Source organism: Dipodomys merriami, unplaced genomic scaffold (assembly GCF_024711535.1).
Source record: "Dipodomys merriami isolate MVZ:Mamm:240054 unplaced genomic scaffold, mDipMer1.0.p SCAF_92, whole genome shotgun sequence".
NCBI classification, from domain to species: domain Eukaryota; kingdom Metazoa; phylum Chordata; class Mammalia; order Rodentia; family Heteromyidae; genus Dipodomys; species Dipodomys merriami.
In genome coordinates, this window is record NW_027206535.1 from 2,078,155 (window position 1) to 2,222,333 (window position 144,179).

At 41.2% G+C, this 144,179-nt stretch overlaps 2 protein-coding genes across 2 annotated transcripts; both read right to left on the reverse strand.

Annotated features, from left to right (window-relative positions):
* Positions 1–31,293: 31,293 nt before the first annotated feature.
* Positions 31,294–42,113, reverse strand: Hrnr (hornerin). Its single transcript, XM_070013815.1, has 6 exons — positions 41,976–42,113; positions 40,040–40,387; positions 38,017–39,376; positions 36,156–37,977; positions 31,831–36,050; positions 31,294–31,637 (listed from the first exon to the last, which is right to left on the reverse strand). The coding sequence occupies exons 1-6, from the start codon at positions 42,111–42,113 to the stop codon at positions 31,294–31,296; spliced, it is 8,232 nt and encodes a 2,743-aa protein (XP_069869916.1).
* Positions 42,114–42,203: 90 nt separating this feature from the next.
* Flg (filaggrin) lies at positions 42,204–94,259 on the reverse strand. The gene is made up of 10 exons (XM_070013817.1): positions 94,184–94,259; positions 83,925–83,981; positions 80,330–80,449; positions 77,439–77,509; positions 72,031–72,189; positions 60,253–71,464; positions 54,805–54,912; positions 50,075–50,079; positions 49,000–49,140; positions 42,204–42,284 (listed from the first exon to the last, which is right to left on the reverse strand). The coding sequence occupies exons 1-10, from the start codon at positions 94,257–94,259 to the stop codon at positions 42,204–42,206; spliced, it is 12,030 nt and encodes a 4,009-aa protein (XP_069869918.1).
* Between the last annotated feature and the right edge of the window lie 49,920 nt (positions 94,260–144,179).

Here is a 144,179-nt window from a genome sequence, read left to right on the forward strand (position 1 = left end):
CACTCAATAGTTTTTCTTGGGCTTCCAAAGGACATACATATCCTTTTGTTCACCTGGGCCTGGTTAAAAAATTATTTTGGAATAATTTCAGGTAATCTTAGTGATCAGTCTTAGCGATTAGTCTAAACCTTATACCAGGGACAGGGCCCTCTTTGTCCCCTTCCCCCAGGATGACATACAGCTTCAGGGTCATTCCCTGGATAATTCTAACCTTAGAAAATATTCAACTAGCTTGGAGCTACAATCTTCCTCTGACCTCTGCTCCTTGGTATCCTCTTTGCCTTGTGAATAATCTAAATCAAGGGTCAGGAATCCTCTGTGGGACATAGGAAGCAATCGGTTAGCCTCTCTTTCATCTCCTCATCTCTGTCTTCTGGCTTTATTTCTTTCAGCTTTCTTTCACTCAGTGGGGTCTCCAGCATATACACAATCCTGGCTGCCATTTCTGAATGGGTTATAGTTTGTCAGCTTTTCTCATAGAACCTGGCATTCAGAACAGGTTGGTGTTTATTTATATGCTCATTTATTCAGCAAATGTTTATGTGAGCTTAGTCTATGCCACACCCTAGGCAATGTGTTGGGATCAGTTTCATTTCCTTATGATGAAGCTTGATTAATTTAATAATCAAATCACACAGAGAAATATTTTCAATTATAATAAGTGATATAAAAGGAAGTATAGCACATTACAGGGAAATTCTTAGCTGCTGAAGTCATCATTAAGGTAGACTGGTGGTTCCACTTGTGGACAAAGACCAAGAGTCTTTCAGGTCCTATAGGAGATTGGGGATGGCAAGTCTTGGGCTTCTCAGAGGGACCTACATACATGTTTTGGGCACTCACTTGCACAGAGTGAGGAGTTTCAGGTACTTTCAAGTGTAGTGGACTGTAGCCAGACTAGTTGTCCTAAGTCCCATCTCTGTCTTTCTCCCTTTTCATCTTTTAGGGAAGACATGCAGAGACAGGTCAAAGTTGTACAAAAAGAGCTTTAGGAAGAGCTTTGGAAGAATTTTGAGACACATTTTCCTAGGCTAAGCCAGTTTTGGGGAATGGTTTGGGCAGGCCTTTTTTTTTAAATTAACTTCAAGTGCTGCCCCTCATCATAGATTATATTCCTTGCTGTCTTTCCTGGCTCTGGAATGCCAGTATGAGCCAAGTCTGGTTCAGCGATACCAGGCTGACCTTCTAGCTGTGCCTTTCATGCTCTGGCTATGTGAATGGCAGAAATTAGTATGGCTCTTCCTGCTGCCCTTGATATAGCAAATTTTGTACATGCAGACCACATAGCCCTCATAGTGAAAGGAGACCCTGATCTATAGAAACCTCTATGGCAGGTCAGAGCAATAGAGCACCCCTTGAGGTTTAGTCCTGCTATAGGTTTTAAGAGCCCAGGGCTCAAAAAGATTGGGATCTAGGCCAGTTGAGGCAAACCATTTGGAATAGAACACAGACTCCTCACTTTTCAGTTCTCTGAGGCTGTTTCAAAGTCACATATCATGGACGAAGTGGGCTCCTTTCTCTCCCCCCCGCCCCAAAAAAGTGCTTTATCCAACAATGCTTTGAGGACAGTTGGTAAGTTTACAGCGCCCTTTAAGAAAGCTCTTTGGAATAACCACCCTAATCTGAAATCATGTAGATTACTAACCTGTATGCTTGTAAACTCTAGTGTAGGAACTTGCTACATTATATGGTGGTTGGAAAGACAAGGGCCAGAATCTTGAAGTTTTAGGAAAATGAGAATAGGACATTTGATTAAAAATTTCCATTAATAATACTGAGGAAAAGAACATTCTGATCTGTATTTTAAAATGTCTCTCAGGGTGAAAAAATATATCACGTCCCTACTTATTTTCCATGTAAACTTATATTATATGATATGGGCACCTTAGTGATCTTATGTTGTAACAAGATTGTTCTGGTGTCCTCCTTATGATGTCTGGCTTACCACTCAGGGGATACCGAGTATGGTTAATGTGAATCAGCACCGTGGAGCCTCAAGACCTCTGGGTGAACCCAAGAGCTGACTTCTTAGCAACTGGCCTGTCAGTGGGATAACATCACTGTCTCCAGAGACAGCTGCTTCTTTTCATAAAGGTCTGGAGCAGCCCCAGTTGAAAGCTGTCATAAGTTTCTTTGGCATTGTAACCTCTTATTAAGGAACTAGACACTACTGTGTATGTGTAACCAAGTTTTGTAATGAGAGTCAGAAATGCTGGGTTCCCATCTCAGTTCTTTCATTTATGAGCCATATGATGAAATCACATCATATGATGTGGGGTAGGTACTACCTCTGTGCTTTGAAGTTTTCTCCTGTACAAAATGGATGGAAGTAGGAAGGAGACAGAGAATATTTGTCCCTTTCAGTGCATTAGCTCTTGGCCTTCAGGTAGCCCAGGCATGGTCAAAGTGGTGAACCAAGAGCTAAGGGAGAATCCCACAACTCCACCAATCACTGGCACCAGTTCATGGAGTTGCTTTGGAATTTTGCATTTCTACTGTGCTTTGCTCTGGATTCCCTTTCCTGTGGTCTTTCTGTCAGCTTTTGTCTCCATTATGTCTGAAAGTATACATGAAAACTTATCGTTGCTTTCCAGGTCCTGAAGATACTCTTTTTTTCTGAAGCAGGCTCTTATTATATAGTTCAGGCTACCTTCAAGCTGATTCTTTAGCCCTGGCTGGCCCTTGAGCTTGGGATCCTCCTTTTTCTGCCTCTCAAATGCTGAGATAACAAACATGCCATGCCTGATTAAACATACTTCTTTGCAGGGGTGTGTGATATTTGTGTTCCTTAAATCAGGACCTGAGATATGAAAGAACTGAGTGGGAAAAGCCCCTAAGTTAGTGTTAAGGCAGCACACACAGCTATTGTCAGGATAAGTATTCTCCACACTGGACAGGATCTATGCTTTAGTGCTTTTCAATTAAGGTCACCATAGAATGAAGTTCAGCACCTTGCTTGGAGTAGATGTTCAGAGAAGATGTGACAGTGAATTGGGATGAGGGATATCAGGACTGGAAAGATAATATACTCTCTGAGCATAAGTCTACTTCAGAAGTTGATGTTCTCTCTGATGAGGAAGTTATGGGGCTGCTTCTGAGCCCTTTGTGTTTGAAGTAGGCACTTACTGACTCCTAATGTAGGATCTGATGGTATGCTATCTTTCATTGAAGCGGAGGCTTCAAGGTTTAGACTGAACTGGCCTGAAACTGGTGGAATGGGCTCCTATGGGAAAAGGTGGGTTCAGAGGACAATGGAAGCTAGGATGGAAAGGGCAAGTGACTGCTTGGACAACATATACAAACAAGATCAGATAGAAGCCTAGGAAGTCCTTCTACAAGAAGGGTCTTCTACAGGATTTCACACTGGCATAGATAGAGTCTTTTAGCATAAAAGACTCCAGATGCCATTGCCATTGAACTACCTTTGGAGCAGTTTTAGTCAGGGTCTTGAGTCTTGGGAATGGAGCCCTGCTTTTGTTCATTCAGTGTTGGAATATGAGAAAGAATAAGAGAAAAAATAGGAAAGGGAGATGAAGAAGTAAGGGATGAGAGCAAAAGATCAAACAAAGGACACAGAGATGAGGGAAAGAAAGAGAAGAGTTGGAAGGTCAGTAGTATGATATCATCGTACAGCTGTAGAGACCTAGGGGAATTATCATGGAGATTATGTACACATTTTCCTTTGTTTCCTCAGATTCTTTTTCAGACTGTATCTTGGTCTAATATCCAGGCTCCTGTGCCATATATTGAATCACACACATGTCTACAATCAGAGCTGGTGTTCCCAGTAATGTGCCATTTTCTAGAGCAGCAGTTCCTTAAATCCATAATTAAAACACAGGCTTCTCAAGTTTGTCACTACTAGGGTCTCTTCATTAAGCACTAGTTAGTGTAAGGTGTTGTGTGTGATGCTGGGAGAAATAGAAAGCCATATTCCCTGCTGTCAAGGAACTTAGAATCTAGTAGCAGTCAGTGGTGTGTACTTATCTAAGCAAGGCAAGCAAATAAACAGCTGTAGCCCAAACCATAACATTCTTGGGAGCAAGTGATAGACTGAGCTACAAGTGTAGAATGTTTATGGAGAAAAAAAAGGATGCATATATTTTTCTCTAGGTTTGCCAACAGTTAGAACTAAGAGAGAAAGAAGTGGATGTTTACATTTGGGAACTCTGCTGTACACTGAACAATGTTCAGGTGCTTCTGTGCTCACAAGGAGAGAGAAATTAAAGACATAAGGAAGAAATGTATCTCAGTCTGCTAAGCACTGTCCTGAGAATTTCAACACTGACATCTGAAGGCAGAGGCAAGAATAACTTCTCAGCCAGGTGCTGGTGGCTCATGCCTGTAATTCTAGCTACTCAGGAGGCTGAGATCTGAGGTTTGCAGTTCAAAGCCAGCCCAGGCAGGAACATGCGTGAGACTCCTATCTCCAGTTAACCACCAGAAAACTGAAGTGGCTCAAGTGGTAGAGCGCTTGCCTTGAGCTCAGGGACAACACCCAGGTCCAAAGTTCCAGACCCACGATCCTGAATAAAAAAGAAAAAGAGAAAAAAAGGAATAACTTCTCAGTGAAAAGTGTCAGGTCTTAATGGAGGCTGAAGTAGAGTGAGGGATTAAATCCCTCTGCTGGTACAGTAGAGGATTGGTTTTGGTTGGTATGGCCAATATGTTATCCCTTGAAAAGGTAGAAAGAGGTGATATAATGAGTTTTCAGGAGGTGTGATTCTTTTTGAAATCTGTTCCTTCTTCTGGCCTGGAAGCTGGGGCTGAGTATGGACCAGATACAAACCTGGGTATTAACATTAACAAACTGCCTTTGACTACTTGGTAATTCCAGTTCTCAATTGTGTGTGGCTCAGGACCCAGAGGTCAAAAGTGAATGTCTGGAGACACCTAGTGGTAGTTTGGAAGAATTATGATCAGTTTTTGTTTTGTTTTTAGTTTTAAGAGATTTTATTGCATATATTAGTTGTTCAAGAATATTTTTTAAAATTTACTTTTTAAATTTTATTTTATTGTAAAGATGCTATATAGGGGGTCACAGTTACATGAGTAAGGTAATGCTGGACAAGAAATGATCAGTTTTATTAAGGAATAAAGTCCTATCTGTACCTTGCTCTGTATATTTCATGTGTTCATGACAGCTTCCTGGGTTTGTTAGTCAACTTGATATCAGTTTAGAAGTTTACCCTGGGGGGATAATTTTGTTTTCTGTATCAGTTACTCTAGAAATTTCCTCTTATTATTTGTTCAAAATTTGTATTTGTTAACTTTATAATTCCCAGTTTCTGCAATCAGGCCTTCAACTGATTTGATGAGGCCTATCTAATCTAATCTAATTATTGGTTAGGAGAGCAGCAATTTAAAAAACACATTAAATGTTAACCTAAAAAACCCCTTCTAGTTCACACTTAAAATTATAGATCATACCCACTTACTCTTTATTCACTATATGAATCTGACAATTCTCTCTGAAGATAAGGTCATCTAAGGATTACCTTCATAATTTTGTTCTGTTTTGTGTATTTAAGATATTGTCTATATATCCCAGCTATCCTCAAACTTGCAATTCTCCTACCTCCACCTCCTGAGAATACTGTACTTACCGAACACTACTGTGCCTACTCTTCCCTTTGCGATTTTTGCAATACTCTGGGCATTATACATTTAAAATTTTCTTTAATCCAATGCTAACTAATTAAAAAGTTGGACTTGCACTGAAATCACACTAAAATTGCATGTTTATTGTGATGGTTGTAAAATTTTCAAACACACATGTGAACAGTAAAACATTTCCAAAACGTGTTTGTGGCACCTAAAACCATTTTAGTGCCTCATTTGATACAGTCTAGTCCAGGATGTGGAAGGATCAAGGTATCCATAGATCCGGCTAGCCACCAGGGGGCGCAGTTGTCCCAGGACCGGGAAGAGGTGATTTTCAGGGGTGGAAGTTGAGGGAAGTCGTTTTCCAGGCTCATCCTCAACCCAGGATGCTACGGGGGTTCCTCGGCATTACCCATCCAGGGCATCCATGGCATTGCAAGCCAAGGCTCCATTGTGGGTCATGGGTATGGAGGATCAGCGTGGGCATCCTCCCATAGCACCTAAGCTTCTTAGAGCAGAGGTGGGAGCCATGGACTGGCCTGGTGGAAGGACAGTCTTGCCTGTCTTTTTTTGTAGCCTCTAGGGCCAGGGGCCACGGCAGTACTTTAAGAAGCTCCAGCTGCCTTAGATCTGCCCCCTCTCTAAGGATGGAAAGCAAAGCTTCCTGTGGTGCAAGGGGAAGTAGAGGAGGGAGTTCCTGGAAGAAGGAATACACTTTTGTCCCCAGGTTTTCAGTGACCTTGAGCTTGACAGGCCAGGAAGCTGCTCTCCTAACCAACCAAACCCAAGCTCCCTAGTGGCTCTCTGGAAGAGCAGACTGCATCTTGCATCTTCCTTATTCTTTTTTTTCCCCTATTTTTATAAACAGCAGACATTAATTAAATCTAGTATTCTCTGCCAATATACAAAATCATAATCAGACAAATACAAATATCCTGTAACAGTATATTATTGTTGTGAGTATAAGAAGGTACTTTCTCATTTTGGGATCGCTGGTGGCTCAAGCCTATAATCCTAGCTACTCAGAAAGCTAACATATAGAGAATCAAGATTTTAAATCGGCCTAAGTAGAAAAGTCCATGAAACTCTGTATCTCTCAAATAACCATCCAGAAGCCAGCTGGAGGTATGGTTTATGTGGTAAAGTACCAGCCAAGCAAGCAAGTCAAGTGTGAGGCCCAGAATTAGAACAGAAAAAAATAAAACAACAAAAATAATAAAAACAAATCTTCCTTATTCTTTTTAAGTTTCTTTTCAAATTTTTAATTTTTTTATTGTCAAAGTGATGTACAGAGGGGTTACAGTTACATAAGTAAGGTAATTATATTTCTTGTCAAACTTGTTACCTCTTTTCTCATTTTTCTCCTACTTTCTTTCTCCGTACCCTCTCACTCCCAGGTTGTACAGATCATTTCCAACATATTGTCTTGTTATATCACTATTGCATTGGTTCCCCCCTTGTCCTTTGTCTCACCATTCTGTTGTTCCCCTTCCCTTCCCTAATTCAAATAAACATATACAATACCACGGTATTCTTAATTGATTCAGTGGAGTGGGCTTTGGAATCTAGAGCACAGGACCGAGGTTATACCTGGCTTGTGGGGAGGCATTGTAGGTCAGTAGTGTGATCTTCCTCAGTTGGGTCACAGTGGTCAGCATAAATACTTCATTACTTCCCCAGCATCGTGCATACCCCATGCCTTGATTTTTCATGTTAATATTTCAGCTTAAATTGTCTCACTGCCTTATTTAAATAATTATTCAAAAAGAAATGTCTATGAAATGTACTTCCATTAGCCAACTAAATATGAGGATTAAGTGAAATAATACCGAAAACCACTTAAAACATTATCTGACACATGATAAGCATGCATGTTACTATTGTAGATGGGAAGCTCTGGGTATAAGGGCCTTCCAACATGGATTTAACTCTATTCCAGCAGATTTTGGAAACATATGATTTCAACCTTAGCATCTTTCCTCCTGTTGTTGTTTTTAAATGTGTAGCCTTATTGCCCTTACTGTGTGAAAGTAGAAAGTCCCTGTAATTCTATTCAACACTGGACATTTCTGTGAGAATATACTAAGTATGGTTGGCAGCAGGCAGCCCCAGAATAATGTGAATGCATTTGTCCTTTTGGGTCTCCTAATTGAATTCATATCTTAATAAAGCACTAGCCCCACATTATAACACAGGGCACCAGGGGATACAGGGATGCTTGAGGGCATGGAGAGGAAACACTGGCCTCAAGGAGAATTTAATTGGTTTATTATCCTGGTCTTTTTTTTTTTTTTTTTTTTTGGTCGGTTGTGGGGCTTGAACTCTGGGCCTGGGCGCTGTCCTTCAGCTCTTCAGCTCAAGGCGAGTGCTCTACCGCTTGAGCCACAGCGCCACTTCCGGTTTTCTAGTGGTTTATTGGAGATAAGAGTCTCATGGACTTTCCTTGCCCGGGCTGGCTTTGAACCGTGATCCTCAGATCTCAGCCTCCTGAGTAGCTAGGATTACAGGTGTGAGCCACTGGCGCCTGGCTGTTGTTTTTTTTTTTTTTCATAAGACTTCCCCTCTTTTAGATTCATTCAGTAAGTATATCGGGTGTTTTCTCCTCCATAGACCATTCAGACACTTGAAGAATATCAGTAAATAGAACAGAAAAAGATCATTGCCTTCGTGGAGCGTACATTCTAGCAGGTAAGAATAAAGATAAATAAATTATATAATATGTTAGAAGTGTTATTAAAAATGCAGGGCACAGTGTATGGGGATAGGATGGGCAGGTTACAGTACTAGGGTAATTAGGATAGGCCTCATTAGGAAGGTAAGATTTAAGTAAAGATAAAAAAGAAATGAAGATATTAGCTAAGCAGAGATCGGGGGGTAGGGGGAAGGTAGAAGATGAGGATGTTTTGGAAACTAAATTAGAGCAGTTACATTTATTCTCTTATAGATGAACTAATTCAGGCTCAATGAACTGACTTTTCAGGGCTTACAAGAGGATTTTGACAAAGTTGGTACAATTTTACCTTATTTCTAGTCCTGTGTTTATCTACTAGAGCACACTAATTACTAGATTACTGCTCTGTTGGCCGAGGAGATGGAGTTTTCTTATAAAACTGCCCAATACATAGTTTCTAAGTATAAGACTCATGTTATCTTTGCATACTTCCCCCTGGGTAACAATGAAACTGTTCTTTCTTTTTTCTGTATTTATTTTGCTAAGTGCAGAGAGGATAGAAATGAGAAGCATTGTCACTTGTTCTTGGTTTCTAGGTTCTTAAATTCTTCCTCAGATCCCCTTTGCTGCCTATTGTTGTCTGATTCTCTCAGTTATTCCCAAGTCGTAAATCTCTGCTGCTTCTATCCTGCATTGGATTTCATCTTTACTCACTACTCTTTACCTACCATCTCACTTGGGTCATTAGTTTCTCTCTAAGTAGAAAAGTCATGGACTTAAAAGACAAGGTAGATGGTGTTAGCACTAACAGAATTCAAACTCTTGGAAGGTACAATAGAATGTTTAGAGAAATAAACTTACTATACTCTAAGTTATTGGGATTTTTTTTTACTTGATTAGACTTAGTCTCTCCCCATCCCCATTTAGGAATTGTGCCCTAGGGTACTGTGCTTAGTTTCCTTAAGCTGCTTCTCTGAGCCTGAATCATATTTCTCTGCCTCTGCCCTGAGAACTCTGGAGATGTACCAATTCCCTTTCTCTTCTTGCTCATACTTGCAGAGAAGGATCGTTGTGTTGCCTAGTATTAAAGTTAAAATCAAAGTCCTGAGTTAGAGCACATATAAAATATCCAGGAAGGATAGAAACTATTTTCATGTCATTAATTGTCTGGGTACTAGTAGGGTAAAGGAGGCATCCTCAGTCAGTAAGAATGAGGAAAATAGAACTGCCTGGTCTGGAAGGATAAGTAGAGTTAATAGGTATAAGAGAGAGAACAGGGTGGGGGTAAACTTGATGTTTTGTGAGCCAATGAGATTAGCCTAAATGCAATGGAGAAGTTGTGTTCAGCAGTGGGTTGGGAAGAAGAAAGATAGGAGGACTGGATTGGAGCAGGCCTGAAGCACCAGGTTGAGTAGTCTATATTGCAGAATCATGAAATATTTTTAAGTGTGGAAGTTCTTGGGAATCTGACATGAAGACATAGTTGACAGCATGTTATTAAGAACGGTATGTTCACCTGACTATCTTTGAGCATCTCAGGTTTACTATGTTCTCAAATGTCCCATATCAAAGGGACATTGGTTATTTTGTCATGGTATCTTGTTACTACTTACATAACATTTATTTGCCTATTTTCCAGTCCCTTTTAGCATATCCTAGAATGAATATTACCAGAATATAGGAATTAGATTTGCTTCTCTGTTGAATGTCCAGAACCTGGCATCATTTCAGATACTTAGTCAATCCTCTAAAAATACTTACTGAGTGAATGAATGCCCTAAGTAAGTTTATTTCTCTAAACTGTTCTATAGTACCTTCCAAGAGTTTGAATTCTGTTAGTGCTAATACCATCTACCTTGTCTTTTAAGTCAGAAACTTTGATGAAAATATGAGCATAGAGCCTGGTTGTTTCTGAACTTTACATGAAGCCGGTATACTGAAACTCTATCTCACTGTCCATTGTTGAGAGGACTCAGTATACCTTGTTACTTCTTAATTGTAAAGTCTAAAAGAATCTAACATGAATAGTGGGTGTAAGGGAATAGAAAGTCATTTGGGAGGCTGAGCTAATTGTAAATTATATATTTCTAAGTGAAATAATCATATTAACTGTCTCAGTTCTTTCCAAGGGGAGAATCCTATAATAGACAAGAGGTTGTGCCCTGGAGTTAGACTTCCATTTATTAGTTGTATGTGCATAGGAGGGCCACTTAGCTTCTCCGTTCCTCAGTTTTTTTTATCTATCATATGTGGGTAAGAATGATACCTCATAGAGTTTTTTCTCTTTTATTAATAGAATCTTTAGGGAAGGGTAGTAAAATGCTTAATAAGTATTATTTAACATCAATGCCTCAATATTAATGGCCTATTAAATTCAGTTGCCATTTTGGGCTGCTAATATGGAAGGCAGCCAAGTGTCATTGGGGAATGACCTATGTAAGGTGTGACTGAGGGTGTGGCTCTAAAAGGAGTTGGAATTTGTTGAGTGAAGATTGGTTCCTGACGGAGATGGTAGTTACTACAGAAGGGAGTACCAGGTCCAGATAGGATTAGTTAGGTGGAATGTACACAGAATTTCTCTGACTCAACTAAGTGTTACTCTACACAAGACTGTAAGAAAATGGAATGAGCTATGGTCATACCTTATTTTGTTTTGTAGGAGGATAAGACAACCCAAATTGAAGTCAGACAAAATTATGAATGTAGTTAGTGCCTTAACAAAATCTTTCTCTTCTACTTTTCCTATCGTTCTATGTATTTCTCTTCTCCCCTTTGTGAGCACAATGGGACATTTATTCTAAGAATGGTGTGTTTAGGGATTTTTAAAATCAAACTTGCTAATCTTAAAAAGTTACTTTTTGGACTAGGTGGTAGAGCACTAGCCTTGAGCAGCTCAGTGGTAGAATTTGACTAGCATGAGTGAGGCTTTGGGTTTGATCCCCAGTATCAGACATATAAAGTTACTTTTCACTCCTCTATCTCTGGTACCCCATTGGTTCAGTCAGTCACTGGGTGCCTTGTTACCTTACTCCTGACAACACAGCAGAGATGAATTTGACATCATGTATTTTATATTTGGAATGATTTAACTTTTAAGGAACTTTGAGATACTCAGAAGTAAAATATTTTACAGCTACAAAAACATATATGGGCATGATATGTGCACTATTATGATATCTTTCCTAACTCCATTTGCCTTCATATTGTTAGTCCAAAGCAGTGTCCTAAGAATAAAGATGTTAACATTTGCCTTTTATAAATTCAAAAGGCAAGGTACAGGTGTGAGACAGTAAAATTCTTTCCAGTACATGGTTTTGGACAGAATTTCTGTTTTTCTGACTTGACTGCTATCCAAAATAGGAAACTGACAAGTAAGAGTGGAGGGGAGCTTGAAGAAAAAGTAGATTAGCATGTAGTGTGTGACTTAAGCTCTTCCCTTGTCCCACACTAAGTTGAGGGGTAGTGAATTGGGTCCAAAACAAACCTCTTTTTTCAAAGGTGGGGAATCTCAGAGCAGAGATGACATGTACCTCTTTTTTTTGCTAGTGTCACCAGTATGATTCAAGCATTATAGAGAATGTGGTTTGGTATGTCTTGGAATTGGTGTTGGTGAAGCTCAGTCCCTTCAATTTTTATCAGCCCTGAGGTAGGATGGGAGGACATCTGAAAGTACTCTTATTATTCATGTCCCACCCCCAATGGTTTGAGTCCATTTAGGACTATAATCATCTTTTGTGGGTCCCTCTCTCCTTTTATATATTTTCTCACAGCTGTGTCCAGAAATGAAACCATTTTCTGGAGGGCCCAGAGTCTTCTCTTCCTTAAAAAATATCTTGATTTAAAAAAAATGTACTCCCTTTAGTAATTTTATTCTGTGCCAACTTGATTTCTCAAGATTGAATATTTTATTGATAGGCAACTGGCCATTAATTTGATAATTGCATTATCTCTTCTTTGTTGCAGTTGGCAGTTTTATTTCTAGTATAATAGGATCTCAGTTCTTCTTTGTATATTGGTCATAAATCCCTGTTCCTTTCTGATGGCACACATAGTTTTTGGGTCAGTGAAATACAAAGTTAAGAGTTTCCATAGGGGTTTTAAATGTAACTACCTCCTACCTTATTGGAAATCAGACTTCTGAATGATGTTGCTTTTCAGCAGTTTCAGTTCAGAGGGCAATCACTCTCTCCACTGTGTTATGCCATAAAAAGGCTGAGCATGTTTTTTTTTTTTTCTTACTACTGTGGCTTCTTTCCCCAACCACTCCTCCACTGATACATAAACATCCCACCCTCTTTTTACTCTCATTTCCCCCTCCCCCCCAATCTCCTGGCTCTATAACCATATTCAGTGAGGACTTTGGCCATTGTCTCTTGCTTTCCACCCTGGCTATTGTCATCATTTTGGAAAAAATCAGCAATATGTTTGTGATGCATCCTCATCCCTCATCACATCTATTTCCATCTGCCCTCCACACCAAGCACTCATTCAAGTGACTACACCCTGGACTTCATCATCACTTATTACTGCTCCACCTTGAAATTCCATTCACTGACTATACAACATAGCTTTCTAGGTCTCCTGCACTGGTTTTCCTACTAAATTGGTTCTTGAGAAATAATCTGTAGCCTGGCACTGGTTGCTCATGTCAGTATTATTAGCTACTCAGGAGGCTGAGATTTGAAAATCGAGATTGAAAGCTAGCCTGAACAGGAAAGTTCATGAGACTCTTTACAATGAATTTCCAAAAAGTTGGAAGTGGAACTGTGGCCGAAGTGGTAGAGCTCTAGACTTGAGCCTAAAAAGCTCAGGGACAGCGTCCAGTCCCTAAGTTATAGCCTCAGGACTGGCACCAAAAAGAAAAGAGAACATGAGCATGAGCAAGAGCGAGGGTGAGAGAGAGGGAGAGAGAAGGGAGGAAGGAAGGAAAGAAAGGCCAGGCACCGGTGGCTAATACCTGTAATCCTAGCTACTCAGGAGGCTGAGATCTGAGGATCACAGTTCAAAGCCAGCCTGGGCAGGAAAGTCTGTGAGACTCTTTGATAAACCACTAGAAAACCGGAAGTGGTGCTGTGGCTCAAGCTTGCCTTGAGCTGAAGAGCACAGGGACAGCGCCCAAGCCCAGAGTTCAAGCCCCATGACTGACAAGGAAAGAAAGAAAGAAAGAGAGAAAAAGAAAGAATCTGTACTTTTAAGTAACTATAAGTTTACCATCCAGAATTTTGTGACATTTTGTGATAGTTGCTTCAGGCCTTATTAAATGAATAAACATTTAAGTCTCCTGAATTCTCCCCTAAATTCAAATCTTCGTTGGTCCTTAGAAGCAACTGCTGTCATGAGTTGGTGAATATAGTTGGTTTGTATAGTTGTGTAATTTTTGCCAGTTTAAAAACTACATCACGCACTATACATAATTTGTTAATTGATTTTTACTTTTTATTTTGTCTCAAAAATCTACATATAAATAATAGTTAATTTCTTCCAAGTGCTCCATAGCATTCCAATGTAAGAATGTGGTGTATTCTATTTTTTGTATCATTACAAACAATTCTGTTTTAAATACCCTTGCAATTGTCTTCTCACACAAAATAGGTCAGTGTAGTTCCATGACTAAGGTAGCGCCATAGTAAACTATGTAGCACTCTCGTGTGAATAAGGAAGACTTGTTTACATGAGTCTAGTTCTCTTGGTACATAGCTTATGAAATGTACTTGGGACAGAGATAAAAGTACAGGTGGCTCTCTGTGGATTCCACATCCCTGGATGTGGAAGATTCACCCTGCCTCAGATAAAAAAAAATAGTTGTCTGTACTGAGCATGTACATATTTTCTTGTCAGAAATCCTAATTTTATGTAGCACTATTTACATAGCATTTATAGTATTTTACATGTGATAAGTAATCTAGAAAACATTATGATTAAGTATGCAGGAAGATATAAATAGATATATTCAAACAGTGCACCATTTTCTGTAAGGGACTTAAACATCAGTGGATATTGATACTTCTGTGTGTGTGTGTGTGTGTGTGTGTGTGTGTGTGTGTGTGTGTGTTGTGTGTGTGTGTGTGTTGTGTGTGTGTGTGTGTGTGTGTGTGTGTGTGTGTGTGTGTGTGTGTGTGTGTGTGTGTGTTTCCTAGAACCAGTCCTTTAAGGATATCGAGGGACAGCTATTCTCAGGTGGATATAGCTTTGAAATAAGAATGTATACATTATTAAGTGGACTGAATTTCTGTGCCAACTGGGTTCCTGAGTACTTCTGGATAATAGAAAAAAATTCATAGGTGTATGTGCTGCCCTAAATTAGGAGCAAAAATTTTGGAGTCACACTGGTTTTAAATGCTAGCCATGTAACTGCTTCAAATTACTTAGACTCATCAGTAAAGAAGGGATATAGAATGTACTAAGGTAATCAAAAGGGTTGTAAATGTGCAAATTCCTCTAAGGTAAAGGACTAGGAATAGAACTTCTGGTAGGTAGGGTATGCATATTTTTGAATTATTTTTGATTTTAATATTTTTTTCTCAAGAGGATGTATAGAGGGGTTACAGTTACATAAGTAAGGTAATAAGTACATTTCTTGTCAAACTTGTTACTCTTCCCTCATTTTTCTCCTACATTCCCTCTCCCCCATCCCCGCAAATTGTACAGATCATTTTTCAACATATTGTCTTGTGTATATTGCTGCTGCATTGATTCTCCTCTTGTCCTCTGTCTCACCATTTTGTTGTTCCCCTTCTCTTCCATAATTCAAATAGATGTATATACAATACCAGGGTACCAAAATCAAATACAGTGACAACAGGGGATTTACCATAGGAGAAGAACATACAAAAGAAACAAAAAAAATCACATAGTACATTAACAGCAATAATAACAACAACAACAAAGAAAAACCTTTTGTGTCCATGTCTTGGAGTTCATTTTGCTTAGCATCATCTTTTATGGTCATATGTTCATAGCTATTGAGCTATTCTGCTTATCTGATAAGATTATCCTAATTATTGCAAATATGGGAAACCATGGGACTTATGTTTCTTTGGGTCTGGCTTACTTCACTTAATATGATTTTTTCCAAGTTTTTTATTTCCTTACAAATGGAGAGGTGTCATTCTTTCTGATGGAGGCAAAGAATTTCATTATATATATGTATATATATATGTGTATATATACACATATGTATATATGCATATATGTATATATTCTTGATCCATTCATCTACTGAGGGGCATCTGGGTTGGTTTCATATCTTAGCAATGGTGAATGATTCTGTGATAAACATAGTTTTCCGAGTTTTTTCATTTCCTTACAAATGGAGCGGTGCCATTCTTTCTGATGGAGGCAAAGAATTTCATTATATATATATATATATATATATATATATACATATATATATGTATGTGTGTGTGTATATACACATATGTATATACACATATGTATATATATATATATATATATATATATATATATATATATTCTTGATCCATTTATCTACTGAGGGGCATCTGGGTTGGTTTCATATCTTAGCAATGGTGAATAATGCTGTGATAAACATAGTTGTGCTGGTAGCCTTGTTTGTAATCATTTGGGTAAATGCCCAGAAGTGGGATTGCTGGGTTATAGGGGAGCTCTATGTATAGTCTTTTGAGGAACCTCCATACTGCTTTCCAGAGTGGTTGAACAAGTTTACATTCCCACCAAACAGTGCAGTAGGTTTCCCTTTGGCCACATCCCCTCCAGCATCTATTGTTATTAGGTTTCTTGATTATAGCCATTTTAACTGGGGTGAGGTAGAATCTCAATGTTGTTTTGATTTGCTTTTCTTTTATGGCCAGAGAAGTTGAGCATTTCTTCATGTGTCTATTGGCCATTCTTATTTCCTCTTCAGAGAAGTCTCTCTTTAAGTCTTTAGCCTACTTATTAATCGGCAGTTGTTTCTTTGAGGATTTGTTTTTGGAGGATTTAATTTTTGAGTTCTAAGTATATTTTAGATATGAGTCCCTTGTCTGTTGTATGGCTAGTGAAGATCTTCTCCTAATCTGTGAGCTTTCTATTGATTTTGCCATGCAGAAGCTCTGCAGTTTAATGCAATCTCATTTATCCAACCTTTCCTTGATTTGTTGTGTTCTTGGGTATTTATTAAGAAAATTTTGTGCTGTGCCAAGGAGACCTAGAGTTTCTCCTATTCCTTCCTGTAATGTTTTCAGGGTATCTGCTTTTACTTTGAGGTCTTTTATCTATTTGGGTTGATTCTGGTACAGGGTGATATATAAGGATCTAACTTTAGTTTTCTATAGGTGTTTAACCAATTTTGTCAGCACCATTTACTGAAGAGGCTGTCTTTCTTCCATTCTATTTTTTTTTTGGCTCCCTTATGGAAGATTAGGCGGCTATAGGTCTGTGGGTTCATTTCTGGGTCTTCAGTTCTATTCCATTGGTCCTCATGACTGTTCTTGTGCCAGTACCAAACTGTTTTGATTACTATGGCTTTGTAGTAGAGTTTGAAGTTTGGTATTGACATTCCTCCAGCACTGTTCTTTCTGCTAAGGATTGTTTTTGCTATTCGGGGTCTTTCATTGTTCCATATGAATTTTTGGATTGCTTCTTCTATTTCCTTGAAGAATGAGGTTGGGATGTTGATGGGTATTGTATTGAATTTGTAGATAGCCTTTGGTAGTATTGCCATTTCATTATGTTAATCCTCCCAATCCAGGAGCATGGGAGGTTTTTCTACTTTCTTAGTTCTGCTTTAATTTCTTTTTTCAGGTTTTTAAAGTTTTCATCATAGAGGCCCTTCACTTGTTTGGTTAAGTTAATTCCTAGGTATTTTATTTTTAGGGGCTATTACAAAAGGAGTTGCTTTCCGATTTCAGCCACACTCTTCTCATTATTGGCATACAGAAAAGTCATTGATTTTTGAGAGTTAATTTTATACCATGCTACTTTGCCAAAGTTTAGGATCAGCTTGATTAACTTGGGAGTGGAGTCCATGGGGTTCTTTACATACAAGATCATGTCATCTGAAAAGAGGGAGAATTTTACTTCCTCTTTTCCAATTTGTCTTCCATTTGTGTTTGCATCTTGTCTTATTGCTGTAGCTAGGTATTCTAATACTAAATTGAAGAGGAATGGAGAGAGCAGACATCCTTGTCTCATTCCTGAATTTAGAGGAAATGGCTTTAGCTTTTCACCATTAAGTATAATGCTGTCTATAGGTTTGCCATACACAGCCTTTTTTTTTTTGTTTGTGGTGGTGGTAGTATTCGCTATTGAACTAAGGGCCTCATGTTTATCTTGTCTCCAGTATTTTCTGTATTTCACCTCCTGCCCCTCCCCAGCGTCTTCTTTTACATCTCCTAGATTCCATAATTACAATTTTGAAGCTATGAGCCTCAATCATATTGCATTGTGATTGCTGTTGACAATGTTTAACTATTTCAATGAAGAGCAAACCAAGTCTTCCAAATCATTCCCTGAAGTGTTCAGAGGAAAAGAATTGGATTACAGATGCCAAGAAAGTGATCTACTCTCTTTATTTATACAAGTCCTGCTTTAATTCTTTTTGTTTCCAACTGTACCTTTAAAAGAGGGGTCTCAGATAATCACAGTGAATGGCAAAGCTCATTTTCTTCCTCGCACTTCCTTCATGAAGCTTTCACTCTACCTCCACTTACCTCATGCTCGCACTTCTTCAACCAGCAATATGGACAAATATATTTATGGTTATTTTATTGCTTGGGATTTACAATCTCACTGTCACTTCTCTTATATTAAATTCACCCCATTCTCTTTACTTCTGTTGCCAAAAATATCCCTATATCATGAATTCTTCTTGTCACATGTTCCCTAAAACCCCTTACTCCACTAGAAATCCATTTTTCCCTTTTCTCTATGTATTTAAGTTATTCCTAGTGGGGCCTACTTGTTTCTAGCGACGGCAATGTGGGCTGGTGAATCTGAGAACACATTTTGTAGTTGATAACATTTGAGTTCAAAGCTGAAATATATCACAGATGAATTCTGCGCCCTTGGACTCTAAAAACTTCAATTGGCACACTGACAAGTTTAAGCATCTCAGCAGCAAAAAGTATAAGGTAAATAAGGAATACAAACCATCTATCATAGCTTCTAGTAGATTCCATATTGTTATTTTCTTTTACTTGAACAATTGTCTCTACTAGTTTGTCTTTTCTGTCACAGTATACTGTGGCAGGGAAAAAAAACCTCTTATACTCTGTGAAAGAGTGTAAGATCTGCACAATAGCAATTTGGCTTTAAATTTATCCTTCTCTTCACACATATACAGTTGGAGTTTAGGAGAGGGTTTTGGAAGGGTTTTCTTCCCCCATATCTGTAACCCTTGCTAGGAACTACTGAGTGACCTTGGACTCTTAACTTTTCCTTGCACCTTCCCTGCCATTCCCATGCTTGGGATTAATGAAATTCCATTTTTCTTTGCTGCTTTTGCCACACTGTTAAGATATTGGCAAATATTACCTACTACTTTAGCATTTTCCTAAAACTTAATGTCATTCAACTTTTCACTCAAACTCTGAATACTGCCTGCAAATCTCTTTCTTTATTCCTCTCTAAGAACCCTCCCCCATCCCAAAGCCACCTTTTTTCAAGTCTCTTACTACTCTCCCTTCCTATTTTCTTTTTAATAGATCATTTTACCTTCTACTTTATTAAGATAGGGTAATGACTTAAAAACCATTATAAATCCAGTCAGGCACTGGTGGCTCACACCTGTAATCCTAGCTACTGGGGAGGCTGAGATCTGAGGATTGCAGTTTGAAGTCATCCCAAGCAGGGAAGTCCATGAGATTCTTATCTTCAATTAATCACCAAAAAACAAACAACCATCCCCCTAAAAAAAACCCAAACCCCAACAGCCCTGAAAGTGGAGCTGTGGCTCAAAGGATAGACTTATGTTTTCTAGAATAAAAATGGTAGCTACATAAGGGAAACCTCCCTCAATAGTTTTCCAAGGTTACATTTAGTCTGTTTATATGGATAAGAATAACTTAAAAAGTCAGACAAAATTGTTTATGTTAGAATGTTAACAGTTAACCAAAAAGAGCTCAAGGCTTTGTTGATTTTGGACGACTAATGGTCCTTATAATCTTTTTTCCTTATTCAAGACATAAAGATGTTTTTCCTCTTAAGTGGTAGGATTTAATGTGCTTGATCATCATGGTGGTTGGGTAAGGGATCAGCTTTGCTTTCTTCATAGGGACCAACAAACCTGACTTCCTAACTTCTCCTTTTCAGCCATCGAGTCTACTGGGTCACAGACTACTAAAATTCAGGCTCCTGGATTCTATTACTAAGAAATTGTGATTTAATGGGTTTGGGAGGGAATCCAAGAATTTTCTTTTTATGTCATTACCATAGGTGATTTGATGTAGCTCATTATCCCAGGGATGAATTACTTTTAGAAACAATTATCAAACAAACACAAAATTATATCTTCATTCTCTTTGTTTGTTTTAGCTCACAATCCTCCTGCCTCTGCCACCTGATGCTGAGATTATAGGTCTGTTTACCACACTCAGAAATCTTCACTTGTCGTTATATTTTTGTCTCATTAGTATGGATCATCCCATTCTTTTAAAAGGATGACTTCAGCATGAATACAGTTGATTCATTTGTATCTTTGTTTTTCTAGGACTCTGAGGTAGCAACATATTGTTGGTTTTTTCTTTCCTTTGGCTTATAATATGATTTAGTCATTCAATAACGTTTTATTGAGTGCCTTCTGTGTTTCCAGCAATACTTTAAGTTCTTCTTTATAAAGCCCTTTTCTTTGTGTTTTGCCTACTCTTTTACTTCTTTTTGCTTTATTTCTTTTTTTGAAATTAGCATCAGTTAGTTGTGCATAGGAGTTTCATTTTGACATATCTACATATTCATATAACGGACCTTGATCAGACTCACTCTTGATTATTCTCTCATCCTTCTTCCCTTCCTAAACTGATCTCAGCAAGCTTCACTGGTCCATTTTCACACATATACAGAAAGTCTTTTGACTGTATTTACCCTCTTTCACACTCTCTGTTCTTCTCCTCCCTCCCACTAGTACCCATACACCCAGACAGAACATGTTTCACCTGTCACTCATTTTCTAAAAGTGTATGTTAATTGTTAAAAAGAATTTTAATGTGATACTGTGATGCTGTCAAACAGATGGAAAAGGTCTTCTGAAGTTTGTGCTTACTCTAACTTTCCTTAACACCCATTCCCTATCATTCAACGACTTTCAATGAGTTTTGTTATTCCATATCCATTCATTTATGCAATGTATTTTGGTATTGTTCACCCTCTGAAATTTTCTTTTCTCTATTCTTTTAGTCTCCACAAAAAATTCTCAACTACAAACCTTGTCTGTATATGTATATAGGGTCTTATGTGGGCATCCACATATGAAAGAAAAATGCTGTTTGGATATTGTGAATAGAGCTGCAGTAACTTAAGCATACAATTTTACTTCTCTTTATCACCAAGCTCCCTAAAGAATCTTTCCTTTCCATGTTTATTTGTAATAATAATTACAATAATGAGTAGTAACAAAATAGCCATTAACATTTACTGTACAATTACTGTGAACCAGACACTTTTATAAGTGTTTTTCAAGTTTAACTATATATCAGAAAATCCACAATTAAAATATGTATAAAGATTCATTTCTGGGCTGTTTATTCAGTTACATCATTCTATGTTATCTATTCTTTGCCAATACACTATGATTTATTGTAATTTTATAAAATAAATTCTTATTTTATTCATTTCTTTAGGATTTGAACTCAAGGCTTTGAGTTTGTTAAGCAAGCATTCTACTATTTGGGCCACACTTCCAGCCTTTTTTGCTTTTAGTTATTTTTAATTGTTTTTCAGATAGGGTTTTGCTTTTGGCCAAGATAATCCCAGACTGTGATTCTCCTACCTAAAGACTCTTACATAGCTAGGAAGACAAGACTGAATTACCATGCCTACTTGCTAGTTGAGGTGCAGTCTGACTAATCTTTCACTTGGGTTGGTCTTGAATGCTGATCCTCCTAATTTCTACCTCCTAGATAGTTGGGGCTACAAGCATAAGCTACCACCCTGGCTAAAATACATTTTATTATCTTCTTCATTATTTACCAGAATGTTTTCTCCGTTTCTCTCTCCTTTTCTCTGCCTCTTTCTCTGTTTTTCTCTTCAAAACCATTTATTTTTACTACTTGTCATACCTTGATTTATCTTCCTTTTAGTGCCCTCCATTGGTTTACTTTCTTTCTTTGCTACCTTACTTTTCTTAAAGCCTTTTTCAGTCTGTCTTCAACTTACTTTTTCAGCCATAATTTCTGAGATTCTTTTTCCTCACATGCTTCAGTTAAAGCCATCTATTGTTCAGTCTGTAAACACACTATTTCCTCAATGCCTTTGCTCATAAGGTTGCTAGTCTGCCTGTGAAGACTAAGAATGTGTGATAGCTCTATGTATCTCAGAGACCTGGTGATTTAAGGTAGTCAATGTTTTTGTTAGAGTTTGTAGGTAAGGACAAGCCAGAGTGAGTGTTGCTGTTTAAGGATCCTTCCTAGATGGAATTGAGAGTTGGAGTGTCTAATAGAACAGGAATAGGTAGAAGAGTAGGACTGAAAGAGGAAACTATGGCTATTAAGGGAATTAGATAGAGGATTTTTGTTTTGTTTTGTTTTGCTACTGAGGTTTGAACTCAGGGCCTTGTTGAGTTAAGCCTCCAGTTCCTTTTGCTTTTTTTTTAAATTTAATTTAATTTTATTTGTGAACATACTGTACAGAGGAGTTACAATTACATGGGCAGGATAATGCGTACATTTCTTACCAAGCATTGCAGCCTCCTCCTTTAAACACATCCCTTCCCTTCCCAGCCTCCCCCCTCCCCCCCCAATCCCAATCCTTCCCCTCCCCCCCCCCCGACGTTGTAAAGCTCGTTTTGGACATGACAACTTGTCCTTCTCATTGTTGCAACAGGTCCACCTGTATCCTTAAACAACTGGTTTTTCCCCATCTCCTCCACAAGTTAATACTGACATCAAATATAGTGAAAGCAGGGGTTATACTGTGGGGGAGGGACATACAAAGCAACAAAGAGATAATCTTATAAATGCGTTAGAAACACATGCATGAAAGAAAAAAACATTAAAATACATATCTAAGGGTTCATTTTCCTGACATCACATTATCTGACCTTTTCCGCTTGACTCAGACATATACTAGATATTGCAAATAAGGGAAACCATGGGACCTATGTTTCTTTGGGCCTGGCTTACTTCACTTAATAGAATTTTTTTCCAAGTTTTTCCATTTCCTAACAAATGGGGCAATGTCATTCTTTCTGATGGAGGCATAGAATTCCATTGTGTATATATACCACATTTTCTTGATCCATTCATCTACTGAGGGGCATCTGGGTTGGTTCCATATCTTAGCTATGGTAAATAATGCTGCAATAAACATAGTTGTGCTGGTAGCTTTAGTGTGGTCTTGTTTGTAAACATTTGGGTAAATGCCCAAAAGTGGGATTGCTGGGTCATAGGGGAGTTCTATGTGAAGTCTTTTGGCTTTTGTTTTTTGTTTTTTTGGTAGAGTTTCATGGTGTTTGTGTGTGTGTGTGTGTGTGTGTGTGTGTGTGCGTGTGTGTGTGTGTGTGTGTGTGCGTGTGTGTGTGTGTGTGTGTGTGTGTGTGTGTGTATTTTCTTGCTCAGGGTGAGCCTAGACTATGATCCTACTATCTATCCAGTAATTTATAGCTAGGATCACAGATGGGTAACATCGTACCTGTCTTACTGATTGAGGTGACAGTTTCACATTTTGCCATGGAGACCTTGAACTGTAATCCTCCTGATTTTTGCCTGGGATTCTACATTTATCCTGGATATAGGATTATTTTAAACAAAAAGAATACGGAACTATGTGGTTGTTAACGAGTAGTGTATGGTGAACATCAAATAAGGCATGCACTAAGGATTAGGTTAGAAAATGTAACCCTCTGGAATTGAAGCTAATGAGTGCCATTAAATATGATGAGATGAGTAAAATATAAGGAGAAGAGTTATCTGCAGTAAGGAACCACCCTTAAAAATTGGTCTTAAGTGTATTGCCAGTGAGAGAGAGGGTGTTTCTTAAGTCTTCTCCAAGGACATTAAGTGTTGTTGCAATGAGGGTAGGAGAAGGAGTCAGAAGATGAGTATTAGCTGGAGTGTCTCCAGTGTCCAGAAGGCATTACTGCTTTGGTCCTAGATCACTGGCTATAGTTGATTACTAAGATTTTTTACTGAAATGGAAGACAGTGTGATGGTAATTGACATGTATGTTTTGTGTTTATAAAATCTTTGTTAATATTAGCAAGTCACTCTTTCAGAGTCTATTTCCTCTTCAATAAAATGAATGTAACACCTCAAATCATGGGTTGCTATGAGAATGAGATTAAGCAATCGACAAAATATTAATTTATGTCAAGCACATAGTGCATAATGTTCCCAGCTCATATAGTATTCAGTCACACATCAGGTTACCATGGCATGATAGTAAACTATTGAGAAATAAAATTCCTATGCTGTAAAGCTCATGGAATGACCTCACATCTTTTAAATGAATTTATCCAATGGGAAAAAATACTCCTGGTGAATAAATGGCTCCTATTTTCAATCTACACATCTTGTAATTAACAAATTGGGTCCCTGAGACCTTGCTTAGTATGAAGCTGCCTTTCAGAGCTTGAGCATAGCTAAATGTACAGAAAAATATTTACTTTCTTGCTATTCAAAGGTGAGAGCCTGACTCTCTGGTGTATTGAGATCCTTTGAGATTCGAACTAAAATGTTTAGTTTAACAATTTCTCTTCTTTTAGTTGCAACATTTTGTTCTGTGATTCTGTAATCATAACAAGAACAGTGTTAGTATGAAAACTTAGCTACACAACTGGGCATTTATTTGAACCTTCTTTGCTCTTTATTACTAGGAACATTTTCTTGCTCCTTAACTTTTTGAAATTTGGAAGGCAAAGAATAAGGTGGGGGTGTTGCTCCAAAAGAAAGGGTTTGGACCTGCTGTTTATATAGACCTAGGAGTACACAATGTCACTGCCCTGGATTCCATCAGATTCAGGAAGTTGTTTCTTTGCAACAAAACTGACCAGGAATTAAAGCATGAAAAGCAGAACGCGACTTTATTAATTAATTTGTAGTCAGAAATGCACTGTTACAAACAGGAGGTGTATTTTTACTCTAGCTAATGAATGCTTACTTCTTTTGGGAAAATCATGAAAATAACTTTTCAGATGTTTCTGGTATGTTTCAAGACTGAGCTAGATTGTTTCTTCGGCAGTTCAGCTGATGTGTATCATCAGGCACCGATATGCTGATGCATTTATTTAACAGGGACATGCTTGATTAGATATGCCACTAGCCTGCCAGGGCACTTTCTCTCCTGAGCAGTCCCATGATGGTTATTTGACATTGACCTTTGAGTAATCCTTTTTCTTTTGAAATAATTTGAGACCTACAAATAATTATAGGGAATAATGTAACAAACTGTGTGTGTGTGTGAGCTACACACACATACATACATATCTATTGGTATATATATATATGTATATATATATATATTTTATACTAACAGTTCACTAATATAAACAGATAGCATATTAGTATATGGTTATATCACAACTTGTTTATCCTTTTGTTGAACTCTTAGGTTGTGTGAAGCATTTTGCTGTTTGTTTCCTGAGTGGTTCCTGGTGTACATTAAATGGAGTTTATTGGTGTGTGTGTTGAGCCATGCCTCCAGTCCAGATTTTTGCTGGTTAATTGAAGGTGGAATCTCTTGGACTTTTCCGCCTGGATTAGCTTTGAACCATGATCCTCCAAGTCTCAGCCTAATAAGTAGCTAGACATGAACCACAAACATTTGGTGATTAATGCTAGTTTATTTTATTATTATTCTTAAGATATAATTTTATTGTTATCGTAAAGAGGGGTTATAGTTATATAAGTCAGGTAATGAGTACATTTCTTTTTGAACAGTGTTACATCTTAATTGTATTTTAAATAGTAGTAGTTTCCTTGAGCATTGTTTTAAAACTGCCACTTGACCACTTAGATTTTTACTTTGATTATTTTTTATTTTTTAAATTAAATCAATTTTGAAAAATTAAATAAAGCTTTGGCGCTGACCCCGGCGCTTATACTTAGGGCCTGGATGCTGTCTCTGAGCTTTTTTGCTGGAGGCCAATGCTTTAGTTCCACTTCCATCTTTTTGGAAATTTATTGGAGGTAAGAGTCTCATGGACCCTTTCTGAAAAACAACTAAGCAAAAGGGGCTGGGACGTGGCTCACTAAGCAAAAAGGGACTGGGACGTGGCTCAAGTGATAAGACATTTATTTAGCAAGGGTGAAGCCCTGAGTTTAGACCCCAGCACTGCCAAAAAACATTGACTTTCTATCAGTCTTTAGTGTACTTGGAATTAATTTTTTTTGTATATGGTGATATATACATATATTCATGTGGAAAAGTCAGTATTTTGGTAACACTTTGTGAAATATTTATATTTTTCTGATGAATTGCAGAGTAATTTCTTTTCAAGTATTTATCAGTCTATTTCTGGAAGCTTTATTGCCCTATCTCTTCTTGCTATTTCACACTTTTTTTTTTGTCGGTCGTGGGGCTTGAACTCTGGGCCTGAGTGCTATCCCTCAGCTCTTAAGCTCAAGGCGAGCACTCTGCCACTTGAGCTACAGAGCCACTTTCTGTTTTCTGGTGGTTTATTGGAGATAGGAGTCTCACGGTCTTTCTTGCCCATGCTGGCTTTGAACCATGATCCTCAGATCTCAGCCTCCTGAGTAGCTAGGATTACAGGTGTGAGCCACCAGTGCCCAGCTTCACACTGTCTTAAATAGTATAATTTTTAGTATATTTGTTATCTGATGACATGACACCTTATCCTTTTATTTATCTGAGAAGTACAAGTTGTCATGTCGAAAACGAATTTTACAACTTTGGTGGCGGGGGGAGGATTGGGTGGGGAGGTGGGGGGAGGCTGGGAAGGGATGTGAAGGGTAAACAAAGGAGGAGGCTGCAATGCTTGATAAGAAATGTACTCATTATCTTGCCCATGTAATTGTAACCCCTCTGTACAGTATGTTCACAATAAAAAATAAAAAAAATCCTTGTCATTTTATATGCTTTGCTCATCTACATAATTGGTATAGCAAGTCTTACAGCTTTAAGCAATCAGCTTTATTGAGGAATAATTTGCATATGAAAAATGCAGTAATTTTTAATACTATTCTTTGAGTTTAACAGAAGCATATCAATGTAACCATTGTTATAATCTAGATACAGAATAATTCTGTTACCCTAGACTATTCTTTGTGAATTCTTCCTGTCAGTTTCTACGTTTTCTTAGTTCTGATCAACTACTGATCTACTTTCTATTTTTTATCGATTAGATTTATTGTTTCATATAAGCAATCATAATATTTATGTCTGTCTTCTTTTGGTTTCAGATACTATTTTTGAGATTGCTTCATATGTATCATACTTCGTTGCTAAATAACATCCCATTCTATAGCTATACACAATTTCTTTAGCCATCCATTAGTTGATGGACATTGGGTTGTTTCAAGATGAGACTACTATTATTAAAGCTGCTACGAATATATAAAAATCTTCATGAGATGTTTCCATTTCACTTAAGAGTAGAATTTCTAGGTCATGAATTGTCAATCTAAACAATAAGCTGAGGATCTCTAAATAATAATGGTATATATTTGAAGTATAGCAAATCATTGAAATAGAGATATGCATGCTATAGTAAGCTAAGGGTATATTCATCGGAGGATGATAGCAAGGGGAAAATTTTTAAAGCAAAAAATGAGGAGGATCTTAATTTTTTAATTTTATTGTAAAGGTGATGTATAGAGGGGTGACAGTTTTATAACTAAGGTAATGAGTACATTTCTTTTCTAACAGTATTATACCCTCCCTGGTTTTTTCCTGCTTTCCCTCCCCCTGCCTCCCTTCTCCACCAAATTGTAAAGTTCATTTCCAATATAGTGTGAGTGAGTATACCTGTTGCATTGGTTAACCCTTTGTCCCACTGTTTCTGTGATTCCCCTTTCCTTCCCTAAATCAGACAAACTGATATACAAGACAAAGAGTACCAAAATCAGAAACAGTGACTGTGGGGAATAAACCAGAGGAGAAAAAAAAAAGATAAACAAAAGAAATAACTACAAACAGTACACTTAAAAAAAAGAGAAACAAACAACCACAAAACACTCTTGTTTCCATATTGTGTAGATCATTTCAATTAGCATAATTTTATATAGTCATATGTACATAGCTATTGGGCTATTGTGAACCTCATCTAGGACTATCTTAGGTATATACTAATTATTACAAACGAGGGAAACTAGAGAGCTAATGTCTTTGGGTCTGGCTTATTTCACTTGATATGATTTTTTCCAAGTCCTTTCATTTCCTTATGAACTTGGCCATGCCACCATTCTTTCTGGTGGAAGCATAGAATTTCATTGTGTATATATATCATATTTTCCCGATCCTTTCATCTACTGAGGGGCATCTGGGTTGATCTTGTAAGTTTTTTTTTGGTCAATCGTGGGGCTTGAATTCTGAGCCTGGGCACTGTCCCTCTGTTCTTCAGCTCAAGGCTAGTGCTCTAGCACTTGAGTCACAGTACCACTTCCTGCCTTTTCTGCTTATGTGGTCTTAAGGAATAGAATCTAACACCTCATGCATGCAAGGCAAGCACTCTACTACTGAACCACCTTCCCAGCCTCTTATAAGGTATTTTGGGATAATAATCCTTGACCACATGTTTTAATAGTGAGTGATGCTAGTCTGAAACTGAATAATCAGATCCTGGACAGATGCTCTTGGGTACGGTTGTAGTGGCTGTTTTACATAGTTGTCTTTTGTGATAGTAACTATTAAGCAGTCATCTGTGAGATCTCTTCCTTTCCAACCTCCTAGCATTAAAATTTTATTTATTTTTGTTAGAGTTAACACAATGTGACTACTTGATTTTTATAACTTTCAGAGAAGTGTATTTAACTTTATAAGAAAATGCTACACTATTTCTGAAGTGTCTGTATCATTTTACTTTCCCCAGCAGTATCAGTACTTGGCATGTTTTGAATTTTAGCTGCTTTACTGGTTATGTTAAACTATCTCTCTAGAGTTTAATTTGCATATCACTAGTGACTAATGTTTTTCATGTACTTATTGGCTATTTGTACAATGACTTTGGTAACTATCCATTCACATTTCTTGCCAAGTTTAATTTTACTTTTTCCTGCCTTATTGAGATATAAGTGATAAATTATATATATATATAAGCTCTATATGTTAATATATTATTCACTGTAATTATGATACTGTACATTAAGTCTGTACAACTTACTTATAACTGGAAGTTTGTTTCCTTTAGCCAGAGTTTCTTTATTTCTCCCACCTGCTGGCTCCTGGTAATTATTCTCTTACTCCTTGTGTCTGTGAGTTTGACTTTTGAAGATTCTACTTTTGTCTGATCATTTAGCAATTATCCTTGTGTGTCTTACTTCTTTCACTAAGTTTAATGTTCATCTATGTTGTTGCAGAAGTCAGATTTTTCTTCTTTAAAGAGTGAATATTTCTGCTGGGCATTGAGGCTTAGATCTAAGGATCAGAGCCAGCCCAGGCAGGTAAGTCTATGTGACGCGTCTCTTAGTTAACCATCAAAAAGCCAGAAAGTGGAGCTGTAGCTCAAGTGGCAGAGTGAGCAAAAAGTTCAGGGACAGTACCATGCTTCTGAGTTCAAGCCCTAGGACTAGCATACACACAAAAAAAGAGTGAATATTTCATTGTGTCTGTATAGATGGTTTTTTTCACATTTTCTTCATCTATTTACCAGTAGATACTTAGGTTGTTTTCATATCTTGGCTATAATGCCACAATAAAAATGAGAGTATAAATATGTTTTTAAAATGGTGATTTTATTTTCTTTGGAAGTATAGTGGAATTGCTGGATCATATATGTAGCGGTTTTGTTTTTCATTTTTTGAGGAACTTCAATATCATTTTCCATAAAGCTAAAATTTACACTCCTACAAAGAGGGTATAAAGTCTTTCTTTTCTCTGTATTTTCAGAACACATTATTATTTCTTGATTTTTGATATTAGTCATCTTAACCACTGTGAGTAGGCATATTGTGGTTTTAATGTGCATTTCTTTGATAATTGGTTTCTATTGTTGACTATTTGTATTCCTTCTTTGGAAAAATACCTGTCATTTTCCATTTTATAATTGAATCACTTGCTTTTTCTCTTTTGATTGGATTGTTTGAGTTTCTTATATATTTTAGTTACTAATGTTTTGTGAGATAGATACATATTTTGCAAATATTTCTCCCATTTTATAGGTTGCATCTCTTTTACTGGTTGTTTGCTTTATTATACAAAAACTTTTCAGTTTGATGTGGCTTTACTTATTAGTTTCTTAAAAATCATTGCTAAGAATGATGTCATGATGACATAGTGGTACACACCTATAATTCCAACAATAATGAGGGTGAGGCAAGAGATTAGAGTTTGAGGCCATTGTTGGCTAGTAAGATTCTGCCTCAAGATCTCCACACACCAAAACAAAAACTAACCAACTAACCAACCAAGAACAAATAGAATAGCATTATGGAATTTCACCCCTTTTAAAAATTAAATTGTTTGTAAAATTGAGATTTTTAAAACTCTTCCCAAGTAAGAATAGTCTGTGAAGAATAGGATCTAGGAAAATGAGATGAAGTAGAGATGAAGCATAACTTAGTATCCAATCACCATTTCTTTATTGCCTGCATTAATGCAATCCAATCATTAGAATCCAAAGACATAAAACAAAGATATTACAATTAAACAAGGTAATAGTAGAGAGACAGTCTTCCATTCCATCAGATTATAGATAATATTTCCCTACATGGAAAACACAGTACACTACAAAGGAGAAATTATATTACTATAACCATAGCATCTCTTAAGTTTTCTAGTCTGAAGTAACTCCTTACAAGTAGGTGCCAAGATCCTTCTTGCTGAAACAAATAAAGCCTTTCTTTACTGGTTAAGAAGAACCACTGGAGGCAACTTTTCAATGTCACCAGTTATCTTGTTATCTTACTAATTAAAGATATAACAAACAATAGGGGCTTGGTGGTTTTGATAAGTGAAGTTACCAGAGTTACATCTTTGCTTTACGGACCTTTGCCTTTCTGCTGTGTCCAATATAAAGGGGACTAAAGATTGGAATAGTTGCTGCTGTAAGAGAAATATTTGGGTTCAGGACTGGAAAAGCATTTGTAATAAATTGTTTTAAAAACTGCAAGCTGAACCTTGGCATTATACCTAATTAATAAGCTTGAAAAAATACCTTAACTAAGCCCTAAGATCCTTATTCCCCAACAATCATTTTTATAATTATACATATCCTAACAAACCAGCCCAAATACCATACATTATTCAGAAGGAACTCAGTAATGAGAAATAGAATATAGTTAAAGGCTTACATGAAAAGGATAGAAGCACATACAATAAATTTGGGAAATAAATTTCATGAAAAATTGTTTATCTGCAACTGTTTCTCACTTCTTGATAATTGAGGTAATTTCTTTTCTATTTCTTATTCACTATGAATTAGAACCTCTGCTGTAGGACATATTCATAGAGGGGAGTACTTCTATTACAATTGTGGGAATTTAAGCCTATATTTTCGCCACCACAGTTATCTTTTCTTCCTCTCTCATAGCTATAGGGACTTTGTCTATTATTCTCATTGTAGAATGACAACTGATTGGTAGTATTGTACCTAGATTGTCCATATGAGGGTGTAAATTGTCCAAAGGCAGAAACTGAGGACCTTTTTACTTTTCGGTACTGGCTTCTTGATTGCCCTTCATTACAATTTGAATGGCCAGAGCTAGATCCCCAATGGCTTCCACATCTCTTATCTAATTCAGGTTGCTTATAACTAGCACACTGACCATGTCCAGAGCCACATGATCTAGAGCTAAATGAGTGAGAATCATATTGTTGAGAGTTTGACCCAGAACACTGTCCACCAGAAACTGAGGACGTACATGAACCAAAACCACATTGCTCAGAGCTAGAACACTGACCTGACCCAGAACCAAGTTGTCCATTGGAAGAGTAATAACCTGGGGAACATCCAGGTTGGTCATAGCTAGAGGATGGATTTGAACAAGACCCATATTGACAAGGTATAGAAGCTTCTTCTGAGCTGGATCCACATTGACCAAAGCATGATGACTGTCTTGAGGTGGAATCATGTTGTCTATAACCAGATGATGGACAAGAGCCATATCCTTGCTGAATAATTTCAGATGATCCTGTAGGACTGTACATGGGTTGACCAAAGCTAGATGGCTCATGTGAACAAGACCCATATTGATCATTTCCAGAAGAAACTCCTGACCAAGATCCTTGTTGTCTACAATTTGAAGACTGATTGTCACAGAAAGAATTACCTGATCCAGAACCATGGCAAGAAGACTGACCTGACCCAGACACCTGTTGACCACAGTAAGAAGACTGACAGGAGCTAGAACCATGTTGGCCAGAAACACATGACTGTCCTAATGATGAACGATGTTCTCCATATCTACATGATGGGCTCTGTCTGGACCCACACTGACTCAGGCCAGAAGATGCCTCTGATCCACACTCATGTTGGCCAAAATTAGAAGACTGTCCTGATCCCGAACCTTGTTGACCACAGGCAGAAGACTGACCTGAATGAGGAGAATGTGTCCTGTGGCTGGAAGACTGACTTGATCCAGAACTGTGCTGGCGACAGCAAGAGGATTGATTGGAACCAGACCCATGCTGTCCATAGCTGGAAGACTGACCTGTACCTGACCCAAACTGACCAGAACCAGAAGACTGTCTTGATGATGAACCATATTGTCCATAGCTAGTGGATTGCCCTTGTCCAGATCCATACTGACTGTAGCCAGATGATCCTCCTGATCCAAATTCATGCTGGCCAAAATGAGAAGACTGTCCTGAGCCAGAACCCTCTTGACTGTACCTGGAAGACTGACCTGAACCAGATCTTTGTCTCCTGTGGATGGAAGATGGACCTATTCCGGAACTCTGCTGGCTGGAGCTAGAGGACCCTCTGGAGCCAGACTCATGCTGTCCACAGCTAGAAGACTGACCTGTGCCTGACCCAAACTGACTGGATCCAGATGAGTGTCCTAATGTTGAACCATGTTGTCCATAGCTAGTGGATTGCCCTTGTCCATATCCATGCTGACTGAACCCAGAAGATCTTCCTGATCCACACTCATGCTGGCCAAAATGAGAAGACTGTCCTGACCCAGATCCTTGTTGTTCATACCTAGAAGACTGACCTGAACCAGACCTATGTCTTGTGTGGCTAAAAGACTGACCTGATCCAGAGCTATGCTGGCCACAGGTGGAGGACTGATTTGAACTAGACCCATGCCGGCCACAGTTGGAAGACTGACTTGTGCCTGACCCAAATTGACCAGAACCAGATGACTGTCCTGATGTTGAACTATGTTGTCCATAGCTAGTAGATTGCCCTTGTCCATAGCCATGCTGACTGAAGCCAGAGGATCCACCTGATCCAGACTCATGCTGACCAAAATGAGATGATCCAGATCCTTGTCCATACCTAGAAGACTGACCTGAACCAGACCTATGTCTTGTGTGACTGAAAGATTGACCTGATCCAGAACTGTGCTGGCCACAGCTGGAGGACTGATTTGAACTAGACCCATGCTGTCCACAACTGGAAGACTGACTTGTGCCTGATGCAAACTGACCAGAACCAGATGACTGTCCTGATGTTGGACCATGTTGTCCATAGCTAGTGGATTGCCCTTGTCCAGAACCATACTGACTGAAACCAGAAGAGCCACCTGCTCCAGACTCATGCTGGCCAAAATGAGAAGACCCAGATCTTTGTTGTCCATACCTAGGAGACTGACCTGAACCAGACCTATGTCTTGAGTGGCTGGAAGACTGACCTGAACCAGAACTGTGCTGTCCACAGCTGGAGGACTGACTTGTGCCTGTGCTATAGTGTCCTGAACCAGATGACTGTCCTGATGTTGAGCCATGTTGTCCATACCTAGTGGATTGCCCTTGTCCATAGCCATGCTGACTGAAGCCAGAAGATCCCCCTGATCCATGCTCATGTTGGCCAAAATGAGAAGACCCAGATCCTTGTTGTCCATAGCTGGAAGACTGACCTGTTCCAGAACTGTGCTGGCCACAGCTGGAGGACTGATTTGAACTAGACCCATGCTGTCCACAGCTGGAAGACTGACTTGTGCCTGACCCAAACTGACCAGAACCAGATGACTGTCCTGATGTTGAGCTATGTTGTCCATAGCTAGTGGATTGCCCTTGTCCATAGCCATGCTGACTGAAGCCAGAAGATCCCCCTGATCTATGCTCATGTTGGCCCAAATGAGGAGACCCAGATCTTTGTCCATACCTAGAAGACTGACCTGAACCAGATCTGTGTCTTGATTGCCTGGAAGACTGGCCTGTTCCAGAACTGTGCTGATTATGGCTAGAGGACCCAGTTGAGCCAGACCTATGCTGTCCATAGCTAGATGACTGACCTGTGCTTGACCCAAACTGACCAGAACCAGATGACTGTCCTGATATTGGACCATGTTGTCCATAGCTAGTGGATTGCCCTTGTCCAGAACCCTGCTGACTGAAGCCAGAAGATCCCCCTGATCCATGCTCATGTTGGCCAAAATGAGAAGACTGCCCAGATGCTGGACCCTGTTGACTGTACCTGGAAGACTGGCCTGAACCAGACATCTGTCTCCTGTGGCCAGAAGAGTGACCTGATCCAGAGCTGTGCTGGCCATAGCTGGGGGACTGATTTGAACTAGACCCATGCTGTCCACAGCTGGAAGACTGACTTGTGCCTGACCCAAACTGACCAGAACCAGATGACTGTCCTGATGTTGAGCCATGTTGTCCATAGCTAGTGGATTGCCCTTGTCCAGACCCATGCTGACTGAAGCCAGATCCCCCTGATCCATGCTCATGCTGGCCAAAATGAGAAGACCCAGATCCTTGTTGTCCATAGCTGGAAGACTGACTTGATCTAGACCTATGTCTTGATTGGCTATAAGACTGACCTGATCCAGAACTGTGCTGGCCACAGCAAGAGGTCTCACTTGACCCAGACTCATGCTGTCCATAGCTAGATGACTGACCTGTGCCTGATCCAAACTGACCAGAACCAGATGACTGTCCTGATGTTGAGCCATGTTGTCCATAGCTAGTAGTGGATTGTCCTTGTCCATAGCCATGCTGACTGAAGCCAGAAGATCCCCCTGATCCATGCTCATGTTGGCCCAAATGAGGAGACCCAGATCTTTGTCCATACCTGGAAGACTGACCTGAACCAGATCTGTGTCTCGATTGCCTGGAAGACTGGCCTGTTCCAGAACTGTGCTGATTATGGCTAGAGGACCCAGTTGAGCCAGACCTATGCTGTCCATAGCTAGATGACTGACCTGTGCTTGACCCAAACTGACTAGAACCAGATGAGTGTCGTGATGTTGAACCGTGTTGTCCATAGCTAGATGTTTCTCTCTGTCCTGACCCATGCTGGCTGAAGCCAGAAGATCCTTCTGATCCAGACTCATGCTGGCCAAAATGAGAAGACTGTCCTGACCCAGATCCTTGTTGTCCATACCTGGAAGACTGACCTAATTCAGAGCTGTGCTGGCCACAGCTGGAGGACTGATTTGAACTAGACCCATGCTGTCCACAGCTGGAAGACTGACTTGTGCCTGACCCAAACTGACCAGAACCAGATGACTGTCCTGATGTTGAGCCATGTTGTCCATAGCTAGTGGATTGCCCTTGTCCAGACCCATGCTGACTGAAGCCAGATCCCCCTGATCTATGCTCATGTTGGCCCAAATGAGGAGACCCAGATCTTTGTCCATATCTGGAAGACTGACCTGAACCAGATCTGTGTCTTGATTGCCTGGAAGACTGGCCTGTTCCAGAACTGTGCTGATTATGGCTAGAGGACCCAGTTGAGCCAGACCTATGCTGTCCATAACTAGATGACTGACCTGTGCTTGACCCAAACTGACTAGAACCAGATGAGTGTCGTGATGTTGGACCATGGTGCCCATAGCTAGATGATTCTCGCTGTCCTGACCCATGCTGGCTGAATCCAGATGATCCTTCTGATCCAGACTCATGCTGGCCAAAATGAGAAGATTGTTCTGACCCAGATCCTTGTTGTCCATACCTGGAAGACTGACCTGATCCAAAGCTGTGCTGGCCATAGCTGGGGGACTGATTTGAACTAGACCCATGCTGTCCACAGCTGGAAGACTGACTTGTGCCTGACCCAAACTGACCAGAACCAGATGACTGTCCTGATGTTGAACCATGTTGTCCATAGCTAGTGGATTTCCCTTGTCCAGAACCCTGCTGACTGAAGCCAGAAGATCCTCCTGATCCATGCTCATGTTGGCCAAAATGAGAAGACCCAGATCCTTGTTGTCCATACCTAGAAGACCGACCTGTTCCAGAACTGTGCTGGCCACAGCTGGAGGACTGATTAGAACTAGACCCATGCTGTCCACAGCTGGAAGACTGACTTGTGCCTGACCCAAACTGACCAGAACCAGATGACTGTCCTGATGTTGAGCCATGTTGTCCATAGCTAGTAGTGGATTGCCCTTGTCCAGACCCATGCTGACTGAAGCCAGATCCCCCTGATCCATGCTCATTTTGGCCCAGATGAGGAGACCCAGATCTTTGTCCATACCTGGAAGACTGACCTGAACCAGATCTGTGTCTCGATTGCCTGGAAGACTGGCCTGTTCCAGAACTGTGCTGATTATGGCTAGAGGACCCAGTTGAGCCAGACCTACGCTGTCCATAGCTAGATGCCTGACCTGTGCTTGACCCAAACTGACCAGAACCAGATGAGTGTCGTGATGTTGGACCATGGTGCCCATACCTAGATGTTTCTCTCTGTCCTGACCCATGCTGGCTGAATCCAGATGATCCTTCTGATCCAGACTCATGCTGGCCAAAATGAGAAGATTGTCCTGACCCAGATTCTTGTTGTCCATAGCTGGAAGACTGACCTGAACTAGTCCTATGTCTTGAGTGGTTGGAAGACTGACCTGATCCAGAACTGTGCTGGCCACAGCAAGAAGACTCACTTGACCCAGACTCATGCTGTCCATAGCTCGATGACTGACCTGTGCCTGATCCAAACTGACCAGAACCAGATGACTGTCCTGATGTTGAGCCATGTTGCCCATAGCTAGATGTTTCTTGCTGTCCTGACCCATGCTGGCTGAAGCCAGAAGATCCTTCTGATCCAGATTCATGCTGGCCAAAATGAGAAGACTGTCCTGACCCAGATCCCTGTTGTCCATACCTGGAAGACTGACTTGATCCAGAACTGTGCTGGCCATAGCTGGGGGACTGATTTGAACTAGACCCATGCTGTCCACAGCTGGAAGAGTGACTTGTGCCTGATCCAAACTGACCAGAACCAGATGACTGTCCTGATGTTGGACCATGTTGTCCATAGCTAGTGGATTGCCCTTGTCCAGAACCCTGCTGACTGAAGCCAGAAGATCCCCCTGATCCATGCTCATGTTGGCCAAAATGAGAAGACTGCCCAGATGCTGGACCCTGTTGACTGTACCTGGAAGACTGGCCTGAACCAGACATCTGTCTCCTGTGGCCAGAAGAGTGACCTGGTACAGAACTGTGCTGGCTAGGACTAGAGGACCTGCTTGACCCAGACCCATGCTGTCCACAGCTGGAAGACTGACTTGTGCCTGACCCAAACTGACCAGAACCAGATGACTGTCCTGATGTTGAGCCATGTTGTCCATAGCTAGTGGATTGCCCTTGTCCAGACCCATGCTGACTGAAGCCAGATCCCCCTGATCCATGCTCATGCTGGCCAAAATGAGAAGACCCAGATCCTTGTTGTCCATAGCTGGAAGACTGACTTGATCTAGACCTATGTCTTGATTGGCTATAAGACTGACCTGATCCAGAACTGTGCTGGCCACAGCAAGAGGTCTCACTTGACCCAGACTCATGCTGTCCATAGCTAGATGACTGACCTGTGCCTGATCCAAACTGACCAGAACCAGATGACTGTCCTGATGTTGAGCCATGTTGTCCATAGCTAGTGGATTGTCCTTGTCCATAGCCATGCTGACTGAAGCCAGAAGATCCCCCTGATCCATGCTCATGTTGGCCCAAATGAGGAGACCCAGATCTTTGTCCATACCTAGAAGACTGACCTGAACCAGATCTGTGTCTCGATTGCCTGGAAGACTGGCCTGTTCCAGAACTGTGCTGATTATGGCTAGAGGACCCAGTTGAGCCAGACCTATGCTGTCCATAGCTAGATGACTGACCTGTGCTTGACCCAATCTGACCAGAACCAGATGACTGTCCTGATGTTGGACCATGTTGTCCATAGCTAGTGGATTGCCCTTGTCCAGAACCCTGCTGACTGAAGCCAGAAGATCCCCCTGATCCATGCTCATGTTGGCCAAAATGAGAAGACTGCCTAGATGCTGGACCCTGTTGACTGTACCTAGAAGACTGACCTGAACCAGACATCTGTCTCCTGTGGCCAGAAGAGTGACCTGATCCAGAGCTGTGCTGGCCATAGCTGGGGGACTGATTTGAACTAGACCCATGCTGTCCACAGCTGGAAGACTGACTTGTGCCTGACCCAAACTGACCAGAACCAGATGACTGTCCTGATGTTGAGCCATGTTGTCCATAGCTAGTGGATTGCCCTTGTCCAGACCCATGCTGACTGAAGCCAGATCCCCCTGATCCATGCTCATGCTGGCCAAAATGAGAAGACCCAGATCCTTGTTGTCCATAGCTGGAAGACTGACTTGATCTAGACCTATGTCTTGATTGGCTATAAGACTGACCTGATCCAGAACTGTGCTGGCCACAGCAAGAGGTCTCACTTGACCCAGACTCATGCTGTCCATAGCTAGATGACTGACCTGTGCCTGATCCAAACTGACCAGAACCAGATGACTGTCCTGATGTTGAGCCATGTTGTCCATAGCTAGTAGTGGATTGTCCTTGTCCATAGCCATGCTGACTGAAGCCAGAAGATCCCCTTGATCCATGCTCATGTTGGCCCAAATGAGGAGACCCAGATCTTTGTCCATACCTGGAAGACTGACCTGAACCAGATCTGTGTCTCGATTGCCTAGAAGACTGGCCTGTTCCAGAACTGTGCTGATTATGGCTAGAGGACCCAGTTGAGCCAGACCTATGCTGTCCATAGCTAGATGACTGACCTGTGCTTGACCCAAACTGACTAGAACCAGATGAGTGTCGTGATGTTGTACCATGGTGCCCATAGCTAGATATTTCTCCCTGTCCCGACCCATGCTGGCTGAAGCCAGAAGATCCTTCTGATCCAGACTCATGCTGGCCAAAATGAGAAGACTGTCCTGACCCAGATCCCTGTTGTCCATACCTGGAAGACTGACCTGATCCAGAGCTGTGTTGGCCATAGCTGGGGGACTGATTTGAACTAGACCCATGCTGTCTACAGCTGGAAGACTGACTTGTGCCTGATCCAAACTGACCAGAACCAGATGACTGTCTTGATGTTGAACCTTGTTGTCCATAGCTAGTTGATTGCCCTTGTCCACATCCCTGCTGACTGAAGCCAGATGATTCCCCTGATCCATGCTCATGTTGGCCAAAATGAGAAGACTGCCCTGACGCTGAACTCTGTTGACTGTATCTGGAAGACTGACCTGAACCAGACATCTGTCTCCTGTGGCCAGAAGAGTGATGTGATCCAGAACTCTGTTGGCCACAGCAAGAGGACTGATTTGCATCAAACCCATGTTGTCCATAGTTGGAAGAGTGACTTGTGCCTGACCCAAACTGACCAGATCCTGATGATTGTTCTGATGATGAACCATGTTGTCCATAGTTAGATGTATTTTCTTGTCCAGACCCATACTGACTGAAGCCAGAATATCCTCCTGATCCTTGTTCATGTTTGCCAAAATGTGAAGACTGTTCCAGCCCAAGTTTTTGTTGACCATACCTGGAAGAGTGATCTAAACCAGACCCATGTCTTCTGTGACTACAAGACTGTTCTGATCCATACTCTTGTGACTGTTCCAAATGATGTCCACATTGTTCAATACTTGAGGTGTTATCTGAGCCAAATCTTTGCTTCTGTTTTTCCCAACTTCCTGATTGTCCACTTGAGTTATGTCCATGTCTTCTTTTTGTAGAGGAATCACCAGTGATTGATGAATGTTTTCCATAATTTGAAGAGTTACTTGAGTCAGAATAATATTCTTGTTCTTGACAACTTCCCAATTGTGATCTTGTCTTTTGCCAGGGCTGATTTGAAACAGATCCACATCCACAACTAGATTCATTTGAATTTGACCAATAGTTTTGTTCTTCTTCACTTTCTGAGCTATATCCATGATTCTGCTTAGTAGTGAACTTGGTGGTTCTCTTATGTTGCTTATTTCCTATGGATGCATTTGATCCAGATATATCCTGTTGATTAGAGCCATGCCTGCTTTTCTTAGTATCCTTGAAGTGGCTTAAACTGGACTCTGTCCATCCTCCAGAGCTTTCCCTGTGTCTAGTACTAGGCCATACTCCTTCATGCTTCACTTTTCTGGAAGTGGATTTAGGCCTATGTTTAATGTTTTCTCTGGAGCTCCTGGAATAAGAGTCCTTCTCTCCTGCACTAGAACTTGAATAACTGGAAGAGGAGTCTTGATCTTTTTCTTCCTCTTCTGTTTCATACTGTTCCTCTTGGTGTTGGTGTCTATGATCTCTCTGCTTTGACCCTGAAGCTTGGCAGTAATCTTTGACAACAATTTTATTACAAGCTTGAGCCAGCTTGAATATCATCAGAAGATATTCAGTAAAATCCACTTTTTTGTTATGATCGCGATCCAGACTTTGCATGATGATATCTACAGTGTCTGGATCATCTGGATTCTGTATGGAAATAAGATACAAAAGATATCCCATTAGTATAGACTATCTACTCTCCACCTTTTAAGGAAGGCTTTAGAAATGTGATTTTTTTTGGATATTTGTTGGAATTCAACCACAAGGTCTTTTGGGCAAACTTGCTCTATCCTGAATAGAAAGAAAAGGAACGTGCAATGAATAAGGCACTGAGAAATTGCCAGATGGAAGTACAAATGAGAATTAAAAAGGAACAAGGGAACCAATTATTTTTGGTAAAGATTGGCCAAATAGGAACAATTAGTTAATTTATAAGTAACAATCTTGGATCTCTGCATTATGGCTATCTATCTATCTATCTATCTATCTATCTATCTATCTATCTATCTATCTATATTATTTAAATATACATGACCTTGCCAGTTTTATTAATTAATTTAAGAAAGATTTGTATAATAGTTATCTGTCTAGCATGGTGTTACAAGAAGAAATAGGTCAGTGAATCCATTTGGTTTTGACAAAATGGAATTTAAAGTTTAGAGGATCTGATCCACAAACTTAAAATAATAATTTACTATGATATATATGAGTGCATCAAAGTGGAACTGCTTCAGTAAAGTTTAATGAGAAAATATGATGCCTTTTGAAGGATAGATTAGAATTAGCCAAATAAGTATAATGTAATGAAACAGAGAGGGGCCACATTTTTTTTTCAGGCAGAAGGAATGATTTGAACAAAGATCTAAAAGAGAGAAAAGGCATAGGCCATCCAAATAACTGAAATAAATTCACAGTTACTAAATTTAGAGGCCAGGAGGAATATAGTTCCAGACTATGAAGGGGGGAGGGAGGAGAGTTTATGAGAGCACAGCTCAACAGGAAAAAAAAAAACAAAACACCGAAAACTTGGTCATGGTCGCATGCACTGTCATCCCAGACACAATGAGAAGTACAAATAGGAAGGATCATGATTCAGGCTAGTCTAGGGAAAAAGTGAGACCCTAATCTCAAAAATAATTAGAGCAAAAAGAACTTGAGGTGTGGCTCAAGCTGTAGAGTGCCTAACTAGGAAGCATGAAACCCTGAGTTCAAACCCCAGTGCTACCAAGGGTGGGGGAGGGGAAATGGCCATAGGAATATAAATTCATTAAGCAGTTGAGTTTAAAGAATTGACTGTACATCGAAACTCCCAAATATTTATTTACAGAGTGGGTAGTTTTTAAGGTGCTGGTTATTTGCTTTTATGAGTTAGAGGTAAGTGTCAACTCCCTAAAATCAGAAGTCTTATAGCACCATAATTGGGCATTTGTTTGGACAATCTTGATAGAAGAAAAACAAAAGGAAGATTTGTTTTCACATACTTTGCAGTTTTTTTCTGAAACCCTTAAGACTTGCTCCCATAGATAAGACATTTTTAAGTCTGTGGATTTTTGTCTGTTCTTTGGTAGGGTGATTTATTTTTGTCAGTTTACAGAAACCATTATGGGTCAACTTTTGATAGTATCTCACGCCTGCTAACTCCTGTTTTCCAGTACCAAGTAAGATGAATCCTCTAAGATGTTTGACATATATAAATAAAAGGCTGCACAGCTCAGTTCTGGCATGGAGTTCTTACCTTCAGAATTTGGCGAAACTCATTTTCCAAAAGTTCTTTCAGCTCTGCTTTGTTCAGCATGCCACATTCTCCATGCTGGCTGGAATATTGGTAAAAAATGTCGATGACAGTGACAATGCCTTGTAGGAGTTTAGACATTTTTTTGGTAAATTTAACCTAAAGGAGGGAGAAAGGAAAAAATCTCTTATTATTTCTTTTTATTGCTTAAACACATAAAAATAGGTCCAATCATTTGCAATAATTATCATCCATGATCAATTCCATCCTGTTGTAGTCAAGAACTAGTTCAGAGTTGAATTGCTTGTTCAGCTATGTAGCAAGAGGGCATTGACATAGGAACAATATCCATTATGTCTTATTTCCATACCTGAATAGGAGAAAAAGCTTTCTGTTTTGTATTCTCTGCCTCTCCCAGGGATATGAGCTCTATTCTGGAACTATATAATCCTGAGTGTACAAGTCTTTTCACTTCCTTTGTTTCTAGGTTACTATCATCATACTGCAGAGGACAGATATATCATCTACATGGTATACTTAACTCCTTTTAAGGCATACATGTGGTACAACTAGACCCTCAAGACTTCTAAGCTAGAGAAAGTAGACAAAGCGAGCAAAGCCAACCATAGGCCAAGTTGACATAAATGTGGAGTTAACCACCATCAGATTTTGATTCTGTTTTCATTCTCTAAGCAGGAGGTAATCCTCAGGCCTTGGTTATTCAATGAGAGAAAAACTAATAATCTTCAGGAAAGAGCCCAAAGAAAAGAGGTACTATGTGTAATTTAGTCATTGCTTCATTTTCCTTTGAAGTAAACTTTGGTTTATGCCAAAGTTCCCTGAAGTACATTTAAAAAGAAAGCTGATATCCAGTACCTCTTTTCTTATATTGTATTTTCATAAATTATAACCCTGTAGCTTTGAGCAGAATTGAATTCCTCCTTACTTACCTAGTTCACCAGAGGAACAGCAGGATGAAGACTGAGCAGCTTTCAGGGTGCTGCTGGTTGGGATACTGGCCTTTTTATAGAAGGAATAATAGTCCATCATAGGGAGGAGCTGATCTCCTTGACATGTCCTAATTTACTCCTAAACAAGTCCAGCTCCTTCTCCATCTCCACCTCCTAGGTGTTTACCTTCTCACTTCCTTACATGCTCACCTGAGATTGCAATAGAAGTTCCCAAATCTGGCCTAGTATCAGCCCCGCCTTTGAAGTCTTAGGACACTTTGCAGAAAGGACTCTTCCTGTATTCACTCAACTATGTAGCACAATACACTGACAAATGAGTGGACTTCAACAGAGGTTGAATAAAGCATTCACAGGGATATCAGAGCCTAAATATCAAAGAACTATGAATTTAGTGTTCAGAAAGAAACTTAAAGGTTGCCGGTTAGGTGTTGTGATTTTTAGGCTAAATTTTCTTAGATTCTAGCCATGGTGCCATCCATGTTGTTGTTTTTGTTTTAAATGGTAGACTGTCTTTATATAAAAAAAATCAGTTTACCTATTTTAGTGACCATTCATGAATGTGTTTTGTCCCCTTTACCACTATGTAGACCTAGGAAGGTTTCTTATGACCTGGGCTGTGGCATCTCTCAAACATCATTTTTTCCCTCTGTATATGGTACATCTTTTTTGTGTTTGATGCCATTGAACTTTGAGCTTATGGTTTTGCATTTGGTAGGCAGGTGCTCAACCACTTGTACCATTCCTCCAGTCCTTTTTGTTTGGATTAATTTTTAGTTGGTATCATTTTTTCCCCCCAGGCTATCCTGAACCATGAACCTGATTTATGCTTCTTACCATAGCTGGGATGACAGGTGAGTGATACCAGGCCAAAGTTTTTTTTTTTTTTTTGTTATTGCTGTTTCTGTTGAAATGTGACTTCATGAACTTTTTTGCCTAGCTAGCCTTGAACTGTGGTACTCCTGATCCCATTTTGCGAGTAGCTAGGATTATTGGCCATTTGTGCCTGGCTCATATTATTCTGTCTGTTCTACCTGTAATTAACTTCATAACCTTCTTGAATATACTGTTTTATTTCATCTTTTTCTTGGAATATTTTTTCATTATCTTCCTAATGAATTCCTTTTAATTCTTCAAAATCTACTTTAGGCCTTTTATAAGAAATCATTTTTGATTATTCCAGGTACAGTTACAATTGGCTACATTGTTTAATATTTTGTAGTTATGCCAACTACACTATATTGTAATCTTTAATATTATTTTATTATGCACTTAAGGTTTAGTATAAAAATTAGAAAGTATTAAGTGAAGAAAAGAAAATGATAATGTAACGTGAGATCTCTAGTTAGAAATAGCTATTATTTACTTTAAAGTCAATAACTTTGTTAATTATTCTTACACACACATACGTCTATGACTTACAAAATTTCTGTACTACGAACTCCTTGAGAATGGAAAATGGGCATTATTTATCTCTAAGTCACTTAGAGACCCAGTGTATTACTTGGCACATGAACATCTTCTATAAATGTCAGTTTGAGTTGACTGGAAAGAGGAGCAAGGGTCATAACTAGTGTTGTCTGCATTGAGCAGCTTCTACTTTTTTGTAGTTTGGTCTAGGGTCTACCTGCTTTCTTGCTATCTTTGCCTTAGAAGGTATGATTTCCTCTGCATATAAATGGAACCCTAACATTGTGAATCAGCAAGTGACTTTTGCTTAGCCTTGAGAACCTTGCATTGTGCACAGCAAACACAAATTTCAACTGGAGACATGTGAAGTTACACTTGTGTAATATAGTCATCAGGAGTTGAGCAGTAGTAACTATTAGCACATGATAAATTATATGATTCCAAATTCACCTGTCATTAGGCTGTATTTTCCCCCCAAGAACTATCCAGAGACTACAGAGTTAATATCTACCCTGTAGTTATGTTTCCATCTGGATGCCTGATTTGGGCCAGTTTGTCATGCTTTGTCAAAGCAATGACCTTCTTAAAGGTGTGACTGAGACTGTGGGAGTTAAGGGGAGGTGGAATTTGCTGACTTGAAGAATAATTTCCTGCAGGAGCCAGCTCCTTCAGAGGGAGGAAAGGTTTGCAAGGAAAGAATATTCCAGGTGAACATACCTTTGAGGAGGTCAGTGTTCTCCCAAACTTGGGCTCAGCAAACTGTGTGAAGGGATAGACAATCAATATGACTGTTTGTGGGATGAATTTTTTTTTTACATCTGTGCACTTCAGTTGTTGGATGAGAACAGTCATAGCTGGTACATAAACAAATGAACGTGGCTGCGTTTGAATAAAACTTATTTATGAACACTGATCTTTGAGTTATAAATATAGAAAACATCCTCAACTTGTTGGACTGTACAACAACTGTGATAAAGTTGATATGGCCAATACACTGTAGCTTACCATCTGTGTTTTTATTTTCTTGTCAGAAAGATTCTCCCGGAGAGGAGAATCTCACAAGAAAAAGAAGGGTTGAAAAGAGTGGAATATCAGAGCCTTTTGTGAGAGGGAGAAGTACCTATTTGTAATTACCAGCATGTATGGGTTTTTAGGGAAGGGGACAGAACAACGGATCTTTGGATGCTCATCCTTTGGACAAGGGAAGGATAGTTTGGCTTGAGGTCATGAAGTTTTAACCCCTGCATTGGCTGAAAATGCAATGAGATTTTTTTTTGTGAAATTATTGAATTTGTTGTCAAGGATATTGTAAAGGTTTTCATGTGTTATCTAAATAGTAACTTTTACCTTTTCTTCAAAGATACTTAATATTTTTAGTGCTTTATTTTCTTTTCTTCTTCTTCTTCTTCTTCTTCTTCTTCTTCTTCTTCTTCTTCTTCTTCTTCTTCTTCTTCTTCTTCTTCTTCTTCTTCTTCTTCTTCTTCTTCTTCTTCTTCTTCTTCTCCTTCTCCTTCTCCTCCTTCTCCTTCTCCTTCTCCTCCTCCTCCTCCTCCTCCTCCTCCTCCTCCTCCTCCTCCTCCTCCTCCTCCTCCTCCTCCTCCTCCTCCTCCTCCTCCTCCTCCTCCTCCTCCTTCTTCTTCTTCTTCTTCTTCTTCTTCTTCTTCTTCTTCTTCTTCTTCTTCTTCTTCTTCTCCTTCTCCTTCTCCTCCTCCTCCTCCTCCTCCTCCTCCTCCTCCTCCTTCTTCTTCTTCTTCTTCTTCTTCTTCTTCTTCTTCTTCTTCTTCTTCTTCTTCTTCTTCTTCTTCTCCTTCTCCTCCTCCTCCTCCTCCTCCTCCTCCTCCTCCTCCTCCTCCTCCTCCTCCTCCTCCTCCTCCTCCTCCCCTCCTCCTCCTCCTCCTCTTCCTTCTCCTCCTCCTCCTCCTCTTCTCTTCTTCTTCTTCTTCTTCTTCTTCTTCTTTTCTTCTTCTTCTTTCTTTTTGGGTCCGGTCGTGGGGCCTGAACTCTGGGCCTGGGCGCTGTCCCTCAGCTCTTCAGCTCAAGGCTGTGCTTTCTTTTCTTAATATTCATGCCAGCCAGAATTATGTTGAGCTTTGTTTCCTGTGTCTTGTAAACAGGAGACCTGCTGAATTTATGTTTTGGCCTTTTCTTTTTACATTGAGTATTATTAATGTGAATCACAGAAATTCTTTATAAAACAAGTCTATGGTTTTAACAAGATTGGACATAAAGATCTCCTAGCTATATCTTTGGTTATTTTTTTCTCTTGTGAAGATAATGGACTTTGTGAGAAAATATTTCTTATGGCATGTCCTATGATCTAGATTTTTTTTGTCAGTCATGGGTCTTGAACTCTGGGCCTGGACACTATCCCTCACCATTTCAGCTCAAGACAAGTGCTCTACTACTTGAGCCACAGAGCCACTTCAAGTTTTCTGGTGGTTAATTGGAGATAAGAGCCTCACAGATGTTCCTGCCCTCGCTGGCTTTGAACCATGAACCTCAGATCTCAGCTTCCTGAGTAGATAGGGTTGCAGGTGTGAGCCACTGGTGTTCAGCTGATCTAGATTCTTTTGGGGGTAGTACTGGGGTTTAAACTCAAGGCCTTGCCCTTGAAGGCTTTCTACCACTTGAACAGTCCTTTTTTTGCTTATTTTTCAAATAGAGTTGTATTTTTGCCCAGACTAATTGAGACTATGATCCTCCTATACATCATTTATATGTAGCTTGAATGACAGATATACTAACACACCTAGTTGATTGGTTAGGAGTAGTCTCAAGAACTTTTCCCAGACTCACCTCAAACTGCAATCCTTCTGGTCTCTGCCTTCCCAAGAGATAGCATTATAGGTGAGAACTTTTGCACCCAGTCATGATCTAGATTTTTGAGCACCTCTCTCCATGTGTTCACATAAGGAAAAAAATGACATTCTTTATGCCAAGCACAGTGCTCTGTGTGCCGATGTGCATTATTTACTTAATCTTCACAACAGTCCCATTATGTATTTTTTGGAGGGTTAGAATTCAGGGCCTTATACATGTTAGGCACGCATTCTACAACTTGAGCCATGTCTTCAGTTCTCTTTGCTTGCATTATAGAATAGTGTCTTGCCCCCCTCCCCCCAAACTGGCCTGGACTGAAAGCCTCCTATTAACATTTTTTGCTTATCTGGGATGACAGATGCGTGCCACCATATCCAGCTTCTTATTGATTGAGATGTGGTGTTGTGAACTTTGTGTCTCTCTCTGAGTGTGTGTGTGTGTGTGTGTGTGTGTGTGTGTGTGTGTGTGTGTGTGTGTGTGTGTGTGTGTGTGTGTGCCAATCCTGGGGCTTGAACTCAGGGATTATGTACTGTTCCTTGAGCTTTTATGCTCAAGGCTAACACTACCACTTGAGCCACAGCTCCATTTCTAGCTTTTTGGTGACAGTTGGAGATAAGAGTCTCATAGTCTGGCTTTGAACTATGATCCTCTAATCTCAGCCTCCTGAGTCACTAGAATTGTAAGTGTGAACCACTGGTACCCAGTTGTGACCTTTTTTTTTTTTTTTTTTTTTAGCTCTAGGCTGACCTTGTAATACAATGATTTGCCACACTAGCTATGATTACAGGTAGGAGTACTGCACCCAACATGATATAGGTACAATTACCTCCAGTTTGCAAGTAAGTCAATGAGCTCAGATAAAATGTGGAACTTGCCTTCAAATCTATTAAGATTAAAACTCAAATCTCCTTACTAGGAATAGCTAGGGAAAGATTAGTGGTTTAGAGAGAGTTTGTGAAGAATGAAATGTTTCACTGAAAAAGAATCCTCTGCCCTCTCCTTAAAAACCTGTCAAGGATAAATCGAAGTTCCCAGGCCACTTGTGTACTCATTCTTTCTTGCCAGTCTGGAAGGCAGAATGATGAGTCTGTAGCACCACCTGCTGGGTTTTAGGGAAATTGTCTAGAAAGTTTCTTGCCCTGTTCTTTTGTCCTTCCCTCATTCTTCATGTAACTTCTGGCAGTTCATCATAGCTTAGGCTTTATGAATGGGTGAACTATGCAAAACAATGTTAAAATAGGGTCACACATACTCACAGGAAGAACATTTAAGGCCGAGATTAAAGGAGAGTATTATACTTGTCCTCCTTAACATATGTACAAGGTATAAGTTTAAATTTTAAAATACTCTTTACAATTCTGTTGTGTGGTGACCAGAGTGCTTATATATGGGGGTTCAAGTTCTAATGATTTGGCCAAATTTTGTAATCAGACATGACTCTTACGGGAGATGAATTAAGTTTTATAGAGATCACTGTCACTGATTGGAATACCCTATAGACAGAACTTCTGAGGCTCTGGTTTCAAACAATCCAATTGCATAATAATTGCTAATGAAAGTGTGTGAACAAACAATTTATTTTACCTCTTCTGTTCAGCTGTGATACTTTATAAATGACAAGATTACAAACTGGTTTAAGTAGGCAGAGAATTAAGGCTAGAGATTGATAGAACAAGACATTTAAGAGAAGTTAAAGGGTATAAATGGAAGGAGGCCCTTGAAAAAAACTGCAAGGAGGTGTGAAAATCATATTGAAAAGAGATGAAGTATAATTGGGATATAGGAGTCCAGACAGAGCTATTCTGGCAGGATCCTTGATTCCCCAATACTGGATCCTTCTCTTCCTCTTCCTCCTCCTCCTCCTCCTCCTCCTCCTCCTCCTCCTCCTCCTCCTCCTCCTCCTCCTCCTCCTCCTCCTCCTCCTCCTCCGCCTCCTCCTCTTCTTCTTCTGCCTCCTTCTCCTCCTTCTTCTAGTACTGTAATCATAGCTAGTGTGGCAAATGATTGTGTTTCAAAGTCAGCCTAGAGCTAAAAAAAAAAGTTCACAGCTGGGTACCAGTGGTTCACACTTACAATTCTGGTGACTCAGGAGGCTGAGATTGGAGGATCATAGTTCAAAGCCAGACTATGAGACTCTTATCTCCAACTAGTCACCAAAAAGCTAGAAATGGAGCTATGACTCAAGTGGTAGTGTTAACCTTGAGCATAAAAGCTCAGGAAACAGTTACCTACTTTCAATATAATTCTTAATCTCCTTCTCTCCACATAGTGACCTCTGTTTTGAGTTCTGGTTTCTGTTCAAATGGTGTCTCCTGTGAATAACTTTCTTCTTAACCTAGGAAACTCTTGACATATTTATTTTCTTAGGAGCACTTTATTTCAATTTGAAAGTTACTTACTTTTGAAAAATATCTCCATACAAAATGTATAAACTCTCAGAGTGGGGATAGTGTGTTAAATATTATAAACTCAGAATCTAGATTAGGACCTCAGAGATGATTGATAGTATTTGTTGTGTGAATAAACAAATGAGTATTTTCATTTTAAATAGTCTCCTTCCTTTGTTCACATCATTTTGTTTGCATGCTTATTTAGCACATTGTTTTACATATTACCTGTGCTGTACTGAATTATAGTTGGCATTTGATGTGATTGTGGTAAGTGATCTTTGTGAGGTTAGTGACCATATTTCATCCATCTTTGTATTTCTAGCATGTACCAACTTACTTATGAGTCAGTATTACTCGAGAAATGGATGAATTACCAGATTAGAATTCAGCCATCATTATTTTGTAATTAAGTTTTATCCTGAGATCAGATTTTGCCTTGCCAATATAGGTATAAATTGGTCTTTCTGATATCATCAAAATTATTATCTATCCAAAACAATGTTGGAGGACATACATTACCTGTATTCAACAATGCAGGAATCAGTATTAATCATCTGTTCCACAGTAAAGTTCTCTGCTATTTTGAGAAAATTCTCTGAAAATAGTATTAATAATGCGTTCTCTCTCGCTCTCCCTCCCTCCTTCCCTCCCTCCCCTCTTCCTTCCCTCCCTCCTTCCCTTCCTTCTTTTTAGCCTACTATGTTTTGGGGCTGTATCATTCAGCATTCAGTGATGCAAAGCTTTCAAGAAGGTACATTTCTATTCGCAGTTGTCTTCTCTGTAGAGAATCTTATGTTATAGGAGACCTAAAGTAATAGATAAGTTTTACACACCCAAGAGTTTAATATTGATACATTTGTACTTTGGTTAACATTAAGTAGCAATAATTAGGCAAATTCCCTTTTACCCAAGATACATGTACCTCTTGCCCAAGGTTCATATTAGGTCAAAGTTCATGGTTGGGAAAGAATGAAATGATATGCCTCATTGTCATACTCTGATCTTCCCATATCTCTACCTTTATTTCTATAGAATTTATTTCCCAACTTATTTGAGTACATATTACATATTTTTGCCTATACTAGCAGCTGTTAGATTGAGTCTGACATCATTCTTGTCTACAAGAAATTTTACAGAGTCTCTTGTGAAATTACAGTTTCTTTGCATGTATTTATCATATTTTATACTTTCTCATGTCTCCTACCCTGACCTGACAAATGCTTAATGCATGTTTGCTGAAGAACAGTGGTCCTTGAACTGAGAATAGTATAATATGTACTTGTTAGAGGGATCTCTTCAAGTTAGATGAAGAGCTCCTAGAAGAGTATTCAGCTAGTATTTTATCTCACATGGTTTATTACTGGGAATTCCATTGAAGAAATTACCAAAGAGGTAATTGGTAGGTAGGTTGGTAGGTTTTGAGATAGTGTGATGAATGGGGAAAGAAAGAATATTAGAGTTGGAGTAGTTCTATCATCCCAAATTAGAAGTGAAGTCTACTGGTCTCTTTTTTATATATGTTTTTATTGTTAAAATTCTATATAGAGGGGTTACAGTTAGATGAGTAAGGTAATGAGTACATTTCCCATCAAGCCTTGTTACCTCCTCCTTTGTTTTTCCCCTACCATCTCATCCCTCCCCATGTCCCCAACTCCTTCCTCCCCCGCCCCCGAAGTTGTAAACTTCATTTTCAACATAGTGTCTTGTACATCTCATTGTTATAATGGGTCATACTGGTCTCTTTTTAATCACAAATGACAATTTATAATTTCAGATATGTGTCAGATACTGTCTTGGTAATCTATTAAAGCAATATGTTCACTCCTATAATAGCATTATTTTCTCTGTGCAGAAAGGTCTCAACTTTGTACTTTGTACTTGTATGTTTCACTGTATAATATAATCTATATAATTTCCTATATATAAGCTTAATTTTAATATTTTATATATCTCTACTGCCTCAAATCTAGGAATTTCAAACTGGACTCATACAATGTTTCCTCCAGAAATGTTTATTCTCCTCTTACCTCCTATCATATGCCAGTCAGTTTCATTAGCATCTTTGAGTTCTTGGGCTAAGGACTTTATAGTCATTCTTCATTCAGATGACCACACATTCTGTCAGCTGTAGCTCAGATTCACCTGCAGGACCCAAGCTTACCATAGCAATCTGGCATCTAGATTATTTTAAAAAACTCTGTAATCAGTCTCTATTACCAAGGTTTCTCTATATCTTCCCTCCCATACCTTTTTGGTATTAGGAGTTGATCTCAGTACATTATACTTACTAGTGAAGAGTAATGTTGCCTTGTTTTTCATATTTCAGATTTTCTACGTTTGATCTTTTGGGGGTATTTCTTCCACTTTTATGTGAAAGCCTTATTAGGGTATATATTATATATCTTGTTGGTATATCCTGAGGTTCTCAGTTTGTGTAGTATTGAGTTTAGTTACAACTGGATTTTTCATGGAGTTTCTTCCTTTATTTGGTTGGTAGATTTTCACATAGAGTATATTATGTTGACAGTTGAGGGGCCCACTTTCTCTGTAAGTCTCATAAGGTAGGGGGCTCTACTAGTCCAGGAAGTTGAATTGTAGGTAGCAGAATATATCTAATATTCCCCCTGATATCCCCACTCTGCTTTTGTCAAAAATGGACAGTTTGAGAGGGTAGGGAGCAACCCTGTACCAAGTTCTATCATGAGCATGGTATTCACAGTCTTGGTATTTAATCTCTCCTGATGGTACAGGAGAGCATGTCCATGAGTGGGATCTCAGGACCTCAAAGTCATGCCTGCTTGGTGCTGGGTTGTCAGCTAGGGTCTTTTAATCTGTTGCCTTCTTTGGGTTGCAATATTTGCTGATTTTGAGTAGGGCTGGGTTATGGGTAGAGTAAGGTATAACTTCTATGTATATCAATCAAGGAGCATGTACCTGGTGTATTGAAAGTATCAACCTTGATCTCTAGTATTGTACAAAGAGAAACACAGATAACAATAACAACCACCAGTACAAGCAAACCAGATAGACCAAGTAAGGTCCAAATAAAGACTAGAACACCTACACATTACCAACCTTAGGAATGTAGGGGCAAAAATAATAGAAGATAAAAGGGGTAACATCGATTAAGATATATTGTATTATAAACTTCTCTGTTAAATGGTAACTCCTTTATTCATCTAGTTAAAGATAATAATTAAAAAGTTAAAAAAAGAACGGACAAAAAGCTCGCAGGTCTGTGGACCTCTTATTAGTTTACAATTATATAATTTATACATTATAGTCATTGCCCTGAGTCTCCTAAATAAACAAAACTTATTGAAACAAAACAATGATAGAGGATAAATTAAAAAGCTAAAAAATGATAAGCAAAAAATGGACAAGAGAGAAAGAAAAAGGGAAAGAACAGTAGAAAAAAGTTAGAAAATTAAGAATTCAGGAGTAAGGTAGGAATTAAAAGCAATAAAGCACCCTCCCAAATAGCAAAAAAGTTAAAAGCTTTAAATGTTAAAAGAAGAAAAAAGAGTAAGAAAAAAGATTAAATATATGATTCAAAGAACAAATATATACATCCTTAATAAAACCATCACTTGATTATTAGTAGGAGAAGCCACAAAGTCAAACAAGTCTCAATAAGTTGACAGAATTATTTTTACTAACTGAGATTAATTAGCTACCCTTACCTCCTGTATTATCTTGGGAAAGTCAATAATATTATTTTTGCTTGATTTCTCATTTCTAAAATATGTGTAACTATCTACCTCAAGGATAGTTCTGTTTAAGGATTAAATGAATTAATCCCTATAGAATTCTCAGCATAATGCTTGGCATGTAATGAGGAACCAAGGTATATAAAACACTGTTGGAATGTGCTATAAGAGTAACAACAGTGATACCTATGGTTTAACTTCTTGGAGAATGTTAGATTTTATAATATTTATAACATCTGAAAGATACCCAGCAATTTTAGCTCAGAGCGTAAAAATGCTTTTGGCCAAACTTCCAAATCTTTTGTCTTAGCTTTACCTACCTTTGGAAATTGTAAACTGGTTAATAGTTTTCTGTATTTTCCACTATTTTCATTCACGAGAATTAAGAACTTTTAAATACCTAATGTTGAAGAATGCAGCTGCATTTTAGGAAGAACTAACTAAAATTCTCTTTGGAGAATTTTGTTTATATAAGTAAAATAAGTATTTGCTAGTCAAACCTAGAGCTAGCTTATTTTTTATTATACATATACTATATTATCTTAATTAATTCAAGAGCACCTAACAAGAAAACAGAAGTTTGGATTCTAATAGAATATTATACCTGGATTTGGTACCAATATCATAGTTTTGAGCTTGCAAGAAAAAAAACTGGCTTTCCAGCTAAACAAAAATTTGTAACCAATTCTTTGATACCAAGGATTCTTGCAGAATATATATTACAAATGGCAACATAAAAGAAATCTTGCACATTAACTCAAAGTTCAGATTTAGCATGTACCCTTAAGTGGAAAGGACACTTTGAAATCTTAAGTTTCCAAATAAAGACTGTTATAAAACAGCTGTGTACTCATAGCAATCACATAAGGAACTTACCATCTAAGCAAATATTACCTTTCTTGAAACTTAGCAGATTCAATACTAACTAAGGCAACCTCTTCCTTGGGAAGACTAGTTGAATTTTTCGAAATCTGGCACAGTTTTTGTCTTTACCTCTTCTGTGCGCAAGTGGCTTTTAAAGTCTGCTTATTTATATACAGTTGAATACTGCATCTCATCTATGCAGGAAAGTAGATCTTGTGTAATTTCTGCCAATTTTGTTTCTATAACATTAAGTTATCAAACTTTAGCTACACAGAATGGAGAGTTATTTCAGTCTATGCAAGACAAAAGTCAAAGGAAATTCAGTCTAGCTTAAGGAAACATTGTAAAGAAACAATTCTTAGTATTATGTGCTTCATACAACCCATTTAAAATGGCAGAGATTTTCTTTGTTATATGTGTCATGATCTTAAGAGACACATTTGAACATCTAAGCCAGCTTAAAAATGCACCAAGCTTAGGATGACTCAAACAAAACTTGTATTTTCTAGTCAAATGAAATTACTTCCTCTATACCAATTCTCTTGAAAACCCCAATATTTACTTCCTTTCATTTAATCTATATAATCTACAAGACCTAAAAAAGAATCAGGAAGGCTTGTCGTTTCTCTCTGTGGTAGTTCTCTCTTTTCTTCTGTCTCTGGAAAAGAACCTCCTTCAACCACTAGAGACGCTTCTTCTTGTAGATCTGTAGAAGGGTGGAGGACACCTATGGTAGTCATCTGAAGGGCAATAACTCCCAAAAAGGTGATGATTTCAACTAAAAAAAAATCCAAACTAGTTGACAGTTCAATTTTTAGGCTATAATTATTGGGTAGTATTAGTTACAACTCAGAGATCTTCAATTTCAACAAAAAGTAAAGCTAGAAAGATTTCTGGCAACTTACAAACTTTGGTGTGCTCCATAATAGCCCCAAATCCTATCCCAATTCAGCCGAGTTGCCATTGATAGCTAACAGAAACCGGAAGAGGAATTGCAATACATTTCAGAGAATGGGGGAGAAAATGGGCCTTCCCGTTCTCCTCTGGCTGAAGATTCACAGATGCCCTTATTGACCCAGTATCCACAGCTGCTCCTTTTCATTTTGTCAATTGTCAGGTCCAATATTTTTCTGTGAAGGTTTTTTCAATGTGATTGACAAATTATGTACGTAGGTATGTAACATGTTTCGATATGGCTAAACAGGTATGAAAACTGTCCCCGATCCCTTAGAATTGTTGCTGCTAGAAACATGCAGAAAATGTTCTTGAATCTCTTTCTTCAGGAGTTAGGTTCTTTCACAGAGCTCATCTTTTCTGATGGGCTTTAGCGTTGAGAAGGGCAGCTACTTAATTTCATTACTAGGAGACAACCTACTTTTCCTCAAATAGCACTGTTGAATTTTGGTCCTAAAAGACATATTTTCCTTTTTTTTCCCACACTGCCTGCTTGCTTGCCCTCCTCCCCTCGCCTGCTTGCTTGCCCTCCTCCCCTCATGTCCCCTCTCCCCTCCCTTGTTCCCTTTCTTTTCTTCTCCTTTCCCCTTTCTTCTCCTTCCCTCCCCTCCCTTCTCCCTGTGTCCACTCCCCTCTCCTGTCCCTTGTCCTCTGTCCTCTATCCCTTGTCCTCTTCTCTTTTCTCCGCCTTCTTTCTCTTCTTTTTGTCTTTTCATGCTAAGTTCCTTTCCCCATTTTTTGTATTTCTTTCTGTTATATGTTTGTGTTTTCTATGGCTATATTTGATACTGGGCCCAGTATAGAGTTGGAGTTGGACATATTTGTAGACTAGCCTTTGCTTATTCTTACCAGTTCATGTTTAGTGGCTCACTTGACTGACTTCAGGTTTGTATGACTGACTGTAGAGTGAAATGGTGTTGGTAGTAATGAGGGGAACTTCAGTGTATTTTATTCATTACAGGAGGGCTCATATCTATATGCTTAAAGGGAATAGACAGGTAGACATCTAAACAAGTAAGGAAGATTTTTTTACTTTAATTGAAGATTAAAATTTTTAAACCTTTTGGAATGTCTTTTCAAAAAATGGGTTTCATTATGCTATTTTCTTACATTCATTGCAATGTACATCAAGCAAATGGGGCAGTTTTCATGAACATTAGGCCTGATGGATCTAAATGGACAGTCTGTTATCTGTCCAACCAGAAGGTGGCAGTCTTACTTCTTATATTATTGTCATTAGAAGGATATGGTAATATACTGATGTTTGGAGTTTTTAAACAGTAGTTAGCTTATGGGCTTTTATGTGGAATTAACCAATTAAATCACATTCATAATACTTGACATGACATGATAAAAATTAAATCTCTTTGCCTTATGTGTAATGTAAGTTTTTCTTTATGAGAACTGTCCAAATCACTTGCTCATTAATTAATTGGATGGTTTTTCCTTTCAGTATTTAATTTTTTGAGATTAAAAAATATATTTTGGATATGAATCCCTCATCCTATGAATAGCTAACAAAGACCCTCTCCATTATATGGCTGTCTCTTCATTCTGGTAGTTGTTTTTTTCAATGTACAGGAATTTTTTATGAGTGTGTACTACTGGCATTTGAATTCCGGGTCTTACAGTTGCTAGACAAGTGCTCTTGAGTCATGCCCCCAGACCTTTTTTTTTTTTAAATTGTGAAAATGCCATCCAGAGGGGTTACAATTACATGGGCAAGGTAATGAGTACATTTCTTATCAAGCATGTTGCCTCCTCCTTTGTTTTCCCTTCCCATCCCTACCCATCTCCTCTCCCCCCTACTCCTCTCCTCCCTGTCCCCTCCTCCCTGGCCAATAACCCCTGTTTTCACTGTATTTGATGTTGGTATAATTTGTGGAGGGGAAGGGAAAAACAAATTGTTTAAATAGGGATACAAGTGGACCCATTGCAACAATGAAATGTACAAGACGTTATGTCAAAAAATGAACCCCCAGACCTTTTTAAAAGTCGTTAGTTTTTGGATAAGATTGCATTTTTTTTCTTGGAGTTGGCCTTGGAGTTTGATCCTTTTACTTTTGCCTCCCAAATAGCTGAGTTATAAGTGTGCTCCACCACAACTGACTTGTGGGTTGAAACGAGGTTTTGCTAATTTTTTGCTTGGGTTGGCCTCTAACTACAATTCTGCTGATTTCCACCTCCTGAGAAGCTTGGATTCACACTTGCATCACTGCATCAAGACTGCAGAGCTTTCACATTTGATGCAATCCTGTTTTCCAATTCTTGTTCTTATTTCCTGAGCTATTGGAGCTATTCAGAAAGTTGCTGTCTCTACCTATGTCTTCAAGTGTTTTCTTTATGTTTTATTTCTATCTCTTTTTTGTGTTACCCAAGCTCGAATGTAGAACATTGTACTTATTAGGCAGGCGGTCTATCACTTGAGCTACATAAACCCTTAGCCCTTTTTCTTTATTTTTCAGATAGGGTCTTGTGCTTTAGCTTGGGGCTTGTCGTGGATCTATTTCTGCCTCTCATATAGCTTGGATTATGGGTTTGAACCACTATTCCCTGTTTGTTCTTTGCTATATGTTTGCTCTTATAGTAAGGTTTTGGACTGATTTTTATACAGAATAAGAGACAGTCTTCTTCAGGGGATGTCCATGTTTTCAAGCACCATTTGTTGAAGAGGCTGCTTTTTCTCTAATGTATGGTTTTGGTACCTTTGTGGCTGTAGCTGTATGAACTTAGCTTGGGGTCTCAATTTTATTCCATTGGTCTGTTTCTGTGCCAGCATCATATTGTTTTGTTACCATGGCTCTATAGTATAATTTGAATTCAGGTATTGTGATATGTTCAGCATGTTCCTTTTGCTTACAATTGCCTTTGTTATTTGGGATCTTTAAGGTTTCCATATAAATTTTAGGCTTGACTTTACTATTTATGTGAAGAATGACATTTGAATCTGTACATTGCTTTTGTTAATATAGCCATGTTCACAATATTATTCTGCCAACCCATAAACATGAAAAGTCTTTTTATCCTTTTTCCCCCCTGTAGCACTAGAATTTGAACTCAAGGCCTGCCACTTGTTAGGTTTGTGATTTACACTTGAGCCACATCTCCAGCCATGCTTTTTTGCCAGTTATCTTTTGAGATAGAGCCTTACTTCCTGTCCAACTGCATGCCTGTGCTGTGATCTTCCTACTTTAGATTTCCCATTGTTGTTGGGATCACAGGGGCACCCCACCACATCTAGCTTCCCTCCTTGAAGATGGAGTCTACAGAACTTTTCTGTTTTGGCTGACCTGGAACTGGAGTCCTCCCTGTCTCAGCCTCTCACATAGCTTGGAATGACATGCATATATCATTTCACCCAGCTATGGGTAAGAAGAGGACTTGTGAACTTATCTGCCTTGGCTGACCTCAAACAGCAATGAGCTTGGCTTTAGCCTCAAGTAGCTAGGACTAAAGATGTGAGCCAATGATATTCTATGTCTTCCCATCTTCTAAGTGTTTTTGTCAATTTGTTCCTCTAGTGCTTCAGAGTTTTCACTATAGAGATTTTTCATAACCTTAAATTTATATTTAAGTGTTTTTTTTGGAGTGAGATTGTTGTGATTATTTCTTTCTCAGCATGTTTATTGCTAGCCCAGAGAAAGGCTCTTTTCCTAAAAGAGTTTATCAAATCAAAGAGGTTTTTTGGTGGAGTCTTTAGAGTTTTTGAAGTATAGGATTATATTATCTACAAGTAATTACAAGTAAACTTCTTCTTTTTATTAAAGGGGTTTTATGGAAGGCAAACATTGATCATATTTTGAGGCTAAAAAGTAAGCTTGTTGGTTGCCTCTTATTCAGTTCTTGCCCCCCATTAGAGATCATTTAAACTTGGATAGTCAGTTTCATTTTAGCTTGACTATTCAAGTATACAAGTTCAAGAAAGACAGCTCTTATAAGCATTTCAGTAAATCCACTGAACTCAGAGATCAGAGACTTGAAATTGACTTGGCATTTTGGTGTAAATTGTGTAATATAGTCACCTGTAAAATGAGAACATGGTATCTCTTTCATACTGGAAATACAAATTGGGTACAGTTTTCACAGGGGGAGATTCCTTCTAATGGTAGAATCTTATAAACAAATCTCTATTCTTATTTTCCCTCTGTTCATCTTCTTGCCCAAATTATAAAGACAAATGTGTGTTACTGCCAGGGAAAACAGCATATCTCTTTATTGCATTTTCTATGTGACTATATTTCAGGGCAGTTTCTCCATTCCCTTAGTCTCCATTGAAAAGCAAGATCCTATGTCGTTGACAGAGGACCAGTTGTCATTAATTCATGTTTCTTGTTTAATTTAACAAGAGTAATATTGTCTTGAATTAATACTTTCATATTAATAGTGATATTTCTGATTGAGCAAACTTCTTCTAATTCATGAAAGTGATTGTGTTGGAGGAAAAATAAAGGACTTAATTGAACTCCTTTACTAATTTCCAATGGTAATATATTTTATATGGTCATCTAGTTTTCCAATGACATATGAAATAGATTTGGACTTGATGAAAAATAACATAAAAACCACACACTATGATATATATGACCAATTGTTTATTCTCAAATTTAATACAATTTATTTTTTGAAATTATTTTCCAATTTGATTTCATTCAATGCTAAAAAAAATATGGAATAGATGTTCAGAATCAGGAAAGTAAATGAGAGCTTTAGCCTCAAGAACAGAGATTCCATATTTTGAGATCTTTGCTATTTTTACCAGTACTAATAGATTAATCTGCAGATTGAAAATATAACTCTACAAGGAAAAATGCCAACTTCAATCTCCATATGCTATCAGTTTTTCAAATTAGCTTGCAATAATATTGGTTTCATCCAATGAATGTTTCCTAACTATAAATATTTAAAGGCTCTAGGAAATAAAAAGAAACCACCACCAAAGAATGATTTATAATAGAATATTGAACAAAATAGATTATCTCCCGACACCATTCAGAAAACATTTCAGATATCAAGTTGTGTTATTCATTCTTATTAATAATATTTAGATAATTTGCTCTTCTAGTGATATATCACTCATAGTAATAGTATTTCTGAGATTGGCTGAACCCCAAATGTTTTAATGTATCACTTGAATGGCCAGGAATCCTTGGGTATTTATTACTACCTGACATATTAGTTTTCATGTGTTCACTTCCAAATTTGGGTCCTTTGTTGGAATTACCTACAATGTCAACATCTAAAGGACAAGCAGTGGGAAAGACATGTCCAGAATTGGATTTTCCAAAGCCTGAGTGGCCATACTCATAATCTGCACTACCATAGCTGCCATGTTTCCATCCTACACTGGATTGACCATGGATACTAAGAAAACGATTTCCTGACCTAGACAAAGGCTGTTCAACTTCAGAGTAAGAATGTACACTACCTTCACTATCTTGATTAAAACCTGTAGTGAAATCCCTGCCTGGAAGGTTCCCAGACTTCTCACTTTCCTGGCTATGAAGGGCACTGTCTCTAGACTGGTCCCGGCCAGATCTACCTGAGCTTGCCCCTCTGGATCCTGAGCGACCCTGAGCGGACTCGGAGTGGGCCTGGGAGTCTTCGTGGTGTTGACGGGACCCTGAGCATCTCTGGCTGTCCTGGGCCTGCTCCTGGCGTGATCTGTGACCTGCCTGACTGCTTGCCCGGGGCCTCCTTTGGGAAGCCTCAGCCTCACTGCCGTGGAAGCGGTCACTTTCCTGGGAGTCGTGGTGTCTGGAGCCGTCCCTGGCCTGCTCTCGGTGAGATTCCCGAGCTGCTGGAGTGGCAGACCGGTGCTGCCTGGGGGCCATGTCACTGTGCTCATCATAGTAAGTGTGGTAGAGGTAGGGCCCTGAGTTTTCGGAACTCTCTCCGGACCGGGCTTGCGTGGCCTGCTGGCGGTGGCCCCGAGAGGCCCCTGAGCCATGCTGGGCTGACAGTGAGTGACCTTCTGAGTCTTCTGAGTGTCCCTCACTGTCACTGGCCTGGCTGAAGCTGGACCCTTGGCGCCTGTGCTCCCGGGGCTCTGGGGCTGGGTGTCTGTGTCCAGCACCGTGTTGTCTGTGGCTGTCTGCTTCCTGCCGGGGTCTGCTGGCCCGCTGTTCTCTCCTGCCGGATCCAGGCTGTCCTGGAGTGCCATCAGGCTGCTCGTGGGTCTCTGGCTGTCGGTTGTGGGACCCTGAGTGCCTAACTCTGTCTGGAGTCTGGCCGGCGCTGGGTCTGCGTGGTTGCCCGCTGCTGGGCCCGGACCTTGCTGGCGCTGATGAGGGTCGTCTGGCAGAATCTTCGGGGTGTCCCTCGCTTTCACTGTCCTGGCTTACGCTGGGCTGGTGGTGTCGTTCGGGCCGGGATGGAGAGTGTTCAGGTCTATCGCGGGGGTGTCCGGGCCTGTCTCCGGACTGTTCTCTGTGGTGGGATTCTTGTGGTCCCCTGGGGCTATGTCTTGGCTGTCGCTGGGAAGAGCTGGGCTGTCTGTCAGCAGAGTCCTCCCCATGATGAGAAGGTGATTGCCGAGCACTGTCTCTTGACTGTTCCCGGGCAGATCTCGGTGAGCTTGTCCCTCTGGATCCTGAGCGACCCTGAGCGGACTCGGAGTGGGCCTGGGAGCCTTCGTGGTGTTGACGGGACCCTGAGCGTCTCTGGCTGTCCTGGGCCTGCTCCTGGCGTGATCTGTGACCTGCCTGACTGCTTGCCCGGAGCCTCCTTTGGGAAGCCTCAGCCTCACTGCCGGGGAAGCGGTCACTTTCCTGGGAGTCGTGGTGTCTGGAGCCGTCCCTGGCCTGCTCTCGGTGAGATTCCCGAGCTGCTGGAGTGGCAGACCGGTGCTGCCTGGGGGCCATGTCACTGTGCTCATCATAGTAAGTGTGGTAGAGGTAGGGCCCTGAGTTTTCGGAACTCTCTCCGGACCGGGCTTGCGTGGCCTGCTGGCGGTGGCCCCGAGAGGCCCCTGAGCCATGCTGGGCTGACAGTGAGTGACCTTCTGAGTCTTCTGAGTGTCCCTCACTGTCACTGGCCTGGCTGAAGCTGGACCCTTGGCGCCTGTGCTCCCGGGGCTCTGGGGCTGGGTGTCTGTGTCCAGCACCGTGTTGTCTGTGGCTGTCTGCTTCCTGCCGGGGTCTGCTGGCCCGCTGTTCTCTCCTGCCGGATCCAGGCTGTCCTGGAGCGCCATCAGGCTGCTCGTGGGCCTCTGGCTGTCGGTTGTGGGACCCTGAGTGCCTAACTCTGTCTGGAGTCTGGCCGGCGCTGGGTCTGCGTGGTTGCCCGCTGCTGGGCCCGGACCTTGCTGGCGCTGATGAGGGTCGTCTGGCAGAATCTTCGGGGTGTCCCTCGCTTTCACTGTCCTGGCTTACGCTGGGCTGGTGGTGTCGTTCGGGCCGGGATGGAGAGTGTTCAGGTCTATCGCGGGGGTGTCCGGGCCTGTCTCCGGACTGTTCTCTGTGGTGGGATTCTTGTGGTCCCCTGGGGCTATGTCTTGGCTGTCGCTGGGAAGAGCCGGGCTGTCTGTCAGCAGAGTCCTCCCCATGATGAGAAGGTGATTGCCGAGCACTGTCTCTTGACTGTTCCCGGGCAGATCTCGGTGAGCTTGTCCCTCTGGATCCTGAGCGACCCTGAGCGGACTCGGAGTGGGCCTGGGAGTCTTCGTGGTGTTGACGGGACCCTGAGCGTCTCTGGCTGTCCTGGGCCTGCTCCTGGCGTGATCTGTGACCTGCCTGACTGCTTGCCCGGGGCCTCCTTTGGGAAGCCTCAGCCTCACTGCCGTGGAAGCGGTCACTTTCCTGGGAGTCGTGGTGTCTGGAGCCGTCCCTGGCCTGCTCTCGGTGAGATTCCCGAGCTGCTGGAGTGGCAGACCGGTGCTGCCTGGGGGCCATGTCACTGTGCTCATCATAGTAAGTGTGGTAGAGGTAGGGCCCTGAGTTTTCGGAACTCTCTCCGGACCGGGCTTGCGTGGCCTGCTGGCGGTGGCCCCGAGAGGCCCCTGAGCCATGCTGGGCTGACAGTGAGTGACCTTCTGAGTCTTCTGAGTGTCCCTCACTGTCACTGGCCTGGCTGAAGCTGGACCCTTGGCGCCTGTGCTCCCGGGGCTCTGGGGCTGGGTGTCTGTGTCCAGCACCGTGTTGTCTGTGGCTGTCTGCTTCCTGCCGGGGTCTGCTGGCCCGCTGTTCTCTCCTGCCGGATCCAGGCTGTCCTGGAGTGCCATCAGGCTGCTCGTGGGCCTCTGGCTGTCGGTTGTGGGACCCTGAGTGCCTAACTCTGTCTGGAGTCTGGCCGGCGCTGGGTCTGCGTGGTTGCCCGCTGCTGGGCCCGGACCTTGCTGGCGCTGATGAGGGTCGTCTGGCAGAATCTTCGGGGTGTCCCTCGCTTTCACTGTCCTGGCTTACGCTGGGCTGGTGGTGTCGTTCGGGCCGGGATGGAGAGTGTTCAGGTCTATCGCGGGGGTGTCCGGGCCTGTCTCCGGACTGTTCTCTGTGGTGGGATTCTTGTGGTCCCCTGGGGCTATGTCTTGGCTGTCGCTGGGAAGAGCCGGGCTGTCTGTCAGCAGAGTCCTCCCCATGATGAGAAGGTGATTGCCGAGCACTGTCTCTTGACTGTTCCCGGGCAGATCTCGGTGAGCTTGTCCCTCTGGATCCTGAGCGACCCTGAGCGGACTCGGAGTGGGCCTGGGAGCCTTCGTGGTGTTGACGGGACCCTGAGCGTCTCTGGCTGTCCTGGGCCTGCTCCTGGCGTGATCTGTGACCTGCCTGACTGCTTGCCCGGGGCCTCCTTTGGGAAGCCTCAGCCTCACTGCCGGGGAAGCGGTCACTTTCCTGGGAGTCGTGGTGTCTGGAGCCGTCCCTGGCCTGCTCTCGGTGAGATTCCCGAGCTGCTGGAGTGGCAGACCGGTGCTGCCTGGGGGCCATGTCACTGTGCTCATCATAGTAAGTGTGGTAGAGGTAGGGCCCTGAGTTTTCGGAACTCTCTCCGGACCGGGCTTGCGTGGCCTGCTGGCGGTGGCCCCGAGAGGCCCCTGAGCCATGCTGGGCTGACAGTGAGTGACCTTCTGAGTCTTCTGAGTGTCCCTCACTGTCACTGGCCTGGCTGAAGCTGGACCCTTGGCGCCTGTGCTCCCGGGGCTCTGGGGCTGGGTGTCTGTGTCCAGCACCGTGTTGTCTGTGGCTGTCTGCTTCCTGCCGGGGTCTGCTGGCCCGCTGTTCTCTCCTGCCGGATCCAGGCTGTCCTGGAGCGCCATCAGGCTGCTCGTGGGCCTCTGGCTGTCGGTTGTGGGACCCTGAGTGCCTAACTCTGTCTGGAGTCTGGCCGGCGCTGGGTCTGCGTGGTTGCCCGCTGCTGGGCCCGGACCTTGCTGGCGCTGATGAGGGTCGTCTGGCAGAATCTTCGGGGTGTCCCTCGCTTTCACTGTCCTGGCTTACGCTGGGCTGGTGGTGTCGTTCGGGCCGGGATGGAGAGTGTTCAGGTCTATCGCGGGGGTGTCCGGGCCTGTCTCCGGACTGTTCTCTGTGGTGGGATTCTTGTGGTCCCCTGGGGCTATGTCTTGGCTGTCGCTGGGAAGAGCCGGGCTGTCTGTCAGCAGAGTCCTCCCCATGATGAGAAGGTGATTGCCGAGCACTGTCTCTTGACTGTTCCCGGGCAGATCTCGGTGAGCTTGTCCCTCTGGATCCTGAGCGACCCTGAGCGGACTCGGAGTGGGCCTGGGAGTCTTCGTGGTGTTGACGGGACCCTGAGCGTCTCTGGCTGTCCTGGGCCTGCTCCTGGCGTGATCTGTGACCTGCCTGACTGCTTGCCCGGGGCCTCCTTTGGGAAGCCTCAGCCTCACTGCCGTGGAAGCGGTCACTTTCCTGGGAGTCGTGGTGTCTGGAGCCGTCCCTGGCCTGCTCTCGGTGAGATTCCCGAGCTGCTGGAGTGGCAGACCGGTGCTGCCTGGGGGCCATGTCACTGTGCTCATCATAGTAAGTGTGGTAGAGGTAGGGCCCTGAGTTTTCGGAACTCTCTCCGGACCGGGCTTGCGTGGCCTGCTGGCGGTGGCCCCGAGAGGCCCCTGAGCCATGCTGGGCTGACAGTGAGTGACCTTCTGAGTCTTCTGAGTGTCCCTCACTGTCACTGGCCTGGCTGAAGCTGGACCCTTGGCGCCTGTGCTCCCGGGGCTCTGGGGCTGGGTGTCTGTGTCCAGCACCGTGTTGTCTCTGGCTGTCTGCTTCCTGCCGGGGTCTGCTGGCCCGCTGTTCTCTCCTGCCAGATCCAGGCTGTCCTGGAGCGCCATCAGGCTGCTCGTGGGCCTCTGGCTGTCGGTTGTGGGACCCTGAGTGCCTAACTCTGTCTGGAGTCTGGCCGGCGCTGGGTCTGCGTGGTTGCCCGCTGCTGGGCCCGGACCTTGCTGGCGCTGATGAGGGTCGTCTGGCAGAATCTTCGGGGTGTCCCTCGCTTTCACTGTCCTGGCTTACGCTGGGCTGGTGGTGTCGTTCGGGCCGGGATGGAGAGTGTTCAGGTCTATCGCGGGGGTGTCCGGGCCTGTCTCTGGACTGTTCTCTGTGGTGGGATTCTTGTGGTCCCCTGGGGCTATGTCTTGGCTGTCGCTGGGAAGAGCCGAGCTGTCTGTCAGCAGAGTCCTCCCCATGATGAGAAGGTGATTGCCGAGCACTGTCTCTTGACTGTTCCCGGGCAGATCTCGGTGAGCTTGTCCCTCTGGATCCTGAGCGACCCTGAGCGGACTCGGAGTGGGCCTGGGAGTCTTCGTGGTGTTGACGGGACCCTGAGCGTCTCTGGCTGTCCTGGGCCTGCTCCTGGCGTGATCTGTGACCTGCCTGACTGCTTGCCCGGGGCCTCCTTTGGGAAGCCTCAGCCTCACTGCCGGGGAAGCGGTCACTTTCCTGGGAGTCGTGGTGTCTGGAGCCGTCCCTGGCCTGCTCTCGGTGAGATTCCCGAGCTGCTGGAGTGGCAGACCGGTGCTGCCTGGGGGCCATGTCACTGTGCTCATCATAGTAAGTGTGGTAGAGGTAGGGCCCTGAGTTTTCGGAACTCTCTCCGGACCGGGCTTGCGTGGCCTGCTGGCGGTGGCCCCGAGAGGCCCCTGAGCCATGCTGGGCTGACAGTGAGTGACCTTCTGAGTCTTCTGAGTGTCCCTCACTGTCACTGGCCTGGCTGAAGCTGGACCCTTGGCGCCTGTGCTCCCGGGGCTCTGGGGCTGGGTGTCTGTGTCCAGCACCGTGTTGTCTGTGGCTGTCTGCTTCCTGCCGGGGTCTGCTGGCCCGCTGTTCTCTCCTGCCGGATCCAGGCTGTCCTGGAGCGCCATCAGGCTGCTCGTGGGCCTCTGGCTGTCGGTTGTGGGACCCTGAGTGCCTAACTCTGTCTGGAGTCTGGCCGGCGCTGGGTCTGCGTGGTTGCCCGCTGCTGGGCCCGGACCTTGCTGGCGCTGATGAGGGTCGTCTGGCAGAATCTTCGGGGTGTCCCTCGCTTTCACTGTCCTGGCTTACGCTGGGCTGGTGGTGTCGTTCGGGCCGGGATGGAGAGTGTTCAGGTCTATCGCGGGGGTGTCCGGGCCTGTCTCCGGACTGTTCTCTGTGGTGGGATTCTTGTGGTCCCCTGGGGCTATGTCTTGGCTGTCGCTGGGAAGAGCCGGGCTGTCTGTCAGCAGAGTCCTCCCCATGATGAGAAGGTGATTGCCGAGCACTGTCTCTTGACTGTTCCCGGGCAGATCTCGGTGAGCTTGTCCCTCTGGATCCTGAGCGACCCTGAGCGGACTCGGAGTGGGCCTGGGAGCCTTCGTGGTGTTGACGGGACCCTGAGCGTCTCTGGCTGTCCTGGGCCTGCTCCTGGCGTGATCTGTGACCTGCCTGACTGCTTGCCCGGGGCCTCCTTTGGGAAGCCTCAGCCTCACTGCCGGGGAAGCGGTCACTTTCCTGGGAGTCGTGGTGTCTGGAGCCGTCCCTGGCCTGCTCTCGGTGAGATTCCCGAGCTGCTGGAGTGGCAGACCGGTGCTGCCTGGGGGCCATGTCACTGTGCTCATCATAGTAAGTGTGGTAGAGGTAGGGCCCTGAGTTTTCGGAACTCTCTCCGGACCGGGCTTGCGTGGCCTGCTGGCGGTGGCCCCGAGAGGCCCCTGAGCCATGCTGGGCTGACAGTGAGTGACCTTCTGAGTCTTCTGAGTGTCCCTCACTGTCACTGGCCTGGCTGAAGCTGGACCCTTGGCGCCTGTGCTCCCGGGGCTCTGGGGCTGGGTGTCTGTGTCCAGCACCGTGTTGTCTGTGGCTGTCTGCTTCCTGCCGGGGTCTGCTGGCCCGCTGTTCTCTCCTGCCGGATCCAGGCTGTCCTGGAGCGCCATCAGGCTGCTCGTGGGCCTCTGGCTGTCGGTTGTGGGACCCTGAGTGCCTAACTCTGTCTGGAGTCTGGCCGGCGCTGGGTCTGCGTGGTTGCCCGCTGCTGGGCCCGGACCTTGCTGGCGCTGATGAGGGTCGTCTGGCAGAATCTTCGGGGTGTCCCTCGCTTTCACTGTCCTGGCTTACGCTGGGCTGGTGGTGTCGTTCGGGCCGGGATGGAGAGTGTTCAGGTCTATCGCGGGGGTGTCCGGGCCTGTCTCCGGACTGTTCTCTGTGGTGGGATTCTTGTGGTCCCCTGGGGCTATGTCTTGGCTGTCGCTGGGAAGAGCCGGGCTGTCTGTCAGCAGAGTCCTCCCCATGATGAGAAGGTGATTGCCGAGCACTGTCTCTTGACTGTTCCCGGGCAGATCTCGGTGAGCTTGTCCCTCTGGATCCTGAGCGACCCTGAGCGGACTCGGAGTGGGCCTGGGAGCCTTCGTGGTGTTGACGGGACCCTGAGCGTCTCTGGCTGTCCTGGGCCTGCTCCTGGCGTGATCTGTGACCTGCCTGACTGCTTGCCCGGGGCCTCCTTTGGGAAGCCTCAGCCTCACTGCCGGGGAAGCGGTCACTTTCCTGGGAGTCGTGGTGTCTGGAGCCGTCCCTGGCCTGCTCTCGGTGAGATTCCCGAGCTGCTGGAGTGGCAGACCGGTGCTGCCTGGGGGCCATGTCACTGTGCTCATCATAGTAAGTGTGGTAGAGGTAGGGCCCTGAGTTTTCGGAACTCTCTCCGGACCGGGCTTGCGTGGCCTGCTGGCGGTGGCCCCGAGAGGCCCCTGAGCCATGCTGGGCTGACAGTGAGTGACCTTCTGAGTCTTCTGAGTGTCCCTCACTGTCACTGGCCTGGCTGAAGCTGGACCCTTGGCGCCTGTGCTCCCGGGGCTCTGGGGCTGGGTGTCTGTGTCCAGCACCGTGTTGTCTGTGGCTGTCTGCTTCCTGCCGGGGTCTGCTGGCCCGCTGTTCTCTCCTGCCGGATCCAGGCTGTCCTGGAGCGCCATCAGGCTGCTCGTGGGCCTCTGGCTGTCGGTTGTGGGACCCTGAGTGCCTAACTCTGTCTGGAGTCTGGCCGGCGCTGGGTCTGCGTGGTTGCCCGCTGCTGGGCCCGGACCTTGCTGGCGCTGATGAGGGTCGTCTGGCAGAATCTTCGGGGTGTCCCTCGCTTTCACTGTCCTGGCTTACGCTGGGCTGGTGGTGTCGTTCGGGCCGGGATGGAGAGTGTTCAGGTCTATCGCGGGGGTGTCCGGGCCTGTCTCCGGACTGTTCTCTGTGGTGGGATTCTTGTGGTCCCCTGGGGCTATGTCTTGGCTGTCGCTGGGAAGAGCCGGGCTGTCTGTCAGCAGAGTCCTCCCCATGATGAGAAGGTGATTGCCGAGCACTGTCTCTTGACTGTTCCCGGGCAGATCTCGGTGAGCTTGTCCCTCTGGATCCTGAGCGACCCTGAGCGGACTCGGAGTGGGCCTGGGAGTCTTCGTGGTGTTGACGGGACCCTGAGCGTCTCTGGCTGTCCTGGGCCTGCTCCTGGCGTGATCTGTGACCTGCCTGACTGCTTGCCCGGGGCCTCCTTTGGGAAGCCTCAGCCTCACTGCCGGGGAAGCGGTCACTTTCCTGGGAGTCGTGGTGTCTGGAGCCGTCCCTGGCCTGCTCTCGGTGAGATTCCCGAGCTGCTGGAGTGGCAGACCGGTGCTGCCTGGGGGCCATGTCACTGTGCTCATCATAGTAAGTGTGGTAGAGGTAGGGCCCTGAGTTTTCGGAACTCTCTCCGGACCGGGCTTGCGTGGCCTGCTGGCGGTGGCCCCGAGAGGCCCCTGAGCCATGCTGGGCTGACAGTGAGTGACCTTCTGAGTCTTCTGAGTGTCCCTCACTGTCACTGGCCTGGCTGAAGCTGGACCCTTGGCGCCTGTGCTCCCGGGGCTCTGGGGCTGGGTGTCTGTGTCCAGCACCGTGTTGTCTCTGGCTGTCTGCTTCCTGCCGGGGTCTGCTGGCCCGCTGTTCTCTCCTGCCGGATCCAGGCTGTCCTGGAGCGCCATCAGGCTGCTCGTGGGCCTCTGGCTGTCGGTTGTGGGACCCTGAGTGCCTAACTCTGTCTGGAGTCTGGCCGGCGCTGGGTCTGCGTGGTTGCCCGCTGCTGGGCCCGGACCTTGCTGGCGCTGATGAGGGTCGTCTGGCAGAATCTTCGGGGTGTCCCTCGCTTTCACTGTCCTGGCTTACGCTGGGCTGGTGGTGTCGTTCGGGCCGGGATGGAGAGTGTTCAGGTCTATCGCGGGGGTGTCCGGGCCTGTCTCCGGACTGTTCTCTGTGGTGGGATTCTTGTGGTCCCCTGGGGCTATGTCTTGGCTGTCGCTGGGAAGAGCCGGGCTGTCTGTCAGCAGAGTCCTCCCCATGATGAGAAGGTGATTGCCGAGCACTGTCTCTTGACTGTTCCCGGGCAGATCTCGGTGAGCTTGTCCCTCTGGATCCTGAGCGACCCTGAGCGGACTCGGAGTGGGCCTGGGAGTCTTCGTGGTGTTGACGGGACCCTGAGCGTCTCTGGCTGTCCTGGGCCTGCTCCTGGCGTGATCTGTGACCTGCCTGACTGCTTGCCCGGGGCCTCCTTTGGGAAGCCTCAGCCTCACTGCTGTGGAAGCGGTCACTTTCCTGGGAGTCGTGGTGTCTGGAGCCGTCCCTGGCCTGCTCTCGGTGAGATTCCCGAGCTGCTGGAGTGGCAGACCGGTGCTGCCTGGGGGCCATGTCACTGTGCTCATCATAGTAAGTGTGGTAGAGGTAGGGCCCTGAGTTTTCGGAACTCTCTCCGGACCGGGCTTGCGTGGCCTGCTGGCGGTGGCCCCGAGAGGCCCCTGAGCCATGCTGGGCTGACAGTGAGTGACCTTCTGAGTCTTCTGAGTGTCCCTCACTGTCACTGGCCTGGCTGAAGCTGGACCCTTGGCGCCTGTGCTCCCGGGGCTCTGGGGCTGGGTGTCTGTGTCCAGCACCTTGTTGTCTGTGGCTGTCTGCTTCCTGCCGGGGTCTGCTGGCCCGCTGTTCTCTCCTGCCAGATCCAGGCTGTCCTGGAGCGCCATCAGGCTGCTCGTGGGCCTCTGGCTGTCGGTTGTGGGACCCTGAGTGCCTAACTCTGTCTGGGGTCTGGCCGGCGCTGGGTCTGCGTGGTTGCCCGCTGCTGGGCCCGGACCTTGCTGGCGCTGATGAGGGTTGTCTGGCAGAATCTTCGGGGTGTCCCTCGCTTTCACTGTCCTGGCTTACGCTGGGCTGGTGGTGTCGTTCGGGCCGGAATGGAGAGGGTACAGGTCTATCGCGGGGGTGTCCGGGCCTGTCTCTGGACTGTTCTCTGTGGTGGGATTCTTGGGGTCCCCTGGGGCTATGTCTTGGCTGTCGCTGGGAAGAGCCGGGCTGTCTGTCAGCAGAGTTGTCTAGTTGCCCACTATATCTTTGAGGTTTTTCTGGTCTAGATCTAGATTGTTCCTCTTCTTCCTCTGTGTAGTATGAATCAGTATAGTGTACTTCTTGCCATTCTGCATGGACATTTTCGTTTTCATCTCTGTCATGTGTTTGGTTCCTACTCTTCTTGTGTTTTCTGTTTCTGCTGTCATTAGAGTGAGACCTTCTCTTTTCCTTTCTGGCTGAGTCTTGTTGACTTTTACGAAGTTCTCCTTTTCCTCTTTGGCTTTTTTCTCTGTGTCTGTCTGAGCTTGTTTCATGTCTGCTTCCTTTCCCCCTTGGACTCCTTGATGGTTTCCTTCTCACTTTTCTATCATTGCTTGTTGATTGACTGGATGTTCTTCTTCTGAATGTTCCTTCTTCTTCATCTTCAGTTTCTTCTTCAGCATCTTCCTTCTTGTGAGTATGCCTCCTGTGCTTTAATCCTGCTGTTTTCATATTCCCCTTCTTTGTGGAGTCATAATATGCTTGAGCCAACTTAAGTACCATCAACAAAAATTCCGTGAAATCGATTTCATCATTGTGGTCTACATCCAGGATTTGCATGAATACGTCAGCAGTATCAGGGTCATCTGGGTTCTGGAGGTTAAATTAAAGAGTGTGAATATTTTAGATAGATGTACTTTATCACATTTCCCAAAATTATTTTAGAATGTGTTCTGTCTTGATATTGAGAAGTGTAAACAATCTCTTTAATATTTATATGATTGTAGTTTTTGTGCCTTTTTATGTCTTAGTTTGTAATCATCTGTGTTATGCTGATATAATCTCTGTAGTGTAGTTTTGATTAGGAAAATTGTGTCATGAAATAAGTGCCTTTTAAACTTCAATTGTGTATTGTTTACAATTTTTTATTTGTCTTTAAATATATTTTCTTGCTAATGTTGGTATCATTAAGAATTTACAGTGAGCTAATTGGTATTCATTTCTTTGTAATTAATTATCTTAATTTTCATTTTATTGTAATGCCTGCATATGCCTATGCATGGTTTCAGGAAAGAAAATAAATTCTACTTGTTTTGAAATAACACCATTTTTGTAATGTAGATGAAATGGTTTAAAGAATATTTAAAATAATGTTTGAGTCCCTTATTTGTGAAAAACAGAAATTCTCTACTTTTTTGATCCTTTCAATTTGCTCTTACCCTTAGGATTGCTCGAAATTCCTTTTCCAGTAGCTCCTTCAGCTCTTCTTTGCTCATTGTTTCGATCTTGTTATCTTTTGCTGAATATTGATGAAACAGCTCAGTTATGGCAATGACGTTTTCCATGAGAGTGGACATATTTTGGTAGTATATATGAACCTAGAAGGAAAATATGTTTAACTCCTTGTACTTTTTCTATTTTTATATCATATTTAGCTTATTATATTGATTTTTTCCAATTAAACTTGTATCTTTTTCTTAATACTCTCATGAAAGTTGACTATGACAAACTGCATTCTACTATGAACAAAGTATTTGACTCATGTATGGAAGCAGCCCATTCCTAGACCTTGAACCTACTCATAGGATTATAGGGAGTCTCTTTATCCAGACACTAGACAATTTAGGAAAACAAATATAGTAAAGTTGTTCTTGAAATCTAATTTATAAAAGGTTCAGTAGCTCTGAGTAAGTTTTTCTTAAAGCCAAATTGTCAAATGGCTAGAACTAAGTGAAAATTTACTTCATTTACTTTTTGGAAAGCATTTTATGAAGTTTGCAGTGCTTTTTTTTTCTGCTTATGTGGTGATGAGGAATTGAACCCAGGGCCTCATGCATGCAAGGCAAGCGCTCTACTACTGAGCCACATTCCCAGCCCCTGCAGTGCTTTTAATTAGAATAGCTTTAATAGTTTTTTGATATTATCAGAATGTTTTGGTGTGGTTTTTTTCATTTTGTTATTTAAGGTACAGTATTTAAGGACTATTCAATTTATCTCTTCTCTGTGAGGAACATCAATCAATAACTTAATATAAGAATATAAAAGATTTCCAATGACTACTTCAGATCTTGCAAAACCAGATGAAACTGTATAGTATAGAAAACAGTAATGTACAAGATGCAGTTATAATAGAAGTTAAGTAATATGGACCTTGGAAATTTTTTGGGAAGAAGTAGATATTAAATTTTTCCTATGGTTCAGTCAGACCTACATTTTGATATTTTAAGATACCTACTAAAAGATTACATGGTATGCTAGGTGCTGGTAACTCATGCTTATAATCCTAGCTACTGAAGAAGTTGTGATCAGAGGATTGTGGTTTGAAGCCTGCCAAGGCAGATAAGAGTCCATGATATTTTCAACATGATATTTTTAACTACCAAAAACCAGAGGTGGAGTTGTGGCTCAATAGGTAGAGCACTAGCGTTGAGTAAATAAAGAAAACTCAGGTTCAGTACTCTTACCCTGAATTCAAGCCTCAAGGTGGACAGCAAAGAAACAAAAACAAAAGAAAACAAAACAAAAATCAAACAAAACACATTTAAAAAGCATTATAGGAAATACAGAAATAAAACCTCTAGGCGTAATACAAGATAAAGATATAAATATGGATCCAATGATGATGATTTACAGAATGATTTACTATGATTCTGTTTTTAAATGATTATTGAGATCCTGTGTGTGTGTGTGTGTGTGTGTGTGTGTGTGTGTGTGTGTGTGTGTGTGTGTGTGTGAGAGAGACATAGAGATCACGCCAATTTGTTGAGGCTTCCATTCAGATTGGAAGTATATACTATTTGGAGTTAAGAGAGCATTGTAAAATTTATGAAAGGTAATAAGGTTAAAGATATTAAAAACTTCAATCAGGATATATAAAAGGAAGCCAGAGCTAGACACATGATAGTAAAACTGATGAACACTTAAGGCAGTGGAAAGGTCATATAGACAACCATGTAAATACACATGCTGTCTTTTTTTTTTTTTGTCAGTTGTAGGGCTTGAACTCTGGGCTTGAGCACTGTCCCTGTGCTCTTCAGTTCAAGGCAAGCGCTCTACCACTTGAGCCATAGCGCCACTTCTGGTTTTCTGGTGGTTAATTGGAGATAAGAGTCTCATGGACTTTTCTGCACAGGCAGGCTTTGAACCATGATCTTCAGATCTCAGCCTCCTGAGTAGCTAGGAGTACAGGTATGAGCGAACAGCACCAAGCTTATATGCTGTCTTTAAAATAGCAACAAAAATGATAGTTGTGTTTTAAAAGAAGCAATGGAAGCCAAATGATAACAAAATGATGTTCATCTTTCTGTAGGAAAACAGTTTCTATCCTATTACTTTATATCCAGAAAAATGTTAATCCAAAATAAGGTTAGGTATTTTTAGTAAATGAAAATAGAACTAACCAACAGAAGCCTATTGTGAAGGAAAAATTAAGGGTAACTCTGTTTGAAAGCATAGAGCAATAGGAAAGAATGAGTGATAATGGAAAGAATAAATGTATCAGAATTATAAATCACTATCAGATGCATAAAATGATTATACTATATTTTTAGAGTTATAGAATGGATATAATTTAAATTAATAATAGTAGGTTTGGAAAAGGTAAATGTTGGCTAATGCCTGTAATCGTAGCTACTCAGGAGGCTGAGATCTGAAGATCGTGGTTCAAAGCAAGCCTGTGCAAGAAAGTCCATGAGACTCTTATCTCCAATAAGCTACTCAGAAAAGGCCAGAAGTAGCTTTGTGGCTCAAGTGGTAGAGCACTAGCCTTGAGCCAAAGAAGCTCAGGGATGGTGCTCAGGCTCCAAGTTCAAGCCCCAGGACCAGCACGAAAAGATAAAAAGTTGCAATCAGTTTGAACATTTAGATGAAATAGACACTTTTCTAGAAAAAGCTCTTACCTATGCTGAACCAACCATCAACAGAAAACCTAAACAGTTCAGTTTTTATTGAAGAAATTGAATCTTAAATGTATACATTTCCAGTGGGAGAGAAGCTTCTGGCAAAATGGCTTTTCTGGTGAATCCTATTGAATGTCTAAGGAAGCAATAATACTGTCATCCATTACAGATTCTTTTAGAGAAATGAAAAATAGGAAACATTCCTCTACAAAATGGAGCATAACCTCATTACAAAAAATGGAAATTTCAGGGCTGGGAAGGTGGCTCAGTGGTAGAGTGCTTGCCTTGCATGCATGAGGCCCTGGGTTCGATTCCTCAGCACCACATAAGCAAAAAGAAAAAAAGCCGGAAGTGGCGCTGTGGCTCAAGTGGTAGAGCGCTAGCCTTGAGCTGAAGAGCTGAGGGACAGCGCCCAGGCCCAGAGTTCAGGCCCCACAACCGGACCCCCCCCCAAAAAAAAAAGGAAATTTCAGGCTGGGCACTGGTGCCTCACCCTGTCATCCTTGCTACTCAGAGGCTGAGATCTGAGGATTGCGGTTCAAAGCCAGCCTGGGCAAGAAACTCTGTGAGACTCTTATTTCAATAAACCACTCAGAAAACCACAAGTGGTGCTGTGGCTCAAGTGATAGAACACTTGCTTTGAGCTGAAGAGCTGAGGGACAGTTCCCAGGCCCAGAGCTCAAGCTCCGTGACTGACAAAAAAAAAAAGAAAGAAAGAAACGGAAAATTCAAGATATGCCTCTAATCTCAGCTGAGACAGGAGGAGTGTGAATTCAAGACCTGCCTGCCTCCAATGAGATCCTGTCTCAAAAAAATTGCAAATCATAAAGAAAAAGATTGATAAGTTAAACTTGGCTACAGGTAAGAATGTCTGTTCATTTAAAGATATCATTAAAGAGAGGAGAAGCCACAGAATAAGAGATCTGATATATTTAAACCAATAAAGAGCTCTCTCTCAAGTATTAAAACAAGCCCTACAAATCAATACAAAAATACAGAAAATCCAGCAGAAAAATAGGTATCTTCACAGCAATTTCAGAAAAAGGTATCCAATGACCAATAAATGTATCCAAAGTTTCAACCATGTTAGTCACTAAGGAAGATGTAAATTGGAATGACAGTGTTAGACAAACTTCTAAATGACTGAAAAGATAAGAAGGAAAAAGAAACTTTGACATCCAAATACAGAGACTTGAGATCTTTGATATATTGCTAGAAAGGGTATACGCTGGCACAAAGCACTTTAGTAAATTGCCTGACAGTATGTTAGACCCTGCAGTTTACTCTTAGGATATTTCCAACAGAAATATATATGTATATGTAACCAAATTCATGCATAAATGCTCATAGCCCCATTACTTACTCTAGATCTTTGGATAAAAGTAATCCAGCTATTTATCATTCAAAAATAAATATGCAAATTGAAGCATTTTGTGTAACATCAAAGCCAGAGGTTAGAGATTCGAATTACAACTAGCAGGCTCACATAGAGAGTGAAATAGATGAAACTGACTTTGGCATGTTGTTTAGGCAGAAATGACTAGACATGGTGATATGTCAATGAGATTTAAAGGCAAGATGCATGGGTAGCAAACATAGTTAAAAGCACATTGATAAAACTTATAAAAATTACACAGATAGAAACATAATTTTTCTAGAGAGGTCTTTCCTAACCATCCAATGTAAAATACTCTCTGCCTCCCATCATTTCTACTACATCACTTTCTATTTTCATCATTATTTTTGTCATTCTTAGAAATTATCTTCCTCGATTATTATTAAGTGTCTTCCCCTACTAAACATAAGCTCCTAAGAGTAGAGAGTTTATGGGCTGGGTAGGTGGCTCAGTGGTAGAGTGCTTGCCTTGCATGCATGAGGCCCTGTGTTCGATTCCTTAACACCACATAAGAAAAAAGAAAAAAAAAGAGTAGAGAGTTTATGTAGTTCACTAGTGTAAAATCAGTGCCAAGAGCAATAGCTTGCAAACAGAAGGTAGTTAATAAGTATTTATTGAAAGGATAAATGGATAATTTAACAATAGAGAATACTGAGTAGCCTCATAGAAAACAAATTTATGCCCTTTTTTCTTTCTATATAAAAATAATAGTTTTAGTGATGATGTCATTATAAATAAGTGGAAAATCCCACAACATCTAGAACTTTATGTCTTAAAAAAATAATACGCTCATCCATCATCCAGACTTCCACTTTGCTTAACACTAAGTAGGCAAAGGTAGACTATTCTTTTCTTACCTTGTTCACAAGAAGAGCAAATAAAATGCAGCTGAAGGAGCTTGCAGGGTACTGAAGTCTGGGTTAATGGCCTTTTTATAGTAAGTCCATTCAGGGAGGAGCCACCCTCTGTGGGATGGTCTGATTCATTCTTCACCAAACCCAGATCCACCCATATCTTCACCTTTAGTGACATGTGTTTACTTCCCAACTTGCTCACGTACTCATCTGTACTTGTTTTATCCAGCTCCAAATTTAGATTAACATAAACCCCATATTTTAGAGACTTTATTCAGGGGTCTGTTTGGCTATTGCAAGTTCTTTGTGTACCAGAATCTGTACCATCTTTTTTGCAGTTCTCATTTTGATCTGAGTGGTGCTTGATAGTATCTGTTAATAAATTCACTTCCTGGACCTTGTGTCTAGAAGAATAAAATAGGTACATTTATAAGGAACTAAAAATCAGCATATATTAGTAAGATATCACAAGTACTGACCTTTATGTTCATATTGTCTGTAAATTCCTTCTCTGGATAATGAGAGGACTTGCCATGAGATGAATGTTGATCTAGAAATTATAATGAGTAGAGAGAAGATAAGCAAATTTAATTTTGACTTTCCAAAGTGTAGCTAGATTGTGAGTTTTTCAGCTAGAAGCCATGATCACTGGAGTATGAGTGAATTGGGCAACAATCATTAGTTCAATTTTACCTTGTTTTTTGAAGTTATTACATAGGGCACCAGAGACATGTTCTGTATAGTCTTCCCCTTGAACTATGGATTTTCTGTTATTCCTGAAAATATATAGGAGGCTCTTATTGTTCTCTCCTTTGATATCCACATTGTCAAACAGAATGAATCTCTAACTTGGGTGTTCTTTCATTACCTAAGCCCATATTGTTTAAGACAGAACTCATTTTTGTACCACAAGACATGATGTACTCTTCCCAGAAGTCCTCAATGTTGGTTAATGACATCCCTGTTGTTTGCTGAGCATCTCAAGCTACAAAAAGTCATTTTCATTTTCCCCTTTCTTTACTCTTCATGATGGTGTCACATTAATTCTTACCACATTAATTCTTAAGTTCTTATGTTCATGTTAATTCTTATGTTCTTTATGCAGTTCTATTCTCTAACTCTAGTGCTAAGGTTTTAGTTCTGGACTACATCAGCTTTCAATTAGGTATTTATAAAAAATAGATAGAGCTAACAATTATTAGATTAGATTTTATTAGATTCCAAAGTTCATCTTTTGAGCTTATTAGGTCATTGTTTGTGTTAGCTTCTTCTCACTTGCAGAATTCCAACTTCCTTTACTTGATATATTATCTTTATGCAATACACACAAATCCATATCTTTACAGCTGTTGCTCTTATTTCCCAAATGTTATATAAAAGTCACTTTAGAATCATCAATATTCCAGGAAGAATCAATGTCCCTCCATGCTATCTTTATATTTAGAGAGCTCTTCATTTTAATTTCTTTTCCATTGAAAAGATGTCAGGTAAGGGTTACCTGACATCTCCAGCGATGTTGTTCCCTCACACATTGAAGACTTACCTCTTTTACAGAAATTTTGCTGTCTTATTTTACTTATCTATTTATGTGTCTATTTTCCTGTTCTCCCAATTTTGTGTTTCTTTTTACCTTGGCATTAACTGGGTCTGAATTAGTGTTTTTTTAATCCCCAAGTCTTATAACAGTACCTGGCACCTGAGCAAATAAGAAAGGTAAGGGAGTTGACAATCTTGATTAGATCCTGAAAGATAAAAATATGCCTGAGTTTTAAAAATTTGTTTAATGCCCTCCTTCCTAACCTCATTAGATTATCAAACCTTTCTTTTCATAACATTAGTTAATACACAACACAGATCTTTATTTTCCCTTTTCTTCTTTTGTGTCAGCAATTACTGTGTTTTTGTCTTTACCATGTTGTAATCATAATAGTAATCTATATTGTGAAGTCACCATGTACTGATAATGTGCTAAGATTTTGCATGCATTACTCTAATCCACAGAACAATCTTATGAGGTCATTGTCTCTCTTTGAGAGATGAGAGAACTGATAGTAATAAAGTGAGCAACTAGAATTCAATCTCAGGCCATTCATACTCATATTTCATATTTCACTATACCATTTCACTCTGGGTATGAAAATTTCCTTTTTTTGGTTAGCGTCCCACTGCCGCCCCCTACTATGGTTTTGCATTCAGGACCATGTGTGGTAGGCAAATATTCTATTATTTGAGCAATGTCTATAGCCCTTTTTGCCTTGGTTATAAATTCTCCCTTTTTGCCCAAGTTGGCCTGGCCAACAATCGTCCTATTTATGCTTCCTATTGTAGCTACATGCCTAGCTTTTTCTGTTGAGATGACGTCTGGAAAACTTTTGCATAGGCAAACCTCAAACTGTAATCTTTCTGATCTCAGGCTCCTGAATAGTTAATATTAGAGGCATGAGTTACCATGACTGGCCTACTTTTTTTTTTTTTTTTCAAAATCATGTTGTTGTTGTTTTTCTAAATTGGCCTGATAGGTAAACTGTAGAAATCACTGAAGAAACACCTCTACCATCAACACCAATAACAAAAACAATCATGAGCTAAGAAAAGTTGATTGCTGAGAAAGATAAGAAGGGGCATTTTGGGATCTGATATTTTAATGGTTAAAATCCCCAGATCTTGCAGATTCCAATAAATATGGAGGCTTCCGCTTGTCTACTCCAGGACTATTTTGTTGACCATGTTATGGTAATTATACTTTATTATTAAATTGAATGAAATCTGCATAGATAGCAAATATTTTTAGGAATAAGGATCCAAAAAGATTTTAGCATGTTGCATGAGTAGTTTAAATGTAATAAAATGAACCATACTGAAACAATTATGTTTTGTTCTAAATTAACAGGGACTGTTTGGAAACTCTGCGTAAAGAAGTGGCATTTTTAGCAATTGCAATGATGCGCTAGCCCAGGTAATGCTAACCTTTTAGAGCACATTAAATGAAGTATATTAGTTGGAACAAAATCAGTGGTGATGCTCTTCATTTATCAGATTGTTTCTGCATTTCTTTGTTCAGTTCTGATAATTGCCTTTCAGGACAACATGGTATGTGCTCTGAGAAAACTAAATGGAATGATTGGCTACATGGATAGTAAACAGAACAATGAGCTGGATGGATGAATGGAAGATAGAGGAATGATACAATATCTGTCTTCAGTTATGTGGCTGGCTGTTCTATAGAAAAGCAATTATATTCAGGATTTAGCAATTATAATCCCAGAGAAGGTAGAACTCAGATAAATAGGTAGAAACTATAGGGAAGCTTATTCTGTGTTTAAGGAAGAACTTTATGAAGTCTAAGTTTTCTAAACATGACAGTAATTACCTTTGGAGATAGCATTTTCTTGTCTCTGTATAGAGAATTCTGAACTGGATGGGACCTTGACAATCAAGTAGTTGAGCATTTCACACTGTGGTTGAGGACCAAGAGGACAAGGTAGCCTAACTGGTAAATAAAAAAAGTAAAGACGGGGCTGGGAATGTGGCTGAGTGGTAGACTGCTTGCCTAGCATGCATGAAGTCCTGGGTTTGATTCCTCAGTGCCATATACACAGAAAAAGGCGGAAGTGCTGCTGTGGCTCATATAGTAGAGTGCTAGCCTTGAGCAAAAGGAAGCTCATGGATAGGGTTCAGGCCCTGAGTTCAAGCCCCAGGACTGGCAAAAAAAAGTAAAGATGTAGGCCTTCAACTCAGGACTTTTCATCCCAAATCCTAATTATATTGCACCAGGTTGCATTCATGTACTGGAAATTGAGCATGAAATATGGATGTTTTTGAAGGGATGTTAGATGAATGTCTGACAACCTCCCCTCCACCCTTTAAGTTAAGAGCTACTGTTCTATGTTTCAAGCAAGTTTCTTTGCCTGACTTGGTTTCTGGCTGTTTGATCCATGTAGCTTAACAACTGCAAGGATGATGGCTATGAAGATATCTCATGGGTATGAGCAGTATAATAGTACTTGGATCTCTATGCGTCATTTCATGACAATACTGTGGATCTCATTTTCATGCTAGCTTTTTATCTTCAGAACTGAAAAAAGATTCCCCCTAAGCCTAACTTGACCACCGGTCAGTGAACTCTGTAATATGTTATTTCTCTAACCCAGAGAGACTTTATTCTTTATTTTGTTACCACACAGTGAAATGATTCCAATGGTGTTTTTTTTAGTATATATTTTTTTATTGTGAAGATACTGTATAGAAGGGTAACAGTTATATAAGTAAGTTAATGAGTCCATTTCCTATAGGCATTGTTACCTCCTGTTTTTCCCCTACCCTCCTTTCCTTCCCCACCTTCCCAACTTCTCCCTCCTTCCTCTACCACCACCCCCCAGAAGTTGTAAAGTTTGTTTTCGACATAGTGTCTTGTACATCTTATTGTTAAAATGAGTCAACATGATTCCTTATTTCAGCATTTTGTTATTTCCTTTCCCCTCCCCAAATTAGAAAAATGTACAAACAAGATGCAGGGCACTGGAATCAAATACAGTGAAACAGGGGTTTTAAGTGACTACGGTTATGTATTATAACTTCTAGGATTTGGTAAAGGGTAAAGAGAACTCCCTGAAAGGCAGGAGATATTGACAAATCATAAATTATAGGATTTCAATCACAATCATTCAATTGGTTGTCCCTCCCTTTTCCTGCCCAGTGGGCTGGAAAGGCATTATGTTGCCAGATGGCCTCTGGGCTTTTGATGTGGGTCAGGTTGTCACAATTCATGGGATCAGCCCTGTGAGATGTGTGACTGAGGCTGTAGGAGTGAAGGGGAGTTGGAATTTGTGGTTAAATGATTTCCTATAGGAGCTGTAGTCATCTCCTGGGAGGTGCTCTTTTGGGGTTAGAATTTTTCCAGGTTGAATATTCTCTTGGGTTCTTTGGAGTAGTTGAAGCTGTTATTCCTGCTTAGCTGTATGTTAGCAGAGCAGCAACTAGTGCGAACACTGTATACGCTGTTTGAATTTGCCAGGACAATGAGATGAAAATAATGTTGATCTAAGGCAAAAATATCAAGTTTCCATCTATGCTCTCAGATCTGCTTTTTTTTTTTTTAGCTTCTTCTCAGTTCCTTCTCCTCCTCTTTCTGTTTCTCTCTCCCTCTTTCTCTTTTCCTTTCCTTCCTAATACTCCTCTCTGTGTGTATGTATGAGACAAAACCTTTTCTAGACAAGTATAAGACATTTTATACCATTATGTATTTTATCTTAATCTATTTATTTCTGTTTTAAAATAATATTTTTTCTTTTTTAAAGTTTTTTATTGTCATGGTGACATACAGAGGGGTTTCAGTTACATAAGTAAGGTAATGGAGTACATTTCTTGTCAACCTTGTTACCCCTTCCCTCAATTTTCTCCTACTTGTTCCTCCTAACCTCCACCCCCAAGTTATACAGATTGTTTCCAACATATTGTCTTGTGTGTATATTACTTTTGTATTGGTTCCCCCTTGTCCTTTGTCTCACTATTCTGTGTTCCCCTTCCCTTCCCTAATTCAAATAAACATATATACGATACCAAAGGGGGAAGAACATAAAAAAGAAACAAAAAATCACATAGTACATTAAAAACAACAACAAAGAAAAACCTCTTGTGTCCATGTCTTGAACATGTATTAATTGTATAAAGGGGTTTCATTGTGGTATTTCTATATGTGTGCAATGTACTTTGATCAAATCCATACCCTCTATCACTCTCTCCATCCCCCTCTTCCCTTCCCAAAACAATTTCAATAGGTTTCATTGTTCTGTTCTTATGTGTGTATATAAAGCACACTGACCACATTCATCCTGCTTTATCCTCTTCATTTCTCTTCCATCCTCCTGCTGGTGCTTACCTCACCACACTTAGGGGCTTGTTACGTAGACTAAGCCTCAAACTTGCAATGCTCCTACCATGCCTTACCATCCTGAATGCTGTGATTACAGACATTTGCCATCACGCCTGGATGTCTCTCAGTTTTTTTCTTTTTACATGTTCAATATATCAATCCTTAGATACTCACTGAGGTATGGAAAGGAGGAAATCAGAATGGCTAATACACTGGAAATTAAATATAGTTGAAAGAAGCAATTGTGTTGTGGTGGTGTGGTGGCAGTGCTATGTGTCACATATTATTCTAGCTAGTACAGATACAGAACCCACTTGAGACACAAATATACCCCCCATGCAGAATATAAGAAAGAAAGAGACAAAGACAGAGAGAAAACAATAGTCAAAATTTACTCTTAAGTGTTTATACCACTAAGCCTATTTTCCCAGAAGTCATGATATTTTATCTTATTTTAGTAGTATTTGGGTTTGAACAAAGGGCTTCATGCTTAGGAGGCAGGTACTCTTCCACCTGAGCAATGCCTCCAGCTCCATTTTGGCTTTAGTTTTTCAAATAAAGCCTTATATTTTTTCCTGGAGCAGACTTCATACCAAGGTACTCCTAACTACAGCTACCAGCATGTCCAAGATCACAAGTGCATACAGAAATGCTCAGCTTTATCTTGCCCATGTAATTGTAACCCCTCTGTACAGTATGTTCACAATAAAAAAAAAGAAATGCTCAGTTTTTGGTTGGGATGAATGTCTTGTTCATGTTTTTCCCTAGCTGGTATTGAACCACCTTTCTGAGCTCTACCTCTTGGGTAAGTAATAGTATTTTATAAAGTGCTTCAAGCACAACTACAAAGATGGCTAGTAGTGTTCTAAAGTATCAAAGGGTGTTAATCTATGCAATAATTGTGTTATGTGATTTTTTTCTAATAAATGAAAAATTCACAAGAGAAACAGATTAGAAAGTAACTGGTAACCCCATATAGTTAAGGGAAAAAGCCTTTGTGACTTGATTCTTGATAAGAAAAAAGAGGTATTGCAAGGTTCCTAAGGTGGCTGTATAAGCAATGACCAGCATGCATGAAGGATGGACCACTTACTGTTCCATGTCCCATAGAAACAACAAAGATTGGTGACAGTAATGCAGTAACGGAAAACTGGAAAAAAGAATTTAGGAACAAGCTAGGACACAGATATTATAGTAAGTTCTTACGGGGAGCCGGGGTGAACGCAATTAGACGCCGCCCACTCCCTTGCAGTTTTGAGGTAAACAACTCCATATTAGGCAGTGCTTGGCGGGACGGCGGGTCCTGGGCTTTGCGCATGCGTGAGCCACGTAGAGTCCCCAGCCAATCCCGTGGCACCTGGTGACGGTGAAAGGCAGACGACCAATGATAGGATGACACGTGTTCCTATTCCCTATATAAGCAGCCATGTTTTCTGTGCACGCTCTCTCGCGCTCAAGCTCTCCTACAAGCAAGAAGGCTCTCCAATAAAGCATGATCTGAGAAGACTCCTGGTATGGTGGTCGTTCTTCCTCGCTGGCCGAGAAGGCGTTCGCCGCAAGTGGTGCCGAAACCCGGGAACCACGCGAGAGGCTGAACAGGAGCCAGAACTCAACACACGGAGAGGAGACGTTGGATCAAGAAACGCCACATTGGGTCCCGAGTCGGTTGACACGACTTGTCAAAGAAGACCAAGAAAAGAAGAAAAATGACTGCGAAATCTCTGATAATGATGATACTACTGATGGTCAAGATCTGCCCCAGCCAGGAGGAACACAGATGGGGGATCCTGTCGGTATTCCCAAGACCGATGCCAGTCAAACATGATGCCAGACTTTTCCTACGATTATTTGTTATCTTTTAGGTAATTGGACTGGTGAATTTGATGAGATGCTGGATCAGCTGCGGATTGCCATTGTTACAGTGAACTCAACGCGAGTGGACCCCGGATTGGTGGAAGGACTCCAGTCTTGGATCTCCTCTGCTGTTTCCTGGTTTAAAGAGTGGGTGGGAGTTGGGATGTTTTTGGCCTGCTGCTTGGGAGGATGCGTGGTCTGCCTATGGTTGGTCTGTCGCCTTCGAGCCCAAACCAGAAGGGACAAGGTTGTTATCTCGCAAGCATTAGCCGCCTTGGAGAGTGGATCCTCACCCCAGATCTGGCTGTCGGCCCTGAGAAGCAATTAAGTCTTACCATTCTGCATAGCCTTAGCACCCCGAGGGATCAGGGGATCCCATTGCACCGGGACAGGTATGCAACTTGCAATTTGGGACAGGGTGCGAGGCAAGTGCACTGCACTTGAGGAGGACCATCTCCTCAAGAAGAGCATGCTGGGTTGCAAGTGGGTTGATGCCCAAGATCCCACCTCTGCAAAAAAGGCATCGGACGGGCCTGGTCATCACTGGGGAAGGCGCCCCTCAGGCGAAGACCAGTGCAAGGTCCTCTCATTAATGTTTTAGACAGAGGCCCAACCTCTACTCTTACCTGTTGCCAAAAAACAAAAAGGGGGAACTGCGGGGAGCCGCAGTTCTAATTGCGGCGAACGCAATTAGACGCTGCCCACTCCCTTGCAGTTTTGAGGTAAACAACTCCATATTAGGCAGTGCTTGGTGGGACGGTGGGTCCTGGGCTTTGCGCATGCGCGAGCCATGTAGAGTCCCCAGCCAATCCCGTGGCACCTGGTGACGGTGAAAGGCAGACGACCAATGATAAGACGACACGTGTTCCTATTCCCTATATAAGCGGCCATGTTTTTTGTGCGCGCTCTCTCGCGCTCAAGCTCTCCTACAAGCAAGAAGGCTCTCCAATAAAGCGTGATCTGAGAAGACTCCTGGTGTGGTGGTCGTTCTTCCTCGCTGGCTGAGAAGGCGTTCGCCGCAATTTCTGATCAAAGATTTACAAAAATTTACTAGCCTAACAGAGGCTAGTAATTCATTACAGATGAATGTGAAAGGTCAAGAGAGGTTGGAATTTAAAATATATTGCTACTCTCCTTTCTCACTTTTTCCTTTTATATATAGGGATAGTATAGATGAATGAATAGATAGATAAGAATATATTCTGGGGGGAATTTCCATAGGTAACTGAAGGATATTCAGATTAAGATAAGTCACAATATTAGAGATCATTCATTCATTCATTCATTCATTCATTCATACAACAAACATGTGTTGCCAGCTAATTACTTGCCAATCACCATGCCTGTCACAGGGATATAAATGAAGAAGAAATGCTACCTTTCTTTGAAGAGCTCATAATTTTATGAACATAAATAATGTTATCATAAAGGTATCTGTGAATAATAGAAGATAGATGTATAAGCTATGCAATACCTTTTAGACAGGTCAGTAGGAGATGATATTTGATCTGACCTTTAAAGAATGCATTTATTGGATTGTATGGGAAAGAACAGGGAGATTAAAGGCCTTGAAAGCCATGTCAAGTCATGTGGGAACTATCATATATTGATATTGCCTTGTTTATATTGGGTGGCTACTGAAGGCTGTAATGTAGATGAATGGATCAAGAAAATGTGGTATATATATGCAATGGAATCCTATGCCTCCATTAGAAAGAATGACACTGTCCCATTTGTTAGGAAATGGAAAGACTTGGAAAAAATTATATTAAGTGAAATAAGCCAGACCCAAAGAAACATAGGTCCCATGGTTTACCTTATCTGCAATAACTAGTATATGTCTAGGACAAGCAGAAGAGATCAAAAGCTATGTACATATGATCAATAACCTGATGCTAAGTGAAATGAACCCCAAGATAGGGACACAAGAAGTTTTTTCTTTCTTGCTAACGTTTTTTCTTTGTTCCTAACATACTTATAATGTATAAGTGATTTTTTGTTTCTTTTGTATGTTCTTCCCCCATAGTACAACCCCTGTTGTCACTGTATTTGATTCTGGGGCCTGCATCTTGTATATACATTTTTCTAATTTGGAGAGGGGAAAGGAAATAAACTGCTGAAATAAGGATACAGGATGACCCATTGTAACAATGAGATATACAAGACAGTATGTTGGAAATGAACTTTACAACTTTGCAGGGGGGAGGAGGGAGGAGGGAGGAGTTAGGGAGGTAGGGAGGAAAGGGATGGTAAGGGAAATATAAAGGAGGGTGTAACAATGCTGGATAGGAAATGGACTCATTACCTTGCTCATGTAACTGTAACCCTTCTGTACAGTATCTTTACAATAAAATATATATTAAAAAGTAATAGGAAGAATTCTTTTCATTAAAAATAACTGCTAATATTGTGGATAATGGATTGAATTGGATACAGACAAATATAACTAAAAAAGTAGAGACAGTGAAGCCTCAAGAGCACTGACACTGGACTGAAGGGAGGAGACATTTCTAGAAGATCTGGGTGACACATTGGGTGTGTGGTAGGTACTGAAAGAGGGTGAAAAAGAGGCAATACATTACAGTCTGGTTAAGAAACTTGGGGCAGATTAAGGAGGGTGAACTCAATAAAATAGAATCTGGCAGGTGGATAGAATTCCATAATGGAACAGCAGATTTAAACAAGGAGGTATTGAATTGATATAAACAATATCATGTCTGTGAGTATCAGGACTTTAGGGATCATCTTTCAGGCCAGTGTTTTAATTTTGGATATAAAAATGACTGAAGAGAAAGAGAAAAATTCCTATAGGAGTAACTCAAGGACAAGGAACCAGACAGAGACTTTGTTATATTACTTAATTGAGAAGGATCAAAGCCAGATAGGATGCATAGGTGACCTGATGTTTATTATATTTTCTATGAATTAAAAGGAATGACATTTTTTCATTTGTAAGGAAATGGAAAGACCTGGAAAAATTATATTAAGTGAAGTAAGCCAGACCCAAAGAAAAGTAGGTTGTATAGGTTTCCCTCATTTGTAATAACTAGAATCTATGATATTCTTTTTTTTTTTTTTTTTTTTTTGTCGGTCGTGGGTCTTGAACTCTGGGCTTAGGCGCTGTCCCTGAGCTCGTCAGCTCAAGGCAAGGGCTCTACTGTTTGAGCTACAGCGCCACTTCTGGTTTTGCTAGTGTTTTATTGAAGATAAGAGTCTCACAGACTTTCCTGCCTCGGCTGGCTTTGAACCATGATCCTCAGATCTTAGCCTCCTGAGTAGCTAGGATTACAGGCCTGAGCCACTGACTCCTGGCTTATCTATGGTATCTTCACAGGGGATCTCAATAACCCAATTGCTTAGTGTATAGGACCATATATAATGAATTGTATTAACATGAACTCCAAGATATGGAAACAAGAGGCTCTTATTACATCCTGTATGTAGTTTTTTTTCTGTTTCTCTTAGTTTTCTGTACCTTATGTCTTGTATATAAGATTATTTGATCTGTGGAAAGGAAAGGGAATCACAGAAACTAGGACAAAGGATGAACTAATGCAACATTGATGCTCACTTGACACTATGTTGGGTATGAACCTTAAAACTTGGTGGGGGGAGGGGAGTAGGGAGAAAGTAAGCAGGAGAAAATGAGGGATGGGGCACAGTGTTTAAAAACAAATATACTCATTATCTTACATATGTAACTAACTCCTCCCATCCCCGCTCATCACCTTTTCAAAAAATATAAAAAAGAAAAAATATATATAAAAGAGAAAATATAATCCATAGAAAACGATTTGCACAGTATGGATTTATTGTCCTCAAGTGATCATGTCATTTTCTTCATAAAACTCATAAGAACTTTTAAGATAAGGTACATTAAGGGGCTGAATTCAAACAACACTATATAATATTTAATTTACTTCCAAGATCACAACATCCATGGTACAGTGGTGACAGCATAGTGTCATAAACCCCTTAGGCTTGCCTTGACTACTGGCTCCTCCAGTTACCAGCTCTGTGACAGATCAAATTTCTTAACTTGTCTGTTTCTTCATCTGTAAGGGGAGGATAATAGTATCTACTTTGCATGGTTCTTGAGGATATTAAATGAATTGTATGTCAATGGTCTGGCAGTTTGCCTGGCATTGTGGCAGATATTCAATAAATGATAATTATTAGTATTGCATAACTATGAAGTCTTACAGAACTGGGGAACCCAATACAGGCATTCTTAGCTTGATTAAATGTTTGCATATGTATTTGTATGTGTATGTTTCCCCTGAGAGAGAAAAATAAGCAATATACATCTTTTTCTTTCTCAAGGACTTTTCTTCATGAGTTGACTCCTCTTTTCTCTGAGATTGTGGAAGTTTTTGAAGGTCCTATAAAGTGCAATGTTTTTGCTAACTCTAGAAGATTAGGAAGCAGGTTTCCACTTGTTGCAGGAAAAGTGTAACTTTAGGGGAATAGTGAATGATAAAAATACCCATACCACAAAACTGGTGAAAATTCCTTTGGGTAAAATTATTGCTTGCTTCCATCAAACACATTTGTTTTCTTCCAGCAACAGTTCCTGGTGTTCATTTGATGCACACTAATTGCCTATTCTTACTCTATGTGGTTGAGGTAGGGTAAGAGATCTACCTTTGGATAAAAATGAAGAGTGCTGCTGTGTGATTAGTGGGCAAGAATAGGTGGGCATACAACTCCAGATGTCTAACACAGAGTGGAAGCTCAGGACTCTTAAGGGAACCATCAGCAAAGAGACAGAATTCCTTTCCTACCTCTGACCCCGCCCCACACCATGAGACGTGCAATCATACAACAACTGTTATTTCAAAAGCCTATCTAAATTTAGAGGCAAAAGAGAGGGAAGCAGAGCCAAGAGACTGAAAGACTCACACAACCCTGGTGATTGAGTTTCAGATCCATCAGGTACATCCTAATACTTTTTAATTTTATAAGCTAACAGTTTTCCCTTTTGGCTTAATAAAGTGGACTTTTTCTATTGCTTGAAATGGAAGTAGAACTAATGTAATTGCTACTGAGCTGCTCAAGAGGCTGAGAGCTGGACGCTCATGGCAGCCCAGGCAGAAAAGTTCACTAGAGTCCATCTCCAAAATAACTAGTAAACACGCAGGACTGCACGCATGGCTCAAGTGATAGAGTGATTTCCTAGCAAATAAAAATTAAAAAATAGAATTATTATTTATTTCTCCTGTGCTCTGCATCTATATTAAAGATAACCAGGGACATGTTAAGGAAAGAATGATGATAGAAAAGGGGAAGAAGGGTTGGGCGCTGATGGTTCACACCTGTAATCCTAGCTACTCAGGAGGCTGAGATCTGAGGATTGCGGTTCAAAGCCAGCTGGGGCAGGAAAGTCTGTGAGAGTCTTATCTCCAATTAACCACCAGAAAACTGGAAGTGGCATTGTGGCTCAAGTGGTAGAGCACTCACCTTAAGCTGAAGAGCTGAGGGACAGCACTCAGGCCTAGAGTTCAAGCACCACAACTGACAAAAAAAAAAAAAAAAAAACCAAAACAGTAAGGGAAGAGGCAAAGTAACATGCCTTTCTCTGTTTTATCATATCTCCTTTTCCCCCAAATCAAAGGATTAGCTGATATCTGTTAAGTATACATTTTTAATTAGTTGGAATTTTGTTTCCACATTTTTATTAGCTCATATTAATTATGAAGTGTGGGGTGTTTCATTGTAACATATATACATATAATATACTTTGATAACATTCACTCCCTCTATTACTCTTTCTTTTTTTTTTTTGGGGGGGGGGTCCGGTCGTGGGGCCTGAACTCTGGGCCTGGATGCTGCCCCTCAGCTCTTCAGCTCAAGGCTAGTGCTCTAGCACTTGAGCCATAGCTCCACTTCCGGCTTTTTTCTTTTTTTTTGGTTATGTGGTGCTGGGGAATCGAACCCAGGGCCTCAGGCATGCAAGGCAAGCGCTCTACCACTGAGCCACCTTCCCAGCCCCCTATTACTCTTTCTTATCCCCATATTCTTATCCCTCTTTTTTTATTTCTCTTGCAATTAAAAAATAAATTTGCTTGACTTTTCATACATAAGTACAATGTATATTTTATCATATTCTCCACTTTTCCCCCTCCCACTTCACACCAAGTACTCTCTCATGTATATTCATGTAATTTTTTTCTCTAAAGATATAGCTTCCACATATGAGAGACAACCTACCTTCTTTTTTTTGTCAGTCATGGGGCTTGAACTCTGGGCTTGGACACTGTCCCTGTGCTCTTCAGCTCAAGGCAAGTGCTCTACTGCTTGAGTCACAGTGTCACTTCCAGTTTTCTAGTGGTTTATTGGAGATAAGAGTCTTACAAATGTTCCTGCATGGGCTGGATTTGAACCATGATCCTCAGATCTCAGCCTCCTGAGTAGCTAGGATTACAGGAATAAGCCACTAGCACCCAGCTTCCTTTTCTTTCTTTCTTTCTTTCTTTCTTTCTTTCTTTCTTTCTTTCTTTCTTTCTTTCTTTCTTTCTTTCTTTCTTTCTTTCCTTCTTTCTTTCCTTCCTTCCTTCCTTCCTTCCTTCCTTCCTTCCTTCCTTCCTTCCTTCCTTCTTTCTTTCTTTCTTTCCTTCGTCCTTCCTTCCTTCCTTCCTTCCTTTTCTTTTCTTTCTTTTTGGTCGTTCCGGTTTTCTGGCAGTTAATTGGGGATAAGAGTCTCATGAATGTTCCTGCCCGGGCTGGCTTTGAACCACAATCTTGTTATTTTTCTTGTCATTGTTTTATTGTTTGCCTGTGCATAAGCTCAGAAAGAGAACATTAAACCTTAAAACCACATTTATTGATTTATCTATTATAACCACTATTTGATAGCATTTATATTGCATTAGGTATTGTAAATAATATGTAGGTAGAGATGATTTTAAAATGGAGGATATATCACAAATATGTAGATGCAAATGTTACACATTTACAGATTTTAATATCCTTGGGTATGATGAAGCTAATTTGTAGGATACTAAGGGTTGACCCTATTTCTATCTTTTTTTTTTTTTTTTTTGTCGGTCGTGGGGCTTGAACTCTGGGCTTGGGTGCTGTCCCTCAGCTCTTCAGCTCAAGGCGAGCACTCTACCACTTGAGCCACAGCGCCACTTCTGGTTTTCTAATGGTTTATTGGAGATAAGAGTCTCATGGACTTTCCTGCCCGGGCTGGCTTTGAACCGTGATCCTCAGATCTCAGCCTCCTGAGTAGCTAGGATTACAGGCATGAGCCACTGGTACCTGGCTTCTATCTCATTTTTAATCTTTAGATTAATCTCAGGATAGATCTGTACATTTTAGCAATCATTTCAAAAAATTTTTTTTATTAATTCTCCTGACAATTCATATCTGACACTGTCTTTTCTTATTTCTTACTCTTTCTCATGGCTTAGTTTGAATGGTTAGAATAGATGTTATTGTTATGCATTTTAATTGTTTTGCCTGTTTTGTGTCCCGATAAATGTATTTAGTGTCTTGTCTTTCCCCTTAAGAATCATTTTATTTCATAATAATGTAGTTCTAAGTGTTTTCCAATTAGTTTCATTATTTCTATCTAACCCAAGGATTATTTTGTTTCCAGAAGCATGAGGTTTAGTTTTTAGCTATTCATCTGTCATTAGTTACAACATTGGCATTAAAATTACATAGACTGTATGAATCTGATCTTCTGGAATATATATTTTTATGGTCAAAGTATTCTATTATTTTGGCTGCATAATGTATTCTAGAGGATGTTTATTTTCAATTCATTAGGTAAAGAATTGGATGAATTACATTTAATAGCCCGAGATTGATATTTATTTATTTATTTATTTTTGTCAGTTGTGAGCCTGAACTCTGGGCCTGGGCACTGTCCCTCAGCTCTTCAGCTCAAGGCTAGTGCTCTACCACTTGAACCATAGTACCACTTCTGGCTTTTTCTGCTTATGTGTTGCTGAGGAATTGAATCCAGGGCCACGTGCATACAAGGCAAGCACTCTACCACTGAGCCACCTTCCCAGCCCCTGATGTTTTAATTTTAAAGTAACTCATAATTCTGATTACTTTTTGCCTGTGTATAAGTATTAAACCTTAAAACTACATTTATTGATTTACCTATTTTTCCTTGTAGGTTTGTTGTATGATATAATGAGTTAAGTCTGAACATATATTTATTGTATATACTATGCTACAGATTAAAATCTCATTTCCTTGATTAAGCCATTTGCTATTTTGAAATTATGTTATTGTTAAAACTTATTACTGTCATTGTAGTACATACTTTCCTTTTGTTATAGACTTATTTTAGTGAGCTTTTTCTTCTAATAAAATGAAAGGCTAACCTTTTCTATTAACAAATATAAACTCATACTGGTAAAGAAATAAAATACCGATATATAAGTATACCAGGGAACCTTTTTTCTATCAAGGGCCATTTGATATTTATAACACCATTCACAGGCCATACAAAATTATCAATTTAAAAATTAACCTTCTATATTTGGCCAAACATATAATTAACTCACCCCTACTGTGATGGCTGGAACTACTGCTCCTTTCTGGTGAGGTGTGTATACATGTTACTGATATATTCTATGTTTGTATGTTAGTCTAGAACATAGTTGACTTTTGTGATAGTAAATTTTGAGAAGCACGGCTTGTAGCAGTAAATTGTTCCAGATACAGATACATATTTCAGTGTATATTTTCCTAAAGTGGGAAATTCATTATTGCTTATGGCTACCTATGAAAGTACACCTAGCTTTTAGTTCATTGTTACTTGTAGGTGAGTGATTTCTTGTAGTAGGTTATCAGGCATATCACCTGGGTCTATAGTGAACAATGTACTAATGTAACTTTTGACATCTTTGAACCTTTTATTAAATGCTTCAATTAGTTTGCCATAATGGATCTTCCAGAGTGAGGAAATAAGTGCAAGGTATTATTCCTTTCTAGTTGTATTTTCTACAACCTTAGTTTAGGTTTAGGTGATTTTATGTTTGAAAGCAGGGAGCTGAGAATCTGGTTTGGGCTCTGCAGCTTAACCTTAGGCATTGAGTTCTTTGACAGAATTTTCCTTCATTTCCATAAACTGCTTGACTTCATAAACTGCTTGACTTCATCCCATAGTTCATAAAAATCTCAAGAACATGTTTCCCTCACTCAGCCTCCACACTTCACAATAGTAAACAAATCACTGTACTCAGTGTCAAGTCAGCTAGCTGCTGCCAAACCCTTTGCTTTTGGTAAAATTTATACATAACATTACTGCTGATGTCACATTGATGAGTCACAATGGCTATATACAGCATGTAGACAAATCATTTGGATAAAGACTGAGATGATGAAGTTCTTTCTTGGCAAATTCAATTAATTGTTTTCTGAGCGAGACATGTTTTTGAGTTCCATCTGCAGTAAGGCCATTTAGCTCATCAAATGTTAGCTTAACTATTTTTCCCATTGATAAAACAAGTCTTGTTTGAGAGAATTGATCACCTGGCCTCTCATGGTTGATGATGATGTTGACTTCTTTATCATTGATGGCTCCCAAAGGCAGCAGTTCCTCTGACATGTCGAACTCTACAGTTACTGCACATATGAAAACAATCAGTTAGGCAGTATTTGTTATGTCTGTTGTCTCACCACAAGCCAGACAAAATTGGAAATCTCCTTCAGAACCCTTCAGAGTTTTGTTTTGTTTTGTTCTGTAATATCTTGTGTAAAGTCACTAATCTCAATTTAGGTTATTATTCTCCAAGACAAACTAAGACATTAAAACAATTTTCATTGTGTGATGCTAACAACTATCAAGCAAACATATGGATGCTTTTATTTAAACCAACTATCCCTCTATAGGAGGCCTTACCTTCTTTGTGACTAGCTTACTCACTACATAGCTTTTTCTGAATAATTTTGTCTCTGTCATGAGGAGACCTGGTAAAAGTGGCTTATTGTGCCTTTATTTTATTTTATCCAGATGCATCTGGTGTACCAATTCATTGACTTTTGCAAGTTTTGATCTGTAAGACCTTTGCAGATAGGTTATTTTCATTACTGCTTATCTATCACCAGAAACTAGGTACAAAAGAAATAACTGTTTCTGTTGGAAATGTCAGAGGTTTGTTCTATTTTTCTTTGTAGTTTCCATTTGTAGGATCTCACTTTACAATAACTTTACAGTGTTTTGCCAGTGATGTGATTATTACTTTGATTTCTGTTCTAATCCTGCATCTTGTATTTTAAACATATCTACCACTCATATTATCCCCTCTTCAGTTCTGTGCACTATAATTAGTTTAATCTTCATCTGAAATTACGTTTTGGGAAGGATTATTGATTATGAGCATGTAAATAAAGGTTGGATTTGAGTTATCATCTGTGTCAACAACAAAAATCCTCAATGATGATCTGGTGAATCCTGAGTGACAAGGTCATCAGTGTCAGGAGGAGTTGTCTCATCTCATATCATCTCATCATCATTGGGTTGCCATTGTTTTGCCACAGTGTGTTAACTATTTCACAATGTGTATACTCCCAGCTTGCCTGTCATTGAGTCACTTCAGTACAGGTAGATGGGCTATGGAGCAGCCCACAAGGAGTGCAAGGGTGTTCTGTCATATATTCATATGTGTCCTGTCTATCCTGTAATGGATGTTTCTTGCTTATCCCTCAAAAATTTTTCATTGTTATGATTCACTTAATGCAAATTTATTTTGCTATGGAAAAAGATTCTTACATTTATTTAATTGTGAATCTTTCTTGTGGTTACCTTGGTAGAGCTAGAACAAATTACTTTTTGGGGGCTTTATGTGGCCTCTGGTCTGCATATTCCACTCTTGAACTATGCATTGTTTACTGGAGATATATAGCATAATATTGCAAAGAAAGGATGAAAAAAGAGGGTGAAATGCTAATATTATTAATGTCAAAACAATTGAGAGTAAAACATTGATAATTAAAGGAAGGTATAACAGAAGATTTTTGTCTGTGAAATGTTCTAGCACATAATACCTTGTCTTAGGCATAATGGGTGACTTTCACACTTGTTCATAGTCAAAATCATCAAGTGAAAAAGGTATAGAAGACTTGAGTAATACAGTTAACAAATTATACATATATATATATATATATACATATACACAGATAAATAGATAGATACAAGTCTAACTCTACTTTCAACAAAGAACATACATTCCTTTCAACTTCAATGGCAAGATTAATAAAAACAAATGATACTACAAAGGAAGTGTGAGCAAAATGAAAAATTAAAATGTCAAACATGCCACAGTAACTAACTAGAAAACCAGAAATCAATAATATAAGATTGATAGAAAAAGCCCAAATTGTATACCTTGAAATGTTAAAATACTACACATAAAGAACAATACACTGATAGGTGATTCATGATGCATAGAGGAAATAAAAATAAAACAAAATATGTAGAGTGACAACTAAAGAAGTAATTTAAAGCTCACAGATACAGATAAGCATTCAGAAAAATTTCCAGACTTTAATACATTTATTAAATACAAAGAAACTTTTACTTTAACTATCTGTAGCCTAAACTTTTCATTTTATCAAAAAATATAGAAGTTTAGGAGGGAAATGATCTTGGCTTGTTTTACCATTTACATGAAGATTAGTAACCAGAACTTTAATTAAGGTTCCTGTAACTTTAATACAGATGTTATTTCAGTAAAATCTGGTTACATTTTAAAATTTATTATTGATTAAAATCCCTGTGTAGATTCCAACTTCTGTATTTTATTTTCATATAAAATACCTTTATTTTCATATAGGTAAAATGGAAAGTTTAGGCCACAGATAGTTAAAGAAGTTCGTTGTGAAAATTAAGGTAGAGAAACTGGTAAATTAACTGGGAACAGAATTTCATGGGATTTAAAGTTACTCATATGAGGTCATGCCCATGCCTTAATCCCGGATACTTGGGAGTTGAGGATCATAGTTCAAGGCCAGCTTGGGGGGGGGGGGGGAGGGAATCAGTGAGGCCCTATCTCAATAAATAAACTGGGCATGATAATATGTGTCTGTGATCCCAGCTACATGGGAGGCATAGGTAGGAGGATCATGGCATAGATAAGAAGCTCATGGCATAGATAAGAAGCTGGCCTGGGCAAAAAGCAGTAGACCCTGTCTAAAAGCAAAAATAAAAAGTAGAGAAACAGTCAGGGTTGTAGCACCAGTGGTAGAATGTTTGCTTGGCAAGCCCCAGACCCTCAGTTCAAATCTCAGTACTGTTCTCTCTCCCCCAAATGTTTGAATGATATACCCTTTGACATTTTGTATTGTTTAAAGAATTGCTGAAGCATGCTCATGGAGAAGAAACATGTACACTCTGGATTTAACTGGGGTTCTCTACCATAGAAATGCCATTTAAAGCCTTGAAGAACACAACAGGCTTTCTGTAAACCTATTGATTGGATAAAGATGGTAATGCATTCTGAAGATCATCAGTATTATATAAATAATACTCCTGTTATTTAGAGCACTAAATGCAAATTCACTTATAGAACTGATAATTGTTTTTCTTAATTGTCTAAGTTTTTATGCTGTATATGTCCACTATGTTTTTATAACACCTACTGAAATTTGAATTATAATTTCCAAAAATGACACAAAGTTATAATTTAAATATTAGATCATTATTATATGCTTCAGTCTAGAAGTTATATGTAAAATAATCTTTAAAATAAATGAACTATAGAAAACAATGGCTAGATATTTCCCAATTAATGCAAAAATTGAATGCAATTCCATTATAAGTCTTTGAAGGACTTTCCATAGAGTCTAACAAAATGATTATGTGACACATGTGGAAATGCAAATATACAAGAAAAGTGAGCGTATTTTTAGGATAGAAAACAAAGTGAGAGATTAACAATAGAGATCTGGACATATGGAGAACTTCAATTGGTAAATATGATGTGGAAAGACAAATAGCAATGATCCACAGGAAAAAGCCTGATATAATTAACCTGTAAATTGAAGTTTGGAATATGACAAAAGTAACATTTTAAACAGACGAGGGAAGATCAGTATTCAAAATATCACTAGACAGTTTTCCACCACAATGTTAGATACCAAATAAATACATGCCCAACAGAGAATGAGGTCATGCCTCATGCACAAATAAATTTCAGATGAATAGAGGAAAAGCCTAAATTAAAGACAAAGCAAAAATGTCCTAAATTATTTGAAGAATGCATAGGATAATTATTTTGTTTTAGTGTGTGGTAATTGTACACAGTTATGAGTTTCATTGTGACATTTTCTTAATGTATATAATATACTTTGATCATATTCACCCCTCCATTACCTCTATTGTCTCTCTCCCTACTTTTATTGACCTCTCTTCAAATAGTCCCCCTTCTAACATATGAGAAAAAACCTGAAAATTATTGTCTTTCAAAGGCTGGCTTCTTTCACTTGACATGATCTTCAGTTTTACCCATTTTCTTACAAATGACATGATTTCATACATTTTTATTAGCATAAATGATACAAAGGCTTTCTTTGTGATATTTATAACATGCATATAACATACTTTGATTAAATTTATCTGTATCACTCTTCTCCTTCATCCTCCTACTTTGTAATAATTATTAGTGCTATTTTCATGAGTATATATAATGTATTTCTCTAATATTTACCCTCTCTCTTGCCCTCTTATTTTCCCTTCACTACCAAACCATCTCCTTTTTTTAAAAAATTTTTTATTATAAAGATACTATACAGAGGGTTACAGTTACATGAGTAAGGTAATGAGTACACTTCCTATTGAGCATTGTTACCCCCTCCATTGTTTTTCCTCTACCATCCCTTCTCTCCCTACCTTCCCCGAGGTTCTTTTTTTTTTAATTTTGATTAAGTGATTACATAATTTCCAAAATTTCACAGTATTGTGGAATAATGATGCTCATTTAAAGTCACAAGTTCATTCTAACTTTCCTGGAGCAAATTGTCTATCATGGTCTATAACATATAACGGTGTACAAATATACACCATACATGTGATCAGCAGCATGGGGATATTTAGTAGTGGTTCGACCAGATGAGTGGAAGTTCTTTGTTTCTTAAGTCTTGTTAATTTTGTCGTATCATCTAACATTTTGGATTTAGCATCTACTTATCAGGGAGACCATGTACCATTTGTCTCTTTGCTCTTGGCTTACCTCGCTCAACATGATTCCTTCTAGCTCCATCCATTTCCCTGCAAATGCCATTATTTTGTCATTTCTAATGGCTGCATAATATTCCATTGTGTATAGATACCACAATTTTTGGATCCATTCATCTGTGGTGGGGCATCTGGGTTGTTTCCATATCCTAGCTATTGTGAACAGTGCTGCAAAATAAACATGGAGGTGCATGTGTCCTTGTATATTGGTTCCTGTTGTTCAGGGTAGATGCCTAGAAGTGGTATGACTGGGTCATAAGGGAAGTCAATCTTTAGCTTTCTAAGGACCCTCCAGACTCCTTTCCAAAGTGGTTGTATAAGTGTACATTCCCACCAGCAATGTAATAGGGTTCCTCTTTCTCCACATCCCCTCCAGCATTTGTTGTTGGCTGATTTGTGGATGTGGGACATTCTGACTGGGGTAAGGTGGTATCTCAGGGTTGTCTTTTTTTGCATTTCCTTCACCACCAGGGATGATGAACATTTCCTCATGTGTTTCTTTGCCATTTTTATTTCTTCATCTGAGAAGTCCCTCTTTAGTTCCCTTGTCCATTTAGTAATTGGTTTGCTGGGTTTGGGAGGGATTAGTTTCTTGAGTTCCCTGTATATACTGGATGCCAAACCATCTCCTTTTACAAGCATGGCATATTATTATTATTGTTTTTTAATTCTAGATTTGGTATACAAGAAAAATATGTGGTATTTGTCTTTCTGAGCTTGATTTATCAGAGCATCTATCAATATGATGATCTCTAGTTTTATCCATTTCCCTTCCAACAACATAATTTCATTCTTTTTGTGGCTGAATAATACCCCATCATATATGTGACAATTTTTCTTTATCTAGTCAGTGGTGCTGGACACTTGAGCTGGTTCTATAGCTTGGCTGTTGTGAATAATGTTGCTATAAACATGGGTGTGCAGGTATCTCTCTTGTCTGTTGATTTACATTCCTTTGGATATATGCCCAATAGTGGTATAGCAGTATCAAGTGGTAGTTCTATTTTTAGTTTTTGAAGAATCTATATACTGATTTATATAGTGGCTGGACTAATGTGTATTTTAACACAGAGCTATGGTAACAAAAACAACATGGTATGGAACAAAATAGATATGTAGACCAATGGAATCAGATTCTGGAATCAAAAGACCCAGACATAAAGTCACAGATCTATAGCTATCTGATTCTCAACAAAGGCACCGGAAATATACATCGGAGAAAGGACAGCCTCTTCAACAAATGGTTCTGGGAAAATTGCATGTTGGCATGTAGAACATCCCTAGAGCCCTGTCTTTTACCTTGAACAAAAATCAATTAATAATGGATCAAAACATTAGTGTAAGACCTGAAACTGTCTTCCCTACTAGAGGGAAGCAGGGAAGACATTTTAAAGGCAGTGCTTATCTAAATAGAACTACAATACCTCAGTAAATACTAGCAAAAACTGATAAATGGGATCATGTTAATTAAAAAAAAAACTTCTGTGTAGCAAAGGAAACAATTACCAGCATAAAGAGACAGCCTCTAGAATGGGGAAAAAATCAAGGGATTAATAGCAAGGCTATATAAAGCATTCATAAAATATTTTTACTTGGCATGATTAGATGTTACCAAAATATTCAACAATCAGTTGATTGGCACTCAAGTTACACAAGCAGTTAATCTAGATAAAATAATCAGGTAGTAAAAGGAATGAAGATAGAAATAAACATTTCAGATAAAAGAGACCCAAGAGGGAAATAAAACTAAAAAAAGACAGCCTTTAGGAAAATGCAAATTAAAATAATTATGATACTATTTTATGTACAAGGTAGTAAAACTTCCAAGTTTAATGTAATTAGCAATCAGGGAAATTTTCATATACTTCTGATAAGTATATGAAACTACTATAATTAATTTGGAGGACAATTTGGCAATTGTCTATTAAAATTTAAATTGTACACAGCATATGTGCCAATAATTACATTTCTAGGTCCACCCTTGAGAAACATGACTGAACCAGAAGACATGGGCAATATCGTACTCTAGCATTGTCTACAAGGCTGAGACACTGAAAACATCCTAAGTATATAACAGTGGGTGAATTACTAAGTAAAACTGGTGTATCCATATCAAGATTTTGATATAGCAATTAAAAAGAATAAAGTGCCAGGTGCTGGTGGCTCAAACCTGTAATCTTAACTACTCAGGAGATTGAGATCTGAGGGTGGCAGTTCGAAGCCAGCCCAGGCAGAAAAGTCCATGAGACTCTTAACTCCAATAAACTACTCAGAAAAAGCCAGAAATGGCTCTGTGGCTCAAGTGTTAGAGCTCTAGCCTTGAGAACAAAGAGGCTCAGGGACAGTGCCTAGGCTCTAAATTCAAGCCCGATGACCAGGAAAAAAAAGAATGCAATACCAAATATTATTCATTGAGAAATGTATAATGCAGAAAAAATGTCCAGCAAGGCTCTTTTACATGGAAATGTGCACAAAATGTTTAACACTTTTCTGTGTGCCTGTATATGTCTATGAAAGTATCTTTAAGGTATCTGGCAAGGATCAAGTTCAACTTTTCAGTGATTATCCCTTAGAAAGGAAGGGAATGAATTTGATTTCGTAAGTGTAGCTTTTCCTAAAACTTTCTCAGAGGAAGTTGCAGCTTTATTTATAAATATTCCAATTTTTGCCGTGCTGGTGGCTCACACCTTTAATCCTAGCTACTCAAAAGGTTGAGATCTGAGGATCACGGTTTAAAGCCAGCCAGGACAGGAAAGTCCGTGAGACTCTATCTCTAGTAAACCACTCAGAAAACAAAAGTGGTGCTGTGGCTCAAGTGGTAGAGTGCTAGCCTTGAGCTGAAGAACTGAGGGACAGCGCCCATGCCCAGAGTTCAAGCCCCACAACCGACAAAACAAAACAAAAAAATTCTAATTTTTGAAAGGATGTATTCCTGTATTTCAAAACTAAAAAATTTAAATGTTTCTTATCACACCATAGTATGTTTTTGTTGAAAGTATTTATTTCATGAGCTAATAATGGTATGTACAGAAATTTTTATACATATGGTATATAGGATAGTTTGGATGTTAATTTTATTTTTATTTATTCTTACCTGTTTATTAAAGTGAAACCATCTGGAATGGCTCATTTTGTTTTCAGATGGTATATCATGGTTATATAGCATGCTTGCAATGAAAAAAAAGAAACATTTGTACTATGAATGATGAAAGATGAACTATAAATGATGAAAGATGAACTTCCATGTTGAGTTCTTTAATCTCAGCTGCAATTACACTAATCCATTTCTCTTTGTTGTCTTTCCAAAATATAATTTGAAGTAGTGGGAAAGCACTGAATTGGAATATGGTAAGCAGTTTTGTTCTGATGAAAGTTGACACTTCTTAGTTATATAAGATTGAGATTTACTGTGCTCAAATGAAACATACAAGACTGTCAAGTCATTAGAATTTAAAAAAATGTTGGTGGGTCTGCACAATTTTTGCGTTTTGTTTTAGGAAGAAGGTACTTCAGAAAGAGTTGCTCCAATATTTTAGTTCTGGTGGATTTATTGTTACCATTCAATGAGTAAAACCCTGTTTAACTTCTCAGATTTGATTTCTAATTTAGAAAATATGGATAGACATCTACAAAAACAAAAGCTTTTTACGGGTCTTTAGTAATTCTTAGGGGCAAAGTTTTTAAATTTTTTTGTCAGTCATGGGGCTTGAACTCTGGGCCTGGGTGCTATCCCTGAGCTTTTCAGCTCAAGGCAAGCCCTCTACCACTTGAGCCACAATGCCACTTCTTGTTTTCTAGTGTTAATTGGAGATAAGAGTCTCACAGACTTTCCTGCTCGGGCTGGCTTTGAACCTTGATTCTCAAATCTCAGCCTCCTAAGTAGTTAGGATTACAGGCGTGAACCAAGGGCGACCAGAAAGATTTTTTTTTAATTTTTAAGGAGACTTGAGGCCAAAAGTATGAGAACCATTTCTTTGTGGGAATAATATTTTTATTAAACATAAAAAATACGGAGATAGCTGTGCTTTATTTTCATCCTATAGATAGCTGCCATGCTTCATTTTATGAAGCATCTTTCTTTTAATTCAATAATCTAGTAAAATAGGTACTCTTACAGTCATATGTTTCAACTAGAAGACTGATGAGAGCCAAGTCCATACTAGAAAGAAAGGATTTGGAGTGGATTTAAGCTCATACAATAGAGAGATTTAGTGAAGCTTTTACTGGAGGGAGTCCAAATATTATCACAAGGAACAAAGATCTCACTTGGGTGGAGATAAAAGTACTTACATTTTTTTAAAGCTAAAGTATTTTATTAATAATTTATTGTCAGTAAGAAAGACTGGCTAACGGTAGTTTTCAGTAAAAACCTTTACAAGACCATTGCATCACAAATATACAGACACTATAAAAACTGTGTCATGGTGGTTTTGGTTCTAAACAGTTATGCAGAAGGTCCCCGTAGCACTTACATTTTTAATGGGCCTATTTTGTGAGTTAAGTTTTCCAAGCTCCAGCTAGCATTTTTAGTATGCATCTGAGTGAGAGAAAGAATTTATTCAACACAGTGGAGTCATAAATTATTTTTTATGTAGTACTTGAAATTTTGTTCACACTTAACTTGTTACACAAGGAGTTTAAATGAAAATAAAGATATTTCTTTGCAATGCTAATCATATTATAAGATTCTTTAAGAACAAGGAAAGAATGAGAATTTTTTTCTTCATAGCAAATTAACTTTAAAAATTAGATGTTCTGAATTTAGGCAATGCTACTTACTATGATGTGAAGAAATGTATGAAGAAATGTATATTTCTCCCTCACCTTTTCCCATTTTCGATAGATATTATCTTGACTTTTCCATGAGATTTCTAAAGAATACTTTTTGAACTTCTGCATTTAAAATTCTTTCAATCTTTTGGTATATCTTCTGTAACTTTGAATTCTGTATTTTTCTGTATGTCTGTTTCTTATTTGGTGTTCTGAAATACATTATAGTTAAATTTAGAAGCATAATCACCAGTAATTTCTATTTCTTTGAGTGTTGCAAGGTGTTTTGCTTTTGTAAAAAGACATAACTTAAGAATTAAGAATAGGAATCAGGAATAAGAGATTTATTCTACTTTTATAAGCTTTAGTAGATTATGCAGATACTCTTTTTATTTGTCATTGGAAGACTGTCCCTGTATATCATGGGGGAAAAAATGAAAAAAATTACTTTCAGATTTGTCTATTCTAAATTATATATAAATCCAGATGTCTCAATGGAAGTAAAAATCTCTCTCCCCATTTTAATTCCATGTATTATTCCTAACCATGATAGGGTAAATATACCATGGAGACCAGGACTGGAAATCCCCAAAGCAAATAAAAACCAACTAGACCTTAAAATTAGGCTTAATCTTTTTTGAAACACAAGTGAAACATACCTTGAGTCCTAACTGCAAATAAAACAAAACTTGGGTTGTTTCTGTCAATTTTTTTCTATCAGACAAAAACTGAACCTCAGATAATCCAAGTAATCAGCTAACATATGTTTATGTGAGTAGGTACTTTCCAATAACATACCTCACCAAAAGACAAATAAATGGCTGCAGACCAATCTGATTTCTATATTTTGCATCTGCGTTTTCCCAAAGAATACGTTATGTGACATTTTGTCATTGGAACTTTCAACCATTTTTGATGAGGTATTCTCCAATTCATAAATTGCTTCTTATTCAAACTCTTTAAAATGTTACTATGCTTCAGATTTTCCCTTAAGAACAGACCTGTGTATAAAGCAGAGAAATACTTTTGATCAATTTTTAAGACATCTGGAAAGCTAGTTATTTTTATTAAAGATGGTTTTGTTTGGTTTGGACTGGATTTGTCTTGAGTAATTTACCATGTTTAGATTGGGAATAGATAACAGCCTTACTTTTGCTTTAGGGGAAAAGAGCTAATGAAGGCTTAGCATGTTTACTCAGAAATATCTTTGGATAGGATACACAAAAATGCTGAGGTCTTAATAAAGAGATTACCTTAAGACCATCACGCCTTTCTACTGACTAAAGTGAATGAATCCAATCTTGGTAGAGGGGAGACATTCAAGTGTGATAGGAACTTGGATGAACTGGCTGGAAAAATCTCCAGTTCAAAGTGAGAATCCATAACTAGTATACAGTTGATTGTGAAAGAGAGGATATTGCCTACAGTTTGCTGAAACAGAAATGTGTGTGTGTGTGTGTGTGTGTGTGTGTGTGTGTGTGTGTGTGTGTGTGTGTGTGTGTGTGTGTGTGTGTGTATTATCTTCCAATTTCTAAGCATTGTTAAGTAATCCACATTGTATACTGCGGGAACCAGAAATATGCTGAACCTATCAATAGACTGGCTATGGCTTGCTAGTCACTTTTGAACTTTTAGATTTGGTGTATGACCATGGACTTAACTCAAATTTAATACTATCTAAACAGACTGTCAACAAAATTTATTCTTCCATCAATGTCTCATCTTTTTTTTCTCTTTTTCCTACAAAACTTGCTTTGTCTGTTTGTTAGCTCAAGCCAGTAATCCAGTAGGATTTCTTAGATACTTTCAGTCATTCAGCTTTTTGTATTGTATGCCCTCAGGCTTTTTATTTTTATTTTTATTTGTTTATTTTTTGGGTCCGGTCATGGGGCCTGAACTTTGGGCCTGGGCGCTGTCCCTCAGCTCTTCAGCTCAAGGCAAGCACTTTACCACTGGAGCCACCTTCCCAGCCCACCCTCAGTCTTTTTAAATGTGTATTCTATATCTAGCCATTTCTCTAGGTAACATTTGTGTATTTGTGTGAGTAGTAGTAGCAGCAGCAGCTGCAGCAGCAGCAGTAGTAGTAATCTCTTAACTGGTCTCTATAATTTTGACCTTGTCCCTCTGCTACAAAGATTTTACAAAGTAAAAATTTAGCAAAATGTTATATGGTCATATGACATTTTAAAAGCCCTTTGAAGATTATTCACTGATTCACAAGGTTTATTTATAAAATTCATTGTGATCTAAACCTCACATTGTTCTGACATTTTTTTTACTATGTTGCTACATAGGCTCTCCTTGGTCTTTCTTTTCTGAATATACACTTTAAAAATGCCTAAAGTAGAAATAAAATTCATATTCAAGTTGGGTGTGCCTCAACTGTGAGCAAAAATGTGAAGCCCTGTGTTCAAGTCTAGGGTATTTTATATGGTAGTCTGTTCATGTAAACCTAACTGACTTCTGGTTATTTCTAGAGACCCACTGCAAATTACTTCTCTCCCCTTCTCTCCTCTCCCCTTTTCTCTGTTTCTCTGTCTCTGTCTAAAATTTCTTTGAATCTTATTTCTTCACTTTTAGTCAGGATTAGTTGATTACTACAGATACAGTTATTAAGTCATATGTATTATTGCATTTGCCACACACTTGATGTTTGTTCTTATATTTTTTTATTATGTTTTAGTCTCTTTGATGAAAATGTCAATTTGGAGGCAGTATTTTTAAATTATATTTGTAATATCAATACTAAGTATGCTGTCAATAAAGTTGTTATTAACTTCTCTTCAATGAGCAGAAGAATGAATAGATGACCCTAATGTTGTATTGCCAACACCCATATTATCTATATCATCTTGATTCTGTCACCAAATTAATCAGAGAGGGATTGTTGATGAGCCTTGCCCACATTCCTGGATTTCTTGTTAAAGGAGTACTGTAGATATAAGATTATTTTGTCATACACATAGGTGGAGCTCAACAATCTATTCTTTCAGGCTTGGGTAGCTAAGCCTGACAAAGCTTATTACAAAGGTATTAGGAAAAGTAAGACAGGAATTTGGAAGGAAACAAAAATAACAGTAGGAACTAACTAGTAATGTTGGAGATTCAGGTTAATTGGCTTTCCCTAATCCCAAATATTCAAATCTCTAGTTTATGTGGTACACTTCAGGGAGCAGCATAAGCCTCATCCTGTTTCTGAAATTATACCTTGGAAACAATTGCAGGCTATAATGTATTTTTAAATGCTACTTAGAGTAAATTAGTTTGAATGAAATGTGATTTTGTTTATTGGTTGATTGGTCCTTAAGACATTCAGCCAGCCCAGCAATTTTGCAAACAGCAGAGCCGACAAAAGTCTCATCTTGAGAACTTGAGGAACAAAGTTTGAACTACTGTCATATTAAAGCCCTCTTGACAGAGGGGAAAGAACAATACTGCTGAGTGAGGTATGGAGAAGATTTTACTTTTCAAAACATTTTAAAATCTACTTAAACTCTGTCTATCTTGTATGATCTATTGATCTGTCTTCTCTAAGAGGGGAAATACAAAATGGTTTTAAGTGGAAAGAAGGTAAAAGGAAAACAACATTCAACATTTCATGTATGTTCTTTGGGTGCTAGAGTTCTATGTCAAGTAGGGTGATGAGGCAGAAGACAACTGAGCATTTTTTTCAGTACTGGGGTTTTAACTCACGTCCTTGTCACTTTCTGGGCTGGTGCTCTACCTTTTGAGCTGTACCTCCAGCCATGCTTATAGCTTGTTATATTGGAGATAGGAGTATAGTGAACTTTTATACTTAATCTGGCTTCAAACCACATTCCTCCATATTATAGACTCCTGAACAGCTAGGATAACAAGCATGGGCCATCAGCACCAAGTGACACCTGTTTTTTAGTGAGTGGGATGTAGCTTTAGATTGCCACTTTGCTGCCTTTCAGCTATGTCAGTTACATTTTTAACCTTTCTGACTCTCAGTTGTCTAAAAAGTATGTATAATTTTGATATGTAAGGTCGCTTTAGAGAACATGCCTGAAAAGTTAGTATACATTCAATAAATTTTAGTTTTATTCCTTTAACCCATAGTGGGATAAATAACAGAAATACTGAATTTTTATTACAATTTTGTTATCTTTAAGTAATTGTACAAAGGGTTTTCAATCCAACAGGTCAGCTTATGAATGCCTTTGGAATGTTTTCTCTCAAGTCAGATTATAAACAGCTATGACTAGTAGATTGAACTGAGTTCTGATTCCCAGCCTTAGGACAATCTTGTAATGACTTTAACCTGAAGGTAATCTGACTATACACACACACACACACACACACACACACACACACACACACACACACACACACACACACACACACACACACACAAATCTAGGTTTTATTCTTCCAGTCAAAGCAGATCACCTCTTTGTATATTTCAGGTCTCTCTAATATCCACCCTTACTTTCTAATATCCACCCTTACTGTAGGAAACTTCTTCTACCCTTTATATCTATATTACAATTAGGTAGTGAAATCAACTCATCCTTCAAATTTTAACCCTACTGTGTATATATACCACATTTTTTCGATTCATTTGTCCATTGAGAGGCATCTGGATTGATTCCATATCTTGGCTGTGGTAAACAATGCTGCAGTGAACATGGTTGTGCTGGTGGCTTTAATGTAGTCTGGTTTGTAGTCAGTTGGATAGATGTCCAGGAGCGGGATTGCTGGGTCATAGGGAAGCTCTATGTTTCCATCAGAATGATATTGCCCATTTGGTTTTTTTGGTTTTTTTGGTCTTCTTTTATTTGTGTCTTTTTTGTTCATTTGTCTTTAAAGGGTAAGGTAGGGGCAACAGAAATGGAGGAACAAAGGGTGACCAAATGCAGCAGTGGTACTCCCTAGACACTATGTGAACAATGAACTATACAATTTGTGGGTGGGGATGGGAGAGAAAACACACAGTAGAGGAGTCCTGATCACTTCAGGGACGCCTGGAAGCAAAGAGAAAGGGGTGAGGTCCAAATATCCCTTTCAAAGACATATCTCTAATACCCTCCCACTAAGCCTTCACTTTCTTAAGGCTCTACCACCCAAGAGGGTAACCAAACTTCTGGAATATTGGCCTTAGGATCCAAATTTTAACAAAGAGTTAAAAAAAATCTTAAAATGAAGCTAATAGGCAGGACAGTTACAGCTTCTAACAGGAAGTATATAGGCCCTGACAAAGTCATCTTGAACTCCTGGCTCCTGTGTGGTGGGGCCTGAATAAAAGGGAAGGAGGAAACTCCAACCTAAAAAAAATCTATGTGCAAAATATTTCATTAGACATTATGGTTGTTTGGTGGTCTGAACACTTTCTGATATTCAAGTAAATTTTCTATTCTTTTTTTTTTTTTTGTCAGTTGTGGGGCTTGAACTCTGGGCCTGGGTGCTGTCCCTGAGTTCTTCAGCTCAAGGATAGTGCTCTACCACTTGAGCCACAGGGCCACTTCAGGTTTTCTGGTGGTTTATTGGAGATAAGAGTCTCACAGACTTTCCTTCCCTGGGTGGCTTTGAACCACTATCCTCAGATCTCAGCCTCCTAAGTAGCTAGAATTACAGGCATGAGCCACTGGTGCCCTGCAGAATTTTCTATTCTTTTTTTTTTTGCAAATTCTCTATTGTGATTAAGTGATTACATAATTTCATAAATTTTACAGTATTGTGGGATAGTGATGCTTAGTTAAATTCACAAACACATTCTAACTTTTATGGGGAAAATTGTCTATCTTGGTCTATAAAGTTTATGAGTTCTATGAGCTTTGACAATACAGTTATTTCTTCCACATTGGGTGATGTGTATATTCCTTTCCTTTTGCATAGTGTCAGCTGTTCCCTCTTTCCCACTCATTCCCTCCCTCCATCACTGCCACTGAGTTGCTTAGTTCATTTTGATCAATGTCCAGTGCAGCTGATGGGTACCACTGTTGTATGTTTTTCCCTGATGCCCTCTAGTTCTGTGTCCTTCTCCTAGTTTCCCTCTGGTGTGCATATATACACCATATTTGTGATCAGCAGCATGGGGTTATTTAGTAGTGATTCGACCAGATGAGTGGAGGTCCTTTGTTTCTCAATTCTTGTTAACTTTGTTGTATCACCTTAAGGTTTGGGTTTAACATCCACTTATCAGCGAGACCATGTGCCATTTGTCTCTTTGCTCTTGGCTTACCTCACTCAACATGATTTCTTCTAGCTCCATCCATTTCCCTGCAAATGCCAATATTTTGTCCTCTCTAATGGCTGCATAATATTCCATTGAATATAGATACCACAATTTTTAGATCTGATATTTTTTGGATCTGACAATTTTTGGCATCTGATATTGCCCCATTTGTAAGAAAATGGAAAGACTTGGAAAAAATTATATCAAGCAAATAAGCCAGATCAAAGAAACTTAGGCTGCATGGTTTCCCTCATTTGTAATAGTAAGAATGTGTCTATAAATCTACTAGCAAATCCAATGGATAATAATAGACAAATAATTATACCTGGACATGATTAATTAAACAACAGTCTAAGCATTCACACAGTGACAACAAAGGAGGATATTCTTAGGAGAGGATCACAAGGGCTGAATAGCTATGTGCATATGATCATATAAAGTAATGCTTATTGAAATGAACTCCAAGAAATGGAAGCAGGAAGGTTTTTTATTGTACTGTTTGTGGTTCTTTTTTTCTTTCCTTTTTTCTTTGGTTTATTCCTTGTACCTGTTTTTAATTTCTTTCTTTCTTTTTTTTTTTTGTGTGTGTCAGTCGTGGGGCTTGAACTCTGGGCCTGAGCTCTGTCCCTCAGCTGTTCAGCTCAAGGCTAGCACTCTACCACTTGAGCTATAGCACCACTTCCAGTTTTCTGGTGGTTTATTGGAGATAAGAGTTTCACGGACTTTCCTGCCTGGCTGGCTTTGAACCGTGGTCCTCAGATCTCAGCCTCCTGAGTAGTTAGGATTACAGGTGTGAGCCACCGGCTCCTGGCCCCTGTTTTTAATTTCTATACCCTTGATCTTGTATATAAGTTTATCTGATTTGGGGAGGGGGAGATGGGAGGCACAGAAATGGTGGGACAAAGGATAAACCAAATAAGCAGTGAAACTCACTAGACACCATGTTGGAAATGAACAATTCAACTTGGAGAAGAGGGAAGTCAGAGGGGACAAATTGGGAGAGAATGAGGGAAGAGGTGACATTGTTTAAAAGGAAATGTACTCATTACTTGACTTAGGTAACTGTTACCCCCCTTGTACATGACTTTTACAACAAAATTTTTTTAAAAAGCAACTTTAATTGTAGAGAAAGTGGATGAAGCTAAAAACACATATAACTGGCCTGGAAACAGAGAAGGAACTTTCATTTCATTCTTTTAAAAATATTTCTTGTAAAGCTGATGTACAGAGGGGTTACAGTAACATGATTCAGGTAATGAGTACATTTCCTTTTAAACAGTGTCACCCCTTCCCTCATTCTTTACAAGTTTTTCCCCTCCCACTTCCATTCCCCCAAAGTTCATTTCCAACAAAGTGTCACTGCTTAATTGGTTCACCCTTTGTCCCACTCATTTTCATTCTTTTTCTGATGATTGTACTTTATTTGTAGACAATAGGAGGACATAACATTATTTTTTTATCAGTATACATCATGAAAAAATGCAAAACAATACTAGAGACAAGTTAATAAATCTAAATATTATTTACAAAACAGACACAATTTCCCTCATCAATTTGATAATTCTTTGGGTTAAATAGCTTCATAGTAGAACATACATACTTGTGAACTTCTACTTGTATCTCTGTGGTCTGTACTTGTAAACAGAACCTTTTATTTTCTTTTACCATGTCCCCCAAATATTAGGTAAGATTTTATTTAAAACATTTCAGGAAACCGGGCACCGAAGGCTCATGCCTGTAATCCTAGCTACTCAGGAGGCTGAGATCTGAAGATCACGGTTCAAAGCCAGCCCAGGCAAGAAGTCTGTGAAACTCTTTTTTTTTTAAATTTAATTTAATTTTATTTGTGAACATACTGTACAGAGGAATTACAATTATGTGGGCAGGATAATGCATACATTTCTTACCAAGCATTGCAGCCTCCTCCTTTGTTTACCCTTCACATCCCTTCCCAGCCTCCCCAGTCCGTGAAACTCTTATCTCCAATAAACCACCAGAAAACTGGAAGTGGAGCTGTAGATCAAGTGGTAGAGCACTAGCCTTGAGCTGAAGTGCTGAGGGACAGCGTTCAGGCCCAGAATTTAAGCCCCACAACTGACCAAAAAAAAAAAAAAATTCAGGGTCTGAGTTGGTAGTCTTTTAATTGTGCCAAATAGGCAATGATTAAAGAGAAGGTTCCCTTCTTTTGCCTGGCTTATCAATCAAATTCAGAACTGTTTCTATCTTTAGGCTTTTTCCATTTTTCTTAACTTTCTCCTCTTCATTTCCCCTACAACTTACATGTTCATCTTTGATTACATTAGTGTGTTCAACATGAGTTGCACTAAGCATTTAGTATTATTCTAGAAGGTATTCTGTAATAATTGAAAGCTCTTGAAACAGAGAAGTGCATTATACTCTTAACATTCAACCAGAAGATTCAATATGTTAAGGCACAAACAGACCTTAAATTTTCCTCACCTAAATGTCATCTAAATGTTATCTAGGGAAGTTGGGATGAAGAATTTTATCTTTTGTTCATTTCTTTTTGATCATTTAGTGTCTTATTCAATGACATATTCTTATCCTTGATAGTCCCAGACAGCTAGGAAGAAAACTTATACAACAATAGGTATTCATTGGCTGATATGGACCTGTTTTTTTTATCTATAGGATGTTGGCACACAGGTTATAGTAGAGAAGAAAATCTCTTATCCCAATAGAATAACTTTCAAGAAATGTAACTGTTCACAGTGATTCCACAAGATGGCACTCAAGTTGCTAACCTTTTTTCTTAGACCACATCAATTCATTGTTATCTTTTTCTTTATCTTAGAAGGGAAGTGTGCAATAAATTTTTCAGTTATCATCATTACTTCTTTTATTATTGTTACAGAATAGTGAGTTTCAGGATGACATTTTCATACTTGCACATTAGTATTCACCACTCCCCCTTCCCACTAGTGTCTCTTTCCCCTATTGATTCCATTCTCCTGTCATTTTTTTTAAAAAAAATTATTATTAAGTTGTGTACAAAGAGGTTGCAATTTCAGAAGGCAGGTTATGAGTACAGTGCATCTTGATATTTGTTACCCCTTCCAGCATTCTCTCCCTTCCCCTCTTCACCTCCCTACCCTCAAGTTATGAAGTTCAATTTCCATGTAATGTTCATTGAATATAATGACTACATTTGCTGATTCTACTGTCCTCCATTCAGATGGCTCCCTTCTTGCCTTCCCCCAACATGTTTTGCTTATTGGATGCATTATTATTTTATTTATTTTTGGCCAGTCTTGGGGCTTGAACTCTGGTCTTAGGTGCTGTCATTAAATTTTTCTGCTCAAGGCTGGTACTCCACCACTTGAGCTACAGCTCCATTTCTTGCTTGTTGTGGTTTATTGAAGATAAGAGTCTCATGGACTTTCCTGCCTGGACTGGCTTCAATCTGTGATCCTTAGATCTCAATCTCCTGAATAGCTAGGATTATAGGTATGAGCCACTGGCACCTGGCTGAATGTGTTATTTTTAAAATCTGGATTTGTCATATAATAGAAAACATATAGGGCTGGGAATGTGGCTCAGTGGTAGAGTGCTTGCCTTGCATGCATGAAGTCCTGGGTTCGATTCCTCAGTACCACATACACAGAAAAAGCCAGAAGTGGCACTGTTGCTCAAGTGGTAGAGTGCTGCCCTTGAGCAAAAAGAAGTTCAGGTACATTGTTCAGGTCCAGAGTTCAAGCCCCAGGACTGGTAAAAACAAAAGAAAAAAAAGAGAAAACATATAATATTAGTCTTTCTAACTCTAGTTTGTTTTGTTTTACATGATTTCCAGTTTTATACATTCTCCTGTAAACGAGGTAAAAAATTTCATTCTTTTATATACTGCCTTGGGCACATACCATATTTTCTTTATCTATTTATATGGTAGTGAGTACCGAATATGATTCCATGACTGTAGTGAGTAGTGTTGTAATAAATATAGAGCTAATATTGGTCTAGAAACATTAAACTAATTTTTTCCATTTGTAGTGGTAAACCCACTGTATTTAATATGTAAGGTCCTATCTATGTGGGTTTGATTACAGAAACTAATTGAATATTCTCTAAATAAAGAAAGGTAAATATAGGGGTATAGGTATTATATGTTGACTTTGGTTCCTTTGCATATGTACCCACGAGTGGTACAGCAAAGTCATTCCATTCTTAACAGCCTGTTAAAGAATAACACCATTGCTCCATTCCATAAAACTAAAACAAGAGTACTTCCAAAATCATTTAATGAAGCTAGTATTACCCTGATGACAAAACTAGGTAAAGACACTAATATAAAAGAAAACTAAAGGCTAATTATATCTATGATAAACACAGACACAAAAAAATCTTCAACAAAGTACTTACAAACTGAAGTCGACAACATATAACAAAGACCATACTTAGATAACTAATTTATTCCAGGAATTCAAGGATTCAACATATACAGATAAATGGGTGCAATGCAACACATAAATAGAATCAGTTAAAAGTCACACAATCATCTTGATAGATGCAAAAAAATGCCTTTGACAAAATCAACATCCTTTCATGATATGATAAAAAGTCTTGAAGAAAGTAGTTACAGAGGATTATACCTCACAACAATCTCAATATAATAAAGGCTATATATATATATATATATTATAGGGGCTTGTGTGTAGTCATATCTGTCTGTCTGTTTATCTATCTACAGATGAGAAATCCATAACTAACATTATGCTGAATAGGAAAACTTAGAAAAATTTCCCTTAAAATCATGATTTAGATTAGGGTGTCCAATCACATCACTGTTATTCAATATACTACTTGAAATTTTATCCAGCAACCAAAGGAGGAGGAGAAAGTAAAAAGGGTATAAATAGGGAAACAAGAAGTCAAATTATCCCTGTTTTCAGATAATATGATCCAATGCTTAGAAAACTCTAATAATGGATAAGGATATAGATGGATTACCTTGTAGCAATACAAGGTTCTGAGCTCAAACCTCAGTGAAGGGAAGGAAGAGAAAAAGGAAGATAAAGAAAGAGGAGGAGGAGGAAGAGGTAGAGGAGGAGGGGGAGGAAGAAGAGGAGCAAGAGGATAAGATGGTAGAGCAAAACAGATGATGAATGGTGGTAAATATATGAATAAAGGAGACTTTTCACACATGGCTATTTGAAATGTAAATTAGATTATCTATTATGGAAACAGGTATAGAGATTACTCAAAAAAATTTAAGAATTTGTTATCTGTTGTAATTTTTCCTTTTGTATTTGTCTTCCCTCTTTTGCTTAACTTGGCTAAGGGTTTGTAAATCACGATTTTAAAGATTCACTTCTTTTCTTTCTTTCTTTCTCTTTTTTTTTGGTCGTGAGGCTTGAACTCTGGGCCTGGGTGCTGTCCCTCAGCTCTTCAGCTCAAGGCAAGCACTCTACCACTTGAGCTACAGTGCCACTTCCGGTTTTCTGGTGGTTTATTGGAGATGGGAGTCTCATGGTCTTTCCTTGCCTGGGCTGGCTTTGAACCTGATCCTCAGATCTCAGCCTTCTGAGTAGCTAGGATTACAGGCATGAGCCACCGGCACCTGGCTTTTAAAGATACAATTCTTATGAACTTTAATCAACTCTTACTGTTTTAGTTTGATTCCATTTTGATCTGAGAGGATGCAATAAATTATTTATTTTTTGTGATTGTTAATATGTCCTAAAATATGATCTATTTTGAAAAACAAAATTCATGAGTTACCAAAAAGAATGTTTTCTGAAGTTTTTAGAATATTCTGTATAGCCGGGCGCTGGTGGCTCACGCCTGTAATCCTAGCTACTCAGGAGGCTGAGATCTGAGGATCGCGGTTCAAAGCCAGCCCGGGCAGGAAAGACCGTGAGACTCCTATCTCCAATAAACCACCAGAAAACCAGAAGTGGCGCTGTAGCTCAAGTGGTAGAGCGCTTGCCTTGAGCTGAAGAGCTGAGGGACAGCGCCCAGGCCCAGAGTTCAAACCCCACGACCGACCAAAAAAAAAAAAAAAAAAGAATATTCTGTATATATCTTTTAAACTTATTATATATATTAGTAATTTAACTCTGCTCTAAATTTGTTGTTTTTTGTTTCCTTTGGGGAGGGATTTGGATTCCTTTTATGTTGTTGAAAGTGATATATGAATCACCAACTATTTATAACTGTTGTATCTTCTTAACATATTTAGCTCTTTATTGGCTTGAAATTTGCTTTGTCAGATATGCATATAACTTACTCCTACTTCTTTTTAGATTGCATTTTCTTGGAGTATATCATTTCACTTTGGAGTATCATTCACTTGGAGTATATCCTTTCAATTGCAGTCTGTGTCTGTCTTTGCTGGTGAGCTGAATTTCTTGTAGGCAGAAAACAGTTGGGTCCTGTTTTTAACTTCAGTCAGCCAGTCTGTGCAGTCTGTGGCATTTAATTGGAGAATTAAGACAATTTATGTTGATGGTAATTATTAAATGTATATACTAATTCCCATTATTCTGTTATTTTCTCATGGAGACTTTTTCAGAGACTTTCTGTTCTTTTATTCCACCCCCCACCCCCCCTTTTTTTTTTTTTTTGACAGATTTGATGGTGTACCGAGTTAATTATGTTTGACTCTTTCCTAATTCTAATTTTCTTATTTGCTTTTCTGGAGGGATTTATTCTCCTGGGGTCTTATGCTTGTGCTTCTCTTCTTTAGTGTGTAGAATTCTTTGTGTCATCAACAATTTTCTTTTAGTGCGTGTGAATTCCTTTCGTTAAGGCTTATTTTTCGAAGGTCTAGTTTCCTCCTTTGATTCTGAAGAATTCTCTTGCTAGACATTGCTATCTAGGTTAACAGCTTTTTTTTTTTTTTAAGTTTCCAATACATATTCTTTGGCCTCTGGTTTTGAGAGTCCTTGAGAAATCTGCTGTTTTGATGGGTTTTCCTTTAAATGTCACTTAAGATTCCCACTTTTCAGTTTTCTATAGTCTTTCTTTGTTCTCTTATCAAGGCAGTTTAATTATAATGTGACATGGGGAAGTTCTCTTCTATCCACTTGTATTTGGGGGTTATAAATGCTTCATGTACCTGGATATAGATATCCTTCTTAAGATTTTGGGAATTTTCTGCTATTATTTGGCTAAATAAATGTTCTATTCAGTAATAACTCATGTCTACCAAAATTTCCCTAACTTTGTACTTTCAGTCAAGTCCCAGATGTCTTGCATGTTCTGTTCAAATTTCTATATGTTTTGGTACTAGGGTTTGAACTTTGGTATTTGTGCTTTTTAGGCAATTCTGTACTACTTGAGCCTCCTACCATTGTTTGCTTTAGTTTGTTTTTCAGATAGTTTGTGTTCTGCTCTTGCCTGGGCTGTCTCTGGACTACAGTTCCCTCACTTTTATCCTCAAGTACTGGGATTATGGAGATGTTTTATGATACTTGGCCTTTTAAGGGATGGGTAGTTATTGCTGATTCCTCAGCACCTGGGAACGTGCGTTTGGTAGGCAGAAAGTGGACCACACCATGTGGGTAAAGATTCTTGTTTATTGGAAATGTCACAAGCTTATATAGGGTGTAGACAATGAGAGTTAACAGTCTCTAATCAGTGAGCAGGAAGAGTTAATCATTGTCAACAAAGGTAAAACAATTTCATGTGATCAAAAATTGCAGAGTAAGCAAGGTGCAGGTGGGCTCCCTTACAAACACAAAAAGGGGATAATGAGGCATGGTTACAGGATTAACATGGAGGAACATGAAGAGCACTAGTACATGCCTTCACCTGAGGCTTATGGCCGGCACCTGAACTTTTGCCCAGACTTGGAAGTCGTTTTCTCCTTCCCCAAGGTCGTGCACACTGGCATGTGCACTGAACCCTTACAAGCACATAAATCCTCAGATGGGGTCATGCGAGCTGCTACCTCACACAGGTAATGGCGATATTAGGGTTTAAATGTAGGGCCTTGCTTCTAGTGTTTCCACTTTTTTTGCTTTAGTTTTAATTATAATAGTGGTGAGGATCCTGAAATATATGGCTTTTGTTGACAGAAATCTGGTCCTCTGAGCTTAATGACAATTTGCAATGAGATCAGGGTTTGGGGGAAAAGAAAGTAAAGATTGATTAATTTGGCCAGGCCAGATGAGGAGGTCCTGAGTTATAATCACAGAAAGAATCATAGTCCTAAGTGGGTGCTAGGAGAAAAGTGGATTTTATAGAAAAGCCCAGGAACACCAGCTTCTGGATTTCCATGTTGAGGCATGACTTTTAATTGGATGGTTAGTAGCATTGGGCCTGCCCATGTTAATCTCTTACTAGAAGTATTCTTCCACTCTCATAGTCAGTAAGATAAGGCAGATGAGTGTGATAATCTTGAATGAAGCCATGAAATCATTCTCAATTTCTTCATATGGAGAATGAGTAGTGTGGGGAAAGAAGTTATTAGTGAATGAGAAAAAAAAAACTGAATACCTGTCCTTTTAAACTTGGTAGTTGAAATCGTCCTAATTATTTGTTGAGCTAAGTTACCATTGTGAACATATTCAGGTATCTGTTTCTGACCAGATAGTGGTTTAGGACGAGGTTGTTTATAGACAGAGGTGGTGGTAGGATCCACAGCACTCCTCTGTGTTGTGGTCATGACAACAGCATGTATAGGGGCAACTAGTGATGCACATAGGGTACACTAGATGTGGAAGCAGCAGGTACTGTGATGTTTCTCCCAGATGCAGGACCTTGACCTTCACTCACACCTCTCCCTTCAGCTGTGTGTGCCCAGTGATAAGGTGATGGGTGGATCTTCCTTTTCCTCCTGATTATTTCAACTGTAGTGTTTTCTGTAAAGTAAGTGAAAGGTGACTATTGCCAATGACATGCAAATATCCTCTTGAGTCTTCTTTGGGCATGTATTCCCAGCGATAGGACAATAACCATAGCTTCTCTCCTTCTTACTCTTTTAGCATAAGGCCCACCAGGGAATGGAAGAGATGAGAATATTGCCAGAGCTTGGAAAAATGGCTCTCAGGGCTTCCTTTGGCTGTGCATACCCAGGGGCAAGGCAATGGCCAGGCCACAGGGTTGCTCAAGGCCACCTCAGCATGCCTATATAGATGAGGAAGCACCATGTTCTTTTCCTGCCCTAGTAATACTTGGCCAGTACAGTGCAGCAAGGAAGGTGGTGGAACTGCATAGATTCTGCCTTTAGACCTAGCATTTGGTCACAAATTTAGTCTCAGAGGGTCACTTCCCTGATCTTCTGGTTCTTGTGGGTAGCATCCTGCATTCCCCCTCATGTCACAATTTGTACAATGCAGTGTGTTTCAGAGCTGTGTCCTGAAGCAAGGCGACTAACTGTTGAGCCAGTGCAGTGGAATGTCTATGAGTTTTCAGAGATGGGAGTATGTGGAATTTCTGACCCCTCTAGACTAGTCCACATTCAGACATAGTTTCCTTCTCAAGATGCTCCTGAGAAATACTTAACCTCACTCAGCTGATCTTGGAACTTGTCAATAGTCACATAACTCAGTTTCTTAAACTCTCTCTATGTGTGAATGTAAACCATACAAACATATTTCAAATGTATAAACTATGTACACATTCTGTTGGCTCTGTTACTCGAGTGAAATACTAACTTCCCCCCATCCCAGTTCTATAGTGAAGGGGGCCATTCAGAGGTTCAAGATAAGGGAAAAGTCTGGAGACAAAGAAAAATGACATCTTTGGAGCAAAGTATTGAGCTCTAACTCCTGTTTTATAACCAACCTAGGTTGTGAATTCTCTTGCTTTCACTTTTGTTTAATTAAGAGATATATGTCCCCATCTCCTTGTAGCCCAAGTCTTTTCTGGTCAGTACCTATCTTCTTGGGCCTAACTAAACATGTAAGACTTGCAGTTTCTACCTTTAAAAACCCCACTTAACTTCCACTCATGGCTGAGAAATCTTGTTGGGTATCTTGTTGGGTAGTAGCCACTCTAAAGGACCTTCACATTGCTGTGTGTAGTGTTCCTCTGTTCCAGCTCACTTGGGTTTAACACCTGGCTATAGCTCCCTGGGTTCCCTGGGAGCTAAGTTGAAATCTCTTTCCAAAGCAAGGATACTGTGCATATTTCAGATTACTTTTCTATGTAGGCTGCAATTCTATTGTGAAATAGATTTCCAGTATTGTCTCATGGATACCCTCTTCAAAATGCAATCATATATACCCATTGCTTTAGCTTTTTTTGGTAGCTGAACACTGAACCCCTCTCATAATTTTATGTACCTACCGATGAATTTCACATTAGTTTGAATTCCATAAGAAAGATGGAAGAAAATCAGCTTGATTTTTGAGCAAAAGTGGTAGAGATATAGGGAGCTATCATTTCTTTTAAAATATGCTTTGTTTGGCTTTTTTCTTTAAACGTGAAAATTAAAGGAGTTATCTGTAAAGTTCTTATTAGCGTTGACATTCTAGAAATTATCTGTAGTTGTATAGTATTTAATTTCTGCTGAAGTTGATATCTTTTGTATGTATTTTTCTGCTTATTATTATTTTTCCCACTATCCAGAATAAATTCATGTATTTTCTCCTCTGACAAGAATATATATATATATATGTGTGTGTGTGTATGTGTGTATATATATATATTTAGCTGTTTTTCTGGTACAAAAATATCAGGTCCTATTTTTTGTCTCAGTAAGGATATTTCAGTTCATATCTTTGACAGAGGATATAAGGGCATAACTCTTATTTCCAGAGATTGTAACAACAAATATCTACTTAGAGTCATTTGATAATGTTTGCTCTGATTGTTATAATTAAGGAAATATCTAGGTCAACTTAGTAAAATCATTATTCCTATAAATGTTTGAATAATAGAGTGAGAAAAAGATCAGAAATGGTGAACTTCTGTGTTCTTTGAACTCCTCATTTACTTCATTGCCAACTAGATAAACAGAATATAAGAAGAATATGCATCTGATCCTATGGCAAGGAGCTATGTTGATATTTGAAGAGAAGAAAGAGAAAAAACACAATACTTTGATCACAAGCTTATTATTAATTTTAATGGAATATAATTTTATAAATTCAATAGCAATACAGAGTTCCATGAGTGACACACAACAATGAAAATATTCTGAGTCTTCACTTAAGGAACTACCACCTTTTTTTTGTTTGGGACATGGAATATATTATAATGTTACTAGAGAAATTGTGACTCATAAATCATATAGCTTCTTGGATTGGTTCATTAATAAGCAATTAACATAAAATTTGGAAAATCTTAGAATTTTTTTTGGGTCCGGTCGTGGGGCCTGAACTCTGGGCCTGGGTGCTGTCCCTCAGCTCTTCAGCTCAAGGCTAGTGCTCTACCACTTGCACCACAGCACGACTTCCGGCTTTTTTTTCTTTTTGCTTATGTGGTGCTGAGGAATCGAACCCAGGGCCTCAGGCATGCAAGGCAAGTGCTCTACCACTGAGACACCTTCCCAGCCCCCAATCTTAGAATTTTAAGTGCTCATTTTGAGTCCCCCAAATCCAAATCTCTTTAGCATATACTTCAAATATAGTCCCAAATACTTTTGCACTGTTTTCAACCCAAGAAGCTCAAGACCTTATACCAAACAAAATTAATGGAGCAGAGTACTACAGTTAATATAAAAGAACAGAAGAATTACCCCTACTACCAAAAGAAGCATCATGTTCAATATCTTATTTACTTATTGTATGTCTAATTTTATCTTTGAGTTTTTATCTAGGGTCATTTTTGTTCCTAGTTTTTTATTCAAAGTAATAGCGTCTCTGTTCTTGGACATATGCATAGAGTGGAGTGTTGCTATCTAAATAGGAACCTGATTCTATTAACCCACTTCCATAGAAACCTCTGGTCTCAGAACCTCTCGCCTGTTTGTCTACATGCTGAACCATTCTCCCTGCTGCATTAAATCCTAATTCTTTCCTTTGCCTTTTTTCACCAAATGTAGTTGCACTCCTAGATAAATACATATTCTTGTACTCTTCATTTCCCATAAGGTCTTCATTATAAAGAAAGTGAATAGAAGAGGATCCTTGACTCTTCTTCTCACGTGATTTCTCATAATTATCACTTTGTTGATCATAGCTATATCCTTGCCTCTCCTTAGTACTAAAGCCAGACTTTATTCTAGTTGAAGTAGATTCTGAATGTCCATGATGTGCTATGGATGGCCTATGACCAGATTCAAAGTAGTCACTTGACAGGCTATGAGTAGACTGCTGATTTCTGGTAAGATTGTGTTCCTCAGTGTCATTCAGCTCTCTAGGAGGAACTACAGAAGAAACGTGACTGGAAATTTGCCTTTGAACTATACTAGATTCAAGCTGATTCTGGGAATCAAATGAATGACCATGATATATTTCTGAATGCTCATATGTTGGAACTAACCTTCCTGTTAATTCAGATGATTCTGAAGCTGCACTGTCAGATAAAGAAAAATATTGGGTATGCCCAGACTTTTGTGTATTTGCACCTCTATCTGATGATCTCAAAGGGCTAGGAGTACGGCTACTATTTCTGCTGCCACCAGAAGGTCCAAACCCAGACTGGCCATAGTCATACTCTGAATGACCATAACTGCCATGTCTCCAGTGTTGGCCAGAAAAATTCCTTTGTCTCCTATGATGCTCAGAATGAAAATGCCTTGAGCCAGATTGGCCATGAATATTAATGGATTGCTTTCTGAAATGATCACTTACTTGTGGATGAAAATGAGGTGGATATGAATGAGGGGCTACCAAGTTTCTACGCTGAGACCCAGAGAACCCTTTAGTAGACCCTGAGTGTGTGTGTGAGAATTGTGAATGCCCTTCTCTATCACTTGACTGGCTCTGAAGAGGTGACCTAGGAGATGGACTGGAGCCAGAGGGTTGGGGTCGTCCATGTTGCTGCTGGTGCTGTCTCCCGGAATCTCTTGACTGGCCATGAGGAGCTTGGTGTCTTCCTTGCCCAGCAGATGCAGGTTGTTGACCTTGAGGTTGACCCTCACCCAGAGGGGAACCGCCCTGATGGTGTGAGAATCTTGATTGTTCTTCACTGTCAGAAGACTCACTGTGCAGGGGTGTTCCCCTGGGGGATCTTCTGGGATGAGACTCTGGAGCCTGGCCATGCCCAGCCTGGGGCTGTCTTGAGGTATCTCTGGCCTGACCATGAGGAGCTCCCTGCCTGCCTTGTTGTGTGGGTCCAGATCCTCGCTGTGGAGATCCCCCTTCGTGCTGAGTGGATTCTGAGTGTGTGTGTGAGAATCGTGAATGTTCCTCTGTGTCACTTGATTGGCTGTTAGCAGATGACCTTCTTGGAGATGGACTGGAGCCAGAGTGTTGGGGTGGTCCATGTGGCTGCTCTCTCTGCCTCCCAGCATCTCTTGACTGACCATGAGGACCTTGCTGTCTTCCTTGCCTAGCAGATGGGGACTGTTGACCTTGAGGTTGACCCTGGCCCTGAGGGGATCTTCCCTGATGGTGGGAGAATTCTGAGTGTTCCTCTCTGTCACTTGATTGGCTGTGAGGAGGTGACCTTCTCGGAGATGGACTGGAGCCAGACTGTTGGGGTTGTCTATGAGGCTGCTGGTGCTGTCTCCCGGCATCTCTTGACTGGCCATGAGGAGCTTGCTCTCTTCTTTGTCCAGCAGATGGGGACTGTTGACCTTGAGGTTGACCCTGGCCCTGAGGGGAACCGCCCTGATGGTGTGAGGATCTTGATTGCTCTTCACTGTCAGAAGACTCACTGTGCAGGGGTGTTCCCCTGGGGGCTCTTCTGGGATGAGACTCTGCAGCCTGGCCATGCCCAGATTGGGGCTGTCTTGAGGTATCTCTGGCTTGACCATGAGGACCTCCCTGCCTTCCTTGCTGTGTGGGTCCAGACCTTCTCTGTGGAGATCCCCCTTGATGCTGAGTGGATTCTGAGTGTGTGTGTGAGAATTGTGAATGTCCTTCTCTATCACTTGACTGGTTGTGAGGAGGTGCCCTTCTTGGAGATGGACTGGAGCCAGAGGGTTGGGATTGTCCATGTGGCTGCTGGCGCTGTCTTCCGGCATCTCTTGACTGGCCCTGAGGAGCTTGCTGTCTTCCTTGCCTAGCAGATGGGGACTGTTGACCTTGAGGTTGACCCTGGCCCTGAGGGGAACCGCCTTGATGGTGTGAGAATTCTGAATGTTCCTCTGTGTCACTTGATTGGCTGTGAGCAGGTGACCTTCTAGGAGATGGACTGGAGCCAGAGGGTTGGGGTTGTCCATGTGGCTGCTGGCGCTGTCTCCCGGCATCTCTTGACTGGCCGTGAGGAGCTTGCTGTCTTCCTTGCCTAGCAGATGGGGACTGCTGACCTTGAGGTTGACCCTGGCTCTGAGGGGATCTTCCTTGATGGTGTGAGAATTCTGAGTGTTCCTCTCTGTCACTTGATTGGCTGTGAGCAGGTGACCTTCTAGGAGATGGACTGGAGCCAGAATGTTGGGGTCGTCCATGTGGCTGCTGTCTCTGCCTCCCGGCATCTCTTGACTGGCCATGAGGACCTTGCTGTCTTCCTTGCCTAGCAGATGGGGATGGTTGACCTTGAGGTTGACCCTGGCCCTGAGGGGATCTTCCCTGGTGGTGGGAGAATTCTGAGTGTTCCTCTCTGTCACTTGATTGGCTGTGAGGAGGTGACCTTCTCGGAGATGGACTGGAGCCAGAATGTTGGGGTCGTCCATGTGGCTGCTGGCCCTGTCTCCCTGCATCTCTTGACTGGCCATGAGGAGCTTGCTCTCTTCTTTGTCCAGCAGATGGGGACTGTAGACCTTGAGGTTGACCCTGGCCCTGAGGGGAACCGCCCTGATGGTGTGAGGATCTTGATTGCTCTTCACTGTCAGAAGACTCACTGTGCAGAGGTGTTCCCCTGGGGGCTCTTCTGGGATGAGACTCTGGAGCCTGGCCATGCCCAAATTGGGGCTGTCTTGAGGTATCTCTGGCTTGACCATGAGGAGCTCCCTGCCTGCCTTGTTGTGTGGGTCCAGACCCTCTCTGTGGAGATCCCCCTTGATGCTGAGTGGATTCTGAGTGTGTGTGTGAGAATTCTGAATGTTCCTCTGTGTCACTTGATTGGCTGTGAGGAGGTGCCCTTCTTGGAGATGGACTGGAGCCAGAGGGTTGAGGGTGTCCATGTGGCTGCTGACGCTGTCTCCCGGCATCTCTTGACTGGCCCTGAGGAGCTTGCTGTCTTCCTTGCCTAGCAGATGGGGACTGTTGACCTTGAGGTTGACCCTGGCCCTGAGGGGAACTGCCTTGATGGTGTGAGAATTCTGAGTGTTCCTCTGTGTCACTTGATTGGCTGTGAGCAGGTGACCTTCTAGGAGATGGACTGGAGCCAGAATGTTGGGGTCGTCCATGTGGCTGCTGTCTCTGCCTCCCGGCATCTCTTGACTGGCCATGAGGACCTTGCTGTCTTCCTTGCCTAGCAGATGGGGACGGTTGACCTTGAGGTTGACCCTGGCCCTGAGGGGATCTTCCCTGGTGGTGTGAGAATTCTGAGTGTTCCTCTCTGTCACTTGATTGGCTGTGAGGAGGTGACCTTCTCGGAGATGGACTGGAGCCAGAATGTTGGGGTCGTCCATGTGGCTGCTGGCCCTGTCTCCCGGCATCTCTTGACTGGCCATGAGGAGCTTGCTCTCTTCTTTGTCCAGCAGATGGGGACTGTTGACCTTGAGGTTGACCTTGGCCCTGAGGGGAACCGCCCTGATGGTGTGAGAATCTTGATTGCTCTTCACTGTCAGAAGACTCACTGTGCAGGGGTGTTCCCCTGGGGGCTCTTCTGGGATGAGACTCTGGAGCCTGGCCATGCCCAGCCTGTGGCTGTCTTGAGGTATCTCTGGCTTGACCATGAGGAGCTCCCTGCCTGCCTTGTTGTGTGGGTCCAGACCCTCTCTGTGGAGATCCCCCTTGATGCTGAGTGGATTCTGAGTGTGTGTGTGAGAATTCTGAATGTTCCTCTGTGTCACTTGATTGGCTGTGAGGAGGTGCCCTTCTTGGAGATGGACTGGAGCCAGAGGGTTGAGGGTGTCCATGTGGCTGCTGACGCTGTCTCCCGGCATCTCTCGACTGGCCGTGAGGAGCTTGCTGTCTTCCTTGCCTAGCAGATGGGGACTGTTGACCTTGAGGTTGACCCTGGCCCTGAGGGGATCTTCCCTGGTGGTGTGAGAATTCTGAGTGTTCCTCTCTGTCACTTGATTGGCTGTGAGGAGGTGACCTTCTCGGAGATGGACTGGAGCCAGAATGTTGGGGTCGTCCATGTGGCTGCTGGCCCTGTCTCCCGGCATCTCTTGACTGGCCATGAGGAGCTTGCTCTCTTCTTTGTCCAGCAGATGGGGACTGTTGACCTTGAGGTTGACCCTGGCCCTGAGGCGAACCGCCCTGATGGTGTGAGGATCTTGATTGCTCTTCACTGTCAGAAGACTCACTGTGCAGGGGTGTTCCCCTGGGGGCTCTTCTGGGATGAGACTCTGGAGCCTGGCCATGCCCAAATTGGGGCTGTCTTGAGGTATCTCTGGCCTGTCCATGAGGAGCTCCCTGCCTGCCTTGTTGTGTGGGTCCAGACCCTCTCTGTGGAGATCCCCCTTGATGCTGAGTGGATTCTGAGTGTGTGTGTGAGAATTGTGAATGTCCTTCTCTATCACTTGACTGGCTGTGAGGAGGTGCCCTTCTAGGAGATGGACTGGAGCCAGAGGGTTGGGGTTGTCCATGTGGCTGCTGGCGCTGTCTCCCGGCATCTCTTGACTGGCCCTGAGGAGCTTGCTGTCTTCCTTGCCTAGCAGATGGGGACTGTTGACCTTGAGGTTGACCCTGGCCCTGAGGGGAACTGCCTTGATGGTGTGAGAATTCTGAGTGTTCCTCTGTGTCACTTGATTGGCTGTGAGCAGGTGACCTTCTAGGAGATGGACTGGAGCCAGAATGTTGGGGTCGTCCATGTGGCTGCTGTCTCTGCCTCCCGGCATCTCTTGACTGGCCATGAGGACCTTGCTGTCTTCCTTGCCTAGCAGATGGGGACGGTTGACCTTGAGGTTGACCCTGGCCCTGAGGGGATCTTCCCTGGTGGTGTGAGAATTCTGAGTTTTCCTCTCTGTCACTTGATTGGCTGTGAGGAGGTGACCTTCTCGGAGATGGACTGGAGCCAGAATGTTGGGGTCGTCCATGTGGCTGCTGGCCCTGTCTCCCGGCATCTCTTGACTGGCCATGAGGAGCTTGCTCTCTTCTTTGTCCAGCAGATGGGGACTGTTGACCTTGAGGTTGACCCTGGCCCTGAGGGGAACCGCCCTGATGGTGTGAGAATCTTGATTGCTCTTCACTGTCAGAAGAATCACTGTGCAGGGGTGTTCCCCTGGGGGCTCTTCTGGGATGAGACTCTGGAGCCTGGCCATGCCCAGCCTGTGGCTGTCTTGAGGTATCTCTGGCTTGACCATGAGGAGCTCCCTGCCTGCCTTGTTGTGTGGGTCCAGACCCTCTCTGTGGAGATCCCCCTTGATGCTGAGTGGATTCTGAGTGTGTGTGTGAGAATTCTGAATGTTCCTCTGTGTCACTTGATTGGCTGTGAGGAGGTGCCCTTCTAGGAGATGGACTGGAGCCAGAGGGTTGAGGGTGTCCATGTGGCTGCTGACGCTGTCTCCCGGCATCTCTCGACTGGCCGTGAGGAGCTTGCTGTCTTCCTTGCCTAGCAGATGGGGACTGTTGACCTTGCGGTTGACCCTGGCCCTGAGGGGATCTTCCCTGGTGGTGTGAGAATTCTGAGTGTTCCTCTCTGTCACTTGATTGGCTGTGAGGAGGTGACCTTCTCGGAGATGGACTGGAGCCAGAATGTTGGGGTCGTCCATGTGGCTGCTGGCCCTGTCTCCCGGCATCTCTTGACTGGCCATGAGGAGCTTGCTCTCTTCTTTGTCCAGCAGATGGGGACTGTTGACCTTGAGGTTGACCCTGGCCCTGAGGGGAACCGCCCTGATGGTGTGAGAATCTTGATTGCTCTTCACTGTCAGAAGACTCACTATGCAGGGGTGTTCCCCTGGGGGCTCTTCTGGGATGAGACTCTGGAGCCTGGCCATGCCCAGCCTGTGGCTGTCTTGAGGTATCTCTGGCTTGACCATGAGGAGCTCCCTGCCTGCCTTGTTGTGTGGGTCCAGACCCTCTCTGTGGAGATCCCCCTTGATGCTGAGTGGATTCTGAGTGTGTGTGTGAGAATTCTGAATGTTCCTCTGTGTCACTTGATTGGCTGTGAGGAGGTGCCCTTCTTGGAGATGGACTGGAGCCAGAGGGTTGAGGGTGTCCATGTGGCTGCTGACGCTGTCTCCCGGCATCTCTCGACTGGCCGTGAGGAACTTGCTGTCTTCCTTGCCTAGCAGATGGGGACTGTTGACCTTGAGGTTGACCCTGGCCCTGAGGGGATCTTCCCTGGTGGTGTGAGAATTCTGAGTGTTCCTCTCTGTCACTTGATTGGCTGTGAGGAGGTGACCTTCTCGGAGATGGACTGGAGCCAGAATGTTGGGGTCGTCCATGTGGCTGCTGGCCCTGTCTCCCGGCATCTCTTGACTGGCCATGAGGAGCTTGCTCTCTTCTTTGTCCAGCAGATGGGGACTGTTGACCTTGAGGTTGACCCTGGCCCTGAGGGGAACCGCCCTGATGGTGTGAGGATCTTGATTGCTCTTCACTGTCAGAAGACTCACTGTGCAGGGGTGTTCCCCTGGGGGCTCTTCTGGGATGAGACTCTGGAGCCTGGCCATGCCCAAATTGGGGCTGTCTTGAGGTATCTCTGGCCTGTCCATGAGGAGCTCCCTGCCTGCCTTGTTGTGTGGGTCCAGACCCTCTCTGTGGAGATCCCCCTTGATGCTGAGTGGATTCTGAGTGTGTGTGTGAGAATTGTGAATGTCCTTCTCTATCACTTGACTGGCTGTGAGGAGGTGCCCTTCTAGGAGATGGACTGGAGCCAGAGGGTTGGGGTTGTCCATGTGGCTGCTGGCGCTGTCTCCCGGCATCTCTTGACTGGCCCTGAGGAGCTTGCTGTCTTCCTTGCCTAGCAGATGGGGACTGTTGACCTTGAGGTTGACCCTGGCCCCGAGGGGAACTGCCTTGATGGTGTGAGAATTCTGAGTGTTCCTCTGTGTCACTTGATTGGCTGTGAGCAGGTGACCTTCTAGGAGATGGACTGGAGCCAGAATGTTGGGGTCGTCCATGTGGCTGCTGTCTCTGCCTCCCGGCATCTCTTGACTGGCCGTGAGGACCTTGCTGTCTTCCTTGCCTAGCAGATGGGGACGGTTGACCTTGAGGTTGACCCTGGCCCTGAGGGGATCTTCCCTGGTGGTGTGAGAATTCTGAGTGTTCCTCTCTGTCACTTGATTGGCTGTGAGGAGGTGACCTTCTTGGAGATGGACTGGAGCCAGAATGTTGGGGTCGTCCATGTGGCTGCTGGCCCTGTCTCCCGGCATCTCTTGACTGGCCATGAGGAGCTTGCTCTCTTCTTTGTCCAGCAGATGGGGACTGTTGACCTTGAGGTTGACCCTGGCCCTGAGGGGAACCGCCCTGATGGTGTGAGAATCTTGATTGCTCTTCACTGTCAGAAGACTCACTGTGCAGGGGTGTTCCCCTGGGGGCTCTTCTGGGATGAGACTCTGGAGCCTGGCCATGCCCAGCCTGTGGCTGTCTTGAGGTATCTCTGGCTTGACCATGAGGAGCTCCCTGCCTGCCTTGTTGTGTGGGTCCAGACCCTCTCTGTGGAGATCCCCCTTGATGCTGAGTGGATTCTGAGTGTGTGTGTGAGAATTCTGAATGTTCCTCTGTGTCACTTGATTGGCTGTGAGGAGGTGCCCTTCTTGGAGATGGACTGGAGCCAGAGGGTTGAGGGTGTCCATGTGGCTGCTGACGCTGTCTCCCGGCATCTCTCGACTGGCCGTGAGGAGCTTGCTGTCTTCCTTGCCTAGCAGATGGGGACTGTTGACCTTGCGGTTGACCCTGGCCCTGAGGGGATCTTCCCTGGTGGTGTGAGAATTCTGAGTGTTCCTCTCTGTCACTTGATTGGCTGTGAGGAGGTGACCTTCTCGGAGATGGACTGGAGCCAGAATGTTGGGGTCGTCCATGTGGCTGCTGGCCCTGTCTCCCGGCATCTCTTGACTGGCCATGAGGAGCTTGCTCTCTTCTTTGTCCAGCAGATGGGGACTGTTGACCTTGAGGTTGACCCTGGCCCTGAGGGGAACCGCCCTGATGGTGTGAGGATCTTGATTGCTCTTCACTGTCAGAGGACTCACTGTGCAGGGGTGTTCCCCTGGGGGCTCTTCTGGGATGAGACTCTGGAGCCTGGCCATGCCCAAATTGGGGCTGTCTTGAGGTATCTCTGGCCTGTCCATGAGGAGCTCCCTGCCTGCCTTGTTGTGTGGGTCCAGACCCTCTCTGTGGAGATCCCCCTTGATGCTGAGTGGATTCTGAGTGTGTGTGTGAGAATTGTGAATGTCCTTCTCTATCACTTGACTGGCTGTGAGGAGGTGCCCTTCTAGGAGATGGACTGGAGCCAGAGGGTTGGGGTTGTCCATGTGGCTGCTGGCGCTGTCTCCCGGCATCTCTTGACTGGCCCTGAGGAGCTTGCTGTCTTCCTTGCCTAGCAGATGGGGACTGTTGACCTTGAGGTTGACCCTGGCCCTGAGGGGAACTGCCTTGATGGTGTGAGAATTCTGAGTGTTCCTCTGTGTCACTTGATTGGCTGTGAGCAGGTGACCTTCTAGGAGATGGACTGGAGCCAGAATGTTGGGGTCGTCCATGTGGCTGCTGTCTCTGCCTCCCGGCATCTCTTGACTGGCCGTGAGGACCTTGCTGTCTTCCTTGCCTAGCAGATGGGGACGGTTGACCTTGAGGTTGACCCTGGCCCTGAGGGGATCTTCCCTGGTGGTGTGAGAATTCTGAGTGTTCCTCTCTGTCACTTGATTGGCTGTGAGGAGGTGACCTTCTCGGAGATGGACTGGAGCCAGAATGTTGGGGTCGTCCATGTGGCTGCTGGCCCTGTCTCCCGGCATCTCTTGACTGGCCATGAGGAGCTTGCTCTCTTCTTTGTCCAGCAGATGGGGACTGTTGACCTTGAGGTTGACCCTGGCCCTGAGGGGAACCGCCCTGATGGTGTGAGGATCTTGATTGCTCTTCACTGTCAGAAGACTCACTGTGCAGTGGTGTTCCCCTGGGGGCTCTTCTGGGATGAGACTCTGGAGCCTGGCCATGCCCAGCCTGGGGCTGTCTTGAGGTATCTCTGGCTTGTCCATGAGGAGCTCCCTGCCTGCCTTGTTGTGTGGGTCCAGACCCTCTCTGTGGAGATCCCGCATGATGCTGATTGGATTCTGAGTGTGTGTGTGATGATTGTGAATGTCCTTCTCTATCACTTGATTGGCTATGAGAAGGTGCCTGTCTACGAGATGGACGGGAGCCGGACTGTTGGGGTTGTCCATGAGGCTGCTGGCTCTGTCTCCCGGCATCTCTTGCCTGGCCATGAGCATCTTGCTGTCTTCCTTGCCTAGCAGATGTGGACTGTTGACCTTGAGGTTGACCCTGGCCCTGAGGGGATCTTCCCTGATGGTGTGAGAATTCTGAGTGTTCCTCTCTGTCACTTGATTGGCTGTGAGGAGGTGACCTTCTCGGAGATGGTCTGGAGCCAGAATGTTGGGGTCGTCCATGTGGCTGCTGGCCCTGTCTCCCGGCATCTCTTGACTGGCCATGAGGAGCTTGCTCTCTTCTTTGTCCAGCAGATGGGGACTGTTGACCTTGAGGTTGACCCTGGCCCTGAGGTGATCTTCCCTGATGGTGTGAGAATTCTGAATGTTCTTCTGTGTCACTTGATTGACTGTCAGCAGGTGACCTTCTAGGAGATGGACTCGAGCCAGATGGTTCAGGTTGTCCATGTGGCTGCTGGCGCTGTCTCCCCGCATCTCTTGACTGGCCCTGAGGACCTTGCTGTCTTCCTTGCCTAGCAGATGGGGACTGTTGACCTTGAGGTTGACCCTGGCCCTGGGACGATCTTCCCTGCTGGTGTGAGAGTCCTGATTGGTGTTCACTGTCAGAAGACTCACTGTGCAGGGGTGTTCTCCTAGGAGCTCTGCCTGGTTGAGACTCTGGAACCTGTCCATGCCTTGTCTCAGACGCCTTTGGTGTGTCTCTTGCTTGTCCACGAGGTATTCTCTGTTGTTTTTGTGGCATGAATCCTGCTTTCTTATGTGGTGACCCTTCATGCTGACCAACGGTTGATCCAGTCCCTTGTTCACCAAATCCAGAATACTGTCCAGAGCCCGAACCATGGTGCCCTATCCCAGAGGACTTACCAGATCCGGACCCCTCATTACCAAATCCAGATTTGTGACTAGAGCTAGATCCATGTTGGCCAAAACCAGAGTAATGACTGGAGCTAGATTCATGCTGCCCAAATCCAGATGACTGACCGGAGCCAGAGCCATGCTGGCCAAAGCTAGAAGACTGACCAGAGCCATACCCATGCTGGCCATGGCCAGAGGACTGACCAGAGCTAGACCCATGCTGGCCAAAACTAGAGGGCTGACTGGTGCTAGATCCTTGCTGCCCAAATCCAGAGGACTGACCCGAGCTAGACCCATGCCAGCCAAGGCCAGAGGACTCTCCTGAGCCAGACCCATGCTGGCCAAGGCCAGATGACTGACCAGAGCTAGACCCATGCTGGCCAAAACCAGAGGACTGACCAGAGCTAGACCCATGCTGGCCAAGGCCTGAGGAATGTCCTGAGCCAGACCCATGCTGACCAAAACCAGAGGACTGACCAGAGCTAGACCCATGCTGGCCAAAACCAGAGGACTGACCAGAGCTAGACCCATGCTGGCCAAAACCAGAGGACTGACCAGAGCTAGACCCATGCTGACCAAAACCAGAGGACTGACCAGAGCTAGACCCATGCTGACCAAAACCAGAGGACTGTCCTGAGCCAGACCCATGCTGGCCAAAGCCAGAGGACTGACCAGAGCTAGACCCATGCTGGCCAAGGCCAGAGGACTGTCCTGAGCCAGACCCATGCTGGCCAAAGCCAGAGGACTGACCAGAGCTAGACCCATGCTGGCCAAAACCAGAGGACTGACCAGAGCTAGACCCATGCTGGCCAAAACCAGAGGACTGACCAGAGCTAGACCCATGCTGGCCAAGGCCAGAGGACTGACCAGAGCTAGACCCATGCTGGCCAAAACCAGAGGACTGACCAGAGCTAGACCCATGCTGGCCAAAACCAGAGGACTGACCAGAGCTAGACCCATGCTGGCCAAGGCCAGAGGACTGTCCTGAGCCAGACCTATGCTGGCCAAAACCAGAGTACTGACCAGAGCTAGACCCATGCTCGCCAAAACCAGAGGACTGACCAGAGCTAGACCCATGCTGACCAAAACCAGAGGACTGACCAGAGCTAGACCCATGCTGGCCAAGGCCAGAGGACTGACCAGAGCTAGACCCATGCTGACCAAAACCAGAGGACTGACCAGAGCTAGACCCATGCTGACCAAAACCAGAGGACTGACCAGAGCTAGACCCATGCTGGCCAAGGCCAGAGGACTGTCCTGAGCCAGACCCATGCTGGCCAAAGCCAGAGGACTGACCAGAGCTAGACCCATGCTGGCCAAAACCAGAGGACTGACCAGAGCTAGACCCATGCTGGCCAAAGCCAGAGGACTGACTGGTGCTAGATCCTTGCTGCCCAAATCCAGAGGACTGACCAGAGCTAGACCCATGCTGGCCAAGGCCAGAGGACTGACCAGAGCTAGACCCATGCTGGCCAAATCCAGATGATTGACCAGAGCCTGACCCTTGCTGGCCAAAGCCAGTTGACTGACTAGGGCTAGATCCATGCTGTCCAAAGCCAGAGGACTGGCCTTTACCAGAGGTATGTTGACCATAGCCTGTTGACTGACCAGACCCATGTCCAAAGCTAGAGGACTGACCTGAGACAGATCCATGCTGTCCAGTGCCAGAAGACTGCCCTGAGCTACACCCATGTTGACCATAGCTAGAGGATTGGCTTGATGCATATCCATGCTGTCCACAGCAAGACTGACCTGAACCAGACCCATGCTGTCCAAAGCCAGAGGACTGCCCTGAGCTACACCCATGTTGACCATAGCCAGAGGATTGGCTTGATGCATATCCATGCTGTCCACAGCAAGACTGACCTGAACCAGACCCATGCTGTCCAAAGCCAGAGGACTGCCCTGAGCTACACCCATGTTGACCATAGCCAGAGGATTGGCTTGATGCATATCCATGCTGTCCACAGCAAGACTGACCTGAACCAGACCCATGCTGTCCAAAGCCAGAGGACTTACTTGAACCTGTTCTTGGTTGTTCATAACCTGAACCAGATCCATACTGACTGCATTTGGAAAATTCATTTGAACCAGACCCTTTTTGATGACGGTTTGAAGAGTCTCTACAGGAACCAGATCTATGTGGGCCATAACTAGAAGACTGACTTGCTCCAGACCCATGTTGTCCACAGCAAGAGGACTGACTGGAGCTTCTTCCCTGCTGTCTTCCACAGCTCTGTGGCTGACCACATTGTCTAGATCCATAGCCTCTCTGACCAGAGGACTGGCTACAGGAACTAGGCTGTGGTTGGCAGCCACGAGAGGACTGACCTCCTGAGACACATCCATAACCTTGTCTCTGATGGCCTCCTGATTGACAGCATGACTGGGTACAGCTAGATTGATTTGTTTGCCCTCTAAATCCACCTGCCTGACAAGAACTAGAAGTATTTTGGGGCCTTCCACACCCACCTGAATTGTCATAATTACATGCATGACTTTGTCTCCCACAGTTTCCAGAACTTGTAGAGCTAGCTTCATGCTTTTGACCTCCACTTTTTTTTGATTGAGAAGAGTTTGATTTGTGTTCACTAGTTTTTAGTCCTTGTGACAGACCCCCATGCTCTTTCTGCCCCTGACTGCTTGATTTAGATCCAGATTCATATTCTTCCCCAGATTCCCTAGAGGGACTATGCGACTTGTTTCTTCTTTCTCCTGTCTCTCCAGACCTGAAACCATGTCTTTCTTTGCCACTACTCCAGGAGTGACCAGACTTAGACCTGTAGTGACTTTTCTCAGATCCTTCTGAGCTGGATAATTCACTTTGTCTTCCCAGCCTCCTGGAGTTGGACCCATATCTATGTTTCCCAGTTCCCCTTGAGCCCCTAGAACCATATCCATGCTCTTCTCCCTCACTCCAACTTGAATGTCTGTAACCTGATTTTGGTCCTGGAGACTCTTCTTCTTCTGTTTCACTTTCTTCTTTTTGATGTTGGTGACCATGCCTACGCTTCTTTGACCCTGAAGCTTTACAATATTCTTTGCCAAGAACCTTGTTGCAGGCCATAGCCAGCTTGAATACCATCAGAAGAAACTCAGTAAAGTCTAGTCTTCGGTCATGATCTCGATCCAGCATATGCATGATGACATCCACTGTATCTGGATCATCTGGGTTCTGTATATGAGTGACACACAAAGAGACCCTGTCAGTCTAACTACATTCTTAGCCCAATACAGAGATTTGTGTGTGTTTGACATGGAGTTTTAGTCCAATTAGGGATGATTTCAGGTTAATAGTACCCAACAAATGGGAAAGGGTGATAGAAAATAAAGACTATTGGGAACCTCCAAAGATGTTGTTTAAAATATCTAAGCTACAGGATTAAATACTCAGTTATGGCATATAGGAGGGAATGAAATAAACCAGGCTGAGTTACTTATATATCTTCAGTTACTCATATATATTTGTTTTATATAAATTTTAAAGAAACAAGTTAAGATATTTGGTGTTAGGTTATATTATTTTGAAATAAATAGTTAAGTAATTCCCAGGTAGATGAAAAAAGGCCTGTACTTTATTTTCAGTCTTAAATCACGCTAGCTACTTGATTGTGGAGACATTCCCCTCTAACCTTCCTAACCCTGACATGACATACGGACTTGTTAGGACAACTTATGATGGCCAAAAATATTGCTCATAGGGTTTTCTCCAAGACTACTGGCACCATGAACCTTTTAACTTATCATGATTCTATGACAGCATGTTCAGAGCCCTAGCACACCAGTGCTGCCACATGACCCTTACCTTCAGAATTGGGCGAAACTCTTTTTCCAGAAGTTCCTTTAGCTCATCCTTGCTCAGTGTGCCACACTCCTCATCTTGCTTGGTGTATTTGTAGAAAATGTCAATGATGGTGACAACACTTCTTAAGAGTTCTGTCATTTTTTTTGCAAGTTTAAGTGAACCTAGACAAAAAATGGTCCCATCAATCCTTTTGTTTTCTTTTCTCAATAGTTCTCATGATTTTTCAAATTTCTTGTCAGTTTTAAACATCAACATTTAAGGATGAATCAATGGGTTTACAATGCCTTTCAATACAATGAAAACTTGACTAACATTGAGTTACTTGTTAAGATCAATTTATAGTATGAAAATGGCCCAAATGGGACTAGATCTCAGGTCTCTGTGTTTCTTATCCTGGATGAATATTGTCTCTACATGATGTCTGTACATTTTTGGGTACTTTGGTATGTTGAGTAATATTCTAGGGTTTCTAAAGTTTCCAGGACCACTGAGACATCATTTCCCTAATTTTTCTTCCTATTTTTACTGCTGCTTTCTTGAATCAAAATGAACAGATTTTCCCCCATCATATGTACATCACTTTTTGATGCTAAAAATAAAAGTGGGGGCAGGGAGCTGGGAATGTGGCTTAGAGGATCTTGGAATGTGGCTTAGTGGTAGAGTGCCCTGGGTTTGATTCCTCAGTTCCACATAAACAGAAAAAGCCATAAGTGGGGCTGTGGTTTAAGTGGTAGAGTGCTAGCCATGAGCAAAAGAAGCTCAGGGACAATGCCCAGGCTTGAGTTCAAGCCCCAAGACTGGCAAAAATAAATTAAACTGGACATTAAAGTTCTTTAACACATAAACAATTGGCAAAATGTGCCAACAGCATACTAATATTTGCAGGTTGGCATAGTCCCTAGCAGAAGTCAGGAACTGTTCTGATCTCAGCACTGGATCAAACACTGTTCCTTTCTATTAATTAGCAAGAGAAGCTCAGCAATGTAGGCAAGAATTTGATTAGATCTCAGTTAGATCTTGATGCCCTCGGAACTGAACAAAGAAGAGATTCTACAACAGTTCCAGCGTCTTCCTTATTTGAGCTTCATAGACCAGAAAAATAACATGCAAAACACCAAGAAGAGAATGTGGAATGGCTTAAAATAAGAGAAATTTTCGACTTGCATTATCTTCTATAAAGGCACACTTACTCCTGCCTAAAAGATTATAGAATAAACTAAACTAACCAACCAAAAGGCAAACAAAAAAAGAAAAGAAAAAACAAAAAGAAAACAATGGCTTCCTTTCCTCTCCCTCCCTCCCTCTTGCTTCTGTTTGCTCTATCTATTGATTGATCTTTCGATCTATCTATCGATCGATCCATCCATCTTTTGATCTATCTATCTATCTATCTATCTATCTATCTATCTATCTATCTATCTATCTATCTATCTATCTATCTATCTATCTACCTATCTATCTATCTTTCTCTATCTGTCTGTCTGTCTGTCTATCTGCTTATCTCATACTTTTCTATAATGGGCGGTTGTGTCCATAGTTGTTGCTAGATGAATGGTCTCTTACCCGTTTCACCAAAGGAACAAGTAGGATAAAGCCTGATGCAGCTTGCAGGGTGTTGCTGGACTGAGATGGAGGCCCTTATATAGCTTATAACAACCCAGAGTGGGATGGACTGATTCATTTCCAATCAAACCTAACTCCACCTCTCTACATGTTTATCTTCCTCCTTTACATTCTCATCTGTGAGATGATTGCAGAAATGCTGGTACCAGCCCCACCTTTCAGTATGAAGACTTGTTGCAGGACACTTACTTTTTATGGTCATATGCATGTGAACAGCATCCACTTAGTTTTAGAGGACTCTTGTGATTTGCTTTCTTTATCTAGAACACAGAAAGCAGCAGAGTGCACCTTCGCAGGTGCACAATAAATGCTTATTACATTGAAAATGAACCTGAGCTAATAAGCTAACCTAATTTATGTCCTTTGCAATGATAACATTTATTGGGAGTTTATTATATAGTAGATAGTGTGCTGAAAACATTTCACATATCATGTCATTTCCTTACAACATTTCTATATGTTTTGTAACACACTTTACAGGTGAAAGTATAGGATTTGGGAGCATAAAAGAACCTAAAATCGTAAGCAGAAGGTAGAGAACCTAGGATTTGATTTTTATCTACCTTATCCTTTGCCATTGTTCTTAAACATTATAGTAGCTTACTTGTTTATATTTATTACCTAACTATTATGAAAAATTGATGTGTAACCCTATGACTGTTAAGTCCACTCAAACACAAATAATATGAAAGTGTACTATAAGGAGGTGTTGTAAGCTAGGAAAAGAAGATTCTCTGGTCCTGGGAAGGCTCTTTTCTAGGCTATCAAAGTATAGTGAGCACTATATAAAATGTTGTTAGAACTGTTCAAGGTAAATTTAGAGTGAGCTTTCTTCCAGGAACATGCTATCCATTGGGCCTAGATCCTAGGAAGTAGCAGCTATATACAGAGTATATCAAACATATTTGAAGGTAGCAAAAATAATTGGAAATCTGTATTATCATGATGATCCAGAGCTTGTGTACTTTGCCACCAGGTGATAATGATAGTAGCCATCATAAATGATTACTGTTTTCTGGTTTTATATACTTATTGTACTTACTTATTTACTTTTCACAGTAACCTTCATAGAAGCCTCAAGAAATTTAAAACTGTGTCCAGTGGCAGCACTAAGACAGAAACCCATGCTCTCTGATGCTACTGCCTGGCACTTAATCGCATATACATCATATCTGGGGTCACTCAGCTCCTACATGGGCATTTCTAGAAGGTTATTTCTATGTTATTCACCTTATCCTGCAGAGTGTGCCTAGATCTTGTAAACACTTAGAATAATATCTTTCACAGCTTCTTAGTGGATTTGTATCTTCGCATAGCTAGGGAGCCAAAACAGGCACATAGAAAATTGTTTTCCCTGGAGTATTGTGGTCATTATGGATCTTTTGAAATGGAATTTCTTTTAGATGCATGCTATGTCAAGAATACTTTCAGGCCACAGCTGCTCATTCAGAGAAAATTTTAAAACCACTCTTGAACTGCAATTCCAGAATGTTCCTTTAGATCTTTGAAACTCACTTTGTAGTCTGTCAACCCTCAGAATTCTACCATTTACTATTCGGTATGCTTTGCATTCTGGCCTTTTTTTCCTTTCTCATTTGCTTAACATAATGGATAAAACTAATGACTTTGCAGTCAGGAAGGTTTGAGTCTAAAGCTCAGCTCTGCCTCTTTTACCAGCTCTGTGTGTGTGTGTGTGTGTGTGTGTGTGTGTGTGTGTGTGTGTGTGTGTGTGTGTGTTTTGGCAACTATGTAATTCTTTTAGTCTCAAATTATCAACATAAAGAATAGGAATAATATACACACCTCATTATGGACATAATGTGTGGCCTGTAACACATGTTTAGCAAACTATATAGTTATTTCAAGTTTATTTTTGGCGAATTTGTCATAGTGTATAGCAGTGTTCTATATATAAGAAGTAATCATGTTTGATAAGATGACTTAGAAGCCAATATTAGGCTTTAAGGGTAGCAATGCTATTTCTCTGTCAAAAACATTGCTCAGAAAGTTAGTCATAAGTTTTAAAAATAGAGCATCTTAACTGAGGTATAATTCACTTACCATGAAACCCAGCCTTTCCAAGTGAACAATTTAGTGTCTTAGTCTTTGCAAAGTTGTACAAGTAAATCATGGTTCTTATAGTATCTTTGTCTTTAAGTAAGTTTTCCAATTTCTCAAAGCTTCACTTTCCTTCTTTAAGAACTACAGGAATCATCAGTGTCAGGGTACAAGTGAACACATGCCAAGTTGTTTCATCAGCAATTCTCTAGAATACTTATTGTTCCTATCGCAGAGAGGCCCAAGCACCATTTGAAAGGAATCAAAGGGCTGGGTTCTAAGGATTGCCTTGATGATACCCACTGAGACTTTTGCTTGCCAGGGTTCAAAAACTTATTGAGTCCAAAGAAGCAGAGACCTGGAACATCTGCCTATGGCACGGCCTTGGCTATACTTACCTTCTTATACCTCCCTCTTGCCTCATTCTGTGATTACACTCTGCCTATTCTATGTCCACCTTTGCTTTGGGCTATCAGAATCACCAGACTAAGACTGTTGGCCCAACTGGTGGATCTTACGCTTATTGACAACAGATGACATACCTTAGAACATCAAAAATAGCTTTTGTTGTTTCAGTTTTTAACTTTTAACTAACTGTATGTCAGATGAATTTTGTTCCCATATCCTACTCCAGGGGGTTCTAATGCATATTAATGTAATCTGCTTTATTTCTTGTCATGTTCAAATTAAGATCTTGCCTTTCTACACATGCTTGTCTGTGTCTATCATAAGAATCAAACATTTTTCTCAGTGCCATGACTTTCAGAAACTCCTACTTTTGAGGAACTAATTGAGTTCAACTGAACTTAGAGGTGATACCTGAAACTTCATCCAGGCGCATTGAGGTGTATTAAATATATCTTTACTCTGAAAGATGTTTAAGGGCTGGGAAGGTGGCTCAGTGGTAGAGCACTTGCCTTGCATGTCTGAGGCCCTGGGTTTGATTCCTCAGCACCACATAAGCAAAAGAAAAAAAAAAGTCGGAAGTGGCGCTGTGGCACAAGTGGTAGAGCACTAGCCTTGAGCTGAAGAGCTGAGGACAGTGCCCAGGCCCAGAGTTCAGGCCCCACGACCAGAACCCCCCCCCCCAAAAAAGAAAGATGTTTAAGCACCTATTCTTGGCTCTTAGCATCATCAAGACAGATAATTTCTGTATCATAGTTCCCACATATACTACCAATGATAACTTGGGCAAATTTCTAAATATGAGTCTATTCCTACACTTGAGAGGTAGGAACAATTATAAATGCCTGAGAATTAGATGGTATAATATTAGATTCATATTTTGTATGATTAGATTAATATTTACCTAAAAATTAAATGTCTTTTTTTCTTCTTTCTGTCAAGTTTAATAGGATTTAGAAAGGTATTAGTATGTTTTGCTTCCTAGAGTTGATTTGTAACTCTTGTTTTTCTTCTGTAATCTCTCTAGTTACAGTCAGAGACCACTTATTGAAACTTGACTTTTCAAGGAACTTGAAAAGTTCATCCTGAAAAGTTCATGAGGAACATGCCACTGGCCAGACCAGGAAATAATACCCTTCACTCCCAAAATTCATTCTTATTTTTTTAACCATGATTATTGCTATCTTGAGATCCATGTACTACAGCAATAGATTCTCACAAAGAGAATCAACACATATGGGTCTTCATGACTCATTCAGACTAGATATAACTCGCATGTCCCATCTGGAACCTCCAAATGCTTGCTGGAATCTACACAGGGCCACATCTCAAAGCTATGACTCAGAAGTTCATGTGGTCTTTGCAGCCACAATATCAATAACTTAGAATGACGGTGTGGAAAAGCTTGTGCCATTATGGATTTGGAAACTTACTGGGTAGGTAAGCCCAACTGAAAGGTAAGGAACTTGAATTAACACTGAAACTCTAGGATTCCCTAAAATGAGTTAGTATTTGTATTTTTCCTAAATACAAGGTATGACTATCAAGTAATGCAGTTGATCTTTATTTTATTTTATTTTATTTATTTTTTGTGAACACACTGTACAGAGGGGTTACAATTACATGGGCAGGTTAATGCGTACATTTCTTATCAAGCATTGCAGCCTCCTCCTTTGTTTACCCTTCACATCCCTTCCCAGCCTCCCCCCCCACCCAATCCTCCCAGCCTCCCCCCCCGCCCCGCACCAACATTGTAAAGCTCGTTTTCGACATGACAACTTGTACTTCTCATTGTTGCAACAGGTCCACCTGTATCCTTAAACGACTTGTTTTTCCCCATCTCCTCTACAAGTTATACTGACATCAAATATAGTGAAAGCAGGGGTTATACTGTGGGGGAGAGACATACAAAGCTACAAAGAGATGATCTTATAAATGTGTTAGAAACAAATGCATGAAAGGAAAAAAACATTAAAATACATATCTAAGGGTTCATTTTTCTAACATCACATTATCTGACCTTTTCCGCTTGACTCATACATATACTAGATATTGAAAATAAGGGAAACCATGGGACCTATGTTTCTTTGGGCCTGGCTTACTTCACTTAATATAATTTTTCAGTTGATCTTTTTTCTTTAAACAATCTAGAACCTCTGCAATCAACATATTTTTTGTAGGTGGGTGCTGGTGGTTCATGCCTATAATCCTTGCTACTCAGGAAGATGAAATCTGAGGATCACTGTTCAAAGCAAGCCAGGGCAGGAAAGAGACTCTTATCTCCAATTAACCACCAAAAAACTGGAAGTGGAGCCATGGCTCAGAGTGCTAGCCTTGAGCAAAAGAGCTTAGGGACAGTATGCAGGCCCTAAGTTCAAGCCCTATGACTGACACAAATACACACACACACACACATACACACACACACACACACACACACACACACACACACACACACACACACACACACACACACACACACACACAAAGTTCCCTAAAAGGTTAATTATATGCACAAAATATAGTCTCTTTAGTACCATTTTGTGGATGAAAATGCTGATCCTTTCATCATAAATGTGATTTTTAGAACTAAGGTTTAAGAGAGGGGAATAAGTGATGAGACGTAAAAATTGAAGTCAATCCAACAATTGATTTATGAACTTAAAATACTCAAACTTTAAATTCTTTAGAACTCTGAGTAATCAATCTTTACTTCCACAAGTAATTTTTGAATAATTTTTATAATCTGATGATCCTGTTTGGTTAGAATGTGCTGAGCACAGTAGAATGACATCAGACTAATATTGAAGCTTGACCTGGGGTTTGAACACTTGAAGATTTATGTGTACATCTCAAACATTCTTACAAACCAAGTACACACTTCACACACATAGAGTTAATGCACATTCTCAGAGATCTATAACATGGAAGGCCCAGTGCTAAATAAGTACAATGTCTGGAAGGAAATTATATTGGCTTGAGATGATTTATAAGCTTGTGATCTCACTCTACTTCAAGACCATCCATTAAAAAAAACTAATCACCCATTTGAAAAGGTGTTGAGGGTTTGCCATTTGAGACTTCCCTGTATGCTTTATGCATAAATATATACATGTGAATTAGCATTGGTCTATCCTAAAATTAACAGTACATTTGAACTAATGATATATTTTTGTGACAGTACCCAATGAGGCTGATTTGTCCTGGCTTATAAATAAGAAAATAAGTGGGATAAAAACTTACCATCTTGGATTTCCTAAGATAACATCTTTAAAAGACTAAGGAAAATGAAATCCAGGACCTCTATGAGTTATGCCATTAGGATTAAACATTTAAATAATGGATTAATCCAACTATTTCATTTTCTATAAAATTCCATTAGTTTTCATTTTAAAATTTAACTATGAGCCAGGCATTGATGGCGCATGCCTGCAATCCTAGCTACTCAGGAGGATGAGATCTGAGGATCATGGTTCAAAGCCAGCCTGGGTAGGAAAGTCCGTGAAACTCTTATCTCCAATTAACCACCAGAAAAGCAGAAGTGGTATTGTGGCTCAAGTGGTAGAGTGCTAGCCTTGAGCTGAAAAGCTGAGGGACAACACCCTGGCCCAGAGATCGGGCCCCATATCCAACAAAATAAAATAATTATGGAACTGAAGGCATAGTTTAAGTGGTAGATTACCAGCTGGAAGCAGAAAAAGTAAGTGAGCACAAAGCCCTGAGTCCAACAATACCAGTACAAAAATTATGGCCTAGCCTCTTATAAGTAAAGCCCTTGACCTACACACTCATCCTTTGCCTCTGGCATTAATTAGGCTTCAGTACTTAGATCTTCCAGGACTCCTTGGTTAAGTCTTCTAGGAGCATATGGACTCAAAGAAGGATGATAAAGTAGGATCAATATAAAGTCATACCTGCAGTGTCTCACTACTTTTTTTTTCTGTAGGAGATTTCCTTCCTTAGGGACTGGTGATTTGAAAGAGACACTAGGTCACTAGATTAGCAAGATAATTACAAAAGGCAGATAAGGTAATTACTTTGATGTAATGATTACAGGATGACTAAGGTTACAGAGAGTTCCAGTGTTCCATAATCTAATTGTTCCACCCAATACCTCCAATTTTCTTTAAGTCAAAAACA

Bases quoted from the DNA above. Each gene is read 5' to 3' on its own strand.
- Flg (XM_070013817.1), bottom strand. From the start codon at position 94,259: ATGTCAGAGGAACTGCTGCCTTTGGGAGCCATCAATGATAAAGAAGTC. The intron at 71,465-72,030 runs GTAAGAGCAAAT...TTTAACCTCCAG, and splicing joins AATTTCGAGCAATCCTAAGG to AACCCAGATGACCCTGATAC. The intron at 42,285-48,999 runs GTATTGGGGAAT...CTTGCTACATAG, and splicing joins AAGAGGAAGAGAAGGATCCA to CTGAACAAGCAATTCAACTC.
- Hrnr (XM_070013815.1), bottom strand. From the start codon at position 42,113: ATGTCTAAACTCCTACAAGGCATTGTCACTGTCATCGACATTTTTTAC. The intron at 37,978-38,016 runs GTCACTCTTCTG...TGTCTGGTTCAG, and splicing joins CCAGCACAGCTCTGGATCAG to GTCAGTCTTCTAGGTACAGT. The intron at 36,051-36,155 runs GTATGGACAAAG...ATCCACTACTAG, and splicing joins GGTTCAGGTCAGTCTTCCAG to CTATGGACAACATGGCTCAA.